Source organism: Bos grunniens, chromosome X (assembly GCF_055505025.1).
Source record: "Bos grunniens cultivar Pamir isolate PY7600 chromosome X, Bosgru_T2T1.0, whole genome shotgun sequence".
NCBI classification, from domain to species: Eukaryota; Metazoa; Chordata; class Mammalia; order Artiodactyla; family Bovidae; genus Bos; species Bos grunniens.
Genome location: NC_141194.1, coordinates 47,297,155 through 47,441,333, shown reverse-complemented (window position 1 = coordinate 47,441,333; position 144,179 = coordinate 47,297,155). Strand labels below are relative to the sequence as shown.

The window sequence follows — 144,179 nt, the reverse complement described above, 5'->3', positions numbered from 1 at the left end:
CCACCATGAACCCTCCCTTGGGACAACACCTCCCTCAGACCTCCTAATACAATCCAGCAACCAAAAGGTAAATTATTGGCCTACAAAAGGCCTCTGAGACTACTCTAGTACTAAGGCCACTAAAGTTTGGTCTGGTCAGAGTCCCTGCCAACTGTTAATTATTTTAAATATGATCTCTGGTTATCTCCATTTACTCTAGGGAGAAACAGAGATTCAGAGGGTGAAATGACTTGGCCAAGGTCACACAACTAGTGTTATGGGCTGAGTTGCATTCCCTCAAAATTCATATCTGAAACCATAACCCCATGAGCATATTTGAAGAGGTGATTAAGTTAAAATGAGGCCTTTCAGGTGGGCCCTAGTCTGATCTGATTGGTGTCCTTATAAGAGGAGATTTGGACACAGAGACACCTGGGATGCATGTGCGCAAAGACCATGTGAAGACACAAAAAGAATGTGGCCACCTGCAAGCCGAAGAAAGAGATCTCAGAAGAAACTAAACTTTTCAACATCTCAATATTGTACTTGTGGCCTCCAGAACTATGAGAAAACAAATATCTGTTGTTTAAGCCACCTAGCCTGTGGTGTTTTGTTAATGGCTATCCTAGAAAACTAATACAACTAGGAAAGAACAGAGCCAGGAATTCACCATCCACTCCCTCCCTCAGGCTATTTGCTTCTAAAACTCCAGTTATGAGCAGATCTTGCTTCCTCTGCTCACATAATAAACTCTTAAGAGAATGCAATGAGAGAAAGGGATTTGGGACAGTGTCAAGAGATATGACTCCTCAGAAGTCATTGTTCTGACAGGAGCAATTTAAGAGCTGTGCCTTGTATCACAGTAAGTATTCATGGAATGTGTGTGGAACTAAATGAGGGTGTCCTTTGGCACAGGGCCTGAGAGAAGAAATAACAGTTTTCTTAAACCTAGAGTGCCCAAATCCCAGATAATGGTGCTGAAAGGAATTCAAAGGAAGGTTTTCACTGAGCAGTATAAACTAAGGGGTATAACTGGAGTTGCCCAAGTAACCTCCCATTAATTCACTCTCCATACCCACACAACTCAAATAAAGTTCAGTTTCTCTGTACAACAATACCAAATAGAATCTCAGAGAGAGAGTTTTGGGTGAAGTAGAAAAAGATAGCTTTATTACTTTGTCAGGCAAAGGGGGTCACAGCGGGCTAATGCCTTCAAAGCAATGTGTCCCAACTTTGGGAAGATAGTGAAAAGTTTTACAGAAATTGTTCAAATGGGTGAGATAGTCTTGTGGATATTCTTCTGTTGGGTTGATGGTGAGGTAAGTAGGAATCAGCATCATCAACTTTCAGGTCCAGCTGGTCTGGGGTCTACATGCTTGTAGGCAGCATAGCATCATTAATCTTTGTTAACTTCTGCCAACTGGAAAACACTAGGAAAAGGCAAAAAGATATGACATCAGATAATGAGCCCTCCAGGTAGGAGGGTGTCCAATATGCTACTTGGAAAGAGTGGAGAGATAGCTCCAGAAAGAATGAAAAGCCTGGGCCAAAGTAGAAACTGCACTCAGTTGTGGATGTGTCTGTGTGGTGAAAGTAAAGTCCAATGCTATAAAGAACAGTACTGTATAGGAACCTGAATGTTAGGTCCATGAATAGAGGTAAATTGGACATTGTCAAGCAGGAGATGGCAAGAGTAAACATTGACATCTTAGCAATCAGTGAACTAAAATGGATGGGGATGGGCAAATTTAATTCAAATGACCATCATATCTACTACTGTGGGCAAGAATTCCTTAGAAGAAATGGAGTAACCCTCATAGTTAAAAAAAGAGTACAAAATGCAGTACTTGGGTGCAATTTTAGAAGCAACAGAATGATTTTCATTCTTTTCCAAGGAAAGCCATTCAAAATCACAGTAATCCAAGTTGATGCCCCAGCCAGCAATGCCAAAGAAGCTAAAGTTGAATGGTTCTACAAAGACCTACAAGACCTTTTAGAACTACCATCAAAAGAACAAACAAACAAAAAAGATGTCCATTTCATCATAGGGGACTGGAATGCAAAAGTAGGAAGTCAAGAGATACTTGAGTACAGTCAAGTTTGACCTTGGAGTACAAAATGAATCAGGGCAAAGGTAAACAGAGTTTTGCCAAGAGAATACACTGGTCATAGAAAACATCCTCTTTCAACAACACAAAAGACAACTCTACACATCATCACCAGATCATCAATGCTAAAATCAGATTGCTTATATTCTTTGCAGTCAAAGATGGAGAAGCTCTACACCCAGAAAACAAGACCAGGAGCTGACTGTGGCTCAGATCATCAGCTCCTTATTGCAAAATTCAGGCTTAAATTGAAGAAAGTATAGAAAACCACTAGGCCATTCAGGTATGATTATGGAGATGATGAATAAATTCAAGGAATTAGATCTGGTAGACAGAGTACCTAAAAAACTATAGATGGAGGGTGCAACATTGTACAAGAGGTGGTGACCAAACCCATCTCAAAGAAAAAGAAATGCAAGAAAGCAAAGTGATTCTCTGAGAAGGCCTTACAAATAGCTGAGAAAAGAAGAGACTCAAAAGGCAAAGAAGAAAAGGAAAGATGTATCCAGCTGAATACAGTTGGATAGTTTGCCTAGAGTGTGGATACAGTTTGCCTAGAGTTCCAAAGAATAGCAAGGAGAGATAAGAAAGCCTTCTTAAGTGAACAATACAAATAGAGGAAAACAATAGAATGGGAAAGACTAGAGATCTCTTCAAGAAAATTGGAGATACAAAGGGAATATTTCATGCAAAAATGAGTACAATAAAGGACAAACATGGCAAGGACCTAACAGAAGCAGAAGAGATTAAGAAGAGGTGGCAAGAATACACATAACATGATGGTGTGGTCACTCACCTAGAGCCAGAAATCCTGGAGTGTAAAGTCAACTGGGCATTAGGAAACATTTCTGCAAGCAAGGCTAGTGGAGGTGATAGAATTCCAGCTGAGCTATTTCAAATCCTAAAAGATGATACTGTTAAACTGCTGCACTCAATATATCAGCAAATGTGGAAAACTCAGCAATGGCAAAAGGACTGGAAAAGGTCAGTTTTCATTCCAGTCCCAAAGAAAGGCAGTGCCAAAGAATGTTCAAAGTACTGTACAATTATGCTCACTTCACAAGTTAGCAAAGTAGTGCTCAAAATCCTTCAAGCTAGGTTTCAACATTATGTGAACCAAGAACCTCCAGATGTACAAGCTGGATTTAGAAAAGGCAGAGGAACCAGAGATCAAATTGCCAACATCTGTGTTGTATCATAGAAAAAATTAAGAGAGTTCCAGAAAAGCATCTACTTCTGCTTCATTGACTAGCTAAAGCCAAGAGATGGGAGTACCAGACCACCTTATCTGTCTCCTGAGAAACCTGTATGCATGTCAAGAAGGAACAGTTAGAACTGGACATGGAACAATGTACTGGTGTCAAATTATGAAAGGAGTACATCAAGGCTGTATATTATCACCCTGCTTATTTAACTTTTATGCAGAGTACATCATGAGAAATGCTGGGCTGGATGAAGCACAAGCTGGAATCAAGATTGCCGGGAGAAATATGAACAACCTCAGATATGCAGATTATACCTCCCTAATGGCAGAAAGTAAGGAAAAACTAAAGATCCTCTTGATGAAGGTGAGAGAGGAAAGTGAAAAAGTTGGCTTATGACTCAACGTTCAAAAAACTAAGATCATGGAATCAGGTCCCATCGCTTCTAGGCAAATAGATGGGTGGAAAGTGAAAACAGTGACAGATTTTTTTTTTTTTTTTTTACTTAGGCTCCAAAATCACTGCAGACAGTGACTGCAGGCAAGAAATTAAAAGACACTTGATCCTTGGAAGAAAACCTATGACAAACCTAGACAGCATATTAAAAAACAGAGAGAGCTCTTTGTCAACAAAGGTCCATAGAGTCAATACTATGGTTTTCCAGTAGTCATGTGAGAGTTGGATCATATACAAGGCTGAGTGCCAAAGAATTAATTGTGGTGCTGGAGAAGAATCATGAGAGTCCCTTGGACATCAAGGAGATCAAACCAGTCAATTCTAAAGGGAATCAATCCTGAATATTCATTGGAAGGACTGATGCTGAAGCTGAAGCTCCAGTACTTTGGCCCCCTGATGGGAAGAGCAGATTAATTGGAAAAGACCCTGATGCTGGGAAAGATTGAGGGCAGAAGGTGAAGGGGGTGACAGAGGATGAGATGGTTGGATGGCATCACTGACTCAATGGACATGAGTTTGAGCAAACTCCGGGAGAGAGTGATGGACAGGGAAGCCTGCTATGCTACAGCCCACAAGGTCGCAAAGAGTTGGACAGGACTTATCGACTAAACAACTGCAACTCCCCTGGAGGGTATCTGCAAAATAGCTTAAATATATTGCTGTGTGTATCTGTTGATGGGGAATAGGATCTTGCCCCAAGACTGCTTAACTGTTTCTCCTTTGTTTCGCATACTCTCCCTTCCATAATTAACAGCTGCTTAAATCTGCCCATTGGAATTCAGGGGAGGTCATGAAAGCTTAATGAAAGCTATTTTCTATAATCAAATAAATAGGGGTTACAGAAAGATTTTATGCTCAGGAGTCCCAAGGGGCCCTCCACAGTATCAACATGTTTTCCCCTTTGCTGCATCCCTGCACATACTCACCTCAAACTCTTACGTCCACTCTCGCTCACATACTGATATACTCAAAGCATACATGATCTCCCATAGGCACATCTAGTCCACTCTTCAACACATATTCCCCCAAGTCTTGCTCCCAACACTTTGATACAAATACTTTCTCTCAGACACTACAATCTCCATCCATTCACATATATTCCACATACAAATATATCCACTATTGCTGCTGCTGCTGCTAAGTCGCTTCAGTCGTGTCCGACTCTGTGCGACCCCATGGACTGTAGCCCACCAGGCTCCCCCATCCCTGAGATTCTCCAGGCAAGAACATTGGAGTGGGTTGCCATTTCCTTCTCTGATGCATGCAAGTGAAAAGTGAAAGTGAAGTCACTCAGTCATGTCCGACCCTTAGTGACCCCATGGACTGCAGCCTACCAGGCTCCTCTGTCCACGGGATTTTCCAGGCAAGAGTACTGGAGTGGGGTGCCATTACCTTCTCCGATATCCACTACAGACTCCTATAATTTCACTAGCCCATGAAAAGTGGGTGAATGTTCTATATTGACTTCAATCTTTTCCTTATCATTTGATTTTTTCCCCCAGTGAACATGTATTTCTTCTATAATTAAAAATATATGGCATGGTTAAAGTAAATCAAAATAATTTAAACTCCTAGAGTAGCATTTCAGGACCTGTAAGATATGGCACCCACCTAGATTTTAAAATCTGTATACAAAAAACCCCAAGTCTATATCCTTCATATATATATATTTTTATCTTACTTGATCCTAACAACACCCCCTGGAGACAGGCAGGGCAGGAATCATTTTCCTCAAGATCAATCTCAAACTCCCTGATCCTGGAGCTTCTCTGGTGGCTCAGTGGAAAGGAGACAGTTTCAATCCCTTATCTGGTAGGATCCCATGTGTCATGGAGCAACTAAGCCCCTGTGCCACAACTATTGAGCCTGTGCTCTAGAGCTCAGAAACTGCAACTACTGAGCCCATGTACTGCAACTATTGAAGCCTGTGTGCCCTAGAGCTCATGCTCCACAACAAGAGAAGCCACTGCAATGAGAAGCCCATGCACCACTAATGGCTAGTGGCTCCTACTCATGGCAACTAGAGAAAAAGCCCATGCAAAAATGAATACCTAATGCAGCCAAAAATAAATAAATAATCAAACTCCCTGATCATATTGAAACAGGAGGTAAGCAGGCAGGGCACAACATTTAAAAGAATGATAATAGCCATTGGACATGACAGACTTCTTAGAACCAACTGGGCCCAAGATGGCAGAAGATTTGACTTCCAGAAGACTTTGATCCTCATTATATGCTCAGTGTAATACATTAGTGGGCTTCCCTGGTGGCTCAGACAGTAAAGAATCCACCTGCAATGCTGAAGACCTGGGTCAGATCCCTGGATTGGGAAGATCTCCTGGAGGAGAGCATGGCAACCCTCTCCAGTATTCTTGCCTGGAGAATCCCCATGGACAGAGGAGCCTGGTGGGCTACAGTCCATGGGGTCACAAAAGGTCAGACATGACTGAGCAACTAAGTACAGCACAATACATTAGTACACTAAATGACACCCACCAGCACCTTGACAGTTCTGAGGCCAACCATAAAAAGCCAAAAAGTGGATGGTGGCACAACTCCTGGAAATTTTCACCCCTTTCCCCAAAATAATTAGGATAAAAATAATAATTCTGCTCATTAGCCTATGAAATTACTCAGCCCATAAACACTAACCACACCATACTGAGAAGCCCTCTCTTTCTCTTTCTTTCTCTCTCATGTGCTCATGCACACATACCCATTCAGAGACACCCCACACTCTATCTGTGGAGTGTGTTTCTCTTAAGTTTTCTCTTGCCTTCTGAGAAAGCCCACACTCTCTCTGTGAAGTGTGTTGTTTTCTAAATAAATCTACTTCTTACCTATTACTTCATCTCCAAATTATTTCCAGACGAAGGAAGTACCTTAAATTCACCTACAGCACTATGATTCCAATTCTCTATCCACTTCTCCTTCACCATGCTTTCCCACTACTTATTCTTTAATTTGTGGAATTTAATTATCAAATTTACCCATTATTTAAGCTTTACTTAAAATACCACTTATTTCATGAAACCTCTGATTTTCAGACACAGAACTGATCTTTCTGGGGTTTTGGGGGTTTTGTTTGTTTGTTTGTTTTGTTTGTTTGTTTTTTGGCATTCCTTTGGCCTTTCTTATGGCACTTATATTCTATCTTGAATTCTAGTTATGTAGGAAGCAAGGCCCAGGAAGGTTAAATGACTTCCCAAGAACACATTGTTAATAAGAGGCAAGGGCTTAGGTGGAAAGGGTACTTATCTCATTGAGGGCAGGGATTCCATCTGATCCTTTTATTTTCTTAGTGCTCAGCTCAAAATTTGGCACATATAATGGGCTCAGCCTATGCTTTTTGACTGAATGAAAAAGAAAGAGAGAGAGGTTTAAGAGGATAGGAAAACTTATTTCTGGACTGAGCTTGACATTAGGCCTTCTGTGCCTGTTTCTCTAGCATTATGTCAGGCTCCAGGAAGAGAACTGGCAGACAGAAAAACACTTGGCAAAGGATCATGAACCAGACCACACCAAGGCATCCCCATTATAATAAAATGCAGCAAGTCAAGGAGAAGGAGGCAGAGAAGCAAAGTGGAGGAGATTCTGAAAGAAGTGTAAGGGCCCCGAAGGGCCTGAGAACGATGAAAAAACAGAAAGAAATCTGAAGTGCAAAGACAACCAAGAAACAGGCCAGGATAGAGAAAGGGGGATAAAAAGTAGGGAAAGGCAAAGGCTCAGTTAGATTCACATTAGAGCTTAAATGTTCCATAACAGGCTTGAAAAGGAGGGCATTAGCCAAGGCACCCTGTGGCACTCAAGGGAGTACAGAACTCAACGTTTTCAGTTGCTCAAAGTGAGGGGAAAGAGAATCAGGGCAAGGACAAAAGAGTGAACTTCCCAGTGTCTTAGGCCCTGGTGAGGTCAATGCAAACAACTCAGGCCTGTCTGGTACCCTGCAGCAGCTGGAGCCAAGAGGTAACTAGCAAGGGCACAGAGGACATTTAACCCAAATAATGAAAGGCTTGAGACAGGCTCAGAGGACATGGTCAACTCTCAATTATTCTTGTTCTAACAATCAGTGGATTATTCCAGAAAGATTTTTTTGTTTGTTTTTAATTCAAACCTAGTTTTAATCATTCTACACCCCATCTCCTTCCTCCTCCTATCATCTCTGCTAGGTAGCCAACATCCCTGGGGAATCTAATTGTTACTCCTTTTGGGTGAGGGAGCCCTTGTCAGGTCTGAATCGGCACCAGGGTTCTCAGAGAAGAAGCCTTGGAGCACCTGACCCAAGGCCTGAATCATCTACTTATCAAGAATCTGACAGGGAAATAAGATGAATGAGCCAGGTAATCGCTAGGACTTAAGGCTCTGAGTAGAGTAATTCTAGGTATGGGGTGGGATAAGAGCACAGAAAGAAAAGGGAAAGGAATGCTGTTATTGAATTCCTGTCAGATGCCACACGTACATTTTCTATTTTCAAGTTTTCCTCACAAACCACCCTAAAAGTCAGTCATTGACCTTGCCAGGGCCTAAGACACTGGGAAGTTCATTCTTTTGTCCTTGCCCTGATTCTCTTTCCCCTCACTTTGAGCAACTGAAAACGTTGAGTTCTGTACTCCCTTGAGTGCCACAGGGTGCCTTGGCTAATGCCCTCCTTTTCAAGCCTGTTATGGAACACTTAAGCTCTAATGTGAATCTAACTGAGCCTTTGCCTTTCCCTACTTTTTATTTATTTATTTTTTTTACTTTTCCCTACTTTTAAAACCCCATTTTACAGACAAAGAAACTGAGACTTAGAAGAGGAAGTAATTTCAGCCAAGGTAATATAGTATTTAAATGGGAAGTGAATTCTAAACCCAAGTTTCTCTCTAAGTTTCAAGTTAATGTTCTTGCCAGTGTATTTGCTGCCTCTGAAAGGACTTTAAAATTAAAGAGAAATCTCTCTTCAATCAATTCACCAGCCAATTTCTTTTTTTCTGCCCTTTTCCTTTTTTTCTCCTTATTTTCTCAACCTTTAAGTTTTTCCATCTACTTTTTTTCCCCCTTCTTGCCTGCCTTCCATCTGTTTTCTTTCCTCTCTTATTTTACATTTACATTCATTTCTTACTATGGCCAAGCCTTCTATAAGAACTCTGGAGATCAAGCAGCTCATATACCCTGTTTTCCAGAAGTTCCTAGTGTAGTGCCTACAGATACATTTCCACATGTTCAAAGAATCACATGAGATAGAAATATATATCAGCATAGCATAGTGAAAAGAGAATGTGAGATGGAAATCTGTAAACTGGGGTCTCTGTCCCTGCTTTATTACTTACATTATGACCTTGGAAAAATCATATAGCTCTCTTCAGCTTATCTAGAAATCCTTATCTACAAAATAAAACAGCCTTTATGATTCAGAATGGGGCTGTAAAATAACAGATGTCAAAGTCCTTTGTAATCCATGTAGTTCTATCAAGTTATAAGGCCTGGCTTTACATATATATGTGTGTGTGTGTGTGTGTGTGTGTATGTATATATATATGTATATACATATACATATATATATGTGTGTGTGTGTGTGTGTGTGTGTATATGCCGGGGTCCAGCCCCGGCGGATCCAGGGAATTTGAAGCAGGAATGGTGTCAGCAAGGATCAGGAAACAACTGCTTAATTAAACTTTAATTAAGGATATAAAGAGTAGTAGAATAAGGATAGCTCAGTGAGGAAATTCAGTGGAGAAAAGAGGCTGAATAATTCAGCCAGAAGGTAAGAGAAAGAACGACATGGTGAGACCAAGTTTCGGTGAACAAGGCCCGCACTTTATTTTCCAAAGTAGTTTTTATACCTTAAGTTATGCATAGAGGATAATGGGGGAAGGGGTAGAGTCATGCAGCAAGCCAGGCTTTCTTCCTGCAAACTTAGCATATGCAAAAGCTTAGGTGATTTGCATCATCTTCTGGCCCGGAGGCCTGTTAACATTTTAAGACCCTTTCTTCAGAAAACTTATTTTTCTCTAAAGGTCAGGAGCCACCCTCCAAAAGCATTAGATAAAGTTGCATTCCTACAGAGCAAAGGTGTGGTGGGCTATAACAAGAAAAAGAATTAACTCAAGGGTCCCAGGTTACAAACATTAAAGCTACTACTTACACCAATTATATTAATCAATACACTGCCAGGGACACAGCAGGTAAGGGATATGAAAACTTAGCAGCAAACATTGGCCCAACAAGTGAAAATCCCTTCACCAATACAATTTCTAATCAATCTTTTAACTACTCAAAAACTGTTCAGTAGCTCAGTTCAGTTCAGTTCAGTTCAGTCGCTCAGTTGTGTCTAACTCTTTGCGACCCCATCAAATACAGCATGCCAGGCCTCCCTGTCCATCACCAACTCCCGGAGTTCACTCAAACTCATGTCCATCGAGTCGGTGATGCCATCCTGCCATCTCATCCTGTCATCCCCTTGTCCTCCTGCCCCCAATCCCTCCCAGTATCAGGGTCTTTTCCAATGAGTCAACTCTTTGCATGAGGTGGCCAAAGTACTGGAGTTTCAGCTTTAGCATCATTCCTTCCAAAGAAATCCCAGGGCTGATCTCCTTCAGATTGGACTGGTTGGATCTCCTTGCAGTCCAAGGGACTTTCAAGAGTCTTCTCCAACACCACAGTTCAAAAGCATCAATTCTTCGGCACTCAGCTTTCTTCACAGTCCAACTCTCACATCCATACATGACCACAGGAAAAGCCATAGCCTTGACTAGACGGATATTTGTTGGCAAAGTAATATCTCTGCTTCTTAATATACTATCTAGGCTGGTCACAACTTTCCTTTCAAGGAGTAAACGTCTTTTAATTTCATGGATGTAATCACCATCTGCAGTGATTTTGGAGCCCCCCAAAATAAAGCCTGACACTGTTTCCACTGTTTCCCCATCTATTTCCCATGAAGTGATGGGACCATATGCCATGATCTTCGTTTTCTGAATGTTGAGCTTTAAGCCAACTTTTTCACTCTCCTCTTTCACTTTCATCAAGAGGCTTTTCAGTTCCTCTTCACTTTCTACCATAAGGGTGGTGTCATCTGCATATCTGAGCTTATTGATATTTCTCCCGGCAATCTTGATTCCAGCTTGTGTTTCTTCCAGTCCAGCGTTTCTCATGATGTACTCTGCATATAAGTTAAATAAGCAGGGTGACAATATACAGCCTTGACATACTCTTTTTCCTATTTGGAACCAGTCTGTTGTTCCATGTCCAGTTCTAACTGTTGCTTCCTGACCTGCATACAGATTTCTCAAGAGGCAGGTCAGGTGGTCTGGTATTCCCATCTCTTTCAGAATTTTCCACAGTTTCTTGTGATCCACACCGTCAAAGGCTTTGGGATAGTCAATAAAACAGAAATAAATGTTTTTCTGGAACTCTCTTGCTTTTTCGATGATCCAGCAGATGTTGGCAATTTGATCTCTGGTTCCTCTGCCTTTTCTAAAACCAACTTAAACATCTGGAAGTTCACGGTTCATGTACTGCTGAAGCCTGGCTTGGAGAATGTTGAGTATCAGTCACTTAGCCAGGTCCAACTCTTTGTGACCCCCATGAACTGCAGCACATCGGGCTTCCCTGTCCTTCACTGTTTCTTGTAGTTTGCTCAAACTCATGTCCATTGAGTTGATGATGCCATCCAACAATCTCATCCTCTGTGCCCCCTTCTCCTCCTGCCTCTGATCTTTCCAAGCGTCAGGGTCTTTTCCAGTCAGTTGGCTCTTTGCATCAGGTGGCCAAAGTAGGAGAGCTTCATCTTCAGCGTCAGTCCTTCCAATGAATATTCAAGGTTGATTTCCTTTAGGATTTACTGGTTTTATCTCCTTGCAGTCCTAGGGACTCTCAACATTTCAAAAGCATCAGTTCTTCAGCACCCAGCCTTCTTTATGGTCTAACTCTCACATCCATACATGACTACTGAAAAAAACATAGCTTTGACTATATGGACGTTTGTTGGCAAAGTGATGTCTATGCTTTTTAATATTCTGTCTAGGTTTGACAGATTTTTTCTTCCAAGGAGCAAGCATCTTTTAATTTCATGGCTGCAGTCACCATCCCCAGGGACTTTGGAGCCCAAGGAAATAAAGTCTGTCACTGTTTCCATATTTTCCCCATCTATTTGCCATGAAGTGATGCAATCAGGTGCCATGATCTTAATTCTTTGAATGTTGAATTTTAAGCCAGCTGTTTCACTCTCCTCTTTCACCTTCATTAAGAAGCTCTTTGGTTCCTCTTCATTTTCTGCCATTAGGATGGTGTCATCTGAATATCTGTGGTTGTTGATACTTGTCTCAGCAGTCTTGATTCCAGCTTATGATTCATCTATCACACCATTTCACATGATGTACTCTGCATAGAAGTTAAATAAGCAGGGTGATAATATACAGCCTAGGTGTACTCAGTTCCCAATTTTGAGCCATTCCATTGTTCCATGTCCAGTTGTAACAATTGCTTCTTGACCTGCATACAGGTTTCTTAGGAGGCAGGTAAGGTGGTCTGGTATTCCCATCTCTTTAAGATGTCTGGGAGTCCCTGAGGAGATAGGGGTCTGGAATTCTCAAGGAGGAGGAAAAAAAAACTTTTTCCCTCTATATTCCTTAGTCTTAGCCACATAAAACGTTTTCTCTCTCTTTCTCTCTCTCTCTCTCTCTTTAAACCTGGACCTGATGATTACACAACAAACAACTCAGTTTAAAGTCTGTACTAGGGATTATATAGCAACAAGGTATCCTGCCTGAGGACAGTTTCTCCTTCCTGAAAACCTTCTGATTAATCCTGATATCTTAGAGTGTATATTATAATAAGTATGGGTATGGCATAAGACCTCTTGGAGGAGGTCACCATTAACCCCACCATAGAGCCATCAGAACTTACACAGGAATGGGAAATAGACTCTTGGAGGGCACAAACAGAACCTTGTGTGCACCAGGACCCAGGACAAAGGAGCAATGACCCCACAAGAGACTGATCCAGACTTGCCTGTGAGTGTCCAGTACTCTCCAATGAAAGCATGGGTCGGTGGTGGCCTGGTGCAGGGTTGGGGGCACTGAGTGCAGCAGTACATGCATGGGATCTTTAGAAGGAGGTCACCATTATCTTCATTGCCTCCACCATAGTTTGGCCCCAGGTAAATAGCAGGGAGGGAACACAGCTCCACCCATCAACAGAAAACTGGATTAAGATTTACTAAACATGGCAGTACCCATCAGAACAAGACCCAGTTTCCCTCTCAGTCAGTGTCTCTCATCAGTAAGCTTCCATAAGCCTCTTATTCTTCTCATTAGAGGGCAGACAGACTGAAAACCACAATCACAGAAAACTAACCAATCTAATCACATGGACTGCAGCTTTCTCTAACTCAATAAAACAATGAGCCATGCTGTATAGGGCCACCCAAGACGGATGGGTCATGATGGAAAGTTTGGACAAAATGTGGTCTGCTGGAGAAGGAAATGGCAAACCAGTTCAGTATTCTAGCCTTGAGAACTCCATGAATAGTATGAAAAGGCATAAAGATAGGACACTGAAAGATGAACTCCCCAGGTTGGTAGATGCCCAATATACTACTGGACAAGAGTGGAGAAATAACTCCAGAAAGAATGAAGAGAGAGAGCCGAAGCAAAAACAACACCCAGCTGTGGATGTGACAGGTGATGGAAGCAAGGCCTGATGCTGTAAAGAGCAATATTGCATAGGAACCTGGAATGTTAGGTCCATGAATCAAGGCAAACTGAAAGTGGTCAAACAGGAGATGGCAAGAGTGAACATCGACATTTTAGGAATCAGTGAACTAAAATGGAGTGGAATGGGTGAATTTAACTCAGAGGGCCCTTATATCTACTACTCTGTGTAAGAATCCCTTAAAAGAAATGGAGTAGCCATCATAGTAAACAAAAGAGTACTAAATGCAGTACTTGGGTGAAATCTCAAAAATGACAAAATGAACTCTGTTCGTTTCCAAGGCAAAGCATTCAACATCATAGTAATTAAAGTCTTTTCCACAACCAGTAATTCTGAAGAAGCTGAAGTTGAATGGTTCTATGAAAACCTACAATATCTTCAAGAACTAACACCCAAATAAGATGTTCTTTTCATTATAGGGGACTGGAATGCAAAAGTAGGAAGTCAAGAAACACCTGGAGTAACAGGTAAATTTGGCCTTGGAATACAGAATGAAGCATGCAAAGACTAATAGAGTTTTGCCAAGAGAATGCACTGGTCATAGCAAACACCCTCTTCCAACAGCACAAGACTCTACACATGGACATCACCAGATGGTCAACACCAAAATCAGATTGATTATATTCTTTGCAGCCACAGATGGAGAAGCTCTATACAGTCAGAACAATCAAGACTGGGAGCTGACTGTGGCTCAGATCATGAACTCCTTATTGTCAAATTCAGACTTAAATTGAAGAAAGTAGGGAAACCACAAGACCATTCAGATATAACCTAAATCAAATCCATTATGATTATACAGTGGAAGTGAGAAATAGATTTAAGGGACAAGATCTGATAGAGTGCTTGAAGAACTATGGACAGAGGTTGATGACATTGTAGAGGAGACAGGAATCAAGACCATCCTCAAGAAAAAGAAAACCAAGAAAGCAAAATGGTTGTCTGAGGAGGCCTTACAAATAGCTGTGAAAAGACGAGAAGTGAAAAGCAAAATACAAAAGGAATGATATACCCATTTCAATGTAGAGTTCCAAAGAATAGCAAGGAGAGATAAGAAAGCCTTCCTCAGTGATCAGTGCAAAGAAATAGAGGAAAACAATAGAACAGGAAAGTCTAGATATCTCTTCAAGAAAATTAGAGATACCAAGGGAACATTTCATGCAAAGATGGTAACAATAAAGGACAGAAACAGTATGGACCTGACAGAAGCAGAAGATATTAAGAAGAGGTGGCAAGAATACACAAAAGAACTATACAAAAAAAGATGTTCATGACCCAGATAATCATGATGGTGTGATCACTTACCTAGAGCCAGATATCCTGGAATGTGAAGTCAAGTGGCCGTTAGGAAGCATCATTATGAACAAAGTTAGTGGAGGTGATGGAATTCCAGTTGAGCTATTTCAAATCCTGAAAGATGATGCTATGAAAGTGCTACACTGAATATGCCAGCAAATTCGGAAAACTCAGCAGTGGCCACAGGACTGGAAAAGTCAGTTTTCATTCCAATCCCAAAGAAAGGCAATGCCAAAGACTGCTCTAATTACCGCACAATTGCACTCATCTCACACACTAATAAAGTAATGCTCAAAATATTCCAAGTCAGCCTTCAGCAATACGTGATCTGTGAACTTGCAGGTGTTCAAGCTGAAATTAGAAAAAGCAGAGGAACCAGAGACCAAATTGCCAACATCCGTTGGATGATTGAAAAAGCAAGAGAGTTCCAGAAAAACATTTGCTGCTACTGCTGCTGCTAAGTCGCATCAGTTATGTCCGACTCTGTGCGACCCCATAGACGGCAGCCCACAAGGCTCCCCCGTCCCTGGGATTCTCCCGGCAAGAACACTGGAGTGGGTTGCCATTTCCTTCTCCAATGCATGAAAGTGAAAAGTGAAAGTGAAGTCACTCAGTCGTGTCTGACCCTCAGCGACCCCATGGACTGCAGCCTTCCAGGCTCCTCCGTCCATGGGATTTTCCAGGCAAGAGTACTGGAGTGGAGTGCCATTGCCTTCTCTGAGAAAAACATCTATTTCTGCTTTATTGACTATGCTAAAGCTTTTGACTATGCGGATTGCAAAAAAAAAAAAAAAAAACTGGAAAATTCTTCAAGAGATGGGAATAGCAGACCACCTGACTGCCCCTTGGGAAATCTGTATGTAAGTCAGGAAGCAACAGTTAGAACTGGACATGGAACAACAGACTGGTTCCAAATCGGGAAAAGAGTACATCAAGGCTGTATATTGTCATCCTGCTTATTTAACTTATATGCAGAGTACATCATGAGAAATTCTGGGCTTGATGAAGCACAAGCTGGAATCAAGAGTGTTGGGAGAAATATAAGTTCAGATATGCAGATAACACCACCCTTATGGCAGAAAGCGAAGAAGAACCAAAGAGCCTCTTGATGAAAGTGAAAAAGGAGAGTGGAAAAGTCGGCTTAAAACTCAACATTCAGAAAACTGTGATCATGGCATCCAGCCCCATTGCTTCATTGCAAATAGATGGGGAAACAATGTCAGACTTTATTTTTGGGGGGCTCGAAAATCACTGCAGGTGGTGACTGCAGCCATGGAATTAAAAGAAGCTTATTCCTTGGAAGAAAAGTTATGACCGACCTAGGCAGCATATTAAAAAGGAGAGACATTACTTTGCCAATAAAGGTCCATCTAGTCAAGGCTATGTTTTTTCCAGTATTCTTGTACTGATGTGAGATTTGTACTATAAAGAAAGCTGAGTGCTGAAGAATCGATGCTTTTGAACTGTGGTGTTGGAATAGACTCTTGAGAGTCTCTTGGACAGCAAGGAGATCCAACCAGTCCATCTTAAAGGAAATCAGTCCTGAATATTCATTGGAAGGACTGATGTTGAGGCTGAAACTCCAATACTTTGGCCACCTGATTACAAGAGCTGACTTATTGGAAAAGACCTTGATGCTGGGAATGATTGAAGGTAGGAGGAGAAGGAGATTAGAGAGGGTGTGATTGTTGGATGGCATCACTGACTCAATGGACACGAGTTTGAGTAAACTCCAGGAATTTGTGATGGACAGGGAGGCCTGGCATGCTGCAGACCATGGAGTCGCAAAAAGTTGGACATGACTGAGCCACTAAACTGAACTGAAAAATGTATATTATGGGAGTGGGTCTGGTAGGATCTTTTTATTGCTAAGTTCTAATCCTGTTATCCTAAAATGTAAATTGTGCTTTGGGTCTGGTAAAATTTTTACCACCTTGAGACATTCTTTTGATTTATTGTAATAACTAATTTGAAAAGTACATACTTCTCTTGCTAAAGACTGGCAAATGGGACACTCTCCATCCCCCTTCTGATGTCTATGTCAGAAACTTTCTCTGTCCCTTTTCATACTTTAATAAAACTCTGCTATACAAAAGCTCTTGAGTGATCAAACCTGGTCCCTGGTCCCAAAGCTGAATCTTCTTTTTCGGAGATCACGAATCTGACATTGTTCATCATAAGCTTTCATAATGGGGGCTCGTCCAGGATCTTCAGGACAGGGTAAGAACACTCAGAGCTCTAGCCTCTCTGCTGTCTCAGTATACACATTTTCTGCTTTACTTTACTAACTCTTTAGTGTGCTTGTGTGAATGAATGACACATCCTGCATGAAGCAAGTGATGAGCTCTGCTCTGTGGTTTCACAGTGCCTTGTAATGACTAAAGGCAGCTCCCAAAAGGGGAGCCTTTTGGGGGGTTTATACCAACCTGCCAATGCCAAGAGACACCCAAGGTCCCTGCGAGGGGAGCAGCCAGAAATGTGGGAAGCATGTGGACTGAACTTTCCTTTCTCAGTCACCTTTTCCTGGTCTTTTTGACCATTTCATAATTGTGTGGGAAATTAGAATTACTAACCTAATCTGTCAGATCATAAACTTTAAATGGGCTTGTAATTCATGCTGTTACAATGTACTTTTACTTAGACTCCAAGCTTGATAGTCTTGGGAACCCAGACTTGGTAGGAACGTGTTTAGGAACTAAGTGGAACTAGTGAGTCCTTGTTGTAGCTGTGGCTCCAAACTATATGGATGAAAGCGCTGCGCGCTAGCATGAGGTTTGTAAGAATATAGGTCAGGAATCCCAGTTTGGGAGTACAGTGGGCTTCTTCCTTTGGTAGTACTAGCTCTTAGCGGACTAAATAAAGCTCTCCAATTGCTTACTAATGTGACAATGATTCATTACTTCTACTGTACGGTCAGGACTGTACTCAGGAATGTGAATGGGCACATGGAAGACGGATGCTTCCCCTGGTAGTACTGGCTTGGGAAACATTCCAGGAAACTACTCTGGCAAGTCAAACAAAGTTGTGGTGGTATGGAACTAGAAATCAATTCAGGATGTCATCAGGTCTACCCCTGGTGCATCTCCACCCTGCCTCAGTGGTAGAACTGGGAAGGACGAATAAGGTGCCTGTGTCAGTAAGGGACAGACTAAAGTCCAGCCAGGGAAGGGAAGCTTTGGTGGAAAGTCTGTCTACACCCCCATCTATAGCAGGGAGGGATGCTTCTGATGGAAGGAAGCAAAGGTGCTGGCCACTGTTTTTTTTCTCTCTTACAGATTGGAATTACTCAAAGTTCCAAACTCACACCTTTGGATTGTGTGTCCTGAAAAACTGGGATAAGTTTGACCCCCAGAGTTTAAAGAAGACACACCTGACTCTTTTGCAAATCTGCATGGCTACAATATCCATTGGAGGGTGGCAGACAATGGCTGGTTGAAGGGTCTCTTAATTGTGATACTGTTTTACAACTAGACCAGTTCTGTATAAGACAAGGGGAATGGGTATAAAAGTCTTATGTGTTACTCTTTTTCTCTCTGTAAAATATTCCAGGCTTACATCCTAAGAGTACAAATTTGGGTGTAAAGCCTTCAGCTCCCTCCTGTCCTTTTACTCTGCCTCTGTCTCTGAACCTGGAGATCACAACTGAGCAAGCTGAGGATCAAGGAATCCCTATGGGAAGGGTTGCCTCAGTCTCAATAGAAGTCTCAAAAGAAGTTCTCAATGCAGCCTCAGACTACTTTGGTTTCAATAGGAACTCAGACAGTCAAAGTAGAGGAGGCACAGAAAACCAAAACTAAGGATGAGACAGAAGATGAGAAAGAGGATATGGATTAAAAAAAGCAGGTTTCTCTAATCTGTCCCTGGGAACATATGTGAAGGATAGCTAGAGGGACTGAGGAACAGCCACACAACTTACTGCCTCTTCAGGAGCCTCCCACTGGGAAAACTAACCAATCCAAAAAAATCTATAAATCCTTTTCTTACCCAGAGGTACAACAGATAAAGAGATCTGGGAGACTATCTAGAAGATCCAAAAAGTACACAGAAGCCTTTACGGGACTAAGTTTACTTTATGAGCTTACTTGGAGAGATGTAATGTATGTCTTGGGATAGACGCTGACTCCTGACTAGAGAGCTCAAGTCTGGGGGGAAGCTACTGCTTTTGGAGATGAATGGTTTGAGTGTGAGGCAAGGGGAAAGAGGGAACATGAAATAGCTCTTCTCCCTATGGGGAGTCAAGTGGTTCCCATAGCAGAGCCAGATTGGGATTATCACAAAGAGAAAATTATATGGGAGCAGACCCATTTCATCAATTGCATTATTGAAGGGCTTAAGAAAGCTAAAACTAAGCCTTTAAATTATGCTAAGTTGGCTGACATAGAACAAGGAGAGAAGGAAGATCCTGGCAGATTCCTAGAGAGACTTCAGGAAGGCCTTCGAAAGTTCACTATATTTCTCCTGAGAATGCAGAGGGAGAGACGATCCTAAAAGATAAATTTCTCACTCAGTCAGGTCCAAATATCCACCATAAGTTACAAAAACAGGCGTTCAGCTTGAATTAGTCTTTAGAAAAACTGTTGCAACAGTCTCAGATAGTATATTACAGTAGAGAATATGAGGAGGAAAATAAGAGGCAAATAAGAACCAGACAAAAGACTGAAGCCCCAATAATGGCTGTTAGATGTGCTCTGACACAGCCTGAGGAAAAATGCCCAGAGGAACTCAGGTGAAAAGGGATAGACTTGCTACAACTGTAGAAAGGAGGGGCATCTCAAGTGAAGCTGCTCTCAAGCATCTAAGCCGCCCCTGGCTTCCTGTCCAGTCTGTAAAGGACCACATTGGAGAAGAGACTTCCCAAGAGGTGTGGGCCCTAGAGGTCGTGTTCTGGGGACTGAAGGTGCCCTGTGGTCCCCACACAAGCTCCCATCCTAATGACACTTGAGGAACTCTGGGTATTAGTAGCTGTGAGGGGCCAAGCAGTCGATTTTCTTCTGGGCACTGAGGCAACTTTCTCTGTGCTCACTGAAGCCTCTGGTCCACTTTCCTCCTGATCCACTACTGTAATGGGACTGTCAGGATGAGCTAAACACTATTATTTCAGTCATCCTTTAAGCTGCAACTGGGACTCTGTGCTGTTTTCTCATGAGTTTCTGATTGTGCCAGGAGGGATATACTGAGGAAGGTCCAGGCCTCTGTTTTCCTGAATATGGAGCCTGCTCTTTCTCTCCCACTAATCTAATAAAATGTAAATCCTAAAATGTGGGCTGATGGAAAAATGGTGGGTCAAGCACAAAATGCTGTTCTTGTCATTATCAAGCTCAAAGACCCTCACATATTTCCACATCAAAAGCAGTATCCACTAAAGCCTGAGGTTAACAAAGGGTTAAAACCCATCATTGAAAATTTAAAGGAGCAGGGGCTATTCAGTTCAGTTCAGTTCAGTCGCTCAGTCGTGTCCAACTCTTTGCGACCCCGTGAATCACAGCACGCCAGGCCTCCCTGTCCATCACCAACTCTGGGAATTCACTCAGACTCACATCCTTCGAGTCAGTGATGCCATCCAGCCATCTCATCCTCCGTTGTTCTCTTCTCCTCCTGCCCCCAATCCCTCCCAGCATCAGAGTCTTTTCCAATGAGTCAACTCTTCGCATGAGGTGGCCAAAGTACTGGAGTTTCAGCTTTAACATCATTCCTTCCAAAGAAATCCCAGGGCTGATCTCCTTCAGAATGGACTGGTTGGATCTCCTTGCAGTCCAAGGGACTCTCAAGAGTCTCCAACACCACAGTTCAAAAGAATCAATTCTTCGGTGCTCAGCTTTCTTCACAGTCCAACTCTCACATCCATACATGACCACTGGAAAAACCATAGCCTTGACTAGACGGACCTTTGTTGGCAAAGTAATGTCTCTGCTTTTGAATATGCTATCTAGGTTGGTCATAACTTTCCTTCCAAGGAGTAAGTGGCTATTAATTCCTTGTAAAAGTCCATGAATTACTCCTATTTTGTGTGTGAAAAAGTCAAATGATGAATGGAGACTAGTTCAAGCTTTACAAATAATAAATGAGGCTGTGGTTCCTTTACACACCATGGTGCCTAATCCTTATATATTATTGTTTGAAATTCTTGCATGGGAAAAGATATTTCTCAGTAACTGATTTAAAAGATGCCTTCTATTATGTAAATTTGGCAGAGGAAATTCAATTTCTATTTCCCTTTGAGGATCCTACTCAGCCAGCTTCTCAGTTAACCTGGACAGTTTTGCCACAGGGATTTCGTGACAGCTTCCATCTATTTGGGCAAAGTTTGACAAGGGATCTACAAAACTTTAATAGTTCCAAGGCAGCGGTACTACAATGCAATATGTAGATGATATTCTACTCTGTGCTGAGACAGAGGAAGCTTTCTCACAAGCCTCAGATTTCTTAAACATTTGGCAGGCTGTGGTTATAAAGCATCAAGGGAAAAGGCTCAGCTTTGTCAACAATCTATTAAATATTTGGGCCTAATCATATGAGAAGGGACTAGGGCCATAGGTCCTGGGAGAATTAAGTCTATACTAAATCATCCCCTACCTATGAATTTCAGACAATTGAGAGGATTTGAGGGAATCATAGGCTACCACTGCTTTTGGATTCTGGGTTATGGGGAACTTGCCCAGCCTTTATATAAACTTATAACTGAACCTCAGCAGGCCCAAACCGACAAATTGCTTTGGTCTCCAGATACTCAAAGGCTTTTACACCTCTTAAGACTGCTCTCCTGCAAGCTCCCACTTTGAGCTTGCCCACAGGGTCAGAATTTAATGTGTTTGTCATTGAAAGAAAAGGTATGGCCTTGGGAGATTTGACACAACCCCGAGGGCCTCATCAGCAAACAATAGCTTACCTGAGCAGAGAATTAGATGTAGTGTCACGTGGGTGGTCACATTGTCTAAGAGTGATTGCAGTGACTGCTTTATTAACACCTGAAGCCCTCAAAATAATTAATGGGCAAAATCTTACTGTACTGACTTCTCATGATGTGAGTGGAATCTTAAAATCTAAGTTAAATGGCTGTCTGGGGAGGCCTTACAAATAGCTGTGAAAAGAAGAGAAGTGAAAAGCAAAGGAGAAAAGGAAAGATATAAGCATCTGAACGCAGAGTTCCAAAGAATAGCAATAAGAGATAAGAAAGCCTTCCTCAGCTATCAATGCAAAGAAATAGAGGAAAACAACAGAATGGGAAAGACTAGAGATCTCTTCAAGAAAATTAGAGATACCAAGGGAAAATTTCATGCAAAGATGGGCTCGATAAAGGACAGAAATGGTATGGACCTAACAGAAGCAGAAGATATTAAGAAGAGGTGGCAAGAATACACAGAAGAACTGTACATAAAAGATCTTCACGACCCAGATAATCACGATGATGTGATCACTGACCTAGAGCCAGAAATCCTGGAATGTGAAATCAAGTGGGCCTTAGAAAGCATCACTATGAACAAAGCTAGTGGAGGTGATGGAATTCCAGTGGAGCTATTCCAAATCCTGAAAGATGATGCTATGAAAGTGCTGCACTCAATACGCCAGGAAATTTGGAAAACTCAGCAGTGGCCACAGGACTGGAAAAGGTCAGTTTTCATTCCAATCCCAAAGAAAGGCAATGCCAAAGAATGCTCAAACTACCGCACAATTGCACTCTTCTCACACGCTAGTAAAGTAATGCTCAAAATTCTCCAAGCCAGGCTTCAGCAGTACGTGAACCGTGAACTTCCTGATGTTCAAGCTGGTTTTAGAAAAGGCAGAGGAACCAGAGATCAAATTGCCAACATCTGCTGGATCATGGAAAAAGTGAGAGAGTTCCAGAAAAACATCTATTTCTGCTTTATTGATGAAAGGTTGTTGTTGAATCACACGAATACACCGGGATTCTTGGCCCCCGGAGGAGAAGAATTCAATCCGGGGCCAGAGACGAGGCTTGATCGCTCGGAGCTTTTGTGTAATAAAGTTTTATTAAAGTATAAAGGAGATAGAGAAAGCTTCTGACATAGGCATCAGAAGGGGGCAGAAAGAGTACCCCCTTGCTAGTGTTGACAATGAAGTTATATACTCTCTAATGAATCCAAAGAATGTCTGGAGGTTGTAAAGACCTCATCAGACCTACTCCCATAATTTACATTTTAAGATAACAGAATTAGCCAGAAGGTTTAATCCAAAGACTGTCCTTAATCCAGAGACTGTCCTCAGGCAGGATACATTATTGTTATATAATCCTAAGGAATGTGGAGAAAGAAAAAAAGTTTGTCCTTTCTTCCTCCTTGAGAATTCCAGACCCCTCTCTCCTTGGGGACCCCTAGATTTCCTATCAACCTGCCTAGGAAATGACTCTCTCATTGACTATCCCAAAGCCTTTGACGGTGTGGACCACAAGAAACTGGAAAATTCTGAAAGAGATGGGAATACCAGACCACCTGACCTGGCTCTTGAGAAATCTATATGCAAGTCAGGAAGCAACAGTTAGAAGTGGACATGGAACTACAGACTGGTTCCAAATAGGAAAAGGAGTACGTCAAGGCTGTATATTGTCACCCTGCTTATTTAACTTATATGCAGAGTACGTCATGAGAAATGCTAGACTGGAAGAAACACAAGCTGGAATCAAGATTGCTGGGAGAAATATCAATAAGCTCAGATATGCAGATGACACCACCCTTATGGCAGAAACTGAAGAGGAACTGAAAAGCCTCTTGATGAAAGTGAAAGTGGAGAGTGAAAAAGTTGGCTTAAAGCTCAACATTCAGAAAACAAAGATCATGGCATCCGGTCCCATCACTTCATGGGAAATTGATGGGGAAACAGTGGAAACAGTGTCAGACTTTATTTTTCTGGGCTCCAAAATCACTGCAGATGGGGACTGCAGCCATGAAATTAAAAGATGCTTACTCCTTGGAAGGAAAGTTATGACCATCCTAGATAGCATATTCAAAAGCAGAGACATTACTTTGCCAACAAAGGTTCGTCTAGTCAAGGCTATGGTTTTTCCTGTGGTCATGTATGGGTGTGAGAGTTGGACTGTGAAGAAGGATGAGTGCTGAAGAATTGATGCTTTTGAACTGTGGTGTTGGAGAAGACTCTTGAGAGTCCCTTGGACTGCAAGGAGATCCAACCAGTCCATTCTGAAGGAGATCAGCCCTGGGATTTCTTTGGAAGGAATGATGCTAAAGCTGAAACTCCAGTACTTTGGCCACCTCATGTGAAGAGTTGACTCATTGGAAAAGACTCTGATTCTGGGAGGGATTGGGGGCAGGAGGAGAAGGGGACAACGGAGGATGAGATGGCTGGATGGCATCACTGACTCAATGGACGTGAGTCTGAGTGAACTCTGGGAGTTGGGGATGCACAGGGAGGCCTGGCGTGCTGCAATTCATGGGGTCGCAAAGAGTCGGACACAACTGAGCAACTGAACTGAACTCAACTGAAGGTTAACACTTGGATGACAGCTTCTTAAACATCAATCATTGGTGTTAAAAGGACCAGTAACTAAGCTTAAAATTTGTGGAAACTTAAATCCTGCCACTTTCCTTCCAGAAAAGGAAGATGAAACACCTGGTCATGATTGTTTCCAATTTCTAACCTTAAATTTTGCAGCCAGGGAAGAGCCAATGTATACCCCATTAGACAATTCTGACATGGGTTTATTTACAGATGGCAGTTCTTTTGTTTGGGATGGGAAGCAGAAGGCAGGTTATGCTGTGGTTACGTCTGAACAGGTTTTAGAGGTAAAGTTTCTTCCTCCCAGTCACATGCCCAATTGCCAGAGCTTGTTGCTTTGACCCGAGGGTAGTGAGTAAATATCTACACTGATTCTAAATACACTATTTGACTTTACATGCTCATGCTGTAATATGGAAAGAGAGACAATTTAAAACAGCAACAGGATAACCTATGAAACATTTCAAAGTGATTGAGAGACTTAACTGCTGTATATTGTCCTAAAGAAGTAGCTGTTCTACACTGCAAAGGGCACAGCATTAATAGGAGAAAAGTAGCTAAGGGAAATCAGTTGGCTGATTCCCAAGCCAGAAAAATAGTGCTTTAAGAACTCCCTCTCCTACAAATGCCCTTAGTCTGGACAGGTCCTGCGGAACAGGAAAAACCACAATATGCTGAAGAAGAATTAGAAAGACATGACAAAAGAGGAGGAAAATTCACTGATAAAGATTGGTTACAGTCTGAAGATGGACGATTAATAATGCCTGAAAATGTTCAGTGGAAAATTCTTAAGGGTTTACACCAGAGTTTTCATTTACGTGTTGAGAGCACTTACCAGATGGGCCTGATAATCTATGTGGGCCTGCTTCTGCTGACTCCAAAAGTCCTGAGTCTGCCGTTTGACCCTTAAGACAATGCCTTCCTGCCCTGGGCTCAGTCTTAACACTGCATTCCACAATCGGTCTAGTTGCTGGGTCTGTGGAGCGCTCCCCTCTTCACCAGTGAAGGCTTCCCATGAAGGATTTCTCCATCTCAAGGAAAAGACTTCAACTCTGTAACATATATACCAGATATGAGTACTAATGTTACTCAGTTTACTAAATGCATGGACAAGATGATTCAGGCTATGGATTCTCCTGAAGCCTCAGTCACCTCACTTTGGGAAATGTTAAGTAGCTTCCCATGGAGTGAAACTATCTTAATCATAATAATTCTAATTGTTCTGTTTTTACTGTTTGCTCCCTGCATCTGTAACTGTGTAACTGGATTTCTTTCTGTCTGACAGCTTTTAAGTTACAAATGGTTGTCCAGGCTCCTACGAGTGCCATAGACTCCTCCAACTATTATTTGGGGGCCCTGGATCAGAGACCCTCAATATGAGGGTTAGGAGAATATGTTGCCTCAACAATTTAGGGATGACACCCTTTAACAGCAGGAAGTAGTTATGGAATGAAAACGACTCCACTTTCCCTTGGCAACATAATTCTCCTAAAAGAAAAGAGGGGAATGAGAGAATTCCCAGGCAGGCTGATAAGAAGCCTAGGGGTCCCCGAGGAGAGAGGTGTCTGGAATTCTCAAAGAGGAGGAAAGGACAAACTTTTTAAATTTTTTTTCTCTACATTCCTTAGTCTTAGTCACATAAAACGTTTATATTTTTTTTTTTTTTCCTTTAAGCCTGGAACTGATAATTACACAACAAACAACTCAGTTTAAACTCTGGGATCATATAACAACAATGTATCCTGCTTGAGGACAGTTTCTCCTTCCTGAAAACCTTCTGACTAATCCTGATATCTTAGAATGTATATTATGGGAGTGAGTCTGGTAGGATATTTCTATTGGTAAGTTCTAATCCTATTATCCTAAAATGTAAATTGTGGGAGTGGTTCTGATAAAAGTTTTACAACCTTGAGACATTCTTTTGATTTATTGTAATAGCTAATTTAAAAAGTATATAATTCCCTTGCTAAAGACTAGTGAGTGGGGCACTCTCCATCCCCCTTCTGATATCTATGTCAGAAGCTTTCTCTGTCCCTTTTCATACTTTAATAAAACTCTGCTATATAAAAGCTCTTGAGTGATCAAGCCTGGTCCCTGGTCCCAAGACCACAGACCTTCTTCAGAGATCACAAATCTGACATCATTCACTGTAAGCTATCAAGATCCCACAAGCCATGTAGTGTGGCCAAAGAACAACAAAAAACAGCAGTGCTAATAAATCCTGACCTTTGATCAATAGATATTCATGGATAGAATTGAGCAGCTTAGATTCTACTGTGGGTACTAGGGGCAAATGCAAGTCTGTTTTCAAGTTGCTAAGGCTAGAGTGAAGATAGCTCTTTAGGACATCAAAATTCAGGCAAGGAGAGTAGAAGAGACAGACAGCATACTTTCCAGCAATTAACAGAGAAAGCCCCAAACTTTCCAAAAGAAAATTCCCCATCCCAGAAAAGAAAGCTTTCTTCCAAAAGGCCTGGCAAGAGCTTATGATGTGAGACCATTAAGCAGACTTTTCCACGGGCAGAACTTTATTTCAGTAGAGGTTTGGGTAGAGTGTTGAGGATTCCTGGGAAATGATGGTGCACTGCAGAAATGTAAATCCCAGAATGGCACCGTGGATTTGCTATCTCTTTTCTCTTGTTACCCCATTCACCTCTCCTGCCCCACTTCCTCCTATTTAAGGATAATGTCTCAAGAGAAGCCAAGACAATCTTACAGATGCCTCTTCCTGCCTCCAGCCCCCAGTTCCTTATTACAATCTCTTTGCCTTTGGAGATGATTTTCCTGATGAAGAGTATATTCTGAGGAGGTTCATTCAAGTCCACTTCATGCTGAAGGCTTTGGGCTTGAAATGTTCAGAATCATATGTCCATGCTCTCATTATCAAGTTCCTGACTGCATCTTAGCCCAAGCACTCAGAGATAATAGACCCCAGAGTGAGGTAGATGGGAGTCTGTATCATCCCACTGGGTTTTTGGAAGGCCTGAAACCATTTCACCTCATTTGCCCAAATGCCTGTGTCTAGCCTATCCTACTGTACTGAGTCTTGGTTACCTATCCAAGGAAATAAAGATATTACTTTTACAAAAACTATAATAAACAGAAACCTCAAGTAAATGGAGTCAGGAGAACAGAAGAGGAATTTCTCACACCCTATGACATACCAGAGCCCAACAGGAAGAAGAAAGACTCTCTCTCCTTGCCCAGCAAGAGTTCAGCCAATGAGAGCCAGTTGTCAGGGTCCAGCCCCGGTGGATCCAGGGAATTCAAAGCGGGGACGGTGTTGGTGAGGGTCAGGAAACAACTGCTTAATTAAACGTTAATTAAAGATATAAAGAGTAATAAAATAAGGATAGCTCAGTGAGGAAATTCAGTGGAGAAAAGAGGCTGAAATAAGGATAGCTCAGTGAGGAAATTCAGTGGAGAAAAGAGGCTGAAAAATTCAGCCAGAAGGTGAGAGAAAGAACGACATGGGGAGATCAAGTTTCGGTGAACAAGGCCCGCACTTTATTTTCCAAAGTAGTTTTTATACCTTAAGTTATACATAGAGGATAATGGGGGAAGGGGTAGAGTCATGCAGCAAGCCAGGCTTTCTTCCTGCAAACTTAACATATGCAAAAGCTTAGGTGATTTGCATCATCTTTTGGCCCAGAGGCCTGTTAACACTTTAAGACCCTTTCTTCAGAAAACTTATTTTTCTCTAAAGATGATTGGTCAGGAGCCACCCTCCAAAAGCATTAGATAAAGTTGCATTCCTACAGAGCAAAGGTGTGATGGGCTATAACAAGAAAAAGAATTAACTCAAGGGTCCCAGGTTACAAACATTAAAGCTACTACTTACACCAATTATATTAATCAATACACTGCCAGGGACACAGCAGGTAAGGGATATGGAAACTTAGCAGCAAACATTGGCCCAACAAGTGAAAATCCCTTCACCAATACAATTTCTAATCAATCTTTTAACTGCTCAAAGGAATCTGTATTTAGACAGTTTAGAATATCTCATGCCTCTCATAGTTGGGAGGCTCTGAGCAATCACATGTGGCCAGAAAAACCTATTCAGGCAGGCTAGAGGACTTCCAAAGGAGTTTGTAGGTTGAAACACTGTCACACCTAGGAATTATTAACTGGAGCTGTAAGCTAACTCTTTTTTCAGAGAGAGGTAGTAGGGGACAGCGCCCCATAAAGTCAGAGGTGTAGGTGAAAGCAAAAAGCAGAAAATAGGCAGACTCTGGTTTGGGGGGTAGATGCTCGAGAATTTCCAGGGGAACTCCTGAGGCTTGATCCCGCCTTTGCGTATGCCAAGCCTCCTTCCTCATGACCTTTGCCACGGGGGGAGCTCGCTCCCAGCAGCCAGTCACAACCCCCAGTGAAAAAGGATGGACTGTTTGTTTACCACAGCCCTTCCAATTTCCTTTCTCCCTCTATAAAAGAGTTCTCACCATTTTTTTGCTGTAGACTTGCATGTGGCTCATCACGGCTGTAGATTTCAATTTGCAATTCTTTGCTGATCTGGAATAAACTCTTTTTTGCCAGAGAAACAACTGGCAGTCTATTTGTTTTGAATCAACATATTTGTCACATGTCTGTTTGCCAGGATTGAGCAATATGTGTAAAGCACCAAACACAGTGCCTGGCATAGTATATACTGGTGGTGACTTTTTAAACTTGAGTGACAATCTGATTTGCCCAAGACTTTTCTGGTTTTAGCACTGAAAGTCTCACATTGTGGGAAACTCCCTGAGTTCTGGTAGTCTTTAATAGTTGGTCACCCTATTTCCAATCTTCTCTTCTCAACACTCCAAAGGAAAGTACAGTTTAACCATCTAACATTTCCATTTGTTTGACTCACAAACCAATCTACTTCTGTACTTCTCTAATCAAAATTCTAAAACTTTGTAAAAAAGAATACATAGATTGAACAAATTCCAATGTGCTTCTAATGTCCATTCCTCCTAATAACTCTGTGTTCTAGGACAGTGCTTCTCAACTAAGGTAATTTTACCCACAGGGGATATTTGGCATGTCTTCAGGCATTTCATGTTGTCATAACCTGAGAGGAGAAGAATGCAAACTGGCATCTAGTGGGTGAAGGCCAGGGATGCTGCTAAACACTCCACAATGCACAACTCCAACAATAAATTAAAAAGGATTCCCTGATACCTCCATTGGTAAAGAATTTGCCTGAAATGCAGGAGACCCCAGTTATATTCCTGGGTCTGGAAAATCTGCTGGAGAAGGGATAGGCTACCCACTTCAGCATTATTGGACTTCCCTTGTGGCTCAGCTGGTAAAGAATCTGCCTGCAATGCGGGAGACCTGGGTTTGATCCCTGGGTTGGGAAGATCCCCTGGAGAATGGGAAGACTGGAAAGATCCCCTGGAGAAGGGAAAGACTACCCCCTCCAGTATTCTGGCCTAGAGAATTTCATGGACTGTGTAGTCCATGGGGTCATAAAGAGTCAGACACGACAAACAATACATTATTTCGGTCAAAATGTTAATGGTGCTGAGGTTGAGAAACCCTGGTCTGCTGCTGCTGCTGCTAAATCACTTCAGTCGTGTCCAACTCTGTGCGACCCCATAAACGGCAGCCCACTAGGCTCCTCTGTCCCTGGGATTCTCCAGGCAAGAATACTGGAGTGGGTTGCCATTTCCTTCTTCAATGCATGAAAGTAAAAAATGAAAATGAAGTCGCTCAGTCGTCCCTGACTCTTAGCGACACCAAGGACTGCAGCCTACCAGGCTCCTCTGTCCATGGGATTTTCCAGGCAAGAGTACTGGAGTGGGGTGCCATTGCCTTCTTCTAGTGGATATTATTATCTCAATAGTGCTATAAATGAAGTCTCTGAGGCTGAGTAAGAGAAGTAGCTCAAGGTCAAAATGTTGCAAATTGGTACACATAGTATCAAAACCCAGACTTGTTGACTCTGAATCCATTTCTTTTGTTACAATATTGCAACACTTCTAAGAAATGTTTTGTTTCTCACCTCAATTCGGTTTATTGCATCCCTGGCATGATAAGACACAATCCTTGTTAGAGATGAGAAGACAGAGTCTCCAAAACTCAGATTGTTAGCTTTTCAATAGAACAGTCTTATGGACTCTGTGGGAGAGGGAGAGGGTGGGAAGATTTGGGAGAATGGCATTGAAACATGTATACTATCATGTATGAAACGAGTCGCCAGTCCAGGTTCGATGCACGATACTGGATGCTTGGGGCTGGTGCACTGGGACGACCCAGAGGGATGGTATGGGGAGGGAGGAGGGCGGAGGGTTCAGGATGGGGAACATGAGTATACCTGTGGCAGATTCATTTTGATATTTGGCAAAACCAATACAATATTGTAAAGTTAAAAAAAAAAAAAAGTTTAGCTTGTACCTTGCAGCCTACCCCTTACCTCCCTCCCCCCACCCCCACCCCCCTACTCAGCATAGAATATGATGGCAGTGAGTATTTGGTCACTGACTGGGGCCCCTGAGAGGCCTGCTGCTGCTGCTGCTAAGTCGCTTCAGTCGTGTCCAACTCTGTGAGACTGCATAGACAGTAGCCCACCAGGCTCCCCCATCCCTGGGATTCTCCAGGCAAGAACAGTGGAGTGGGTTGCCATTTCCTTCTTCAATGCAGGAAAGTGAAAAGTGAAAGTGAAGTCGCTCAGTCGTGTCTGACTCTCAGTGACCACATGGACTACCAGGTTCCGCCGTCCATGGGATTTTCCAGGAAAGAGTACTGGAGTGGGTTTCCAGTTCCTTCTCTACCTGAGAGGCCTAGATCTGAGTAAACGCTGGAGACCAGGGTCGTGGTGCAGAGGAAGACTGAAAAGTTCATCCTTGCCACAATAGTAATCAGTTATGAGGAAGCAGCAAACCCATCCTTCCAGCCTCTTAGCATGCTCAAGAATGCCTCCAGTCACTGATTCCAAAACCAGTTCTCAAGAAAGGTCACACTTTGCACTATTGAGCTTATAGATGTGACTTATTGATATAATCTAGCCCAAACCTCTCATTTTATAGAGAAAAAAATGAAGTCCTTAGAAAGGTCTGGCTCACTATTTTGAAGGGGAAGAGGACAGGACTATTAGGCTGCCCTGACACCTAGTGTAGAGTTTATGCCACTACATTCTCTAGAATCAGGCTTGCAGGCCAAGCAGGCCCTTCTACTTTAGTGCTAAGTGTAAGCCAATATAATACCTCTCACCTTTGTGTCCTTAATTCTTACCCAGTAGGCTCTCTTAATAAACTAGAATTTGAGGATCCTGAGGTAGATGTTAGGGTGTAGAGATGGAGGAATACTAGAAATGAAGGGGGCTGTAGATCTTTCCCCTACCCTTTTTGACATTTCTTTTACACTGCGGTCCTGGACTGCTGACTCTCTTTCATCTCAATCCTATCTCCTGGCCTTACTACCTAGTTCTCATTCTCATAGTGCCCTTAACCTTGGTCAATTTGTCCTTTTTTAAAGCTTCTAAATATCAAAACAAAGAATTAACCTTAAATATAACATTTTCTATGCTGTAGCTAGCCAGTACACATATGCCTATTACCTGCCGGGCCCCAACAAGCATCTGAATCTGGGACTTCACTCTACTCTGAGCCTTTATTCCCTAAGTCGCTCAGTCAAATTGAGTATTCCAGCCATGTATTTCTTTCTCACAGAGAAAACACCTAGTTTTCTCTATACTAGTAGTTCTTGAAAGATGGTCTCTAAATCAACAATGTCACCACTATTTGGGACTTAGTTAGAAGTGAAAAAAAAGGGCCCCACCCCAGATCTACAGAATCAGTCTCTGAAGTTGAAGCCCAATAATCTTGGTTTTAATCAGCAGCCCAAATAATTCTGCTATGTGCTGAACTATGAGAACTTTTGCCCAGTACCTCTAGGTTAGGATTACAAAGCAGCAGAATGGTATCATTTTAGGGCCACAAAGAAGTACGGCCACTGAGATCAGTTAAGCTTTGCACAACTCCAGAAGCTACCCGTTATATAGATGTGAATGGTGCCATTTGGACATGTACGGTGCAGACCTGATAGTAAGGATGTTATTCCTCTTCCTGCCACTGAAAGAAGTCAACAAATGAAAAGCTAAGAACAGAACATCGCATCTATTAGTCCTCACAGTGATGTTCTAAAGCTGGTTCATAGAGGCTAGAGCCAACTGTGTACATCTCTTTCCAGTTCTGCACTTAGTGACTTTACACTGGTAGCTTGAAATAGGCTATGATGAAAGTATTTAAACCACAGAAATCAGCAAACAGCACAATTCAGGGTTAAACAATTTTTTAAAGATCATCTTTACCTCTCCTAGCAGGGCCTCCAGGTATAGCCATGTGAGTTTTGTACCACAATGCCACCTCTCCAGCAAATCTATACAAGAATATTATTGCATCATAGTTTTTAGCAGCAAAATGTTGGTAACAAATTGAATGCCCAGATATAGGGAATGGTTGAAGAAATTACAGTCCATTCTCAACAGAGAATATTATGCCACCATTAAAAAGACGTATTTGTAGCTGTACCAGATGACTTGAGGAGGCTTTAATGAGGTATTGTTGAAGGCAATATGTAGAAAAGTCTTTATGACATAGTCCTATTTTGGAAAATAAATGATATTTGGTTATGTGCAGGGAAAGACATACAATAGCATATCAACATGGATTATGGGAATGATAGGAAGGAGAATTCTCATGAAAAAGACTGTTCCAAATATCCCCAATATTTATATGCTCAGATTTACATAGCTAATGACAGTTTATATATCCCATAAATATAAACGTATTTAGAAGAATATAATTAAAACAATATAAAATTTGGAGATGGTGAGGTGATAGTGGGGCTTTCCAGGTGGCTCTAGTGGTAAAGAATCCATCTGCTAATACAGGAGACAAAAGAGATCTGGTTAGATCCCTGGGTTGGGAAGATCCCTTGGAGAAGGGCAGGACAACCCACTCCAGTATTCTTGCCTGGAAAATCCCATGGACAGAGGAGCTTGGCAGACTACAGTCCATAGGGTTGCAAAGAGTTGGACATGACTGAAGTGACATAGCACGCATGCAGGAGGTGATACCAGGCAGGGCATAGTGTAAAGAATACATCTGGTGTCACATTCCCCTAAATAGAGCAGTCACCTAACCCTGGTCAGTAAAGGATCAGGATTTGACAGTTCTTGTACTTGATGCACAATCCCTAAGCTCTAGTTTTCCAACCTAATATATAGTTCAACTGCTGAGCAACATACAGAACAGATGGGTCATTTAACAGATGTAAAATGAGACAAAGTGATCAACTAGAAACCAGCTATGATATTTTGACTCTAACAGCACAAGCCCAGCCCAGACAGATGCTTTACTCACTTCACTCACTCCTCATACTTCTATGCCCTTAGGATGTCAGAAATTCTTCCACCAGGGTAACTAAAGAAACTTGTGTCTGGAGCAACTTTCATTCTACTCTCCCTACAATAACTGTGCAGCCATGTTTCAGACCCTTAGAATAGGTTATTTTTATCATATCTGTGTGGTAAAATTCATTTTAAAATTATTTAAGAAATTTGCAAAGACAGACAAAAGTAACTTTAATAATTATCAACGTATAATCAATCTTGTTGCATCTATACCCTCAACTCTTACCTACCTCTTTTATAATTTTTCACAGCTTTATTGGGGTATAATTTTCATAGATTAAATTGCAAATATTTAAATTGCAAAATCTGATGAGTTTTGGTATATGTATACACTCATGAAACCATGGCCATAATAAATATAATGAACATGTTAATGAGCCCCAAAGTTAGAGTAGTGGTTTTTTAACTGCAGGTTGCAACCCAATATTCATTAGTGGAATCACTTCTGGGATGATAGATGAGAGACAATTCTGGATAGCCCCTGGGGCCTCATTTCCTTTCCCTTTATCAGTAGCTTAGCTGAGAGCTGGCTGTGCTGTACTGAGCCAGTTGCAGAAGAGAAGGCCTTTGTTAATGTCAGCATTCCTGACACACTAGGCTTTTCTGAAGGGGTTCTCAGTATGCTGACCTTGATCCTAGGCATGCACACTCCCTAGGATTGTTCCCAATCTGGGAGATGGTTGATACATTTCTTGTTACTTAGAGAAACTAGGTATCACCTTAACCCCATTTCCCAGTGTGGAGGCAGAGCTTGTGTTCTTAGGGACTGCCCAAAGTGACACATTCAACATACAGTCCAAGCAGATCCTTCTTTGCTGGAACTTCAGCCTTGGGGTACACAGAACATCCGTGACTATCCTGTGCCATTGAAAAAGGAGAGTTCGGGAGACTGTGTGTGTGCTGTACTACTTCTTGGCTTGCTTGTAAGTTTTTCCCCCATAAACCCCTTGTTGTTCTGTATCCTACAGCATACGGAAAGCTAGTTCCCCAAATACTACCTACACAACCTATTGATAAGACCAAACTGAGTTTATTTCTTACTGGGGTGAAGGAGGATACCGATTCTGCAAAGTTTCAGTGGAGGTGTCTCAGAGGGAAGGAAGGCAAGGTTGGAACCAAAGAACTGAAAATTTAGTTTGAGGTAGGTCTTTCAATACATAGATTTGATTAGAATTAGGTAAGGTTTATGGAGAAGGCAATGGCAATCCACTCCAGTACTTTTGCTTGGAAAATCCCATGGACAGAGGAGCCTGGTAGGCTGCAGTCCATGGGGTCGCTAAGAGTCAGATACGCCTGAGCGTCTTCATTTTCACTTTTCACTTTCATGCATTGGAGAAGGAAATGGCAACCCACTCCAGTGTTCTTGCCTTGAGAATCCCAGGGATGGGGGAGCTGCTGTCTGTGGGGTTGCACAGAGTCGGACACGACTGCAATGACTTAGCAGCAGCAGCAGCAGCAGCAGGTAAGGTTTATAATATAATAACCAAAGATTGGTAGAAATAGGAAGAAAAGGATTCTTGAGGTGAAGGATTTAAAGAATCTTAGGGCATTTCAAAATCTGCTGTTGTATTCCATTAGGGAATTCATTGTTGGGATTTTCAGGATGTTCCTGTAATGAACCATTTGCCGAGGCAGAGGGGAATCCTGGAAAAATAAAGTTATGCTAATGAAGACAGTAGACTAGCAAGATCATGTATAGACAGTAAGGTATGGTTTTAGTTCTCAATGTTGACAGGCTAAGTATGAGAATAAAAGGTTTTGGTTATCAGGTATTTGTGGTGTATGCTTATGACCCCTTTATATGACAGTGATGACTAGCATTTTTCAAAACATGAGACTAAATAAACTACAGTTGAATTGTATCTAGTAAGGATGAGAATTGCTTTGCAGAAATTTTGTATCAGTTATACATGTGTATGTGTGAAATGAGTCATGAAATGAAATGTGTCTCTTACAATAGGTCTGGGTCCAGACATATTAGAAAGTTACTACCTTAGAGAAATCCCTGAAAGGGATGATCCCCTCTGTCAGCCAGTTTGCATTGCTCCCATTTAACTTTTCATGCTAATAGTAGAAGAGCATCTATTTTTACTAGGGAGAAATACATCATCTAAAAATTGGAACAGAGGCCTTGTCCAGGCAGATTAAAAGTTGAGTGGGAAATTTGAATCTATAAGGCTGCCCACCATTTTGGCAGAGAGCTGAAAGAAGCCAAGTTGCTACTGCAGTACAAAGATGGAGGCTAGACACAAATAACAGCTTCCTATGAGAATTGTTGCTTCCCAGGTGGCTACAGTGGTAAAGAACCTTCATGCCAATGCAGGAGACATAAGAGATGTGGCTTTGATCCCTGGGTTAGGAAGATCCCCTGGAGGAGGGCATGGCAACCCATTCCAGTATTCTTGCCTAGAGAATCCCAATGGATAGAGGAGTCTGGTGGGCTACAGTCCATAGGGTCGCAAAGAGTCAGACACGACTGAAGCAACTTAGCATTGTGAGAATTGTTAGGGTTTAAAACCAATCCTTAAGCAGGTATAGGCTCCCATTTGACTGAGATACAATCTATATAATCAGGTGACTGGATAAGATGAACTACAGGGGTTCCCTTCAGTGGAAAGAAATTATGATTCTAGAGAGAGTCTTGCAATAGAAGCAGGCAGCTAACCTGAGATGTTTTCTCTGGTTGTTACTTCCCAGCACCTGATTCTGAGTATTACTGGATACAACAATAAATGTAACACAGTTAGTCAATGAAGGGCTGCCATTCTTAAGTGAGTTATCTACTTCTCTAAGGAAATTCTACTATTTTATGGTTTTAGAAGACTGGAAATTTTGGAAGGGACATTAGCCACCCCCCCCCCCACACACACCCTGCCCTGAAATTTATTAGAAGTTTCCAATCCATTGGATAAGGCACTATTATTTCCATTTAAAAGGCATATTCTTCTTTGTATCAGAAGTTTAACCTTTCAATTTGCTTGTCTGACTTATCAAAAAAAAGCTTGGGTTAAAAACAACATTTGAGAAAAACTACAATACTACCTTAGTAGGAGTTGATGTGGTTTATTCAGGAATTCATTCAACAAACAATGACTAGGCTGATTGGAGTCCTGAATTTCCCCACTTCTGAAGCTTTCATGGTCTGAAGCAGATCCATAAACAGGTAAATTATAGCCCATGTCCGATTTTATGGGAAGCCTGAGCTTCAGAGCCATATATACCTGGGAAGGAATTGCATTCCCTAATTTCTTTTTTATTTTTTTTTAATTGGAGAATAATTGCTTTACAGAATTTTGTTGTTTTCTGCCAAATATCAACATGAATCAACCATAGGTATACATATGCCCCCTCCCTCTTGAACTTCCCTCCCATCTCTCTCCCCATCCCACTCCTCTAGGTTGTTACAGAGTCCCTGTTTGGGTTCCCTGAGTCATATAGCAAATTCCCATTGGCTATCTATTTTACATATGGTGATATACGTTTCCATGTTACTCTCTTCATACATCTCACCTTCTCCTTCCTCCCCCTCCCCCACCCTGGGTCCATAACCTACATTCTTTTTTAAAAATATTTATTTATTTTTTAATTGAAGGATAATTGCTTTACAGAATTTTGTTGTTTTCTGTCAAGCCTCTATATGAATCATGCATAGGTATACATATCTGCTCCCTTTTGAACCTCTCTACCATCTGTCTCCCCCTCTAGGTTGATACAGAGCCCCTGTTTGAGTTTCCTGAGACATACAGTAAATTCCCATTGGCTCTCTATTTTACATATGGTAATGCAAGTTTCCATGTTACTCTTTCCTTCCTCCCCTCTCCCACCCCATGTCCATAACCTGCTTTCTTAATGGTACCACCTTAGCCATGCAGCTGAGTTTTGGTTTTCTTATCTGCAAACTGATTAGAATAAAACCAACTTCATAGAATTGTGAGGACTATGGGAAAGATAAAAAGAAAAGGGCAATTAAGGGGATGATTTTATTCAGGCTATATAGACATAAGAAGAAGGTTTAAAGAAAAGAAAGTAAATTTAGAGTTTTATAGAGACAAGTAAACAAAGGAGTCACCACAAGTCTATGAGATCATGAGGAAGTATGAAGAGGGTCTGATCTCAGAATATGCCAGGTCATTATGTTACTTTACAATTATCATCTTTTTTTAGAACAAGAAAGAGCAAGAGAGTTTCTCAACTGTGGCTGCTTTCTTGGAGCTCAGGGATCAGATAAAGTTTAATGTTATCAAGCACTTGGCATAGGGCCTGGCCCGTGGTAAGCATCCAGCAAGTATTTCTTTGCCTTTCTTCCTCCACTAGTGAAAAGTGAAAGTCGCTCAGTCGTGTCTGACTCTTTGCGACCCCATGGACTGTAGCCTACCAGGCCCCTCCCTCCATGGGATTCTCCAGGCAAGAGTACTGGAGTGGGTTGCCATTTCCTTCTCCAGGGGATCTTCCCGACCCAGGGATCGAACCCGGGTCTCCTGCATTCCAGGCAGACGCTTGGAAGAATTTCTTTGTACATTCTCCCTCCACTAGAAGAATGTACAAAGTAGTGTGGTGGTTCAGAGATGGGCCTGATAGATTTACTCTGCTTCAGAGAACTAGATGTGACAAAGGATTTTGAATCTTAAGGGATAAATAGTGGTTTGCTAAAAAGATGGAAGAAAGAAGAACATTCTAGATAGTGTAGTGCTAATGTAATAGACAAAGGCATAGAGGCTTATAGGAGACTTGCCTATTCAGAGACAAGCTATTTCTTCAATGTGGTATAGGGAGTAACTGGATATAAGGTAGGTTAGAATCAGATTGTAAAACCCTTCAAAAGTCATTTAATGCCCACTGTTTCAGGAAAATAGTCCAGGAATTTATAATTATAACAAGACTAAGTTCCAGTTTATGAGAACCTCTTCCCTGCTGTGTAAGGGATGGAGGCAGGGAGACCAGTTATGAAGGTAGTACTTGATCCAGAGAGGATCAAGGCCTGAACTAGAGCAATGACCATGAGGATGTCTAGGAGAGGACTGAATTTAAAAAATATTAGGGAAGATTCCTTGAAGCAGGGCATGCAACCCACTCTAGTATTCTTGTCTGGTGAGCTACAATCCATGGGGTTGCAAAGAATCAGATGCAACTGAAGCAATTTAGCATGCATGCATGCAAGTAAAATTTACTGAACAGATTATGTAATTGTGGGGAAGGTCAGCATGGAGATGAGGATGTGGAATAGTAGAGGATGATACTGTTGAAAGCAGTATAAGCTGAAATGTCAAGTGCTTACAATGTGCTGAGCACAGTTCTAAGGGCTTTACACTTACCTCTTTTAATCCACATAAGCATCCTATGAAGTAAGTGTTCTTTTCCCCTTCATTTTTAAAAAGAAGAAAATGAGGCATATAGAAGTTAAATAACTTGCTCAAGTTTTTACAGATAGTAGGTGGTGAAGCAAGGCAGAGATTTAAGTTTGGATGGCTGTGTGAATACTGTTACCATTTAGGACTGAAGAATATTGGATGGGGAAAGACATATGCTGATAATATTTTAGTTTTGGAGTGGTTGATATTGAGTGCAATGATTAAATGGGTCTGGAGCTCCAGACAAAGATTAGGATCAGAGCAGGAAACTTAAAGGGCATCAGCCTATAGGTATGTGCTCATTAGGGGACTTAGGACTTCCTTCTGTGAGTGGGATACACAAAAGTGAAGGTAGGTAGAGGAAAGGAAATGGTGAAACATATAAGGGGAAGCAGTAGCTTGCAAACTGGATCCACTTGAAGATTTTTACAATGACTTAGACTTGGACAGTGCTCATTTAATTAAAGCCCACTGGTACAGTTAGCAGAAGCACGGCCATGAGGAGCTACCCCATGTCTGAGGTCAGGGGTGGTGACTGAGAGTGCCAGGCTGCATTGGCACAGGAGCGGCCAAGAGGAACTACCCCACATCCAAGGACAGGGGCGGCGGCCAAGAGGAGCTACCCCATGTCTGAGGTCAGGGCGGTGCCCAAAATGAGCTACCCCACGTCCGAGGTCAGGGTGGTGGCCGGGAGGAGCTACCCCATGCCCAAGGTCAGGGCGGCAGCCCAGACGAGCTACCACACACCCAAGGTCAGGGGAGGCGGTCAAAAGGAGAAACCCCACATCCAAGGAGTGGCGGCTGCGCGGGCGAGGAGGGCCGAGAGGAGCTACTCCCATTCAAGGTCAGGAGGGGTGGCCGTGAGGAGATACCCCTCATCCAAGGTAAGGAGCAGCGGCTGGCTTTGCTGGAGCAGACGTGAAGAGATACCCCACATCCAAAATAAGAGAAACCCAAGTAAGACAGTAGGTGTTGTGAGAGGGCATCAGAGGGCAGACACACTGAAACCATAATAACAGAAAACTAGCCAATCTGATTAAATGGACCACAGCCTTGTCTAACTCAATGAAACCAAGCCATGCCCTGTGGGGCCACCCAAGACAGACGGGTCATGGTGGAGAGGTCTGACAGAATGTGGTCCACTGGAGAAGGGAATGGCAAACCACTTCAGTATTCTTGCCTTGAGAACCCCATGAACAGTATGAAAAGGCAAAATAATAGGATACTGAAAGGTGAACTCCCCGCGTCAGTAGGTGCCCAATATGCTACTGGAGATCAGTGGAGAAATAACTCCAGAAAGAATGAAGGGATGGAGCCAAAGCAAAAACAATACCCAGTTGTGGATGTGACTGGTGATAGAAGCAAGGTCCAATGCTGTAAAGAGCAATATTGCATAGGAACCTGGAATGTCAGGTTGATGAATCAAGGGAAATTGGAAGTGGTCAAACAGGAGATGGCAAGAGTGAACGCCAATGTTCTAGGAATCAGCGAACTGAAATGGACTGGAATGGGTGAATTTAACTCAGATGACCATTATATCGACTACTGCGGGCAGGAATCCCTCAGAAGAAATGGAGTAGCCATCATGGTCAACAAAAGAGTCCGAAATGCAGTACTTGGATGCAATCTCAAAAACGAAAGAATGATCTCTGTCCGTTTCCAAGGCAAACCATTCAGTATCACAGTAATCCAAGCCTATGCCCCAACCAGTAACACTAAAGAAGCTGAAGCTGAACAATTCTATGAAGACCTACAAGACCTTTTAGAACTAACACCCCAAAAAGATGTCCTTTTCATCACAGGGGACTGGAATGCAAAAGTAGGAAGTCAAGAAACACCTGGAGTAACAGCCAAATGTGGCCTTGGAGTATGGAATGAAGCAAGGCAAAGGCTAATAGAGTTTTGCCAAGAGAACACACTGGTCATAGCAAACACCCTCTTCCAACAACACAAGAAGAAGACTCTACACATGGACATCACCAGATGGTCAACACCGAAATCAGACTGATTATATTCTTTGCAGCCAAAGATGGAGAAGCAAAAACAAGACCGGGAGCTGACTGTGGCACAGATCATGAACTCCTTATTGCCTAATTCAGACTTAAATTGAAGAAAGTGGGGAAAACCACTAGACCATTCAGGAATGACCTAAATCAAATTCCTTATGATTATACAGCGGAAGTGAGAAATAGATTTAAGGGACTAGATCTGATAGACAGAGTGCCTGATGAACTATGGACGGAGGTTCCTGACACTGTACAGGAGACAGGGATCAAGACCATCCCCATGGAAAAGAAATGCAAAAAAGCAAAATGGCTGTCTGAGGAGGCCTTACAAATAGCTGTGAAAAGAAGAAAAGTGAAAAGCAAAGGAGAAAAGGAAAGATATAAGCATCTGAATACAGATTTCCAAAGAATAGCAAGGAGAGATAAGAAAGCCTTCCTCAGCAATCATTGCAAAAAAATAGAGGAAAACAACAGAATGGGAAAGACTAGAGATCTCTTCAAGAAAATTAGAGATACCAAGGGAACATTTCATGCAAAGATGGGCTCGATAAAGGACAGAAATAGTATGGACCTAACAGAAGCAGAAGATATTAAGAAGAGGTGGCAAGAATACACAGAAGAACTGTACAAAAATGATCTTCACGGCCAACATAATCACAATGGTGTGATCACTCATCTAGAGCCAGACATCCAGGAATGTGAAGTCAAGTGGGCCTTAGAAACCATCAAAACAAACAAAGCTAGTGGAGGTGATGGAATTCCAGTAGAGCTATTTCAAATCCTGGAAGATGATGCTGTGAAAGTGCTGCACTCAATATGCCAGCAAATTTGGAAAACTCAGCAGTGGCCACAGGACTGGAAGAGGTCAGTTTTAATTCCAATCCCAAAGAAAGGCAATGCCAAAGACTGCTCAAACTACTGCACAGTTGCACTCATCCCACACAGTAGTAAAGTAATGCTCAAAATTCTCCAAGCCAGGCTTCAGCAATATGTGAACCGCAAACTTCCAAATGTTCAAGCTGGTTTTTGAAAAGGCAGAGGAGCCAAAGATGAAATTGCCAACATCTGCTGGATCATGGAAAAAGCAAGAGAGTTCCAGAAAAACATATATTTCTGCTTTATTGACTAAGCCAAAGCCTTTGACTGTGTGAATCACAAGAAACTGTGGAAAATTCTGAAAGAGATGGGAATACCAGACCACCTGACTTGCCTCTTGAGAAACCTGTATGCAGGTCAGGAAGCAACAGTTAGAACTGGACATGGAACAACAGACTGGTTCCAAATAGGAAAAGGAGTATGTCAAGGCTGTATATTGTCACCCTGCTGATTGAACTTATATGCAGAGTACATCATGAGAAATGTTGGGCTGGAAGAAGCACAAGCTGGAATCAAGATTGCTGGGAGAAATTTCAGTAACCTCAGATATGCAGATGACACCACCCTTATGGCAGAAAGTGAAGAGGAACTCAAAAGCCTCTTGATGAAAGTGAAAGAGGAGAGTGAAAAAGTTGGCTTAAAACTCAACATTCAGAAAACTAAGATCATGGCATCTGGTCCCATCACTTCATGCAAAATAGATTGGGAAACAGTGGAAACAGTGTCACTTTATTTTTGCAGGCTCCAAAATCACTGCAGATGATGATTGCAGCCATGAAATTAAGAGACACTTACTCCTTGGAAGGAAAATTATGACCAACCTAGATAGCATATTGAAAAGCAGAGATATTACTTTGCCAACAAAGCTCCGTCTAGTCAAGGCTATGGTTTTTCCAGTGGTCATGTATGGATGTGAGAGTTGGACTGTGAAGAAATCTGAGTGCCAAAGAATTGATGCTTTTGAACTGTGGTGTTGGAGAAGACTCTTGAGAGTCCCATGGACTTCAAGGAGATCGAACCAGTCCATCCTAAAGGAGATCAGTCCTGGGTGTTCATTGGAAGACTGATACTGAAGCTGAAACTCCAATATTTTGGCCACCTCATGTAAAGAGTTGACTCATTGGAAAAGACTCTGATGCTGGGAGGGATTGTGGGCAGGAGGAGAAGGGGATGACAGAGGATGAGATGGCTAGATGGCATCACCTCCTTGATGGACATGAGTTTGCGTGAACTCCGAGAGTTGGTGATGGACACGGAGGCCTGGTGTGCTGTGATTCATGGGGTGGCAAAGAGTCAGACACGACTGAGTGACTAAACTGAACTGAACTGAACTGGTACAGTCAGAGGTGTCCTGCAGCATCAAATGTCTAGGGATTTTTAGGATTCTTTTTTAAAATTTATTCATTTAATTGGAGAATAATTACTTTAAAATATTGTGATGGTTTTTTGGCACACATCAATATGAATCAGCCATAGGCATACATGTGTCCCCTCTATCCTGAATGGGCTTCTCTTTGGCTCAGCTGGTAAAGAATTCGCCTGTAGTACAGGAGACCTGGGTTCAATACCTGGGTTGGGAAGATCCCCTGGAGAAGGGAAAGGCTACCCACTCCAGTATTCTGGCCTGGAGAATTCCATGGACTATACAGTCCATGAGGTTGCAAAGAGTCGGACATGACTGAGAGACTTTCATTTCACTTCACTTTCCACCCTGAATATCCCTCCCATCTTACTCCCCAGGCCACTCCTCCAGGTTGTCACAGAGTACCAGTTTTGAGTGCCCTGTGTCATACATCAAAGTTGCACTGGTTATCTATTTTATATATGGTAAATACATATGTTTCAATGCTATTCTCTTAAATCATCCCACCCTCTCCTTCCACTGAATCAAAAACTCTGTTCTTTATGTCTGTGTCTCCTTTGCTGCCCTGCATATAGGATAGTTGGTACCATCTTTGTAGATTCCATATATATGCTTTAATATATGCTATTTGTCTTTCTCTTTCTGACTTACTTCACACTGTATAATAGGTTAGCCATCATTAAAAAATCTACAAACAATAAATGCTGGAGAGGGTGTGGAAAAAAGGGAACCCTTTTACACTGTTGGTGGGAATGGAAACTGAAACAACCACTATAGAGAACAGTATGGAGATTACTTAAAAAACTAGGAATAAGACTACCATATGATCCAACAATCCCATTACTGGGCATATATCCTGAAGAAACCAAAATTGAAAAATAAAAAACATGTACCCTAATGTTCATTGCAGCAGTATTTACAATAGCTAGTGAAAGGTTGTTGCTGGCCCATGAAAAGATGCTGGGGATTCTTGGCCTCCAGAAGAGAAGAATTCAATCCGGGGCCAGAGACAAGGCTTGATCACTCAGAGCTTTTGTGCAATAGAGTTTTATTAAAGTATAAAAGGGATAGAGAAAGCTTCTGACATAGACAGCAGAAGGGGGCAGAAAGAGTACCCCCTTGCTAGTGTTAGCAATGGAGTTATATACCTTTTAATTAGTTATTCAGTTCCGTTCAGTTCAGTTCAGTCGCTCAGTCGTGTCTGACTCTTTGCGACCCCATGAATCACAGCATGCCAGGCCTCCCTGTCCATCACCAACTTATTACAATGAATCAAAAGAATGTCTCAAGTTTGTGAAAATTTTACTAGACCTACTCCCACAATTTACATTTTAGGATAACAAGATTAGAATTTAACAACAGAAAGATCCTCCAGACCCTGTCCCATAATACACATTCTAAGATATCAGGATTAGTCAGAAGGTTTTCAGGAAGGAGAAACTGTCCTCCAGCCGGATACACTGTTGTATAATCCCTAGTACAGAGTTTAAACTGAATTGTGTAATTGACTAAGACTAAGGAATGCAGAGGAAAAAAAGTTTGTCCTTTTCTCCTCCTTGAGAATTCCAGACCCCCAATCTCTACTTTGAAAGCCCCAGAGCCCTTTCTCCTCCTTGGGGCCCTGAACTTCTTATCAATCTGCCTAGGAATTGACTCTCTCATTCCCCCTTTTCTTTTAGGAGAATTATGTTGCCTAGGGAAAAGGGGGTCATTCTCATTCCATAACTGCTTCTGAGCTGATAAGCAATGTTGTCCCTAAATTGGTGAGGCAACATTTTCTCCTAATCCTCAAATTGAGGGTCTCTGATCCAGGGGCCCCAAGTAATAGTTGGAGGAGTCTGTGGTACTCCTAGGAGCTTGGACAACCATCTGTAACTTAAAAGCCTTCATGCGACTAGAAACAAATCCAATTACACAGTTACAGATGCAGGGAGCAAACAGCAAAAAGAAAACAATCAGAATTATTGTAATTAAGACAGCTTTCCACCATGGGGAACTAGTTACCATCTCCCAAAGTGAGGCAATTGAGGCTTCAGGAGTATCCATAGCCTCAATCATCTTGTTCATATGTTTAGTAAAATGAGTAACATTAGTGCTCATATCAGGTATATATATGTAGAGCATTGGGTATGAATAATGGCACAAGTTCCTCCTTTTACAGCTGTCAGAATATCTAAAGCCAGTCTGTTTTGTAAGACCACCTTTTTAATTTGAGTTTGTTTGGCATTAAGAGCTGAAATAGCTTTTTGAGAATCTTGTAATGCCTGTTGAGTAAAATTAGTCAAAGCATCCACTCGTAGCATAACATCTGTAGTTCCCAGAGAGGGAACAAACACTGCAGCAAAATAATCATACCAGTGAAATACAGACCTTGCCCACCGAGTTTTAAGGTGGGGTATATTAGCAGGCATTTTTGGAAGCTCTGAAAATATAAAGCCGTGAGTAAAATCTAGACCTAGGGTGCATCTCCCTATGTAACCAGGGGGAAGCAATGTCCATAGGTAAGAGCCACATATCCAACAGGTCCCATTTGGAGCAAGCCACCGTGACTGAGATATCCAGTCCCAATCAGTGTCTGGCCAGGCAAAGGGAGGACTTGAATTGGGGTTGAAAAACATGGGGATGATTACATTGCATATTTCCTGAGGCAAAAAGCCCAATTGTTTCCAATCATTACAATTGTTGGCTAACTTCTGGAGATAGCTCTATTTGTTCCCAGCATATAGAGGCAGTAGATATTAGATGTCCTTTTTCAGGAGTTAGCCATATAACCTCATCCCATATTTGATAAACGTCAGGTAAAAAACCATTAGATCTAGACCCATTTACCTTATGTGTAGCAAAATAGTCATTAAACTGAGACAATGTATAATCAAAATTAAAAGTCACGTTATGTTCATAGTTAAAGTACAAAGTGTTGCTCCAGTCTATCTTAGGGTTGCTAGATGTCATCAGTTTAAGAAAGGTATCACATACGATTGTTGTTGAAGTTATTCGTAGAATTGGAGAAAGTCTTTTCCTTGAAGTGGAGATGTCCACCACGGGAAGCCTTCCACTGATGAAGAGCAGAGTGCTCCGCAGACCCAGCAGTTAGACCGACTGTGGAATGCAGTGTAGGACTGAGCCCAGGACAGGAAGACATTGTCTTGAGGATCAAATGGCAGACTCAGGATTTTTGGATTCAGCAGAAGTAGGCTCACATAGATTATCAGGCCCATCTGAAAAGTACAAAGTCAGAGCATAGTAAGTACAGACATAACATGACTCCACTTCGTTCTTTTTTTTTTTTTCCACTTCGTTCTGGTCAGGGTGCCACCTCTTAACACGAGTGTGATGTACCCACGAATCAATTCCTTGAACTTTGACAGCTATGGGAGAAGAAAGAATAACCTGGTAAGGGCCTTCCCAGAGGGGCTCAAGGGATTGGCCCCCATTTTCCAATGTTTTTATGAGGACCTCAGTTCCTGGCTCAAATAGAGGCTTGCTTGACTCAGAGGCTGGGTCAAGAGTCGTTTCCTGGGGTTCAGTTAATGCCTGTTGAATAGCTGAGAGCTGAGTTTCATAATTAATTAAACCCTAAGGCTTCAGGGTCTACAACAATGTCTGTGCATAAGAAAGGCCTTCCATATATACATCAAAAGGGGGACAGTCCCTCCTTTTGGGGGGCAGTCTGAGCCCTCATTAAAGCTATGGGTAGAACTTTAATCCAATTGTTTTGCGTCTCCTAAGTTAGATTGCACAGATGTCTTTTGATAATGTCATTAGCCTTTTCAACCTTTTCTGAGGATTGGGGTCTCCAGGAACACTGTAAGTGATATTCTATTCCTAGAGCTTTAGATATTCCCTGAGTTACAGCAGCTTTAAAGACACAGCCATTGTCACTCTGAAGGCTCCGTGGCAGCCCAAACTTGGGGATAATTTCATGGATTAAAATCTTTATAACCTCCTTAGCCTGTTCACCACGACAGGGAAAAGCCTCAATCCATATAGTAAAAGTATCCACCCAAACTTGTAAGCAAGAATATCCATTAGCTTTTGGCATATGAGTAAAACCAATTTCCCAGTCCTCTCCAGGATACTTTCCACTTCGTTGTAATCCAGATTTTGTTAGCTTTTCAGTCTTTGGGTTATTTTTCTGACAAACCTCACATATTTTTATAATATTTTTTAAAGTTTTTATTACATGTTTACCTTCAAACAAACAAGAAGCCATCTGGTAAATACTTTCTACACCTAAATGAAAACTCTGGTGTAAACCCTTAAGAATTTTCCATTGAGCATTTTCAGGAATTATTACTCGTCCATCCTTGGACTGTAACCATTCTTCATCAGTAATCTTTGCTCCTCTTTGCTCATACCTTTCTAATTCTTCCTCAGTATATTGTGGTTTTTCCTGTTCCACAGGACCTGTCCAGATCAAAGGTGTCTGTAGTGAAGGGGTTTTGTAAAGTGCCCCCTTTCTGGCTTGACAGTCAGCCAGCTGATTACTTTAGGCTATTTTACTCCCATCCCTGTTGTGCCCTTTGCAATGCATAACAGCTACTTCTTTAGGACAATATATAACAGTTAAAAGTCTCTCGATATCTCTGAAATGCTTAATAGGTTTGACTGTTGCTGTTTTAAACTGTCTTTCTTTTCATATTGCAGCATGAACATGTAAAGTCAAATAAGCACACTTAGAATCCGTGTAGATATTTACTTGCTGCCCTTTGCTTAACTCTAGAGCTCAAGTCAGAGCCACAAGCTCCGCTAACTGAGCACTAGTTCCCTGGGAGAGAGATTTTGCTTCTAAAACCTGTTCAGCATTCACCATGGCATAACCTGCTTTACGCTTTCCATCCTGAACAAAAGAACTGCCATCTGTAAATATTTCCATGTCAGGATTATCTAATGGGGTATCCATTAGATCTTTCCGAACTGCATAGTTCAAAGTTAGAAATTGGGAGCAATCATGATCATGTGTTTCATTTTTCTTTTCAGGAAGGAAAGTGGCAGGATTTAAATTTCCACAAACTTATATGATATTATACATGTTACAATGCCATTCTCCCAAATCATCCCACCCTCTCCCTCTCCCACAGATTCCAAAAGACTGTATAGAAAATGTATAGATGTCCAAAATGTCCAAAAATGTATAGAAAAGACTTCTATACATTTGTGTCTCTTTTGCTGTCTCACATACAGGGCTATCGTTACCATCTTTCTAAATTCCATATATATGCGTTAGTATACTGTATTGGCAGATTCATATTGATGTATGGCAAAACCAATACAATATTGTAAAGTAATTAGCCTCCAATTAAAATAAATAAATTTAAATTAAAATAAATAAATAAATAAAATATTCATGGAGTTAACAAAAGAAAAAAAAAATAAATTTCCACAAACTTTAAGCTTAGTTACTGGTCCTTCTAACAACAATGAATGATGTTTAAGAAGCCTACTGTCTGTCATCCAAGTATTAACTGTAGACTTTAAGATTCCACTCACATCATGAGAAGTCAATACAGTAAGAGTTCATCCATTAATTATTTTTAAAGCTCCAGGTGTTAATAAAGCCATTGCCCCAATTACTCTTAGACAGTGGGGCCACCCATGTGAAATTACATCTAATTCTCTGTTTAGATAAGCAATACGTTGCTGGTGAGTCCCTCGGGGTTGTGTCAAAACTCCCAAAGCCATACCCTTTCTTTCAGTGACAAACAAATTAAATTCTGACCCTGTGGGCAAGCTCAAAGTGGGAGCTTGCAGGAGAGCAGTCTGAAGAACCTTAAAAGCCTTTTGGGTATCTGGAGACCAAACCAGTTTGTCAGTTTGGGCCTGCTGAGTCTCAGCTATAAGTTTATATAAAGGCTGGGCAAGTTCCCCATAACCCAGAATCCAAATGTGACAATAGCCTGTGATTCCCCCAAATTCTCTCAGTTGTCTTAAAGTCATAGTTAGGGATGATTTAGTATACGTTTAATTTTCTCGGGGCCTATGGCCCTAGTCCCTTCTGATATGGTTAGGCTCAGATATCTAACAGATTGTTGACAAAGCTGAGCCTTTTCTCTTGATGCCTTGTAACTGCAGCCTGCCAGAAAGTTTAAGAAATCTTCTGAAGCTTGTGAACAAGCTTCCTCTGTCTCAGCACAGAGCAGAATATCATCTACATATTGTAGTACCACTGCTTTGGAGCTATTAAAGCTTTGAAGATACTGTGACAAACTTTGTCCAAATAAGTGAGGGCTGTCACAAAATCTCTGGGGCAAACTGTCCAGGTTAACTGAGAAGCTAGCTGTGTAGGGTCTTCAAAGGCAAATAGAAATTGACTTTCCTCCGCCAAAGGCACTGAATAGAAAGCATCTTTTAAATCAATTACTGAGAAATATTTGGCTCATTCAGGAATTTCAGACAATAGAGTATAAGGATTAGGCACTGGAGTGTAAAGGAACTACAGCCTCATTTATTATATGTAAATCTTGAACTGGTCTCCATTTACATTTGATTTCTTTATACCCAAAATAGGAGTGTTGCATGGATTGTTACAGGGGATTAATAGCCCCTGCTCCTTTAAATTCTTGATGATGGGTTTTAACCCTTCCTTAACATCAGGTTTCAGTGGATACTGCTTCTTATGTGGAAATAAGTGTGGGCCTTTGAGCTTGACAACTACAGAAATAGCATTTTGTGTTTGACCCACAGATTTTCCATTAGCCCATACTCTAGGATTTACATTTTGTTCAATTAAAGGGAGAGAAAGGGAAGTCTCCATATTCATGAAAACAGAGGCATGGACCTTGCTCAGTATATCCCTCCCCAAAAGGAGTGAGGGAGATTCTGGCACGATCAGAAAGTCGTGTGAAAATAGCACAGAATCTCAGTTACATCTTAAAGAACAACTGAAATAATACCTTTTGGCTCATTCAGACCTATTACAGAAGCAGATTGGGAAAAAAGTGGGCCAGGGGCTTCAGTAAGCACAGAGAAAGTCACCCTAGTGTCTAAAAGGAAATCGATGGATTGGCCCCCCATAGTTATTAATACCCGGGGTTCCTCAGGTGTAATTAGGATGGGAGCTTGTGTGGGAACCCCCGGGCACCTTCAGTCCTGATTGTCTTCTGAGTCTGACCCCGGAAACCTATGCCTCTGGGGGCAGTCTCTCCTCCAGTGTGGTCCCTTGCAGACCAGACATAGAGCCGGGGGCAGCCTAGAGGCCTGAGGGCAATCCCACTTGAGGTGCTCCTCCTTTCCACAGTAATAGCAAACCCATCCCTTTTTACCTGGGTCCCTCTGGGCATTTTTCTCAGGCCGTTTCAGAATGGTTCTTACAGCCGTTACAAGGGCTTCCTCCTGTTCCTTTGTGTATTTTTGGCTTTCTTTTTTTCATATTCCCTACCATAATACACTGTCTGAGCCGGTTGTAATAGATTATCTAAGGACTGATTTGGTCCAAGATATTAAGAAGAGATGGCAAGAATACACAGAAGAACTGTACATAAAAGATCTTCACGACCCAGATAATCACGATGGTGTGATCACTGACCTAGAGCCAGACCTCCAGGAATGTGAAGTCAAGTGGGCCTTAGAAAGCATCACTACAAACAAAGCTAGTGGAGGTGACGGAATTCCAGTTGAGCTATTCCAAATCCTGAAAGATGATGCTGTGAAAGTGCTGCACTCAATATACCAGCAAATTTGGAAAACTCAGCAGTGGCCACAGGACTGGGAAAGGTCAGTTTTCATTCCAATCCCAAAGAAAGGCAATACCAAAAAATGCTCAAACTACCGCACAATTGCACTCATCTCACATACTAGTAAAGTAATGCTCAAAATTCTCCAAGCCAGGCTTCAGCAATATGTGAACCGTGAACTTCCTGATGTTCAAGCTGGTTTTAGAAAAGGCAGAGGAACCAGAGATCAAATTGCCAACATCCGCTGGATCATGGAAAAAGCAAGAGAGTTCCAGAAAAACATCTATTTCTGCTTTATTGACTATGCCAAAGCCTTTGACTGTGTGGGTCACAATAAAATGTGGAAAATTCTGAAAGAGATGGGAATACCAGACCACCTGACCTGCCTCTTGAGAAATCTGTATGCAGGTCAGGAAGCAACAGTTAGAACTGGACATGGAACTACAGACTGGTTCCAAATAGGAAAAGGAGCACATCAAGGCTGTATATTGTCACCCTGCTTATTTAACTTCTATGCAGAGTACATCATGAGAAACGCTGGACTGGAAGAAACACAAGCTGGAATCAAGATTGCTGGGAGAAATATCAATAACCTCAGATATGCAGATGACATCACCCTTATGGCAGAAAGTGAAGAGGAACTCAAAAGCCTCTTGATGAAAGTGAAAGTGGAGAGTAAAAAAGTTGGCTTAAAGCTCAACATTCAGAAAACGAAGATCATGGCATCATGGTCCCATCACTTCATGGGAAATAGATGGGGAAACAGTGGAAACAGTGTCAGACTTTATTTTTCTGGGCTCCAAAATCACTGCAGATGGGGACTGCAGCCATGAAATTAAAAGATGCTTACTCCTTGGAAGGAAAGTTATGACCAACCTAGACAGCATATTCAAAAGCAGAGACATTACTTTGCCAACAAAGGTTCGTCTAGTCAAGGCTATGGTTTTTCCTGTGGTCATGTATGGATGTGAGAGTTGGACTGTGAAGAAGGCTTAGCGCCAAAGAATTGATGCTTTTGAACTGTGGTGTTGGAGAAGACTCTTGAGAGTCCCTTGGACTGCAAGGAGATCCAACCAGTCCAATCTGAAGGAGATCAGCCCTGGGATTTCTTTGGAAGGAATGATGCTAAAGCTGAAACTCCAGTACTTTGGCCAACTCATGCGAAGAGTTGACTCATTGGAAAAGACTCTGATTCTGGGAGGGATTGGGGGCAAGAGGAGAAGGGGATGACAGAGGATGAGATGGCTGGATGGCATCACTGACTTGATGGACGTGAGTCTGAGTGAACTCTGGGAGTTGGTGATGGACAGGGAGGCCTGGCGTGCTGCGATTCATGGGGTTGCAAAGAGTCGGACATGACTGAGTGACTGATCTGATCGGATCTGATCTGATGGCGGATATCTGGAGCCGACTGAGTGAGAAATCTATCTTTTAAGATCACTCTTTCCTCTTCACTTTCGGGATCAATCTCAGTGAACCTGAAAAGGGCTTCTCTCAGTCTATCTAGGAGTTTACCAGGAGCTTCCTTCTCCTCCTTTTCTATGTTTGCCAATTTGGCATAGTTCAAAGGCTTGGCACACATTTGCCTGAGTACTTCAAGAATACATCTGACAAAATGACTCATCCCATCTTCCTTTAGCCGTGTTATAGTCCCGTTCTGGTTTCCTGCCCTCTATCTCATCCTGTATTTCACCCTTAGTCTGTGCTATCTGTGCTTCTCTTACTTTGATGGTCTGAGTTTCTATTGAAACCAGAGAAGTCTGAGGCCGTACTGAGACAGGAGTTGTTTGGACCTCTACTTGGGCAGTTTGCGTCTCAGTTTGGGTTTTTACTGAGACCAAGGCAACCCTTCTTGGGGGGGTTCTCTGACTTTCAGTTTGCTTACTTTGGAGCCCGAGTATGGGGGCAAAGTAGGAGGACTGGGGGAAGCTGAAGGTTTCACACCCAAATCTATATCCTTAGGACATAAGTTGGCGTATTTCTCAGAGAGAAAAAGGGTAACACATATGCTACTTCTACCCATTTCCCTTGTTTTCTACAGAACTGGTCTAATTGTAAAACAGTATTATAATTAAGAGACCCTCCAACCGGCCACCATTCGCCATCCTCCAATGGGTACCACAGCCACGTAGTATCACATAGGAAGACCAGATGTGTCTTCTTTAAGCCCTCTGGGTCAAATCTATCCCAGTTTTTCAGGATACAGTTCAAAGGAGTGAGGCTGGAATTCTTAGCTCCCATCTGTAAGAGGAAAAAAAGCAACCAGTGCCATCTTTCTACTGGAGGCGTCCCTCTCTGCTCTAGATGGGGGTGTAGACAGACTTTACACCAAAGCTTTCCTTCCCTGGTTGGACTTAGTCTGTCCCTTACTGACGCAGGTGCTGTACTCGTCCCTCCCGGTTCTACCACCAAGATGGGGTGGAGATGCATTAGGGGTGTACCTGATGGCATCCCAGACTGATGTCCAGATCCTCATCATTAAAACCTTGCTTGCCTCTGATGCCACCCGGGGTGCAATTAGAGTAACCTTCTGGAATGCCTCCCAAGCTAAGACTGCTGGGGGAAACATTCATCACCTGAGTGCCTGTGTACAGCCATGAATATATTCCTGACCACAATAAGACCACTACAAACATAAAACTGAGATGTTCCTTCAAAGTCTCACCACAACAGTATAAGCAACAGCAAAAGAGATGGTGAAGGGTTTGCCAGTAAGGGAAAATTGATAGGGCCAGTCTTTCTAGTTCATTCCCACAGATTCCAAAGAAAGATTATCTAAGGAGTTTGAGACCAAAGCCATTGGAAAGCCTCCTGTGGTCCACTGAGAACTAGCGTTACCAAAGGAAAAAAACCTATTGCAGTTCCAATCTGAGTAACCTTTAACCTCAGAGATGTTCTTGGAGCTGGAGCTCCAATTAAGTTCTGAACTTTCTATTCCTAGTGAGGTTAGATGCTTCCTGACTACCAATCCAAGTTTGGGACCTAAGTAACAGTACACAGCAATAGATCACAAGTCCCTTGACAGTCTATGATCCGACAGATTCAGTCAATTCAGTTCAGTTCAGTCACTCAGTCGTGTCCAACTCTTTGCGACCCTATGAATCACAGCACGCCAGGCCTCCCTGTCCATCACCAACTCCTGGAGTTCACTCAGACTCACGTCCATCAAGTCATTGATGCCATCCAGCCATCTCGTCCTCTGTTGCCCCCTTCTCCTCCTGCCCCCAATCCCTCCCAGCATCACAGACTTTTAGGTTAGTAGTAATTCCCAAGAAGTTATGAAATGGTCAAAGAGACCGGAAAGTTTCACAAAGAAAGGAGAGTTTGATCTGCATGCATTGCCCATTTTCTGGTAGGTCCCTGAAGGAGATATTGGGTGTCTCCTTGCATTGGCAGGTCAGTATAAACCCCCGACAGGTTTCTGCCATAAGCTGTATGAGGTCACCGTGGAACCCCAGAGCAGGGCTCCTCACTTGCTTCACGCAGGGTGTATCATTCATTCACACAAGTGCACCGTAGAGTTAGTAAAGTACAGCAGAAAACGTGTTCACTAGGAGAACAAAGAACTAGAGCTCCAAGCATCCTTACCTTGTCCTGAAGAATCCCAGATGGGCCCCCAAGATGAAAGGTTGTTGCTGACCCATGAAAAGATGCCGGGATTCTTGACCTCTGGAAGACAAGAATTCAATCTGGAGCCAGAGACAAGGCTTGATCGCTCAGAGCTTTTGTGCAATAGAGTTTTATTAAAGTATAAAAGGGATAGAGAAAGCTTCTGACATAGACATCAGAAGGGGTCAGAAAGAGTACCCCCTTGCTAGTGTTGGCAATAGAGTTATATATTTCTTAATTAGTTATTACAATGAATCAAAAGAATGTCTCAAGTTTGTGAAAATTTTACCAGACTTACTCCCACAATTTACATTTTAGGATAACAAGATTAGAATTTAACAATAGAAAGATCCTCCAGACCCATTCCCATAATATACATTCTAAAATATCAGGATTAGTCAGAAGGTTTTCAGGAAGGAGAAACTGTCCTCCATCTGGATACACTGTTGTTGTATAATCCCTAGTACAGAGTTTAAACTGAGTTGTGTAATTGACTAAGACTAAGGAGTGCAGAGAAAAAAAGTTTGTCCTTTTCTCCTCCTTGAGAATTCCAGACGTCCAATCTCCACTTCGAGAGCCCCAGACCCCTTTCTCCTCCTTGGGGGCCCTGAACTTCTTATCAATCTGCCTAGGAATTGACTCTTTCACTAGGACATGGAAGCAACCTAGATGTCCATCAGCAGATGAATGGATAAGAAAGTTTGGGGACATATACACAATGGAATATTACTCAGCTATAAAAAGAACACATTTGAGTCAGCTCTAATGAGGTGAATAAACCTAGATTCTTATGATTATTGAGCCAGGATAGATTCCATAGTGCTTGTGGTAGGCTGAATCCCCTCCCCCACCCAAAGACATCCACATCCTAATCCCGGATACCTGTGAATATTACTTTACATGGTAAAATAAATGAAAGAATGCTATTTTACATAGTAAAATAAAACTTAAAAATAAATTTAACTGCAGATATAATTAAAGATCTTAAAATGGGGAGATTACTCTGGATTATCCAGATGGGCCTTAAATTTAATCAGATGCAGTAGAGGGAGGTAGAGAGAGATCTTACACACATTGAGAAAAGGTGAAGTGAAGACGAAGCAGAGAGACATTTGAAGATGCTTCTCTTGAAGACTGAAGTGATGTGGCTATGAGCCCAGGAATGCCAGTAGCCTCCAGAAGCTGGAAAACACAAGGAATGGATTTTCCCACAGAGCAGCCAGAGGGACTATAGTCCTCCCAGCATCTTGATTTCAGCCAAATAATATCGACTTCTGACTTCCAGAACTGTGAGTTAATTTCTGTTGTTTTAAGCCACCAAGTATGTGGAAAATTGTTATGGCAGTCACAGGGAACTAATATGGTGCCTCCTCAAAGCTATCACTACTTAACAGACTTGATCCAGTAATTTCTAATTCTCAATAGGTCTCAGGCCTCATTTTCCATATACGAGAAATGGCACTGTTCTTAAGTGCTTTGGTCAAGTTTTCTTGGAACACATCATTCTTCGGGTTCATGGAGAAGGAATGGGGAAGGATAGGGCCCTTTACCTGAAAAGTACTATAGAGTAACCCATGAACTATACAGTAAATAGAATTCTCCAGGCCAGAATACTAGAGTGGGTAGCCTTTCCCTTCTCCAGGGGATCTTCCCAACCCAGGGATTGAACCCAGGTCTCCCACATTGTAGGCGGACTCTTTACCAGCTGTGCCACCAGGGAAGCCCTACCTGAAAAGTACTATCCAAAAATAACATTTAAACCACCAAAATGTTCATGAATGAGTTCTGCAGACCTGGCAGCTCTTCTGACTGGATTGGATCTTAAGGAGTCATATAAGCCATCTACCCATCTTTGCCTGCACACAGCTAATATCCTGAACATGGCAAGGGTATCTGGTTTCTGGAAGACACTTGGGCTGCTTAGAACAGAGTAACTATCATTCAAGAACTATGGGCAGACTAGATCTTAGGAGAAGCTGGCTGGAGAAGGAAGCACATAGAAAATTGATTGGAATTTATTGCTATAAAGTGAAAAAGAATTACTCCCAGCAATGCTGCTGGTGTATTAGCAACAGTTCTCTCTCACGTGTTAGATTAGGAAATAAGTTTTGTGAAAAAAAGATTAGAATAGAGTCTTGAACACATTTTAACCAGCCTGTAAAATTCAACCCTGAATATTCATTGGAAGGACTGTTGCTGAAGCTCTAATATTTTGGCCACCTAATGGGAAGAGCCAATTAATTGGAAAACACCCTGATGCTGGAAAGATGAAGGCCAAAGGAAAAGAGCGTAGCATAGGATGAGATAGTTCATTGGACTGTATAACCGGACTCAATGGACATGAATTTGAGCAAACTCTGGGAGATAGTGAACAGAGAAGACTGGTATGCCACAGTCCATGGGGTTACAAAGTTGGACACGACTCAGTGACTGAAAAACAACAACAACAACAAAATTAGAAGGGCTTCATAATATTGCTTTTGGAGAAGGCAATGGCACCCCACTCCAGTACTCTTGCCTGGAAAATCCCATGGACGGAGGAGCCTGGTGGGCTGCAGTCCATGGGGTCGCTGAGTCGGACACGACTGAGCGACTTCATTTTCACTTTCATGCATTGGCGAAGGAAATGGCAACCCATTCCAGTGTTCTTGCCTGGAGAATCCCAGGGACGGGGAAGCCTAATGGGCTGCCGTCTATGGGGTCGCACAGAGTCCGACACGACTGAGGCGACTTAGCAGCAGCAGCAGCAGCAGCAGCAGCATAATATTGCTTTCCCCTCCAGAAAGCCGGAATCCCAAGGGACTGTGCAGAAAAACTAAGTATACCTTTGTGGATGTGGTAACCAACATAGCAGGGGAATGCTGGCAGAATAAAATCCTACAATTTTCAGCTATAGAAAAGAACCTAGAAATTACCCAATCTAAACTTCTCAGTGTACAGATGTGAAAACCCAGCAGATTTTTTTAACCCAATTTTAGATATTTAGATACTAGATGATATTTGCTGTGCAGTCTTGCTTTAGGGTCCACAGTGTTTTACTGGGTCAGGTGCTGATTCATGGCAATAAAAACAGAAGCGCATTTCCAGTACACTGAACGCCCATAATCCCGCCGCCGCCCGCCAAGGAGCTCAAACTAAAATTCCTCCTGCCGTCCAGACACGTCCCGCCGCCGCCCGCCAAGGAGCTCAAACTAAAATTCCTCCTGCCTCCCAGACACGTCCCGCCGGGTATGGGACAGAAGCCTGTTAGCAACCAGGAAATTAGCGGAACGTTGAGGATGAACGTTTGCAGCTAGGACGATTGCTTTGACGAAAGAACACTTCCGCTTGGCGAGGCCTTTCCCCTAGCTTGTGGTTTGGGCAGCCGTTAGCTCTCGCGTTTCGATTCGCTACGCTAACGCTGGGAGGCGGGCTTACGTCAGGGTCACGCTCTCCCATTGGCTGCTGGTGCGGGCGGAGGTTTGGAGTGAGGGTAGCACGTTGCGATGGAGGCTGATCGTGACATGGAGGCTGATCATGAGATGGAGGATGATCTTCAGTGCGGCGGCACAAGGCCTGAGCTCGATGTTGAGCCCGTTGAGCCCGATGTTGAGCCCGATGTTGAGCCCGATGTCCGGTCGGAATCCGAGATTGAGCCAGGTCTGGGTCCCCGGGGAATGGATCTTGTGTGGAGTGCGTGGTGCGGGAAGTGCGTCAAAGAGAAAGGGTCGTCGCCACTCTGGGCCCAGCGCATCGTGGTCGCCTGGCTCAGCAGGGCCGAGTGGGATCAGGTGATGGTGTATCTGTTCAGTGACGACTATAAATTGCAGCGGTACGCGCTGAACCGCATCACGGTGTGGAGGAGCAGGTAAGGCGGTTGGGTTAGCCCTCCTGCCTGCGTGCTGTTGGCACTTCACTTCTTCCTCTATAGGATTTCTTAAGGCCTTACTATCTAGTCTTCTCCTAAATGCTTAATGGTTCTCCCACGCGTGGTTTGGGCATTGCTTGTCTCAGTGTGCCTGGGGGAAAGTCGCAGCAAAGCTCTTGCACTAATCCCATTTGCGGAAAGAAACGGGTGTGCCTCAACAGCCTTTTTGTCAAATCTGTGAGCTTTAACCCTTACCTTCTCTTACCTTGGGGAGGGGGTGGGTACTGAAGGAACTGCTGTGTCTGAGCCAGGCAGGGCTTAAGGAGTAGCACTCTAGGGTGGATTTCTATTCAAATTAGAAAGGGTGGTGGGAGCTTGCCTGAAAAATCCATGTTTGTTTGAATGGGGCGCTTTAGTCTAGTTGGTAAGATTGAGTTGGGAGCAGACAAGGGACTGGTGTCTCCAAGAATAAGGTTTTTTTTTTCTAGCTGAATGAGTTGAGGGTGAAAGGGGTGTGTTCACACTTAACTGTTGGTTGGTTGTGTAGCAGTTAGGCATCCTGTATACTGTTCGATCCCAGGGACATTACCTACCCACCCCCATCTTCCCAGCTTCTTGATTTGTGTCTGTTAACACACTCTTTAGCCAGTATATAATTGGAATAACCTACAGAAAGCTAGATTCTGAGGTGGAGGGTGGGCCAGTGTAAAGGACCTTTATGATGGTGCTGGACTGTGGCCCTTTAGGTTAGGCAACGAACTCCCCCTGGCAGTGGCTTCTACTGCTGACCTGGTACGCTGTAAGCTCATGGATGTAACTGGTGGCTTGGGCACTGATGAACTTAGACTGCTCTATGGCATGGCATTGGTCAGGTAAGACCTACATGGGTAGGGGTGTGTGGGGGGTGGTTTTGAGGGTGGGGGGCATGGGGCTTGCACGATAAGCCGAGTTTGGCTTTGGGTGCTCCCTGAAGCAAAATGCCTTGTGTGTCCTTGTGTATGGGTCACCCTGTGATTGCTTAACTTGACAGCTGTTGGTAACCCCCTGTTAACACACATTCCTCTTTTTTTCCTGAGAGCCTTCTCTCCTCCATTTTTCTTCCCCTCTCTTTGGAATATAGGGTGAGGGTGATTTAGACCAAATGGTCTCTTTGGGTCTCTTCCAGCCTTTACAGTTCGATTTATTTTCTCCCTTTTACTCTTTTACCTAGAGGAACCTTTCTGAATGCTTCGATGTTCTTGACCATGATTTAATGTGGTTTTTCTAATCCTACCCTTGTCTACACCTTTATCCCATTCTCTTCACGAACACTGAAAGTTTGCTGAGTTGTGGAAACCGAGATGTGGGCCAGGAGTTCCTGACTTACAGAGTGGCTCAGAGTGGGTCTTGCTGTCTCATGTACATCAAGAAAAAGGTTGCCTCTGAGTTTTCCATCTGTCAAAGTTTTTGCTTAGCTCATACTGTTTCCCTTGTTTGCCTTAAGGTCCTCCTTAGCTCTTCTTACCTTATCCATTGTTTAACTGTGCTCCCCATATCATTTGATGTAGTCATTTGTTCTAGCATTTATAACATACTATGTCCTAGCATAATATGTTATATTATGTCATGGTTATTTATCCTAGACTGAACTCTTGAAGGCCAGAGCATCTGTATGGCTGCAGTATAGGGCAGACTCTCAGTAATGTTGGACTGGATGGAACCATTCCTGCTCTGGCTGACACCAACCATAAGAACAGGACAGAACAGTCATTGGAAAGGTTGTGGAAATGCAAGGTGTCAGTAACTCAGCAAGGTGTTTTGAAGCCCCGCTGGTTTGAATAAAGCAGTTACTTGGGCTCTGCCACTTATTTCTCCCCCAAACTCAGGTTTGTGAACCTTATCTCGGAGAGGAAGACAAAGTTTGCCAAGCTCCCTCTCAAATTCCTGGCTCAGGAGGTGTGTATGATAAAGTGGCCTTGCTCAATTCTCTCTCCTCAGAAGGGCTCACTAAATGGGGCATTTAGTGGGTACAGTCAGACTAGTTTATCCCACCACTGTCAGCCAAGCCCAGCAAGAACCTCAGAGCCTCAGCTTTTAGCTTGAAAGAAGCAGACTTGCTTCCTTGCTCATGGCTGCTGTCTTCAGTGGGCTTGGCCTGCCCAGCTTGCTGGGAATGGCCCAGGTGAAGCTGAGGCACCCCAGTGCACCACTGGGTGGGGACAGGAAAGAGGTGGCAGTTTAAGTGTCTGCTCTCTGGCTGTTGACAGTCTGAGGGAGGAAACAAAGCCAGCCAAGCAGCATGAAAATGTAAGACATTTCTGCTTTGAGTGAGTATATGAGGTGTGTAGAGGCCCAGATGGCAGACAGGTTCTCAGCCATCAAGAGAAGCTTCCTGGAGGAAGTCTGGAAGGGAAGGAGGAAGGAAGGGAGAAAAAGAAGGGTAGAGGGTACCCTGGGAGAGGAACTGGTACAGGCAGGGTAAAAGGAGGCTGAAGAAGGGGATTATTAATGCTCATCCACAGGAATTGTCTTCATTGGAGGAGGGTAGTTGGTGGTTGGGGGAGGCAAGTATCTTCTGATTTTCAGGATCACCTCCACAGAGCCTAAAGAGAATCAGGAGACCTGGTTTCTAATTTTGGCTTTGCCACTAAGACCAGAACCTCCTCTTAGGACCTCCGTTTCTCTATCTGTAAAATGGGGAGAAGCCAGGCTAATTCATCTCTGTGGCCCTTTCTGCTTTAATATTTTCTAATTTCTGCGCGCACACCCTCCTCCACAATCAGGTGAACATTCCGGATTGGATTGTTGAACTTCGCCATGAGTTAACCCACAAGAAAATGCCCCATATAAATGACTGCCGTAGGGGTGAGTCCCCAGGGAGTATATACATCACAGTTAAGCCCAGAAGCCTGGGCTGGGTGGCACTGTGGGGAGAGAGAGAGGGAGGAGGGTCTTCACCTGGGGTCAGAGCTGAGACTAGGGTGAGGCAAGTGAAGCATTCACCTTGGACACAAACTTGAAGGGGATGTCAAAAGCTCAGTAATCAAGATAAATAACATTTTAATATAGAAAAACTTACAATGATCAAAATACCAAACATTTTGAATAAAGATAGGATTAATAATACTGATTTCTCCTTTTGCTTTAGGCTCCAATATAGTGTGGCAGGGCACTCTTCTGATCCTGTTTTGTTGTCTCAATTACTAAGTTTTTTTGGCATCCCCTTAAATTTTGTGCCTGAGGAGGGGAATGGGGAGTGGGTTGAGAGGTGTGAACCATCACATATCATGAGTCCAGGAGTTCTTTGGACACCCCGTTCCAACTAAGAACCCCTGATTCAGCCTAACCCCTTCATGTTGGGGAAGCAGATCTAGAAAAGGGAAGAGACCTGATTGGCTAAGGCTATGTAACTAGCTAGTGGGGCTGAGTCTCTATTCTTCCACTTGCTAGCCCCATTCCGTTTTTGGCGTCCCATCTTCAAGTCTGGTATTAGTTTTTTTCTAGGAAATGTGCTGATGAGTGGGAGGAAGCAAACAACAGGGGATAACCCAGAGCAAGAGGGGCTGTTTCTGGATTGTGAGATTTGTGTCTTCTTGGAGCCAAGCCTCTTTCCCTGGGGCTTTCCCATAATGTTTGCAAGATGAGACTGGGGGCCTGCTAAGGAGCTGCTTGCCTGTGACTGTTACTATAACACTGCTTTCCTTCCTCCCCTCTTTTAGGCTGTTATTTTGTCCTGGATTGGCTCCAGAACACCTATTGGTGCCGCCAAATGGAGAACAGCCTGAGAGAGACCTGGGAGTTGGAGGAGGAGAGGGAAGAGACAGATGAAGCAGACCAAGAGGAAGATAAGAAAATTGTTGTTGATGACATCACAGAACAGAATCCAGAGCCTAAGGATGAGGAGAAAGGTGTAGAGCTGAATGTCAAGACTGATGGAGACCGTGAAAGCAACAAAGACGGCAAAGAGGTTGATCCGCTTTTACAAAAGGCTCTGAGACATAAACAGTTGTATGGTAGGTGTCTGGTGCAGAAAGGGGCTCGTGAGAAGACTCAGGCTTATGATTGACTCTGGTTATTTCACTGGCTCAGTATTTCCTGTGGGGTTGTGTTGAGGCTTAGCTTAAAAAAAATTACTGTCAAAAAGCATCTTCGTTGAGTCCTGTGAAGCAAGAGAGCCAAGAATTCTAGTTCCCATTTTACAATTCAGGAAATGAGGTGAGGGGGATCAAAATTCCATAGGAGTAGGACACATGGTTGGCTGCTCTATCTGTTCCCCTATTCTGTTTTCAGAAAGAGCCCGAGAACTGCTGGTATCCTATGAAGAGGAACAGTTTAAGGTAAGAATGTTCCCTTGACTTGGCCTGTTTTCATGTGCCTTGGCCATTTCTTCCCTCTTGCCAGCTAACTGAGAGAAATCCTGAGAAGGAAATTGAAGGAAAAGTGGCAAAGTTTGAGGGAACTTCTTAGAAATGAGGAGGAGGGGAGTAGGAACCAGACAAGAGGAGCAGAGTCCGGTTGGCTGATCTTCCACATCAATGGAAGGGAGCAGATGATGGAAGTTTGTGGATAATTGGCCCCACTGGGTGGTAGGGAACAACCGGATGTAAGTGGTTGCACAGACCTACTATATTGCAGCTGATCAACAAATGGCGTCCAGGAGCCTTCCTAGATCAGGTGAGCTTATGGGGTGCTATTTTAGCAGGAAGGGAGGTAGCTTACAAACCATTCAGCTCAACCCTTCCTTTTCACAGATAAAGAAATTGAAGCCATGGATGAGTGAAGGGACTGGCCCAAGGTCACATATGCAGTTAGTGATAAAACCAGGATAAGAACCTGGGTCTCCTGATTCACCTTCTTCCATAACTCATTGCTTCCTCTCACCCCTTAATCCAAGGGTCTCTGCCCAACTCCAACCAAATGCCCCCACTGGATATCTGTGTATTGGATTATCTCGTTATTGGGAGCTGCAGGGAATTTGGGGGGTGGGAAGGGAGGAAAAGGAAAAAGACAAAATCTGGAGTTTGAGGGTCAGGATATTTTTAGTTGCAGAGCCAATAGGGACATTGTGAGCTCACCTCTGCATACTCTGCCATATCCCCCTGAAGGGAAGTGTTGAGAGGTCCTATGAGAAGGAATCCTGGAGGGATGGGGGAGGGTTACTTTGCTGAACTAGCCTTCTGATGGGACCCTCTTTGCTGGCAGGTGCTGGAGAAATATAGGCATTTACCTCAGGCCATTAAAGCGTGGAATAACCTGTCCCCACCTGTAGAATGCATCCTGGCAGAGCTCAAGGGCATTACACTCGAGAACAGGTGTGTAACTAGGTAATCAGGGGCTGCTACTCTTCTAGGGTAGAGTGTAGCAGCCTCCCTGAAATTGGTTTTCATATCCCAGCTTGCCAGTTTCTGCTGTAGGAAATTCCAGGGATAATCCTGATCCCCCACGGATGACCCTGTATTTCGCATGATCCACTTTTGTAAGCCCTGCAAGCTATCAGTTGTGGTTTGCCTAATCTGAGTCACTGAAATGGCTACAGGCAGTAATGTTTACTGTCATGCATCCCCTGGCCGGCTTTGTTTCTCTGTGTCCAATGGTACATGAAACTCTTGGCAACTGGGAAGAGCCCTGAATCTTTTGCTTTTTCACTACCTGTCTCTTATCTGAGTTTGAGATAAAAGATATATGGTAGGCACTGCTGGCCTTTTAAACCACTGTGAGAGGGTATCGGCATCCCCTGGATAGTTGTGGTTGAGGGGACAGAGGGGGGGGCCTTCCCAAGGCCTGGATTCTTGAAAGACTAAGTTCCCACTGACCCACCCATTATGACCATGAGCCTTATTCCCTCCCCCGCCCCAAAGTAGTACTCAGTTCAACCAGAGCAGACAGTGTCTATCCATTCCTCTCCTCCCTGGCTCTTGGGGCTTGCTACCTAAATTCAGCTGGCAAGGGCTTCGGGAAGAGGTTGGAAAGAATTTGGGATGAAACTGACAGTATAGGAAGGTGGTGTAGGTGACAGAGTGTGCCTGGGTAGCAGGCAGTACCTGCAGCGCAGATTAGGATGATCTAATGTTAGATTAGATCTAATGTTAGATTAGGATGTTCCTGATGTCTTTATTCCTAGGACACTAATAGTTCAGATGGTGTTTTTAATCAGTGTCTACCCAGCCTAGGCTTCTTAGCTGTACCCGTCAGGAAAGAGGTGAGTGGTGACTACCTTAGTAGCTGGGAAAACTATCATTGTGTTATACAGTAGTGTCTGCCTGATCCTGCTGAGCAGGCAACTGGTTGACTGTTTTAAGTGCTATTCCTGGATATTGACCTGAGGAGACAGGAGATGGATAGGACAACTCTTTCCTCCTTGAGCCTGAGCATGACAACCCTCCAGACATTGAGACACCTTGAGATCTCTTGTTCAGCCTCGGCCCAGTCAGCTAGGAGAGACTCCCTTAGGGAACTTCTAGCTTCAGAGGAGACAGCTGACAGTGATTTTGGTTTGAGCTAGATGGGAATGAGAGATTACCCCTATTGCTTAGGCTTCAACCTCTGTAATCTTGGTTCTGGGTTCTTACAGTCCATAGGAATGAGAATAATATTTGGTGCAGCAATTGAGTCCCCAAAGTTTCTGCTTCTAAGATTTGAATGAAGGCAACCAGGGAGAAAGGGAAGGGTAGGAGACTGGACAACTGTCAAGAGAAAAGACTGAGCAGGACCTTGACCCTATGACCACAGGCATTTAACTCCTTTGTGGGCCTGGGACTTTCCTTCATCTGGGCTTTTGGGCTTGTTCAGCTACTGCTGCCTTTGTTATGGGCCTTAGATTAGTATGTGCTTGGTAGATGCTTGTTTAAAACCCACTGAACCCAATTTCTGGCTGAGCCCTTGACCCAGGAGGCAGGGGCCTGAAAGCCAACTGTCAGCTGCCTTCCTTTTTTTCCCATGCTGGTTTGGGCTTTGAGTCAGAGGCATTGGCAGCCTTGGGAGTGGGTAGGGGAGTAGAAGGGGGTCTTCTGCCTGCTTCAGTTTACTTAATTAGTGTCCTCTTGCTCCAGGGAGGCTGTGCTAGATGCTTTTCTGGATGACGGCTTTCTCATCCCCACGTTTGAACAGTTGGCAGCTTTGCAGATAGAGTATGAAGGTAGGGTCCTGGAGACTCACTACAGCCTTAGGCTATGGGTATCCTGGATAAGAACACCAAGGGTGGGCTGGGTGGCCCTGGACGGGGGTGGGTAAGGGCTGTTTCCTGCCATTCCATAGCTACTGGAAGCCCTTCCTGGTGGAGCAGAATGTAGCCCCACTGAAAAGTAGTTGTTGGTTTGGGCTATTCTTAGGTGGCCTGGAATTGGGTGGGGTGAGATGGGGTGGATTGGGATTGGGGTGGGGGTCTTAATGCCATTATTTTGCCATATTAATTGTGATTTAGCCACTTGCTAGAGAGCTAGAACAACAGAACTGGAAGGGCCTTGTAAGGTCATGTAGTGCAACATCCTCATGTTACAGATGGGCAGACTGAGGTCCAGAGAGGGGAAGGTACTGACCCAAAGTCACACAGTGAGTTATTGACAAAGCTGAAGCTAGAACCAGAGCTCTCTTTCTTTTGTACTCTGTATTCAGTCAGTTGTTTGCCAGATACTAACTGGTTTCTCTCCCTGCTGTTCTGCTCTCATGTTTCTTTTTGTTCTGTGGTGGCAACTCTGTTATTATTGGGGGGGCCCCCTCTTCTTCTTCCTCTCCCTTCTCGATTTTTTCCTTTCCTTCTCTCTCTCCCTCTTCTCTCCTCCTACTTCTTCCCTCCGTTCTTCCCTCTCCCTCCCTGCTTCCCCTTTTCCTGTCAATGGATGTTTCTCACAAACCAGAAAACGTGGACTTGGATGACATCTTGGTGCCAAAGCCGTTCTCTCAATTCTGGCAGCCCCTGCTTAGGGGCCTGCACTCCCAGACCTTCACGCAGGCCCTGTTGGAGAGGATGCTGTCTGAGCTGCCAGCCTTGGGGAACACTGGGATCCGGCCGACCTACATCCTCAGATGGACCACTGAACTGATTGTGGCTAACACCAAGACTGGTGAGGAAGACTAGTCCTAGCCCCAGGGCTTAAAGCAGCCCAGGCAAGAGCATCTGCTACTGTCCTCATACTGAATAGCACCAGGCAGATACATCCCGTGTTAAAGGCTAAACCTTTAAGGTCGGTCTAGGAGGGCCCTGCGACAGCAGTGGACAAATTCCCTTCACCTTTTTCTTCTCAGAGCCAAGTAAACTGGGCTGGGGCCAAGGGTTCTGAATGCTTTGAGCAATGGGAATGAGGAGTTGAAGTCTGGGGGGACAGGGAGGGACAGCTAAACTTTTTAGATGCAAGATTGGGTGGGTGGCTTTCTCTTTCCTTCTTCTCAGGCCTTGTCTTCTTTCTCAGGACGGAATGCCCGCCGGTTTTCTGCCAGCCAGTGGGAAGCGAGAAAGAACTGGAGGCTCTTCAACTGCTCTGCCTCCCTTGACTGGCCCCAGGTGGTTGAGTCCTGTTTGGGCTCACCTTGCTGGGCCAGCCCCCAACTCCTTCAGCTGTAAGTCTTTTGAATACCATCCAAAAAGAGGGTGAGATGCTGCAGGCCTCAGGGTCACAGGCCTAGAATGGCAGAGTTGGTTGAGCCCTTGCAAAGACCTACCTCCTTGCAAAGATTTCTCCTCCAGATGAGAGAATTATACTGAGTCCCAGAGAGGGAAGGGGTAGGATATATTCTTGCCTAAGATCACAGAGATTAAGAAGTGGCTGAACTGAGTCCAGTATGAAAATGGATAAGACACCCCCATACAGTGCTTAGCCCAGTGGCCTGTACAGAATAAGTGCACAATAAATGGTAGCTGCTGTTGATTATTGAACCGATTTCACTGACTCTATGCCCAGTGATGTCTCTATTATCTTCCCAAAATGTACCTCTCATACGTGCTTAACAACCTTCAGTGGCTCCTTATTGCTTTCCTAATGAAGACTAGGCTTCTTAGCCTGACATTCAAAGGTCTCTCTGCTTCTGCCCCAACCTATTGTGATAATCATACCTCCTTGACTCCCCTTTGCCCAGTCCACTCTGAGCGCTATAGTCAAAATGAATATTGCACTGGTTCTGTAGATACCTGTGGTTGTCTCCCTTTTCTTTTTTCTGTCATTTCCTGACCCCCACACCACTCCCCTCATACTCATGGAAGCCTTTAGGACCCAATTCTCTTCCTGCTTTTTGGAGCAGTATTTGTTTCATTTGAGTGATCCATCTGACACTGCAGTTCCTCAACTTCAGTGACCTTCATCCTCCACTACACTGAGCAACTCATTTCCATTACTCAAAGCTGTTCCACCTCTGAAAGCTTACATCCCAGCATCCCACTTTGTGACTACCACCTCTTGTCCTATCATTTCTTACCCTTGCATCTCATAGCATCTGCTCTTTGCCTGCATCCCGACCTCCAATCCCTCCATTTCTTACCTGCCTCAATCTTGCTTCTCCTCAGTCCTGTCTTTGGTTGATCACTTCAGTCACCCATCATCAGCACCCTCCACTCTACCCATCCTTTGGCATATCTGATTTACAAACCGCCAAGCTGGAATTGATCCTTCCCAGTCTGCTTCTCCCACTCCTCAGCCCAGGTAGCTGAGCTCTGCTGGAGAAAACCACATAGCCCTGCGGATTGCTGCCACTGCAGAGGTATGCTTTTTGATCTCAGGCCAGGTCTCAGTTTGGCTTGTCTGAGCTACTTGTTTTCTGCCCACTTTCTCTCCTGTTTCTTGACTGTTCTAAACCCTTACTAGTCACCTCAAACCCCTCCCCCATTTTACCCTATCTTCCTTGAGCACATGGAGGCCTCTGGCAGGGCCCCTATGACCTGAGGTCCAGACCTCATGAGCTTATCTTCGGCTATGCTCAGCACTGTCACCAGTCTCAAGATGAGGTGCCCTTACCCAACCTCAAAGCCTACTCCTCCACCTGTTCTTTGGAGCTACCTCTACCAGCATCCCTGGGGCCTCACCCCAGCCTCTCCCTTGCTCTACTGGCTCTTGCTCTTCAACCTGTGAACAGTGTCTGAATTTTTCTTATCTTAAAACAACAATCACAACAACATAAGCCAAATCTCCTTTGACCCTGCATCCCTCTATTGGGTTATCAGCAAATTAATCACTCCTTTCTCTCCTGTCAAAACATCCCAGAAAAGTAGTCTACATTGAGCAGTCTCAGTTTCCTCACTACTTTCTTACTCCTCAACCTGCTGCAATCTGGCATTCACCCCTAGAGCTGCTTTGACCTGATTACCAAATCCAGTGGGCCCTTTTCCATTGCCTGTCTGCTGCATTGATACTGTTTGCTACTCCTTCCTTGAAATGCCTGTGCTTTTTTTTTTTTAAACTATTTCCTGTAAAGTACCAAGGCCCAAATCTCTTTATCTAACTCAGGCCTTTCCCCAGAAATTCAACCTTCTGTATTTGACTGCATGCCAGATATTTCCCCTTGGATGGCCTCTAGGCACCTTACTGTGACTGAAAGAGCATTAGTTGTCTTACTCCCCACTCCAGGCCCAAAGTGATCTTCCTCCTCTGCTCCCTGTCTCACTTGGTGGTAGCACTATCTACCCTGTCATTTTGATTCTCTCAAGTGCTTCTCAAATCTGAGATTTTCTCGTCATGTCTATTTCTCCTGGTGTCTCCTTCCCTCTATCAGACTAAGCTTTTCAAGGGCAAGGGCTCTGCATTAGCCATCTGTGCCCCAGCACACTTGCAAGTCCAGGCTCCAAACAAACCTCAGCAAATATTGTTGAACTAAATTATACTCTGCTGTCATTGCCAGCAGCATTCTCTTTGGTGGGAATTGAGAAATAAACGAAGTGGGAGTCTGGATGCTTAGACCGTTTTAGGCCCTCCTTATCCTCTCCTCATGGAGTCAGCAAGTCTTTCATGAATCCTAATGACATTTGGGTCACAGTTGTATCTTATAAGTAACTTAAAAGAAAAAAAAGTAGCCTTGTTGACAAAGTCATCGAGTGCAAGACCTCCAGGAGATGGGACTGAACCAAACAGCTAAATCTCCAGATTTGTCTGCTATAGACTGAAAATGATACAAATGGATGGGAGACTGGGAGGAGAACCAGAAAGTCCTAGAGGCATTTAAGCAATTCCAGCAAGAGAAAAAAATAAAGGAAATTTCAAAGTTCTGAAGGAATATGGCATGTGTATGTAATGGGGGAGGGAATGAAAAGAGCAGCATGGAGAGGTTTGGATAGGTGGCCTTTAAAGTACTTTCCAGTCCTAAGTGCCTGCAGAGTGGAAGCTGCTGGTCTTGGAGAAGTCTGGACCACAGAGATCTCCAAACCCAAGCATACCAGAGGAATGCGACACATGCCAGCAGTAATAGCGGCTCACCTGGGTAGGATTTCTTGTACACAGATCCTGCCTTTCCTAGATAATCAGTGAGTCGAGTCCTAATCACACCATTACACAGGTTGTGAAATGGGATTTCCTCAAGTATTATGCTGCAAGTCAGTAGTTAAGTCTTCAGGTCAGAGCTGGGACCAGAATCCAGATATACTGTCCTTCCTCCTGTGTTCTTTATACAGTGTTCCATTAGATTGCACATATAGAAGATGACTTTTATTTTCCCCAGAGGAAAAATAAAATATACCATTGGCAGTTAAGTGTCAGACAAGTATGCTGTGTTTGTAGGAGCTTTTTCATTTGACACAGCAATCTTTTGGAGTCATAGATATTACAGATACTGAATTTAATAGATAAGAAAGACACTGAGGCTCTGAATAGAGTGAAGTGACTTATCTAAAAGTCATACAATTTGTTAATGGTGGGACAGGGATTTGGGCCCAGGGCTTATGAGTCCAGAGTTCACCTTATTTCCACCAGTGTGATCTGTGACTTTCTCAGTCCCTAGATGTGACCAGGCAAACCTGAGGAAGGAGATGGATTTTAAGATTCTTACCGCCCCTATACCTCAGTGGTCAGACTAGACAGCTTAAGAGGGTAATAATAAACAGTAGTTATATGGTGTCTTACCAAGATCAAGTGCCTAAGAATATTTATTATTAATTGTACTAATGGACCACAATGAGAGGGAAGAAAATTTCTCTCTGGCTTTGCTTCTTAGTAAGGCTGGAAGGTTGTTGAGAGCTTTTTTCCCCCAGCCAGCCAATATCAATTCAGTTTGAGCCAGTGCCATCTTAGAATATGAAATCAGCCCTGCAGAGAGGGTCTCCCAGTCTCCCAGTGGAGTCACTAGCTCCTAGCCCTGTCCCAAGTAGCCAGTGACCAGCAACTACACCTTTGTGGCCAGTCTGCCTGTGGGCCCCAGAGAGAAAATAGCCCACTGAGCATATGGCCCTTCCTTCCATGAACAACCTACAATTCAAACTCGATACACTTAGAAGGAAACTATCCATCTGTGCATCCTTCCCATGCCTCCAGCAGTGATCAGGTGTCTGCTAGGTGCCTGGTTCTCTGTGAGGCTCTGCAAGGGATACTCACCCTCTTCCTCCCCAGGAGCTCTCCTTCCCAGTGGCTTTGTATCTGATGGTAGTTTAGTTGTTAGCACTGTTCTTTGTGTGCACGATGTGATCATCTTTAACTTTCCTCTGCCTGCCCCCTACCATCTGGTCACCAAGCCCTGCTGTCTGTCTGTCTGTTCTTCACAGCTTCTCTCTCCCCATCTCCACTGCCAGTGCCCTGTGTGAGTCCTCACTGACTCCCTGGTTCTCCCTGACTTCAGGCTGCAGTACTAGGCCATCCTCCACATGGTTACCCTGGCGATCTTCAGAAAGGCAGCCTTCACCTGTGCTCAGAAACATCCGATGACCCCCTTCACCCAACATCAGATCAGATCAGATCAGATCAGTTGCTCAGTCGTGTCCGACTTTTTGTGACCCCATGAATTGCAGCACGCCAGGCCTCCCTGTCCATCACCAACTCCCAGAGTTCACTCAGACTCACGTCCATCGAGTCAGTGATGCCATCCAGCCATCTCATCCTCTGTCATCCCCTTCTCGTGCCCCACCCAACATACACACACCCTAACCTTTGCAGGCTTCTCTTGCTCCCACAGCTCCTTAGCAAAGCTCTACTCCTCAAGCCAGGCTAGTCTCACTGCATACACACAGTCATGTGTGCTTGTTCTTATCTCTGCACAAAGCCCTCCCTTGATCTTTCCTGCCCACCTTGTGCTCTCTGCTTCCCCCCAGCTCTTGTAGTGCCCAAGTCTGCAGTGCTTATCTGGCCTCCCTCCCACACCCTGCTTTGTCTTTTCAGCTGCTGCTTTTCCTCCATTCCAGGCTTGGCTGTAGTTGTTCCCAGAAAGGGATCACACTTTGTGTTCCATGAGGAAGGAGTACCACATACTTCCAGTATATCTTTGAAGCTCAGGATAGATTGCCTAGCTAAAGAAAGGGATCTGCCATTTTCACGTCCAGCCCTGCAGGCATGTTGGCTAGTTTCTATATTTATATAGCATTTCAGTACGATTAGTAGCTATCATTTATTGCTTGCTCACTATGTGCCAGGCACTCTATGTGAGCTATCCTATTTACTTCATTCAACAACCCTTTAAGTTAGGTACCATTATTGTCCTCATTTTACTGAGAATGGAAGTGAACCACAGAGATGAATTATAGAGCTTGTTCAGGGTCCATGGTCCTGTGTTCTGTCTGTTCTTCTGAACTGCCTTTCAGGGCAGGTCTGGAAGCTCAGAGACCAAATTCAAACTGGAATTTGGGTATGAAGTGACTTGAGATTTTGAATCTTTCTTACTCCATTCCTCCCTTTGCTTAGCATCTTCAAAGCCATGGGGCAGTTCCTGCCAGACGAGGAGCAGGAGAAGCTGCTACGCATCTGTTCCATTTATACCCAGAGCGGAGAAAACCTGGTGCAGGAGGGTTCAGAGGCTTCCCCCATTGGGAAGTCTCCATACACAGTGGACAACCTGTATTTGATCCTCAAACCAGCAGGCTCAAGCTCTGGGGCTGAAGGAGAAGCCCAGAAACAGGAGGAGCAGGGCAACCTGAATGATGTCAAGGAAGATGAGAAGGAGAACAAAGAAGCTGTGGAAGACCAGGTAGAAGAAAATGAAGAAGAAGAAGAAAATGATCACCAGAAGTGGGAAGAAGAGGAGGAAGATGATGGTCACGATGACAACGATAATGATGATGAAGATGAGGAAGACAGGATGGAGGTGGGACCTTTCTCTACAGAGGAAGAGTCCCCGACTGCCGAGAATGCCAGGCTCTTAGCCCAAAAAAGAGGAGCTTTGCAGGACTCCGCATGGCAAGTTAGCTCAGGTAAGAAGCCTGTTAACCACTTCTCCCCACATCTGTCTTCCCTCTCTGGCTGGCTCTCGAAGCTTCCTTTCACCCTCAAGAAAGGATGGCAAGTAGCAGGAAGTAACCAGCATGAGGTAGTATGTGGATTACAGCTGGTTTCCCTCCCCCCTTAGGATGGAACATGTGAGCGTCAGGGACCTTAGACTGTCATGCTGCCAGCTACCCCGTGCAGAGAGCGCATTCAGAGGAGTTGGTGTGGATGTAGGCACTGGGCAGCAAAACAGAAAGTGACAATTTGGGGGTAGATATATGTGTGATTCTGCATGTGTGTTTTGCATGCAGTGATTAGGTGCAGGGAGCCAAAGTATAGTGCTGTCTGTGTATAAGTGAATGTATATGGACATGTGGAGGCTGAGTGGTAACAGGACAGGATTTTGCTGTATGTATGAGAAAGAAGGAACCCGGAAGTATTCAGTTAGAGGAAGTGGAAATGAGATCAGAAGGGGGGGAATAAGGAACATGACAGTTTTTTGGTGAGCGTACAAGTTAATGAGACAAAGCCAGTAGGAAGCAGGGGACTTGGATGATAGGTGAGGGGAACATGAATCTGTTCCTGAGGGTGATGAATGTCCTCATTCGGGTTGGGGAGCAGGGACCTTAAGGCAGGGGGATGCCAAAGGAATGAAATGTCTGAGGTGTTGCACATAGGCATGTGTACACACTTGAAGCAGGGCTAGATGTTGGGCATAGCCTGTGTGATGGAGCCTGGGGGAGGGAGGGAAGGAAAACAGCTGGGACTGGGTGTGGTATGGGGTAGACATGGTAGATTATAGAGGGAGAGGGGGAGGCAGTGAAGGAGCTTAGGGTAAAAATGAAGTCTTTGCTTTTACATGGATGGAAGGGCTAGGACCCTGAGTGCTAGGGACCAGGGAACATGTTTATGTTTGCATGTATGCACATGGGTATGTGCCTGCATGTGCTGGACACACCAAGGCACAGTGACAGAGAACTGTCTTAGGATAGGGAGGACTGTGCTTGAAAATATCTAAAGGGAGGGGCAGTGACTGAGAAAAAGTGTGTATGTGTGTGTGTGTGTGTGTGAGTGTGAGAGAGAGAGTGAAGTAGGGAGGGAGGGAGAGAGAGTAAGGGTTGTAAAAAGAGAAGGTGTGAAGTGGGCTGTGGGTACATCTGTGCATACATGGTCATATATGTTTTTGGAAAAAGAGAAAGGGTTGCCAAGACCCATGGGGACCAGGAGGCATATGTATGTGGGAGAGAAATGGAAGCAATAAGGCGGGGAGTGATATGGAAAGGCCTGAGAACAGGCAGTGAGACAGCCATCCATAGATGGCCTGTGTGGTCTGTGCTATCACTGAGGGGACATGTACAAGGGTATAAGGCTAGAGAGGCAGGGGCAATGATGTAGACATAATTGGGAGCATTAGTGATGGGGAAGGAGGGAGGATGGTCAGGTCAGTGACAGACATGGAGGGAGTGGTCCCTGTGTACAGAAGTATCTTTGTATGCATAGGGCAATGCAGTCACAAATTCCTTCTTGTAAGAGAACCAGGGGTTAGGGGATGATCAGGCAGAGGTACATCCCTTCCTGAGGGAGCTCTTTGAGTAACATAAAAGTTTGTAGTCCTGGGTTGATACTTTTCAGAATGCCAGGGGAGAGTTCTTTGAGTACCAGGGAGATGCAAGAGGCCAGAAACTAGATCTGTTTGGAAGAGCTCACCAGTGAAGGCTTTGCTTGCAAAAACTGAATGCACTAGTGTAAGGATGGGGAAGGGATTTTTTGGGGGGGATTTAATATAATACTGTGTGGAAGGTACTTAAATGATAGGACATAATAGGTGGGGAGTGCCTGACATCATCCATTCCTAAGTGGAGTATGAGGGGCTGGGCCAGGGGGTGGTGGTGGTATTGTGAATGGGGAAAGGCTAGGGCATTGAAATATTTCCCTCTCCCCCCCACTGTTCCTTCCTCTGTATGTGTATATACATATGTGGGGATGCAGGGACATTACAATTTCTGTATGATAAAGATTTGTGTATGAGAGGCAGAGAGTAAAACTGGAAACATTGAGTGGAAAGTTAGGTCTGTGTGCTTATGTATGTATATTTAGGTGTCTGTAGGGTGTGGGATATGCAGTGAAACAGCCCTTCCTTAGAGAAGGGATGTTCTTTGTATATGCATCTGGAGGCAACAGGACCTTGCAGTGGGGAGGGAGAGCATGATACCTCTGAGAGAATATTCACCTTGAGGTAGTATGTGGGCCTGTATATGTATCTCATATGTATCTCTCAAGGCAAGGCCACTAAAAAATGGTGTGGCTCTCAGACATATTGGGGGGACATATGTATGTAGGATATCTAGGTTATTCAGATATACAGAGGTATCTGGTTTTGAGGAGGAGATGCAATGGGAATTCTGTTTGTGTAGGGACATGTTTGGCGAAATGGAAGAAGAGCAGAGAGGAACAAAAATGTCTATAGTTGTGTACATGGTATGCAGGGGGTGGGCTGTGGTGGGGGTGCTGCTTGTGAACGCACAGAACAGCCATGAAGATTGTATGGGTGCTATGGAAGAGATAGGGAGCACTAAGGTGGAGAAAAGCTCATGAGAAATGACACGTAGAGGAGTGGGGTTGGAGTTACACACAGAACCTGTGCTAAGTGGGGAAGTAAAGTGGGTAGATGGACAGGATAGGTGGGCTTGTGCACCCATCAGAGAACTAGCTCATCAGCCCTCTCTTGCCTCCTCCTTTTGCTCCACAGAAGATGTACGATGGGATACTTTCCCCTTAGGTCGAATGCCAGGTCAGACTGAGGACCCAGCAGAGCTTATGCTGGAGAATTATGACACCATGTATCTTTTGGACCAGCCTGTGTTAGAGCAGCGACTGGAACCCCCAGCATGCAAGATTGGGTGAGTGCCCATGGCAGCAGAATTTCTCACCCCTTTCTTTGCCTCCTGCAGGAGGGAGGAAGGGAGGGAAGGAAGAACATAGAATGGGGTCAATGGGGGAGGTAACTGTCCCCAGTCAGGGTCTAAATGAATTAAATATAAGCTCAGTCCCTGGCTGGGCCCTTGCCAAGATTCCCAGCCCCTAGTGTGGAGGGCCAGTGAGGCAGCCCCACACAAAACTGGCTTGGCATCCCTCTCAGAAGTGTCTGGTTTGTGTGTGCATACGTGCGTGTGTGTGTGTGTGTTTGTATGTATGTGGGTGTCTGTATTTTGGGAAGGGTCCATAGCTTTCAACAGATTCTCTAAAGGGATCCACTACTCCTAAAAAGTCAAGAACACCCAGGTGCTCTAATTCAACTCTTCATGTTCCTGAGGCGAAAACTGAGGCTCAGAAAAGTGCAGGGATTTGAGCAAAGTGCACAGAGTAATCAATAGGCCTCCCTGCACTATCCAGGCATCTGGGTAGCAAGGCCTATGCAGGGCTCCATGCTGTCCCTCAAAACTCACCTCTGGATCACAAGTATAGGAGCCCTTGGGTCATCAGGGAGCCAGGAACCAAGCAACCCTTGCTGAGGGGTTCTGCTGGTAACACAAAGGAGCCCATCCAGAGGGCCTGTACATTCTGGAACACGGGGCTTTTGTGACCAGGATAATCCTGTGAGTACAAGACAGAGACCTCTGTGGGCCCCTGAAACAATCTGTCCCTGTGCCACCTGCCCACTTCATAGGAGATGAGCCCCTCTTCCTCTAGGCATTCAGAGAGTGGGTTATGGAATGCAGGGACCCCATCAGCATGCCAGGCCCAAGGCAGTGTTGTGGACTGTTGTAGGTTGGGGCAGCTGGCCTCTTGGAGAGGAGAGGAAGCAGCTGGGGAAGCCAGGTGGTCTGTAGTTGCAAGTGGGTCCCATATGTCTTGCGAGAGAGACCTCCTCTCCTTTGGGTAAGGCTGTCTTGATGAACATCAAATTATCAAGGGTGAAGTGTGGGCAGGTAGAGCTATTAAATCCAGAAGGAGGCCCAGTCCTACATCCCTTGCAGTACAGAGAATTCTTTAGCTGGGGCTGGCATGCCCACTCCTGCTCCTTGTCTCAGCTCTACTCTGACTTGTCTGTGTGACCTTGAGCAAGTCCCTTCTCATCTCTGAGCCTCAGTTCCCTCGTCTGTGAGATGGTGAGTGATGGGAGGGGATGAGGCTAGATCATCTCTAAGGGTTTTTCAGCTACATTAGTGTAACCATGGATCTACCTGAGAGGAAGGATGATGGCTTTGCTCTTAACTTTCACTCTTATCTACCTGGAATGACTTGACCTGCAGGAAGAAGGGGAAGCAAAGAGTATTCTGAGCAGGGCCAGGGAAGGGGAAGGCAGACTTCTCCCTAGGGTAATTTTGCAATCCTAGGATGGGAGCTGGGCCAGGCCCTGCAGCCTACACCTGGCCATGGGCCCCTTAATCAGCTGTTGGAGTGGGAGGGATCCAGCCCACTGTCCTCTGGGCCCCCAAGATCTAGCACCTTAGAAGAAAGCCTTTTAAGGCAGCCACTTTCAGTACCTCCCTAGGAGTGGGATGGTGTGGTCTCCCTTTCCTACTTCAACCCAAATAGCTCTGCTTTAATCTGATTTATGTACTGGGGTTCTAGATAAAGTTTCATTTGAAAAGTTCTATTCCTTTCCCTCTTCCTTCAACTGAGAGGTGGCTCTGCCCATCTTGAAGTGGTTTCTCAGATATATTCCAGTCTCTTTGTAAAGCCAGGCAAGAGGGGAGGTCCTTCCCATAGACACACACATCAAGCACCCTTAATCCCTCCAGAGCCTAAAACTGCCTCCTTCCCTGACTGACCACTCTTCTCCACTCTCTCTGTAGCACCCTAGGCCTGAGCTGCAGCAGTGGCAGCAATGACAGTGGCAACTTGGACCAACTTCTCTGGAGCCAGGAGGAGCTTCATATGCTCAAAACTAGCGTACAGCTTTTCTGATGACTGCCCTGGTATAGGTGTTCATTAAGTGTTAGTGGGCCAATAGCCTACCCTCCTTTGCTCCCCCAGTGTACCTACCTAATGCTCCAGAAAACAACCTGGGAGATAGCCTGCATCAGCCATATCAGCTCAGCTTTCCATCATAGTAGAATTTTGAATATATGTTGTTTCATTTTATTTTGAAAAACAATAAACAGGCCACAGTTGTTTTGTGAGATCTGGGGTTGTGTGCTTCTCCCTTTATTCTGGGGGCTCCTGAGAAGGTGGGATCATAACAGCAGAAGTGGGTCTCCTGCCCCTTTTAAGTCTTTTTTCTGACTGAAACCATTTTTACTCCCTTCACTCAAATGTAATGTGGGGCCAACTCACTTAGAAGCATCAGACCTCGGAAGAGACATTGGTCATAAAGCCCAGCCAGCATCAGGGAAATCAGCTCGGAACCTCCCTGACAGCTGGAAGATCCAGGTCTTCCTGTTGCTACCCAGCATGCTTCTGATCCATTTCCCTGCCTTCCCTCACTGGGCACCAAACAACAGTTGCAAGCCAGAGAGAAATCTTCCTTTGTCACTTATCTACTCCTTTTGCCTTGAAAAGATAAAATGGACCTCCCTGTGGTGGGCACTGGAGCAGAGAAATGTCCTAGGGAATGACCCAGAGCTTTTCTGTGGTCACCCAATTCCTTCAGACCCTCAATGCCCACCCTGTCAGCCCTGAGCTGTCAAGAGACAGGGATGAATAAATTATGTTCTCACCCCTCAGACCCCTCTGCCCAGTGAAAAAGAACAAAATTCACCATTTACGATAACCTGATGCTTTGGTTAAGTGTCTTAAGAAAGCCCTGGTGTACACAAGTTCTTTGTTTTTCTCAGGTGATATTTCCAGGGTGGTGGTTGGCTGAAGGTAAGATTGACTATAATATCCCCCACCCCAACCCAGGAGAGTGATAGCTGGCTGAAAGAGTGGGCACCTGCAGGGCCAGGTTGGGCCTGCACAAGGAGAAACAAGGGACAGAACCAGGCCATATTCCAGCCAAGATGCTTGCTCCGTAAATGACTGAGACGAGGAATGATGAAGAGGAGAAGTCTTATGCTATAAAATGCTAAGTAGGAATTGAATGGAAGTGTCCTGCCAGAGACCAGTCAAGGTTTTAAACTTGAGTTAGGACACTAGGGAGTTCACTAGAGGATATCCTGAATATCTTTGTGGGTATGTATATGTAATCATTTTTCTAGAGCTAGTTCACAGATTTAATCAGATTATTGAAGGGATCCATGAGCCTAACAGCCCCAAAGGTTAAGATTTCCTGTGCCGTGTGGACCCAACCATCAGGCACGGGCAGAACAGTCTGCACAGGTTAACGCACGGGTAAGTTTCCCTCCAATTCTTCCCTCTCTTGCGAAATGCTAAGTCTTGGCAGCTAAAAATGTCAGAAGAGAGCCCTCAAGGAGCATCTAGGCCACATCTTGTCAAGGGATTTGCAAATATATATTCTGGGACACAGCTTCAGCATCTGCTCTGTGGGAAGATGATGCTGCAAACCCTTGGTTCCTCTCCAGTGCTTCTGTAAAGCACCCTGGATTTTTATTGTGTATGTATTGATATCATATATAAATTTTCTATTTTTTCAAAATGGGCTTTGATGCTAAAAAAAAGTTTGAAAATCTAGTCCCCCAATTTAATACATTGAGACATTAATTCAGAGAAAAAGGGTAGGGGTTTGCCCAAGGACACAGGTTAACAGTTTGGTGTAGATCTGAGTTTCTGATAATATCAGTACCACCTGGGTAATTGTTGTTTAGTTACTAAGTTGTGTCTGACTCTGTGACCCATGGACTGCTGCACACCAGGCTTCCATATCTCCCAGAGTTTGCTCAAACTCATGTCCATTGGGTTGGTAATGCCATCCAACCATCTCATCCTCTGTTGGCCCCTTCTGCCTTCAATCTTTCCCAATATCTTTTCCAATGAGTTGGCTCTTTGCATCAGGTGGCCAAAGTATTAGAGCTTCAGCTTCAGCATCAGTCCTTCCAATGAATATTCAGGTTTGATTTCTTTAATGATTGTCTGGTTTGATCTCTTTCCTGTCCAAGGGACTCTCAAGAGTCTTCTCCAATACCACAGTTCAAAATCACCAATTCTTCAGTGCTCAGCCTTCTTTATGGTCCAACTCGTATCCAAATATAATGGCTGGAAAAATCATAGCTTTGACTATATACCTTTATCAGCAGGTTGATGTCTCTGCTTTTTTAAAAGTCTGTTTGTGTTTGTCATAGCTTTTCTTCCAAGGAGCAAGTGTCTTTTAACTTATTTGCTGCATTCATTGTCCCCAGTGATTTTGGAGCCCAAGAAAATAAAGTCTGTCACTGTTTCCATAGTTTGCCCATCTATTTACCATGAAGTAATGGGACCAGATGCCATGATCTCCGGTTTTTGAATGTTGAGTTTTAAGCCAGTTTTATCACTCTCCTCTTTCATCAAGAAGCTCTTTACTTCCTCCTCACTTTCTGCCATTAAGGCAGTATCTGCGTATCTGAGGTTGTTGATATTCCTCCTGGCAGTCATGAATCCAGCTTGTGATTGATTCATCCACCCTGGCATTTGGCATGATGTACTCTGCATAGAAGTTAAACAAGCAGGGTGACAGTAGATAGCTGTGATGTACTTCTTTCCCAATTTGGAGCAATTCCGTTGTTCCATGTCTAGTTCTAACGGTTGCTTCTTGATCTGCATCAAGGTTTCTCAGGAGACAGGTTAGGTGGTCTGGTATTCCCATCTCTTTAAGAATTGTCCACAGTTTGTTGTCATCCACACAGTCAAAGGCTTTAGTATAGTCAATGAAGCAGATGTTCTTCTAGAATTATCTTGCTTTTTCTATGATCCAACAGATGTTGGCAATTTGATCTCTGGTTGATCTACCTTTTCTAAATGCAGCTTGTATATCTGGAAGTTCTCAGTTCATGTAATGTTGAAGCCTAGCTTGAAGGATTTTGAGCATTACCTTGCTAGATGTGAAATGAGCTCAGTTGTACAGTAGTTTGAACATTCTTTTTCATTGCCCTTCTTTGAAACTGGAATGAAAGCTGACCTTTTACAGTCCTGTGGCCACTGCTGAGTTTTCCACATTTGCTGACATACTGAGTGCAGCACTTTAACAGCATCATCTTTTAGGGTTTGAAATAGCTCATTTGGAATTCCATCACCTCCACTAGCTTTTTTTGTAGTAATGCTTCCTAAGGCCCACTTGACTTCACACTCCAGGATGTCTAGCTCTTGGTGAGTGACCACACCATCAAGGTCATCCAGGTCATTAAGATCTTTTTTTGTACAGTTCTTATGTGTATTCTTGCCACCTCTTCTTAATGTATTCTGCTTCTGTTAGGTCTTTGCCATTTCTGTCCTTTATTGTGCCATCTTTGCATGAAATGTTTCTTTGGTGTCTCCAGTTTTCTTAAAGAAGTCTCTAATCTTTCCCATTTTATTGTTTTCCTCTATTTCTTTGCATTGTTCATTTAAGAAGGCTTTCTTATCTCTCCTTGCTATTCTTTGGAACTCTACATTCAGTTGGATTATCTTTCCCTTTCTCCTTTGCCTTTCGAGTCTCTTCTCAGTTATTTGTAAGGCTTCCTCAGACAACCGTTTTGCCTTCTTGCATTTCTCTTTCTTTGAGATGGTTTTGGTCACTACCTCCTATACAATGTTACAAACCTCTGTCCATAGTTCTTCAAGCACTCTCTAATCCCTTGAATCTATTTGTCACTTCCACTGTATAATCATAAGGGATTTGATTTAGGTCATACCTGAATGGTCTATTGGTTTTCTGTACTTTCTTCAATTTATGTCTGAATTTTGCAATAAGAAGTTCATAATCTGAGCCATGGTTGGCTCCACGTCTCGTTTTTTTTCTGACTGTATAGAGCTTCTTCGTCTTCAGCTGCAAAGAACCAATCTGATTTCAGTATTGACCATCTGGTGATGTCCATGTGTACAGTCATCTCTTGTGTTGTTGGAAGAGGGTGTTTGCTATGACCAGTGTGTTCTTTTGACAAAACTCTGTTAGCCTTTGCCCTGTTTCATTTTGTGCTCCAAGGCCAAACTTGCCTGTTACTCCAGGTATCTCTTGTCTTCCTACTTTGTTTTCAAATCCCCTGTGATGAAAAGCACATCTTTTTTTGGTGTTAGTACTTGTTAGACATACAAATTACTGAACCTCACTCCAGATCTACATCAGAATGGTTGACAGTGGCCAGCAATCTGGTTTAACAAGCCCTTCAGGTAATTCTGAAGCACACTAAAGTCTGAGTTGCTCTGGTGTAGAGGAAGAAGCTACCCAAAAATATAGGTTCCAGGCCTTGGAAGAAAAGAGCTGTGATGAACCTAGACAGCAAATTAAAAAGCAGAGACATCACTTTGCTGACAAAGGTCCATATAGTCGAAGTTATGGTTTTTCAAGTAGTCATGTATGAATGTGAGAGTTGGACCATAAAGAAGGCTGAGCACTGAAGAATTGCTGCCAACCCCAAATATTCTTTGGAAGGACTGATGCTGATGGTCCAATATTTTGGCCATCTGTTGTGAAGAGCCAACTCATTGGAAAAAACCCTGATGCTAGGAATGATTGAGGGCTGGATGAGAAGGTGGTGACAGAGGATGAGATGGTTGGATGGCATCACCGACTCAATGGACATGAATTTGAGCAAACTCTGGGAGATAGTGAAGTACAGGGAAACCAGGCGTGCTGCAGTCCATGGGGTTGCAGAGTTGGACACGACTGAGCGACTGAACAACACACTCTACCACTTAATGAGAACAACCTTCAGCAAATCATGCCACAGTTTCTTCATTTGTCAAAGGAGGATATTTGCCTCATGGGCTTGTAAAGATCAAAAAGATCATAGATATGAAGTTTATCTTAAAGCTTAGTATGTGTGATTTCTGTGGATTCATGCCAGGGTTGGTAGCCTTGAACTCAGGACTCAAGTCTTCATATAACCCAGGAAAAAGTGCTCTTCCGTAGCCCTCAAAGACTGACCTAAAGATGAGAAGTAGGCTACTGAAGCCCATTTCTAATTCAGGTCCATGGAGAGTAAGAACCAAGGGTCGTTGTTGGTTGGAGTCCTCCTGAAACCTGAGATTTCTGAAGCCAGGTTCGTGGAAGAGCAGATGCCACTGTGATAAAGGGCTCACTGGCTTGAGAGCAATGAGGCCTGGGGTTCTACTCTTGGCCCTGTTCAGCCTCAATCAAATCTCTTCAGTTCTTGGTGCCTCAGTTCTCATACCTATACCTTGATGGAGTCCATGCAGCTGAGCACTCCTCACAGTCCCCACGTGACTTCTCTATGAACTATAGGATTCTCTAGGCTGCTTCTAGCTCTCATATTCTGGCTAAGGCTCAGCAGATGATGTCTCTGTGGACCTGAGACTATTCAGCGGGGAAACAGTAGGTCATTTAGAGAAATAAGCCTGACCCCTTATCCCTCCACCAGGTTCTAACCCACCAGTTGGAGGCCTGGACCAGCCCAGCCCTGTTGGAAAAGCCAATTGATTTGCACTTACAGCTGTGTTAGTATAAAAAAAATTAGAGGGCATATATTTACTGTGAGGGCTTCCCCAGTGGTTCAGTGGTAAAGAATCTGCTTGCAAATGCAGGAGACGCAGGTTCGCTCCCTGGGTCGGGAAGATCCCCTGGAGAAGGAAATGGCACCGCACTGCAGTATTGTTGCCTGGAGAATCCCATGGACAGAGGAGCGTGGCAGGCTACAGTCCATGGGCTCACAAATGACTTAGTGACTAAACAAAAACAATGTTTACTGTGACAAAATTCAGATGAACTCATTTGGGGAGATCCCTCCTCTTATTGTTTATCTCAAGATGCAAATCCAAGGACAGAAATCTAAATTTTTAGGAGCTGAGTGTGTATTTGTAGATGTGGTATGGCTTTTGTTAGTGATATATGTAAAGAAACAGAGCCATTAGTGGTTAGTAAACAAAAAGTTTATGCAGTAATTAAATGTAGTTACAGTTCATTGTTAAGGATACAGCATTTTCCATCATGATTATAAGTGAAACAAATTAAAACTTCATGAAATAGTCAGCACATTCATGCTAGTGAGAACATATTGCAAAACATTGCACATGCATTTCAGGTGCAGACAAAACTGGGAACAGGATATATTTTCACTCACCTCTGGTTAGCTTTTGCACTTTGTCATTAAGACTTACATTATGTTTGGGTCAAACAAAGAACCCAAAGATATTTTATAAAAGCTTACAGCCATTATACAGTATCATTTAATCCCACAAATGGATAAAGCAAACTTCTATAGCTCAATGATATGCAAACTAGGACTAAAAGTAGTCAATCTGCCTATGTATATAGCTAGCTACACTATGATAGATATGGAATATGTGAGTCTTTTGGCATCAACTACTTAGACAAGCAAGTTCCCAAAATATACTCATTTGATTTCCAATGAGAAATAAGTGTAGTGCCATTTTAGTTGCAGGTTATGCACACCTCAGTGTCAAGCCTGAGGAGAAACCAACTAGGGGAAGGTAGAGAAGGGTTGGAAGGACACCTGAGCAGGGCTCTTTGGACAACTTGACATTACTTTCCCTGTGCAGTTCCAGACCCGGTTCCCAGAGTTAAATGAAGTGTATTGAAATTGTTGGTGCTCAAAAAGGTTGTTTATACAAAGTCCCATACTTAAAGCATACATAAAACAGTAACTGAGTGCCTCTCAAAATGAGCTCTTCTATATAAGAAGAAAACCCAGTGCCAAGAGTTAATGGATGTGTTTGAATTACTGTATAAAGATAATTTATTCTAAAATAGAAAAAATGGATTTAGAAGTATTCTCCTGGAAACTAGGAGAGAGTGTTTATATATATATATATATATATATATATCCACATTTCATTACTTAGAAGAAAAGTTTTGTATACCATTTCCATAAGGCATGTGTCATCCCCCCTTCCGTTTCTTGCACCTTAAGAGAGCATGCAATGGCTGTATGTTACCTTTGAAAAGGCTCCTTTTCCTTTGAGCCATCTTACAGAAATGGTGCCCTGGATTGACTATACCATTCCAGAGTCACACTTCTTCAGGTTGAAATAAAAATAACAATAAAACAACAAAATCACAAAAAGAAAAATAAATCACAAAATCTACAAAATCTAAGGCCTGAACAAGCACAGACTTGCTATGAGTTCAGAAACTCAGTGAAAGAATTAAAATTACAAAGCACCTCTTGCAAAATATACTTCTTGAAAACCACACAAAACACTGTGCAGTAACCCCTACTTAGTACGTGGAGGTAAGTATCCTGAAGAACACACACTTAGCCCCAGGATGGAAGCTTGATCTCATTATCAAGGAAGCCAAAGGGGTTTCAATGTTTCTTTGTATTTGCTGTTTTATAATTGCAGACAAAATGGAACAGTCAAGTGTGCAGACCTCAATATAAACAAGCTCAATTTATGCATTCTTAGTTGTACAGCTCCATTTATAGGTTCTTACAGAAGAACAACTAACACTAACAATTTTGTACACAAAATCTTTTTCAAGGACATATGAAACTTAATAGGCTAAAGAGAAACTTATGCCATATAGTGCTTGAAACTGCACAATATCTGTTGCACATAGTAATCAAGAGGCCTTGAAAAATTGTCTTTGTCTATAAACTACTGCCCTTTGTAAATAAAAGCTCCCTCATGATCCTGGGCTACTCCCTTGTGACACACAGTGCCACAAACATCATAATGAAAAATCAGTACCAAACCTAGTTTAAGATGAATTTTGTACATTTGTTTCTATACAGTCAGGAGAAAAAGAGATACAATTTGTATCAACAGAAGGTCATTTCTGGTTATTTGAGGCATTGCTCCTAGCTGCTTTGATTCATACACATTTTATGAGAAGAATGACAATTGGTTTTAGGAAATAAATACATATGCTGCCTTAAAAAATATTTCCTGTATTGGGAGGAGCTTACAATTTTTTTTTTGAGTGCTGAACATAAACATGTTCCAGATGAACTGTATCTGAGAAGATTAATCTTATGTTTCTCTGTACAGTGTGCAGCTAGTGGATACTGGGGTACCATTGATGGTTTTTGTAGGAAGGTGAACTAACTGGCACGAAGGCAGTAGAGTCATCTAAGATTGTCACATACCCTGACTTAGACATGGGACACATTTAGAAGGTCCAAGAAGTTGAAGGTATGAAATGGTGTTTGTGTGAAACAGGAAGCACTTCACTCTCCATGGACCTGCTGCTGCTGCTAAGTCGCTTCAGTCGTGTTCAACTCTGTGCAACCCCATAGACAGCAGCCCACCAGGCTCCCCCGTTCCTGGGATTCTCTAGGCAAGAACACTGGAATGGGTTGCCATTTCCTTCTCCAATGCATGAAAGTGAAAAGTGAAACTGAAGTCATTCAGTCGTGTCTGACTCTTAGTGAACCCAAGGACTGCAGCCTTCTAGGCTCCTCCATCCATGGGATTTTCCAGGCAAGAGTACTGGAGTGGGTTGCCATTGCCTTCTCCACTCTATGGACCTACCTGGCAGAAAATACTTTTACTCCTCAGAACGCTGGGAGATAGAAAGATCAAAGGGTAGGAGATGAATGTGAACTGTGGTAAAATGAAGAGAAACACCGAGAGGAAGTTTTATCAACCAGGACAGAGACAGAAAGCCAGAAAGCAGCATGCAAGCCGTTATCAAACCACCAGAAATAACCCTGACTACAGGCTCACATTCGGAGTGTTTCACAGTAAGAAACATTTATAGGCAGTGTCACACCTTCTCATGAAGAAACAAAAGGCCAAGACCAGGCCTTCTCAACTTTCATGAAAAAAACTACCATAGAAATTAGCAAGTTCCAGCTCAAGAAATAGTGAGCTGGTCATGGTTCAAAATGTTGCAATATACAATGGATTTAAAAAGGGGTTTATTTAGTGCAGCTGTTTAAAAAAACAAAAACAATAAACGCCTCTTCTAGAGGCATTTAGCTACAAAGGTTCCCACCCTGAGCAAGATACAAGTTGCCCATATAGTGCTGTCAACCCAAAGTCCTGCCTTCCTTAGTAATCCATTTAAGAATTACCTAAGGTCAAGTGCACCCTCTGCATGCATTTGAAGTATGTAACTGAGCCAGCTATTAGCAAAGATGTAGTATCCCCTTTTGGAAGCTTTTCCACCTAGAAAATCCCCTGATTTTGTTTCCTAAAGAAGTTCTGCTCCACCAATGATCGACCTTATTGCCCAAAGGTTAGATGGCAGGAGAAAGTGGATTACATGATGGTGCACTGACCTTCAATACATTTCATCCTGTGATATTGAATACTGCATAGGTCGGAAGTCCAAAGAGCATCCATTGGACCCCCCTTGAATGCAGCTTGTTGTGTTTGTCACTTAATCTCCTGGGATTAAGGGAAGGAAATTCTGGTAGTAAATCCCTTGGTCCTGGTCCAACTCTTCTGTGCTTGTCTAGCACACGCAACTACTATGCTTGGAACTTGAGAGTATCAACTTGGAACTATCCATCACCTCTTCTGCAGAAGAAGGCTTCAATCTGATCCCTAATTTACTAAGGTGAAGAGACTTAAAAGTGAAGAACTCTCAATATATGTTGACAAGTAAAAAGTGCAAAGGAAATAGAGCCAGTTTGCTCTGGTGCCTAAGAAAGCAATATTCAAATATCGGGATATAGTTTCACTTTCAAAACTAGTTGAAACTATGAAATATGATGTAAAATCATCAAGTCAGACTTGTGATCTATACAGCTGTAGACTAAAGACTGTGCAAAGTCCATTTTTTTTTTATCACCACTATACAAAAGGTTATACACACATCTCAAACTAAATACATACAGTCATACATGCAATATAATTGCTAACAATAGGTTTGAAATATAGCTCTAGAAACTTCAATGTGACCCTATATCTCAGTTAATAAAGGTATTGAATGGTCAGATATCCATGCAATAAAGTATGTCTTTACTTTTAAATAGATTTAAATATTCTTATTAAAAATCCTAAATGGATTGATCCTGATACTCTTGCTCTCTAAATTAGATATGTCATTGATACTTCATAATATAGAATGTGTGACTAAGAAAACAGTTGGTAATGGAGTCCCTTGGGGCCTCTTGCATTTAGGCCTTTCCCCTGGGTTTTGTCCTCCATTACCTGCATGGTGCAATGCAAAAGGGTATAGGACTTGGAGTCAGAGGACTTGGGTGTGAGTCTTGACTTGGTCACTTGCTAGCAGTGTGACTTCAGCAAGTTACTTTTAAACTCACTGAGCTTCAGTTTCCTTGTCTAGAAAACAAGACATTAGTAAGACTTTCCTCACAGGGTTGTTATGCACTTCAATGACAGTCTGTAACTTGTAAAGTGTAACACAAAATTATTAGTTACTATTATCATAGTATTACTGCATTATTGGTATTCATATTTATATAAAGAAATAAGTCCTATGTCATGTCAATGTGCAGCCCTAAGCTTAGAAACAATCAAGGCTGCTAGTTGCTGGGCATCTGCTGTGTGGGGATTCTTCTCCATCACTGCAAGAACAATGTTTGAAGGGAAAATATTGCAGAGGTTCTTGTAGGTCTGATACTGGTGCTCTGGGATCATTTGCTCCCTGGAATCATTGCACATTCCAACCCAAGGATTCATCCAAAGCTGCTCCATCTTTTCAGGCACACTCCGTACCATGACTGGCTCATAGCATGGTTGCATGAGGCTGTTACTCAAGGGATAGGAGTGGTAGCCATAGGAGTCAGTTGCACAGGGCAGTGGGTCCCAGCTGGCATGCTGTTCCCGACACAGAGGAGGACGTCTTTGCCTCATGGGATTGTTCTCATATAGGCGAGAATCAGAAATGCTGTCCATCCGAGTCATCACCAGGGCACGTCCTGGCTGGGGGGTTGCCCCAGGATGGATATTGGGAGGCATGGGATAGTCTCCAGGACAGCTGGAGCGTGCTCCATTTGTTGGGTGCTGGGCATGCAGAACTAAGTGGGAGACTGATTGCTTGTGGGGGCCTTGCTTAGAGTCTTCTGGGCCATAGCTCTGCACTCGCGTTAAGGCTTCATGGTAACCATGAGGAAAAGGCTGAAGATGGTTCTGAGATGCTGAGCGATGCAGCTTCAGACTGCCTTCAGGATGAGTATCAGCTACAGCCAAGTACAGGTTGTTGTAAGAGGAATAGTTGTCATTCCTGGTATGGCTCATACGATTGTCAGGACAGAGGTTGGGATTCCGGGCATACAACCCCCGGTCTGCTTCAGCCATGTAGTACTCTCGATTATGCATGCTGTTGATGTTCAGTTTGGAGAAGTCGCCTAACACTGAATAGTAGCTGTGGTCCCCTAAGGGCTCAAACTTTGGGTATTGCTCAGCATAGCTAATAGGGGTCCCATGGCTATTGGTAACCAGGATGGGTGGGTACTGCATGCTGGTCATGTGCTCCAATGAGGACTTCTGGTGGGAGAAATGAGAGGATCCTGGCACTGGGCTGCTGGCTGAACGGGTGTTGAGGGCACCCACTGCATGGCTTTTGGGGGGTGGGATTGTGGGGACACTTAAAGCAGTCACAAGTGAGGGGACAGAGCTGGCCTCAGGCTTACGGGCAATGGACAGCCATTCCTCAGGCTCCACAGCCACGGACCGGATGCTGGGATCCGATTGACGCTTGGGGGTCACGCGTTTGACTTCTGAGGTTATGTCACCTTTGGCACTAGACAGCCCTGTGCCACACTTGGCCAGGGTGCCTTCACTCATGGTTTTTACTGTGGACAGTTTGGCACTGATGCGGAGCTCATCAGCCACCGAACGCTGCGGTTGGTTGGCCCGCTCCGGATGGTAGTATTTGCACTTGTGGCCGTAGGTGCATTTTTTGCCTGAAAAATAATGCCCTGGGGTAAGACTCTCTCTCACAGTGGTGCAACTCTCTGTGCCAGAGGCTGTTTTAACAATCTGGTCACTCAGGGTAGAGTTTTACTTTTGGGGTTTAAGATATAAAACTAACTGTTCTTAAAGACGGGAGACAGACAACACCATAGTGGCATCACACACTGTGAGTGGAGAGGAAAGAAGTGGAAACCTAGGGAGGAAACTCCAGTGGGAAAGGTAAGAGTTGTCATTGAACAGTCTTCATTTTCCTGAAATTCACAACTTTGTCTAGGCATAACGTGCATGCTGAGGCAGTGTAGAGCAGTAGCAGGCAGAGTGGTTCAGTGCAAAAAGCATTGGCCTGGAGGCTGGTCAGATCTGAGCTTTAATTCCAGCTATGCCACTTACTAGCCATGTGACCTTGGTAAGTGATTTTTAATTTCTGTGCCTCATTTTCCTATTCTGTAAACAAGGTTCATAATAATGTCTTTATTATAAGGTCATTGTGAGGATTAAATGAAGATAGTAAACATGAAATATTCTATGATATGAATAAATGATAGTTGAGAACAAACACCTAGATGTCTTATAAATAAATGATTATTCAAAAACAGTGAACATTCAAATTTGCCTCAGACCAGGCAGCATATGTCTTACTGTTAGGCTCATAAACTTTGTGTCACAGGGACTTGCATAAGATCATGAAAGCACTCTAGAAAACTATATATATTTATTTATTTTATTTTAAATTAATTTATTTATTTTAATTGCAGGCTAATTACTTTACAATATTGTAGTGGTTTTTGCCATACATTGACATGAATCAGCCATGGGTGTAGAAAACTATATTTAAAATAGGAAATGAAGATAAAGTTTGGAAGCAAACTGGAAAGTGCAGATTGGAAGAAAAGGGTAATATTGACAGAGGGTGCAGTCACCTGCCTGAAAGACACATCCTTCTTGGGGCCAAATGCAGTTTGTCATTGGCCTTTCTTCTTCCACAGATCAAGTAAGTTTCTGCACTTCCCTGCCCCCAACAACACTACTCAGGACAGAGACAGTTAGAACACATGAATCATTTTAACTAGTGACAATTATTCTTTCCTTCAATTCTAGTTACCTGTTTCTCAGGAAATTTCTAGGATGGTTCTTTAAATGTCTAATTGAAAATATATGAAGACACAGACTTTAACTCACAGAGAGTGGACAAGCCAGGATTTTCCCTTTGAAAGGGAAAGCTTGAAGAGAAAAGTATTCACAGACTTCTTCAGTTTTGCATATAGGTACTCACCATAAGGACATGGTTGCTTCTTGTGTTCAGGAACAACGGGTCTCTTTCTTAAGAAGTTTTCAAGGCTTGGCCCATGACGTCCTAAAGGATCATCTGGAGGCATAAATCTGAAAGCAAGCAAGCAAGAGGTAAACTATCCCTTCTCAGGAGTTCAGGCCTTCATTACATGTTGCTTATACTATTGTTATAGCCTTCTAATAGCCCTTTCTGCCTCAAGTTTATCTTTTGCTAAGTCTGCAGTTCTTCCCTCTCTTTCCACTTGAACACAAGAAAGGAATGATTTTTCCCATACATCATTCTTCTGTGGATTATAAGTTCCAACCACACTGACATGTCTGCCGGTTCCCCCAATGTGCAACCCATTTTCACATCTTTATAGCTTTATTCATGATGTTCTCTTTACCTATACAGCCCAGAAGCCCTCTTTCCTCGGTCTGTAAACTTCATCTCAAATGTTATTTCCTCTGTGAGACTTTTTCATATCATTTCACATAGACAAAGCAATTTAAAAAAAGTTCTAACCATAGAGTTTATCCCAACAAATTGTGGGAATCTCTTCTCTAAGTACACTTTGAGCTTCTTAAGGGTGAGTTTTGTTATTTATTCAGCCTTTTATTCCCATGGTGACCAGCATAATGCACAATATACAGTAAGTGTTCAGTAAATGTTTATTGAAATGAAATTAAATCTGTCCTTAGTGGTAATTTGGATTTAGGCTATTCAGAACCTATAGGAAAGAAACGTACTTGTCATTCACAAAAGAATACATCAGCAAGCGCTCCTCTATAAACTTCTTCCATTCTGGCTTTTCGACTTGAAGGTCTCGGTAGTTATCATTGGATACAATGATGCCATCAGAATCAAAAGCCAGTTTGACTATGAACCGGTCATCATAGCAAACAACTCTCCTGCCCTGGACCCTTCGGGATGGTGTAAAGACAAGAATCTTTTCCTTCTCCAGTTTACGTAGGATATCTTGATCTGTTGAAATATGGATTATATGTCACAGAATAGAAATCATCTTTGGAAATTAAAAGCATTATTCCCATATTAAAACATATAAAAGTTGATACTAGCTTAATATATTATTTGCTCTTAGAGAGAATGCGGCTACTATTCCTGGCTATGGCACCATTTTGGACTGTGATTTTAGCCAAGTTGCTTTCCCCTTTCCACTCCAGTTTTCTTTCTGATAAAGGAGATAGATTAAATGACATCTAAATTTTTTAAAACTAGCATGAACAGTAAGAAATAATAGTGATATCCTAACATTTTTGAGGCTTATTTTGCCCTTTGGCTGCAGCGCCAGGTTTTGGTTGATGAAGAAACCAGGGAAGTATGATGAGGATGTGTCTGCCAGGAGGAGAATAATATATCTTTCTTAGGGACTAACATTTTTGCCTTCTGCCTGAAGGAAAGCCACGACTAAGGAAAAATATAAAGTGGTAGCATATGAGTACTGAGCCCCTTTCCTTTTAGCCTCTTTATTAATGAAGAAAGAAGTTTGAGTAGGGCCAGGATCCACTCTCAGAGAAGGCAATGGCAACCCACTCCAGTACTCTTGCCTGGAAAGTCCCATGGACGGAGGAGCCTGGTGGGCGGCAGCCCATGGGGTCGTTGAGAGTCGGACACGACTGAGCGACTTCAGTTTCACTTTTCACTTTCATGCATTGGAGAAGGAAATGGCAACCCACTCCAGTGTTCTTGCCTGGAGAATCCCAGGGACGGCGGAGCCTGGTGGGCTGCCGTCTATGGGGTCGCACAGAGTCGGACACGACTGAAGTGACTTAGCAGCAGCTTAGCAGCAGGATCCACTGTCAGACTGAGGCTGGAAGCCTGTTCAGCAGTTGGCAGACAACCCCATGACACTGAACCTTCTCATTTTGTATATAAGGCAAGACGTGATACTCAGAGAATTGGGGTACTGATGTTCTCAAATGCTGTTAAGAGCTAGCTTTGGTGGCTCAGAGGTTAAAGCGTCTGCCTGGAATGCGGGAGACCGGGGGTTCGATCCCTGGGTCAGGAAGATCCACTGGAGAAGGAAATGGCAACCCACTCCAGTACTCTTGCCTGGAGAATCCCGTGGAGGGAGGAGCCTGGTAGGCTACAGTCCATGGGGTCGCAAAGAGTCAGACACAACTGAACGAAATCACGTTCACTTTCACTTTCATAAATGAATGTAGTGATCCTCCTGCCAATAGGGCCACATCATAACTTTTGTGAACTTTAGGCACTTTTGCCTTCATGGGTCTTTTCTTCCACAAAGAAATGTTAGGTTTATACTTTACAACTATGTTGGTATAAACACAAATAATCCAGTTAGGTACATTATTATATATTTATTGGTATATTCAATTTTCCCCTCTGATGTTAAAAAGCTAACAAAATTAAACCACTTACATGGGATCCTAAAAGTATATATTATGAACCCTAGGCACTCGGTCTATTGTGCTTCATGGATAAATTAGCTTTGAATGCCGTGGTACTTTTCTCTTTTTCTATTCTAACCCCTAATTTGCAAATCCCACAGAAACTTATCTGCTACAGGATGAGATCCATTGTCTATGGTGGTTTCTTTAGTATTTTGGAAAACTCAGTCATATTCGTAACCAAATTCGTCCCCCTTTTTGTCTGAAGCTTATGGTCAAATAGAAACGAACACTCTTTTTTTCAACTGTGTGCTTTATTTTTTGCTTGAAATTGAAGTCTCTATTTAACTGCTCTGTGCCACAGCACAACAGATTATTTGGATCAGGAAAAATCTGCTTTAAAATACACTTAATAAAAAAACATTTTAAGTGTACTTAATAGATTTAGAAAAGTACTTATCTAATTTAGGAGCATTGGGCTCTCCCCAAACTATCTTGCCAGCTTTGCTTCTGGATGAGAAGAAATGTCTTAATTGAATTAGTACCTGTAATTGGTGCATCAGGGCGGGATTGCTCCTTTCTCCATGCAGGCACAAATACAGTAATATCTTTATGGCCTTTATCTAGGAACCAATCCACAGCAAGTTGTATTCCTCTGCAGGAAAACTCTTCTTTATTCCCATGGCTTCAGGAAGATAGGGAATGAGAGTAGAGAGGATTGATAACAAGTAACAAAGAAATACTACAAATAGGCTTTTTCTTAGTGTTAAGACATTGACAACAGATATATTACTTTTTGAGGATGCCAAAAATGTATTTTTTAAGAGAACAAATAAAGTTATTTTAAAAATTCCATTATTACAAATATTGCCATTATCATTACACATTCATTCAAGGCCACAAATAGTTAATAACAACTCTCAAAGCAGCCCTAGTGGTTATTTCCTATCATTATTTCCCTTTTCTCTCAACTCTTTCTGTTTCTATTACCATCTCCTTTTTCTAAGATTCTGATATTTATCATCTGAAAAAAGAAGTGTCACCAGAGGTTTGGATAAAGTTTATAGAGAATTAGTTGGAAATGAATTTTAAGTACATCTAGTAAGCTTAAAAAATAACACTGATAGCAAAAAAGATACACTGAAATGCTGACTGAAAATAGTTATCACAATTAATTAAATATGATTTGCCAATAAAAATTACAGTCTTGAACATTTTAAGATGTGGAAAATGCTCACAATATAATGCTAAAAGAGAAAAGAAAGGATTTGAACTACATATAATGTAATCCAAATTTTATAGAAGAAAGCCTATGTACAGTATCTTTTTTTTGGCAAAGTAATGTCTCTGCTTTTTTTTTTTTTTAATATAAATTTATTTATTTTAATTGGAGGTTACTTTACAATATTGTATTGACCCAGTATCTTCTTCATTTGGGTTCATGATGCACATTTTCATTTAATGATTGTTCAAAGACATTAAATGGAAAACTCCAGACATAAGCAATTCATAAGTTTTAAATTATGCACCATTCTGAGTAGAGTTATGAAATCTGGTGCCATCCCATTCCATCCTGCCTGAGGTGAATCATCTCTTTGTCCAGCATACCCCACCCATAAATCACTTAGTAGTCTATCTTGTTATCAGGTTGACTGTTTCAGTATCACAGGGCTTGAGTTCAAGTAACTCATTTTATTTAATAATGGTTCTAAAGCACAAAAATAGTGGTGCTGGCAATTTGGATATGCTGAAAAGACAGTAAAGTGAAAAGGTGAAAGTTCTTAATTAAAGAAAGAAAAAAAGCTCATATGCTGAGGTTGCTAACATCTACTGTAAGAATGAATCTTCTCTTCACGAAATTGTGAAGAAAGAAAAAGATGCTGTAAAGAACAATATTGCATAGGAACCTGGAATGTTAGGTCCATGAATCAAGGTAAACTGGAAGTAGTCAAACAGGAGAAGGCAAGAGTGAACATTTTAGGAATCAATGAACTAAAATAGATTGGAATTGGTGAATTTAATTCAGATGGCCACTATATCTACTACTGTGGGCAAGAATCCTTTAGTAGGAATGGAGTAACCCTCATACACAACAAGAGTCCAAAATACAGTACTTGGATACAATCTCAAAAATGACAGAATGATCTTGGTTCATTTTGAAGGCAAGCCATTCAACATCACAGAAATCCAAGTCTATGTCCCAATCACTAATGCCAAGAAAAATGAAGTTGAAAGGTTATATGAAGACCTACAAAATCTTCTAGAACTAACACCAAAAAAGATGTCCGTTTCATCATAGGGGACTTGAATGCAAAAGTAGGAAGTCAAGAGATACCTGAGTAACAGGCAAGTTTGGCCTTGGAGTACAAAATGAAGCAGGGCAAAGGTGAGCAGAATTTTGCCAAGAGATCACACTGGTTATAGCAAACAGCCTCTTCCAACAACACAAGAGATAACTCTACACGTGGACACCAAATGGTCAATGCTGAAATCAGATTGATTATATTATTTGAAGCCAGAGATGGAGAAGCTCTATACAGTCATCAAAACCAGGAGCTGATAGTGGCTCAGATCATGAATTCTTTATTATAAAATTCAGACTTAAATTGAAGAAAAGAGAGAAAACCAGTAGGCCATTCAGGTATGACCTAAATAAAATCCCTTACAATTATACAGTGAAAGTGACAAATAGATTTAAGGGATTAGATCTGATAGAATGCCAGAAGAACTATGGACAGAGTTGTACAACATTGTACAGGAGGCAGTGACCAAAACCATCCCCAAGAAAAAGAAATGTGGAAAGGCAAAATGGTTGTCTGAGGAGGCCTTACAAATAACTGAGAAAAGACAAGAAACGAAAGGCAAAGGAGAAAAGGAAAGATATATCCATCTGAATGCAGAGTTACAAAGAATAGAAAGAAGAGATAAGAAAGTCTTCCTAAGTGGTCAATGCAAATAAATAGAGGAAAACAACAAGATGGAAAAGACTGGAGATCTCCTCAAGAAAATTAGAAATACCAAGGGAACATTTCTTGAGAAAATGGGCACAATAAAACACAGCAACAGTATGTACCTAACAGAAGCAGAAGATATTAAGAAAAAGTGGCAAGAATACACACAAGAACTATATAAAAAAGGTCTTAATGACCTGGATGACCATGATGGAATGGTCAGTCACCTACAGCCATACATCCTGGAGTGTGAAGTCAAGTAGGCCTTAGGAAGCATTACTATGAACAAATTAGTGGAAGTGATGGAATTCCAACTGAGTTATTTCAAATCCTAAAAGATGATGCTATTAAAGTGCTGCACTCAGTATGTCAGCAAATGTGGAAAACTCAGCAGTGGCCACAGGACTGTAAAAGGTCAGCTTTCATTCCAGTCTCAAAGAAGGGCAATGCCTAAGAATGTTCAAACTATTATGCAATTGCACTCATTTCACATGCTAGCAAGATAATGCTCAAAACCCTTCAAGCTAGGCTTCAATAGTACATGTACTGAGAACTTCCAGATAAGCAAGCTGCAATTAGAAAAGGCAGAGGAACCAGAGATCAAATTGCAAATATCTGTTGGATCATTGAAAAAGCATGAGAATTGGACTGGTTCAAAATTGGGAAAGGAGTACATCAAGGCTGTATATTTTCACACTCCTTATTTAACTTACATGCAGAGTACATCATGAAAATTTCCTGGCTTGATAAAGTTCAAGCTGGAATCAAGATTTCCAGGAGAAATATCAGTAACCTCAGATATGCAGATGATACCACCCTAATGGCAGAAAGTGCAGAGGAACTAAAAAGCCTATTGATGAAGGTGAAAGAAGAGAGTGAAAAAGCTAGCTTAAAACTCAACATTCAAGAAACTAAGATCATGGTATCCAGTCCCATCACTAGCATGGCAAATTGATGGGGGAAAATGGCAACAGTGACAAACGATTTTCTTGGTCTCCAAAATTACTGTGGGTAAGGACTGCAGCCATAAAATTAAAAGATGCTTGCTCCTTGGAAGAAAAGCAATGACAAATCTAGACAGTGTATTGAAAAGCAGAGACATTTCTTTGCCAAAAAAGCTCCTATGGTGAAAGCTATGGTTTTTCCATTGATCATGTATGAGATAGAGAGGTAGACCATAAAGAAGCTTGAGCACCAAAGAATTGATGCTTTCAAACTGTGGTGCTGGAGAAGACTCTTGAGAGTCCCTTGGGCAGCATTGAGATTAAACCAGTCAATTCTAAAGGAAATTAACCTTGAATATTCACTGGAAGGACTGATGCTGAAGCTGAAGCTCGAATACTTTGACCACCTGATGCTAAGAGTTGACTCATTGGACAAAACTCTGATGCTGGGAAAGATTCAAGGCAGGAGGAGGAGGAGACAACAGAAGATTAGATAGTTAGATGGCATCATCAATTCAATGAATATGAGTTTGATCAAACTCTAGGAGATAGTGAAGGGTAGGGAAGCCTGAAGTGCTGCAGTCCATTGGGTCGTAAAGAGTTGCACACGACTGAGGGACTGAGCAACAAAAATGACAACAACAAAAACAAGAAATTGCTTGAAGCTATAATCAGAACTAAAAAAGGCTGCTAGCACTGACTCTGCCTCTCCCTCTGCTCTTCCCATATATCCTCTTCTGTTTGAACTGCCTGGATCAGACAGTTTTTCTCTTCCAACTCTTCTCCCTCCTGCTGCTTTCCTTTTCCCAGAAAAGGAAGATCAAAAAATCAGAAATGATTATGGCTCCCTTAAGGAGAAATCTATTACAGGGAGAAATGAATTGTTCTTGTTGCTTTCCTATACATCCAGGATGCAAACAGAACTTAGAGCCTTGGCTAAGAAATTTCCCAGTCCAACTCAGAATGCATTGGGATTTGCTGAAAATTTTGAATTAACCATCTGAACTTACGATCCCAGGTTTTCAGATCCATATCAACTAATACAGCTGTTAGTTTCTGAAAGCAAAGCAAGGGAATGTATAGAGAAAGCAGGATGGAAATTACCCTCAATGGAATTTTGGTTACATAGTCCAGAGGCTTGTACTGAATGAATTAACTTAGAAATTACTCAAACCTATCCCAGAGCTTTCTCCAAAAATCATAAAGTGGACAAAGGTTCAACAATGCTAGTGAAGACTGAATGAATCAATCCAGACTATTATGGGAGATTGGGAAAGAAACTTTTAAGCAATATTTGGACTTGACACCTGAATCATTCTCTAACTACCAAAATGATCCTTTGCTTAACTCTGCCTTTCAAGAGGAGAAGGCAATGGCACCCCACTCCAGTACTCTTGCCTGGAAAATCCCATGGCGGAGGAGCCTGGTAGGCTGCAGTCCATGGGGTCGCTAAGAGTCAGACACGACTGAGCGACTTCACTTTCACTTTTCACTTTCATCCGTTGGAGAAGGAAATGGCAACCCACTCCAGTGTTCTTGCCTAGAGAATCCCAGGGATGAGGGAGCCTGGTGGGCTGCTGTCTATGGGGTCGCACAGAGTCAGACACGACTGAAGTGACTTAGCAGCAGCAGCCTTTCAAGAAGGCTTAAGTGAGAATTTGTCTACTCTAGTCAAAAAGACAGTCCAGGTTGGTCTGAGTTACACACAAAACACCCTTGTTACATTGGCTAACCAACTTTTCAAAACCATTAAAAGGAAAGAAAAGGAGATATCTATGAAAATTATGAATCTTCATTTGCACCAAGTTAAGTGCATAATGCCAGTTTAAGGTTAACCAGCCCCCAACCAGTTTAATTCCCAAACAGTAGAGAAAGTTTCAAGAAAAAGAAATCTCTTTAGAATTCTTGCCCAAAGGGAATAACTCCTACTAAGATAAATTGATTTTCCCTCCCTATGCCTCTAGACCAGAGCTCTCTGGACAAGTTATCTAGACCATCTCTACTTCCTAAAATTGAGTGGGGGAAAAGAGAACAAAACCTCTTAAAATTTTTTTATTCCAATTTGTATTTACAATTAGTGAGTTTTATGTTATGATATCTGATTCATGACTACGTTTAAAAAATGAAGCTAGATCTCACATTGTGTCTGTCTGGATATGTGTATGTCTCAGCATGTGTCTTTGTCTTTGGCTAATATTGCTGAGGTTAATTTGTGAATGAGCTCTAATCTAATTGGCCTAAAGAAAAGTGAAGTGAAGTCGCTCAGTTGTGTCCAACTCTTTGCGACCCCATGGACTGTAGCCTATCAGGCTCCTCCATCCATGGGATTTTCCAGGCAAGAGTGCTAGAGTGGATTGTCATTTCCTTCTCCAGGGGATCTTCCCGACCCAGGGATTGAACCCAGGTCTCCCGCATTGCAGGCAGACACTTTACCGTCTGAGCCACGAGGGAAGCCCTTACCTCCAGTGAATTTTCTTTTTTAAAGAAAAGTAAGTGCTTACAAATCAAACAGTTCTAAATACAAGAGAAATTAACCTAAATGTATCTCAGGTTCACATGAACTGGGAAATATTCAGTATTAAATACTTGGTATTAATATTTGTTTGTTCATCTAATTAATGTAGACATGTCTGAGTCATTAATATTAAACATAGCATTTTCATTGTGTCTAGGTTTAATATAAGTTATATCTCTTACAAGTTTGTCAGCAAGGAAATAAACTTGAGTGAGGAAACTTTTAAGGAAAGAAAATGTACATGAGATAGGAGCTTTTAGATAAATTCTATTAAGAATAAAATATACTTTAGGAATATATGTCTAAAATAGTCTTTCCAGATTTGGGTAACTTTAATTTCTAGGTTTGTGCTAAACTAAGTGATGGAGGTTTATTGAATAGCTAGGTCATTTCTAAATAAAATAAGATTCTAAAATATTAATTACTGAACACTAACTTCCTCTTACAGAGAAACTAAAGAGATTTTGGACTATTAATGAATAATGTTTGGTGTCACCTTGAGATATTCTCTATAAGAAAGTAGAAGTTTTTAGAAATTATCATTGGTATTTACATTCACTAATCTACTGAATGCTAATACAAAGGACAGTTCATGGTTGCTTAAGAAAAGTAGGATGTGTGTTTTCAGTAAAGACGTGAGGAATGAAATTGCATTTTGTTAAGGGAAAAGGCATAAGAGGGCAGACACACAAAGAATAATCACAGAAAACTAGTCAATGTAATCACACAGACCACAGCCTCGTCTAACTCAATGAAACTAAGCCATGGCATGTGGGGGCCACCCAAGATGGGTGGGTCATGGTGGAGAGGTCTGACAGAATGTGGTCCACTGGAGAAGGGAATGGCAAACCACTTTAGTATTCTTGCCTTGAGAACCCCATGAACAGTATGAAAAGGCAAAATGATAGGATACTGAAAGAGGAACTCCGCAGGTCGGTAGGTGCCCAATATGCTACTGGAGATAAGTGGAGAAATAACTCCAGAAAGAATGAAGGGATGGAGCCAAAGCAAAAACAACACCCAGTTGTGGATGTGACTGGTGATAAAAGCACGGTCCGATGCTGTAAAGAGCAATATTGTATATGAACCTGGAATGTTAGGTCCATGAATCAAGGCAAATTGGAAGTAGTCAAACAGGAGATGGCAAGAGTGAATGTTGACATTCTAGGAATCAGCGAACTAAAATGGACTGGAATGGGTGAATTTAACTCAGATGACCATTATATCTACTACTGCGTGCAGGAATCCCTTAGAAGAAATGGAGTAGCCATCATGGTCAACAAAAGAGTCTGAAATGCAGTACTTGGATGCAGTCTCAAAAACGACAGAATGATCTCTGTTCGTTTCCAAGGCAAACCATTCAATATCACAGTAATCCAAGTCTATGCCCCAACCAGTAATGCTGAAGAAGCTGAAGGTGAACGGTTCTATGAAGACCTACAAGACCTTTTAGAACTAACACCCAAAAAAGATGTCCTTTTCATTATAGGGGACTGGAATGCAAAAGTAGGAAGTCAAGAAACACCTGGGGTAACTGGCAAATTTGGCCTTGGAATGTGCAATGAAGCAGGGTAAAGGCAAATAGAGTTTTGCCAAAAGAACGCACTGGTCATAGCAAACACCCTCTTCCAACAACACAAGAGAAGACTCTACACATGGACATCACCAGATGGTCAACACCGAAATCAGATTGATTATATACTTTGCAGCCAAAGATGGAGAAGCTCTATGCAGTCAGCAAAAACAAGACCGGGAGCTGACTGTGGCACAGATCATGAACTCCTTATTGCCAAATTCAGACTTAAATTGAAGAAAGTAGGAAAACCACTAGACCATTCAGGAATGACCTAAATCAAATTCCTTATGATTATACAGCAGAAGTGAGAAATAGATTTAAGGGACTAGATCTGATGGATAGAGTGCCTGATGAACTATGGACGGAGGTTCCTGACATTGTACAGGAGACAGGGGTCAAGACCATCCCCAAGAAAAAGAAATGCAAAAAAGAAAAATGACTGTCTGAGGAGGCCTTACAAATAGCTGTGAAGAGAAGAGAAGCCAAAAGCAAAGGAGAAAAGGAAAGGTATAAGCATCTAAATGCAGAGTTCCAAAGAATAGCAAGGAGAGATTAGAAAGTCTTCCTCAGTGATCAATGCAAAGAAATAGAGGAAAACAATAGAATGGGAAAGACTAGAGATCTCTTCAAGAAAATTAGAGATACCAAGGGAACATTTCATGCAAAGATGGGCTCAATAAAGGACAGAAATGGTATGGACCTAACAGAAGCAGAAGATATTAAGAAGAGGTGGCAAGAATACACAGAAGAACTGTACAAAAATGATCTTCACAACCAACATAATCACGATGGTGTGATCACTCACCTAGAGCCAGACATCCTGGAATGTGAAGTCAAGTGGGGCTTAGAAAGCATCACTATGAACAAAGCTAGTAGAGGTGATGGAATTCCAGTTGAGCTATTTCAAATCCTGAAAGATGATGCTGTGAGAGTGCTGCATTCAATATGCCAGCAAATTTGGAAAACTCAGCAGTGGCCACAGGGCTGGAAAAGGTCAGTTTTCATTCCAATCCCAAAGAAAAGCAATTTCAAAGACTGCCCAAACTACTGCACAATTGTCCTCATCTCACACACTAGTAAAGTAATGCTCAAAATTCTCCAAGCCAGGCTTCAGCAATACGTGAACCGTGAACTTTGAGATGTCCAAGGTGGTTTTAGAAAAGGCAGAGGAACCAGAGATCAAATTGCCAACATCCACTGGATCATTGAAAAAGCAAGAGAGTTCCAGAAAAAAACATCTATTCCTGCTTTATTGACTATGCCAAAGCCTTTGACTGTGTGGATCACAATAAACTGTGGAAAATTCTTAAAGAGATGGGAATACCAGACCACCTGACCTGCCTCTTGAGAAACCTGTATGCAGGTCAGGAAGCAGCAGTTAGAACTGGACATGGAAAAACAGACTGGCTCCAAATAGGAAAAGGAGTATATCAAGGCTGTATATCATCACCCTGCTTATTGAACTTATATGCAGAGTACATCATGGGAAACACTGGGCTGGAAGAAGCACAAGCTGGAATCAAGATTGCCGGGAGAAATATCAATAACTTCAGATATGTAGATGACACCACCCTTATAGCAGAAAGTGTAGAGGAACTAAAAAGCCTCTTGATGAAAGTGAAAGAGGAGAGTGAAAAAGTTGGCTTAAAGCTCAACATTCAGAAAACTAAGATCATGTCATCCGGTCCCATCACTTCATGGGAAATAGATGGGGAAACAGTGGAAACAGTGTCAGACTTCTTTTGGGGGGCTCCAAAATCACTGTAGATTGTGATTTCAGCCATGAAATTAAAAGACACTTACTCCTTGGAAGGAAAGTTATTACCAACCAAGATAGCATATTCAAAAGCAGAGACATTACTTAGCCAACAAAGGTCCATCTAGTCAAGGCTATGATTTTTACAGTGGTCACGTATGGATGTAAGAGTTGGACTGTGAAGAAAGCTGAGCGCCAAAGAATTGATGCTTTTGAACTGTGGTGTTGGAGAAGGCTCTTGAGAGTCCTTTGGCCTGCAAGGAGATCCAATCAGTCCATTCTAAAGGAAATCAGTCCTGGGTGTTCTTTGGAAGGACTGATGCTAAAGGTGAAACTCCTATACTTTGGCCACCTCATGCGAAGAGTTGACTCATTGGAAAAGACCCTGATGCTGGGAGGGATTGGGAGCAGGAGGAGAAGGGGATGACAGAGGATGAGATGGCTGGATCCATCACCGACTCAATGCACATGCGTTTGGGTGAACTCCGGGAGTTGGTGATGGACAGGGAGGCCTGGCGTGCTGCAATTCATGGGGTTGCAAAGAGTCGGACACGTCTGAGCAACAGAACTGAACTGAAGGGAAAAGGAAGTAGGTCTGACTTACAGGTGATATTTCTGAATGGGAAATAAAATTATGAATACAGAAAGTGTAACAAGGTTTGTGGAAAGTGGACCATTAGAAAAGAGTTTTGTGCATGGTCAAGACTTACTCAGTTTAAAATCAATTTAATTAAGTAAATGAATTTAAAAGTAAGTTTCTGTAAAACTTGAATTTGGCTTTCTGTTGGTTAAGAGGACAAGCTTTCTTCAGATATTGAACTGCATTTGATAAAAGATTTTTAACTTTTTTTACCTCATAAATGATCTGTTCTGTATTTGCCTTTCAAATCTTTTATTGTTACTTTCGCTAAGTGAATAACTATTGTTTCATAGTGACCTATGATCCTATTTGAGTATTTTGAACCCTTTTGATATTTATTGAGAAAGCTTCCTAAATAAAATTCTAATGAAGCAATTTTGACCTCTAGCTAACTTCGGGATGCTAACTTTGACCTCTAGCTAACTTTGGGGTCCCTGAAACATCCCAATGAGAGATATTCAGCTAATTGCTGCTGCTGCTGCTAAGTCGCTTCCGTCGTGTCCGACTCTGTGCGATCCCATAGATGGCAGCTCACCAGGCTCTCCCTTCCCTGGGATTCTCCAGGCAAGAACACTGGAGTGGGTTGCCGTTTCCTTCTCCAATGCATGAAAGTGAAAAGTGAAAGTGAAGTTGCTCAGTCGTGTTCGACTCTTCACGACCCCATGGACTACAGCCTACCAGGCTCCTCCTTAGGTCCATTGGATATGTTGGATTACATGGGACAGATTGTCAGATGAGTAATAAATCTCCTCAGGTTATGTTGTGTGGTAAATATTACTAATATAGATATCCTAGAAATTATATTTAGTTTCTAAAATTCTGATATGTCCTGGGAAAATTTTATCAGCCATAATTCTAGATACTATCTTAAAGTGTTGTCACAGCAGTAACCAAATTTCTTTGTTAATGCATTGTAATAAGATTTTAAACATTTTTTCTTAAGTCTTTTGTCATTATTGACAGTTATGGTTTTATTTTGCTGCTTTTGCAAAAATGTTTCCTCTTCAAGATTTATAAAAAAGACTTTTGGATTTCTGACTTTCAGACCATAATTCTGGACTGGGAAAGAAGGTAAAAGATTCTATTGGGAAGCCTGATTGCTTCTTAAAAGATTAAAAAAAGGACTCAGTTAATGGATGAATATGCTTATAACTTTTATGGTTTCTAGCTGAAAAATTACTGATTTGAATCCGTCTTTTCCAAGTGTAAGGAATCCCTTCCCCTCTAGTTATGATTTAGAGTAATTTAGTGAAATTATACTTTTTTAAGCAAAATTAAAACATTCACCTTTTCTATTAGATCCCTCCAGAGATTGGAAACTCTTAGGTTTCCAGTAGCTTTATCAGATAAGCCAGGAAGGCTGTCTCAAACAGGTACAGAAATCTCAAAGAATTTTGGAGAAATTGAGAAGGGAGAAATTGACCTAGATCTGTTAGGCAAAATCTGTGATGTGCCTTTGGTGTGAGTTTCCTAACCCTGAGATGTTTTTTAAAAGTTCAGTTTGAGACTCTTTATAAAAGTTTCAGCAAAACAAAAAAGTCTATGATCAATTATATTTATATAAGTCATCAAGCCAAATTTATTGAAACCAGACTTATTTTTAAAACAAACTAGTTTAGTTTGGTTATATTTGGTAAAAATGAGGATAATTTTAGGGAGAAAAAGATGTTTCAATGAATGTTAAATGCATTTGTTAATAAAGGGTTGTATCTACTAACACTCACTTCCTGGATAGTTCTTTGCTTTTATGCTACATAAATGTAAAATTTAATCGTATTGTTAAAGGATACTCAAAGCTTTTTTTTTCTGAAGCTTAGCTCAGTAATCTTTGGATGAAGATCAGATGCCCCATGATCTGAAACAAGGAAATTGTGTATTATATACTAGAAAAGACATAATTTAAAGGGCTGTCTCCAACCTGGATGGAAGGACATTCTTATCAAGTACTCTAACTAGCTCAAAAGCTCAGGGAAATTGAAGGGAAATTGACTCTTGGATTAATTTCCAATTTCAAAGGCCCCTACACTGAGAGGACTGCTGATTTCAAACTCACTTTACAATGACACTCAAATAGAGGAGGAGCTACACTCACACCAGGACAAGAAGAAGATGACATCAGAAGTAGACAGCGTGCCAAAGATGCTGGACCTGGGTTGTATGATCATTTATAACATTTTCTTGACTTCTTGGACTTTTGCATATAAATCAAATGTTTTCTATCATGGACACAATCTTATGCTAATTTTAAAATATCAGTCCAGTTGTTGGATTTGTTGCCAATTATCTATGTCTAATACTTCTAAATTTTCTTAATGTATTTCTCCACTCCAAGGCTCTAATTGGATGACCCTTAGGAAGTTTATTTTAGAAGAAGGAGAATTCAGTCCTGTTCTGCCTACTCATGATACTGCTAGATGGACCTGGCCAATTAATAATACCTGCTCTGACCCTGGCCATAGATTTAAATTTTCTTTTAAGGTCACTCAAGCTCAATCAGAATGATAAGCTAAGTCTCAATCAAAAACTGTAACCTCTCATCTATTAAAAGGAAAGCTCCCACCATTATGGGATGAATCTATATGGTTAACACCAGGCTATAGTCATTTAAGTTTAAAAGTTCCTTTATGTTGGGAACAACTAAATCATACTAAGGATGATCAAACTAGTAACATTAAGAAGCTAGGCTGGATGCCTTATTAACAATGCCTATGTATTATTACCCTTAGAGACAATGATTAGCATGGAACTGACTGGATCAGACCAGAGATTCACTGGGTTGTACCTAATGGAACTCAGTGGATTTGTAGTACTAATTTGTGGCCTTGGCTTCCACCTAGATGGATAAGAAGGTGTATCCTGGGATTCCCATGTACTCAAGGTCACATATGTAACAAATTAGAGGTGATCCAAGCCAATCTACAATTGGTGTGAGCCCAATGGGTCAAGAGATCTCTATTCCACTTTTATGACTATTGGCAGCTATTTTTGTGTTTTCAATAAGATTGGAGGATATAATTAGCCATATCGAAGTCTTGACAACTTTCACTCAACAAACTAAATGATAGTAACCAGGCTATTAACCTATTGAATTCTGAAGACTCTATGATGGAAAAAGCAGTGCTATAAAACTGAATGACATTCTTATAGCATCTCAGGGAGGTTCCTGTGCCATAATTCAAGCTGAATGCTGTGTTTTCATACCTAATAATTCCTCTAATATAACACATTTAAGAAACCATATGAAAAATCAGATTTCTGCCTTAAGTGACCCATTCCCTAGTCTTGACAATGTTTTCAAAAACTGGTTTTTAGTGGAAAGCTCTTGCCTGAAATATTTACTTATAACTCCATTAATGTTACAGTTTGTATTTTGTCTGTTTTACGGGATTTTTTTCCTTGCAATTACCAACTATGGAACTGAGCCTCCAACAAAAATGATGACTAGGTGGCTTGCAGCAGTTGATCAAATATATAGTTCTGTATGTTATCAATGATTGTAAGAGTGTAACTCTAGATATCAGAAGATGCAATAAGAGGGAACATTTTCCTGGACCATAACTAGAAGACAGGTATCCAGAGATCTTTGACAATTAAGACCTAGTCCAGTAATACCACATTGAGTGGCCTATTAGCAAAATCTTCTCCAGAACTAGGAATGAGCCTTCTTAGCACTGTGGAATGAAATGGTCATGAAATGCCTCCCAAAGTATATTTGAATTTATCACCATGAGCAGAGCCTGTCAACTACAAATTGGCACTTGCCAAGGGCATTTTCAATCTGCCTCTACAGAAATTGAATCCTGTGCTGCTGCAGCTATTGACCTTTGACACCCTGAAGGGAGTTTAGTGTGGAGAATGAGGCACTTTGTGGTCCAGGGAGACTTGTGGAACAAGTCTTTAGATAGTTAAATATTTTCAGGAATTGATTTCATGATCCCAATCCTTGCATCTCTTCATATCTAGAAAAGCACTAAATCCCTTCATGGTTACATCAGCTCCTCATAATTAGCAGAAAAATTTTTGTAAAATCAGTGCTTGATTGCACTGAACTTCACCAAAATCATATATATTGACCACCAAAATCATATATATTGAACTTCCCCCACTACTTCTTTGAAGCAACTTATCAGAGCTATCTGAGGTGCCGTCTCCCCAGCTGAAGTCCTCATTTTGCCCCAAATGAAACTTAACTTGCGACTCTCACATTGTGCATCATTTTTTTTTTTTTTTAGTTGACAGGAAAATATATTTAACTGCCAAACAACTATGAGGTAGCCTTAGAAACAGCTACCACTGATTTCTTCTAAAAAATTGAGCGAGTAAATTGGGGAAGCTCAAGGCTCCTAAAGGGTTATTATTGGATGAATCCCGTATAAAACAGACATGTAGGGAAGATACTCAGCTGCGATTTTTTCCCACTGCTATAGTGCTGATAAATATAACATGAACTCAGGAAAATCATCAGAATTGCCATTACAGGGGAGATTTGGAGGAAGGGAATGGGATTTCATTTCACTTGACTCTGCAGTGTTACAAGTAGTCTAAGACCAGAAATAAATGCAAGAATAACCATAGCTGTTGGATACCCAATAGCTGTTATATTTTATCCTATCAAATTCCTTGTTTAAAAGATCCTTTCATTATTATAAAAGTAATACATACTTATAAAATGTAGAAAATACATAAAATATAAAGGAAATAAAGAAAGAACCCTTGCAAAATCCAAACATTTTTCTACCACTGAGAAACAAACACTGTTAATATTTTAATGAATCTATATTACAATACTAATTTTTAAAAATTTATTTATATTTTAATTAAAAGATAGTTGATTTACAGAATTTTGTTGTTTTCTGTCAAACCTCAAATGAATCAGCCATAGGTATACATATGTCCCCTCCCTTTTGAACCTCCCTCCCATCTACCTCCCAATCCCACCTCTCTAGGTTGATACAGAGCCCCTGTTTGAGTTTCCTGAGACATACAGCAAATTCCCACTGGCTATCTATTTTACATATGGTAATATAAGTTTCCATGCTACTCTCTATATACATTTCACCCTCTCCTCCCCTCTCCCTCTGTCCATAAGTCTGTTCTCTATGTCTGTTTCTTCACTGCTGCCCTGCAAATAAACTCTTCAGTACCCTCTTTCTAGATTCTATATATGTGTGTTTGTATACAATATTTATCTTTCACTTTCTGACTTACTTCACTCTATATAATAGGATCTAGGTTAATTCACCTCATTAGAACTGATGCAAATGTGTTCCTTTTTATGGCTGAGTAATATTTCACTGTGTATATGTACCATGACTTCTTTATCCATTCATCTGTTGATGGACATCTAGGTTGCTTCCATGTTCTAGCTATTATAAATAGTGCTGCAGTGAACATTGGGGTACATGTGTCTTTTTCAGTTTTGGTTTCCTCAGAGTATTTGCCGAGGGGTGGGACAGCTGGGTAATATAGTGGTTTGATTCCTAGTTTTTCAAGGAATCTCCATACCATCTTCCATAATGGCTCTATCAATTTACATTCCCACCAACAGTGCAAGAGGGTTCTCTTTCTACACATCCTCTCCAGCATTTATTGCTTGTAGATTTTTTGATGATGGACATTTTGACCAGTGTGAGATGATATCTCATTGTAGTTTTGACTTATATTTTTCTGATAATGAGTGATGTTGAGCATATTTTCATGTGTTTGTTAGCCATCTGAATGTCTTCTTTGGAGAAACGGCTGCTTAGGTCTTTCCCTCACGTTTTTACTGGGTTGTCTGTTTTTCTGATATTGAGCTGTATGAGCTGCTTGTATATTTTGGAAATTAATCCTTTGTTAGTTGTTTCACTTGCTATTATTTTCCCCCATTCTGAGGGTTGTCTTTTCACCTTGATTATAGTTTACTTTGCTGTGCAAAAACTTTTAAGTTTAATTAGATCCCACTTGTTTACTTTTTTTTAAAAGTTCCATTACTCTAGAAGGTGGGTCATAGAGTACCTTGCTTTGATTTATGCCACTGAGTGCTCTGCCAATGTTTTCCTCCAATAGTTTTATAGTCTCTGGACTTACATTTAGGTCTTTAATCAATTTTGAGTTTATCTTTGTGTATGGTGTCAGGAGGTGTTCTAATTTCATTCTTTTACATGTAGCTGTCCAGTTTTCCCAGCATAATTTATTGAAGAGGCTGTCTTTGCCCCATTGTATATTCTTGCCTCCTTTGTCAAAAATAAGGTGCCCATATGTGCATGGACTTATTTCTGGGCTTTCTAACTTGTTCCATTTGTCTATATTTCTGTTTTTGTGCTAGTACCATACTGTCTTGATGACTGTAGCTTTGTAGTATAATCTGAAGTCAGGAAGGTTGATTCCTCCAGCTCTATTCTTCTTTCTCAAGACTGTTTGGGCTATTCAGGGTCTTTTGAGTTTCCATATGAATTGTGAATTTTTTTGTTCTAGTTCTATGAAAAATGACATTGGTAATTTGATAGGGATTACGTTGAATTTCTAGATTGTATTTGGTACTATAGTCATTTTCACAACATTGATTCTTCCTACCCAGGAACGTGGAATATCTTTCCATCTGTTTATGTCACTTTGGTTTCTTTCGTTAGTGTCATAATTTTCTGTATACAGTTCTTTTGTCTACTTGCTGCTAAGTCACTTCAGTCGTGTCCTACTCTGTGCAACCCCATAGATGGCAGCCTACCAGGCTCCCCCGTCCCTGGGATTCTCTAGGCAAGAACACTGGAGTGGGTTGCCATTTCCTTCTCCAATGCATGAAAGTGAAAAGTGAAAGTGAAGTCACTCAGTTGTGTCCGACTCTTCACGACCCCATGGACTGCAGTCTACCAGGCTCCTCCATCCATGGGATTTTCCAAGCAAGAGTACTGGAGTGGGGTGCCATTGCCTTCTTTATTTGTCTACTTAGGTAGGTTTATTCCTAGATATTTGTTTCTTTTTTTTTTTTTTTTGCAATGGTGAATGGGATTGATTCCTTAATTCTTTTTTGACTTTGCATTGTTAGTATATAGGAATGGAAGTGATTTCTGTGTATTGATTTTGTATCCTGTGACTTTGCTAAATTCACTGATTAGCTCTAGTTCTTCTGATATTATCTTTAGAGTTTTCTATGTATAGTATCATGTGATCTGCAAACAGTGAGAGCTTTACTTCTTTTCTAATCTGGATTTCTTCTGTTTCTTTTTCTTCTATGATTGCTTTATCTAGGACTTCCAAAACTATTTTGAATAATAGCAGTGAGAGTTGACACCCTTGTCTTGTTCCTGATCTTACGGGGAATGCTTTCAGTTTTTCACCATTGAGAATAATGTTTGCTGTGGTCTTATCATATATGTTCTTAACTATGTTGAGGTAGTTTCCTTCTATGCCCATTTTTGGATGAGTTTTAATCATAAATGGGTGCTGAATTTTGTCAAAGGCATTTTCTGCATCTATTATGTTTATCATATGGTTTTTATCTTTCAGTTTGTTAATATGGCTTATCACATTGATTGACTTGCATATATTAAAGAATCCTTGCATCCCTGGAATAAACCCAACTTGATCATGGTGTTATGAGGTTTTGATTGTGTTGTTGAATTCTACTTGGTAGAATTTTGTAGAGGATTTTTGCATCTATGTTCATCAGTGATATTGGCCTGTAGTTTTGTTATTTATTTTTGTGTTTGTCTGGTTTTGATAAACGGGTGATGGTGGCCTCATAGAATGAGTTTGTAAGTGTTCCTTCCTCTGAAATTCCTTGAAATAGTTTTAGAAGGATAGGCATTCACTCTTCCCTAAATGTTGGACAGAATTCTCCTTTGAAGCCATCTGGTCCTGGGCTTTTGCTTTTTGGGATATATTTGATCACATTTTCGATATCAGTGCTTGGGACTGGGTTGTTCATAATTTCTATTTCTTCTTGGCCCACTCTTGAAAGATTGAACTTTTCTAAGAATCTGTCCATTTTTTCCAGGTTATCCATTTTATTGTCATATAGTCATTCATAATTGCCTCATAATCCTTTGTATTTATGCACTGTTTGTTGTACCCTCTCCTTTTTCATTTCTAATTTTGTTGATTTTATTCTTCTCTCTTTTTTTTTCTTCATGAGACTGGCTAAGGGTTTGTCAATTTTGTTTATCTTCACAAAGAACCAGCTTTTAGTTTTATTAATCTGTACTATTCTTTCATTTCTTTTTGATTTGTTTCTGCTTGGGTGTTTATGATTTCTTTCCTTTTGCTAATTTTTTTTTGTTATTCTTTTTTTCCAGTTGTTTTAGGTGTAAAGTTAGGTGTTCTATTCAATGTTTTTCTTGTTCCTTGAGGTAGGATTGTATTACTATAAACTTCTCTCTTAGAATTGCCTTTGATGCATCTCATAGATTTTGAGTTGTCATGTTTTCATTTGTCATTTGTTTCTAGAAATGTTTTAATTTCCCTTTTGATTTCTTCAGTAACCTGTTTGTTATTTAGAAAGGTGTTGTTTAATCTCCATGTGCTTGTGTTTTTTACAGTTTTTTTTTTTTCTTGTAATTGATATCTAGTCTCATAGTGTTGTGGTCAGAAAAGATGCTGATAACAATTTCAATTTTCTTAAATTTACTGAGAAATTTCTTAAATTAAATTTACAATCTTCTTAAATTTTCAATTTTCTTATTTACTTAAATTTATATTTCTTAAATTTATACAAGTTTCTTAAATTTGCTTTAGTTTGACTTATGACCCAAGATGTGGTCTATCCTGGAGAATGTTCCATGTGCACTTGAGAAAGAAGGTGTATTCTTCTGTACTTGGATGGAAAGTCCTGAAGATATCAGTGAGATCCATCTCATCTGATGCATCATTTAAGACTTATGTTTCATTATTGATTTTGTGTTTTGATGATCTGTCCATTGGTGTAAGTGGGGTGTTAAAGTCTCCTACTATTATTGTCTTACTGTCAATTTCTCCTTTTATGCCTGTTAGTGTTTGTCTGATTATGTATTGAGGTGCTCCTATTTTGAGTGCATAGATATTTACATTTGTTATATCTTCCTCTTGGATTTACCCCTTGATCATTATGTAGTGTCCTTCCTTATCTCTTGTAACATTCTTAATTTTAAGGTCTACTTTGTTCAATATGAGGGTTGCTACTCCAACTTTCTTTTGCTTTCCATTTGCACGGTATATATTTTTCCATCCTTTCACTTCTAATCTATATGTGTCTTTAGGTCTGAAGTGGGTTTATTGTAGAAAGCATATATATGGATCTTATTTTTCTATCTATTCAGCCAGTCTGTGTCTTTTGTTTGGAGCATTTAATGCATTTACATTTAAAGTAATTATTGATATATTTGTTCCTATTGCCATTTTCTTAATTGTTTGGGGTTGATTTCATAGATCTTTTCCTTCTTTTGTATTCTTGACTATATAAGTCCCCTTAACATTTGTTGTAAAGCTGGTTTTGTGGTACTGAATTCTCTTAACTTTTGCTTGTCTTGAAAGCTTTTTATTTCTCCATCAACTTTGAATGAGATCCTTGCCAGGTAGAGTACTCTTGGTTGTTGATTTTCCCCTTTCAGTTGTTTAAATATATCCTGCCATTCCCTTCTGACCTGCAACGTTTGTGCTGAAAGATCCACTGTTAAATGTATGGGGCTTACCTTTTATGTTACTTGTTGCTTTTCTCTTGCTGCTTTTAATATTCTTTTTTTGTGTTTAATCTTTATTAGTTTAATTAGTATCCATCTTAGGGTGTTTCTCTTTGGTTTTATCCTGTATGGGACTCTTTGCACCTCTTGGACTTGATTGACTATTTACTTTTCTATGTTGGGAGAATTTTCAACTATAGTCTCTTCAAAAATTTTCTCATGCTCTTTCTTTTTCTCTTCTTCTTCTTCTTCTGAGACCCCCTATAATTCATATGTTGGTCTGCGTAATATTGTTGCAGAGGTCTCTGAGACTATTCTCAGTTCCTTCCACTCTTTTTACTTTATTCTTCTCTTCAGCAGTTATTTCCATCATTTTATCTTCCAGCTCACAGATATTCTGCTATTGGTTTTTCAATTTCAGTAATTGTGTTGTTTGTCTCTGTATGCTTATTCTTTAATTCTTCTAGGTCTTTGTTAATTGAGTATTGCATTTTCTCCATTCTATTTTCAAGGTTTTTGTTCAGCTTTACTATCATTATTCTGAATTCTTTTCCAGGTAGTTTTTCTATTTCCTCTTCATTTATTTGAACTTGTGTATATAGTTTGTTCCTTCATTTTTGGAGCATTTCTCTGCCTTTTCATTACTTTTTTTTTTTTAACTTAGTGTGTTTGAAGTCTTCTTTTCCCAGACTTTAAGGATGAATTCTTTCTTCCTTTTGATTTCTGCCACCATAAAGGTTGGTCCAGTGGTTTCTGTAAGCTTCATATAGGGTGAGATTTGTGCTGAGTTTCCCCCCCCCCGCCCCCCCCCCCGCCCGATAGGCTGAGTGAGGTGGTAATCCTTTCTGCTGATGATTTGGTTTGTATTTTTGTCTTGTTTGTTGTTTGGATGAGGGATCCTGCAGAGGGTGCTCCTGCCAGGTGGGTAATGACAGGTCTTGTACACAAGTGGTTGCCTTTGTGGGAGTTCTCACTGTTTGATACTTCCTAGGGTTAGGTGTCCTCTTGTAGGCTAAGGTCTTGGAGTCAGCGCTCCCATTGCAAGGTCTAAGGGCTTCGTCTCTGGCCAGGGACGAGGATCCCACAGGTGGCTTGTTATGGCATTAGATGGGATTAATACAAATACCCAGAAATGAGAAACCAAAGATGAACTCCAGACAAATTGAAGTTACAGAATTAGGTAAATTATCATTAAAATAATGGAATATACACACATATTTATACATACATATATATATATATATATATGTATAAACCCACAAGCAAATAGTTAAACAAAAATAAAGATTGACATGGCAAACAAAGGAAACCAAGAATTATATCCACAAGTTAAGAGCAAAACTAACTAAACCACAAACTAGAAAACAAAAACAAGCAAGGTGCCAACTGGGGAATAAAGCAATGAAAACAAAAGTAATAAATATGGTGAGAAAAAGAAAGGTAAGAAAGAAAGAATAGAAATGTGAAATTAAATAGAGGTAGACAAAGAAGACATATATGATAAAGATTAGCTTCAATGCAAAAAGAATAGTAGGAAAAGCAAACAAAGGAACAAGTGTAGAAAAAATAAAAAGTTAAAAAATTAATTGAAAATTTGAAAGAAAGAGAGAAGAAGAAGAAAAAAATAACAACTGGAGGAAAAAAGAAGTAAAAAAAAAAAAAAACTCCACAGAACTGCAAAAAGTCACCCTAGAGGCAGAGGTTTATAACAGCAAGAAAAAGTGTGATTGAAAAACAAACAAACAAACTTAAAAGCATAATTAGATTTCATAGTGCTATTAAAATCGACAACTACAACAGAGGGTAAAAGAGTAAAAAAAAAAGAAAAGAAAAAGTCCAAAAGAATATACAGAGCAAGTCAAAATATACGAACAATACATGTTTCTCGTGTCTCTGCTGTCAGCGTCCTTTCCCTCACTGGGAGTCACAGTCGACGTCGCCTCCCTAGGATGCCCTTCAACACTGCCCTGGTCTCTGGACCTGCTTTGGGGTCCAGACTCAAATCTTGTCCTAATTCTGGGTGTTCTTACCTCCAATGTCCACAGGTATCGGAATTAGTGCTTTTTCTTTCGTGGAGCTCTCAAAGTCCTTTTGTATATTCCTTAGACACAGAGTCTGCCTAGTTGATTGTGTGGATTTAATCTGCAGCTTGTACAGCCAGTGGGGAGATTTTGGGTCTTCTTCCTTAGCCGCACTGCCCCTGGGTTTCAATTGTGATTTTATTTCCATCTCTGCATGTGACTCATCCACTGAGGTTTGCTCCTGAGGCTGGCTGGAGGACTTGAGTCTGCCCTAGTGAGGGCCAGGAGTGGAGGTGGTGCAGCTCCTTTGGTTGCAAGGGCTCTGGCGGTGCCAGGTACTCAGGGGAGTTGGTGGCTAGGGCGGCAGAAAATATAGTGCTCTAGAAGGGTATGACAACCTACTCCAGTATTCTTGCCTGGAGAACCCCACTGACAGAGAAGCTTGGCAGTCCACAGGGTTTTAAAGAGTTGGACATGACCAAAGTGACCTTGCGTGCACAGATGCAAGACTATTTTTTGCTTGTGGCAACTCTGCCCCAGTGAGTGTTGAGCCTGAAGGTAGTGCAATTGCTTGAGTTACAGGGACCCTGAAGGCTTCAAGTGTTCAGGGTCATGGACTGCCTCAGCTACAGGAGTTATGGCCCTATCAGAGTCTTTTTTCAAGCTTCTGGTATCTGGTGATCAGAAGGCTTTTTTGGCTAGTCTTTCTCCATAGCTCTGCTCATTCAGGCACTTTGAGGGCTCCCTTGCCTGAGGTTCTTCTCTGTTGTTTGGTGCATCAGGCATATAGAGGGCCTGCCACCCCTCCACTCCCCCGCCCCTGGCTGGGGTCCTACTCTGTAGGTCAGTGCATCAGGCACTTAAAGGGGCACCCTAGGTGGGGTTCTATTCTGTTGTTCCATGTACCAGGCACTTGATGGGCCAGACTTTATATTGTTCAGCTGAGGATGCTAGCATGTGGGGAGAGAGAGGCTATGGTGATGGCTCCAACCCCATGCATGACTCAATAGGATTGCCTTGTTTCCATGGATGCCTGACTTTCCTCCACAGGCTTTTCCCACCACAGTCTCCTCCCTCACATCCCCTTGATCCATCTCTTCACAGTCAACAGCAGCCTTTCTTCTGGGATTGCTCCACAATCCCTGTGCTCCAGCTCCCATCCACTAAACCTTCTAGGGGACCTGCATCCCTATCCAGGGTACCTATGGCTGTGGCAAGGACTGTCTGATTCACATTCCAGTTAGGCTGCCACAGATCAGCTGCTTCACTCTCAGCCTTAAATATTTGTCCTCTGATCCAGACAACTGCCCTGATATGGGAATCAGACCCCTAGTTCAGTTGTCCTACTCGCCAAGGGCAGGTCCAGTCCTACTAACACTCCTGTTTTTCCCCCTACTTCCTTCATCCTACAGAGTTTTGCATGGTTCTTTTCCACTGATCAGGTACTCCTATTCGCTCTCAGCTGGTGTTCTGCCTATAATACTAATTTTTTAACATAGTGAGAATAGTTGTGTTAAGAAAAAGTGTAAAACACCTGTAATATTCCATTGAGAATATATTAAAATCACACCACTGGAGTATCCCGTGCTGTTGTTTAATGGCTAAGTCGTGTCTGATTCTTTTGTGACCCCATGGACTGTAGCCTACCAGACTCCTCTGTTCATGGGATTTCCCAAGCAGGAATATTGGAGTGGGTTACCATTTCTTTCTCCAGGAGCATCCCACAAATCACATCAAATGCCCAATAAGCGTTTCAAGGTGGCAATGAAGTCCTACAAAAGGGCCTAGTATGCAGAGTTTAGGGCTCAGTAAATCTTTAATGGATAAATAAATGAAAGATGGTAACTTTCTTAGTCAGACAAGGGGAGAGATGCTAACAAGGCCACAGTTGGCAATTAGGAAAAAGAATCATGTGACCCATTATGCACTATTTTAACATGTTCCTAAAAATAAGGTTGAGTGCTGATTTGTTTGCTTTATTTAAATTGTGTGAGGTAGCTTTAATGTAGCAAATCAGCTACTACAAATTGCAAAATTTCATCTTCTGGGACTTCCCTGATAATCCAGTGGTTAAGACTTTGCTTTCCAGTGCAGGAGGTGCGGGTTCAATCCCTGGTGGGCGAGTTAAGATCTTACATGCCTCATGGCCAAATAACCAGAACATAAACAATAGAAGCAATATTGTAATAAATTCAATAAAGACTTTAAAAAATAGTCCACATAAAAAAAATCTTTAAAAAAAGAAGTTCATCTTCCTATCAGCATGACAGTTTACTACCAGCACTGACTAGATGTGTCAAAACTAATTACCTCGGTAATTAATCTCTTCATTATTCTTTACAAAGCAAAATAACCATAAATTATCCTTTATAATCAGTAATGCTTTAACATAACTCCAAAGACAAGGCAGATCTTATATCACCATGAAGTCAAAGTTCTCAAAGAAGTTCTGGGATCTTCTCATCCTCACCTCCAAAGCACAAAACACTTAAAGAAGGGCAGATCTTGGAAAATAGGTCCAATCTAAAGTATTTGGGGTGGTCTGATCTGGTAAAAAATTGATTTTAGCAGATTCATACCTCTTCCCCCCCAAGAATTACTCCAGTTTATGCCTATTGAGGGGGGAAGCAAAGATACCTTTGGTCCTTTGAACACAAAAACCAGCCCCTGCTTTTCACTGCCCACAGCATTATTCTGATTACTGGAATATCGTGCACAGGTTATTCAACTTTCTTGTTACTATGCTTCTAGTTTTCCCTCATTAAACAGGGGGCAACATCTAGCCCTCTTTATACAATGTATTATTATGTTATGATTTTTAAATATATTTGAAAATGGGAGAAGCAAGATGGGAAAGAGGACATTGAGTTAACCTCCCCCCCACAAACACAGTAAAAATGGTGGTGTTACTCTCACTGAAAACTAACTGGAGGTTGGAGAAGTTCTGGGATCTTCTCATCCTCACCTCCAAAGCACAAAGCAGAAAGTCTCTTCTACAACCAAAGCTGTCAAGAAAGAGCCACAAGGAGTCAAGTAAGGAGGAGAAATGATCATGTTGGGACCTACACCACTAGCAGGGGACACAGAAGAAGAGGGGGATGTCATAAGCTTGGAAATACTTCCTATGGAGTAAGAGATTCTAGGGGATGTCATAAGCTTGGAGATACTTCCTATGGAGTCAGAGATTCTAGACACATGTTTGGCACCACAGCCCTGGGATCTGACACTGGGAAGATGACTCCCCTATCTGGTTTGAAAATCAGTGGGATTTACTATAGGGGCTATGAGAAACTGAGACTTTATCATGAAGAGTATACACACACACTTCCTTAATCCCAGAACATAGCAAAGAAAGCATATTAAAAACAGCCTGGGGCTCTGGTGTATTTCTCACAACTGCCCCAGGGTGCACTCCAGGTCTCACAGGGCTACTGTTCCAGCTCCACTTGCTCTGGTTCTGCTCTCCACTAGGGTGGAGGTGCTGTTGCTAGGGGAGAATGCACACTTAGAGGGAAAGGGACCAGCTTGAACCCAATCTTTAGGGCTTCTATTCCAGCACCTTGGACCTCAGCCCCATGTCCAATAAGGTGGTGACCACCATTAAGCATGGGAGAAGCTCCAGCTCACATATGCCTCTGTCTCTAGCCTCTCCATATTCAACCCTACCTCCAACTAAGGTGGTAGCTGTCAGAACACCCAGGGGAAGATGTGACCTGTGCCCATTTCAGATCCAACTCTTCCACCAAAGCCACTGGGCATACACAGACTGCATAGGGACATTACCACACAAGGACACTCCTTCAAGATCAGAGTACTAATGGTTTCACTTAATTCTGTAGAAATAAATTTAAACAAGATGAAAAGATAAAGGAATATATTTCAAATGAAAGGCAAGAATCCTGCCCTCCCCCCAAACCCTAACAAAACAAAGGTAAATAATTTACCAGATAAAAAGTACAAAGCATTAGTAATAAGAATGCTAAATGAACTTGGAAAAAGAATAGATAAGCTCAGTGAAAATTTTAACAAACAATTAGAAAATATAAAAAAGAACTGGTCAGAGCTGAAGAATACAATAACTGAAATAAAAAACACACTAGAAGGAATTAACAGCAGAATAAGTGATGCAAACAAATGCATAAGTGAACTAGAAGATAGAATAATAGAAACCACCCAATCAGAACAATAAAAAAAAAGAGTTAAAAAAAATGAGAATAGCTAAAGGGGTCTATGAGACAACATCAACCACAGTAATATTCACATAAGTGTCCCTGAAGGAGAAGAGAGAAAGAAGTACAGAATGTAGTTGATGAAGTTATGGCTGAAAAATTCCAGAAGAAATTTCCTGGTACAGGAAGAATAGTAATCACAAACATGAACTCAAAGAGACACATTATGATTAAAATGATAAAAGTTAAAAACAAAGAAAAAAATTTAAAGGCAGCAAGAGAAAAACAAGAATCACATATAAGAGAACTCCTGCGAAACCATCAATTGATGTTTCTACAGAAACTTTGCTGGTCATAAGTGACTGGCATGATATATTTAAAGTGCTGAAAGGAGAAAACCTACAACTTATGATACTATATCCAGAAAATTTATTCAGAATTGAAGGAGAGGAAAAGCACTTCTCAGACAAAAGCTGAAAAAGTTCATCAATACTCACCTGACCCTACAGGAAGTATTAGAAGGTATCCTCTAAGTAGAAAAGAAAATGTTACAAGTAAGAATTTATAGGAAAGAAAAAATCCCACTATGCTAAAGCTAATATATAGTAGATGTGATGGATCAACCACTTACACGAGCAAATATGAGCTTAAAAGACAATAATAAACCAAGTAACTTTCAATTAAAAAGGAATCAATTTGTGTAAGCTATTTAAAAATAAAAACACAAATTGGAATTCAAAAAAAAAAAAAGACAATAATTGTAAAATCAGTAAAATAAACAGTTAAGGGGTGGACATGAACATATAAAATAAGACATAAAAATATAAAATGTGGGGGAAGAGAGTATAAAATGTAGTTTCTTAAGCATGTATTTGAACTTTGCTGGCTGTCAGTTTAGAATAAGTACAGGAAGAAGAGGGTGGGATGAAATGAGAGAGTAGCATTGACATATCTGGTGGATCAGAGAGTAAAGAATTTGCCTGCAATGCAGGAGACCTAGGTTCAATTCCTGAGTTGGGAAGATCCCCTGGAGAAGGAAATAGCAACCCACTCCAGTATTCTTGCCTGGAAAATCCATGGACAGAGGCGTCTGTTGGGCTACAGTATATGGGGTTGCAAAGAGTGGGACACGACTGAGCGACTAACACACACACATATACTACCATGCAGTATATATAAAATAGCGGATTGGCAGCTGCTGTATAGCACAGGGAGCTCAGCTGAGTGTTCTGTGATGACCTAGAGGACTGGAATCAGGAGAGTTAGGAGGGAGGCTCAAGACCCAGGGGATGTATGTATACATAGAGCTGTTTCACATTGCTGTACATCAGAAACTAACACAACATTGTAAAGCAATTATACTCCAATTAAAAAATGATAATGGGGGTGGGTCATCCTAAGATGGTGGAGGAATAGGATGGGGAGATCACCTTCTCCCCCACAAATGCATCAAAAGATCATTTGAATGCTGAGCAACTTCCATAAAACAACTTCTGAACGCTGGCAGAGGACACCAGGGACCCAAAGAGGCAGCCCATTCTCTTTGAAAAGAGGTAAGATAAAATATCAGAGAAGGCAATGGCAACGCACTCCAGTACTCTTGCCTGGAAAATCCCATGGACAGAGGAGCCTGGTAGGCTGCAGTCCATGGGGTCGCTAGGAGTTGGACACGATTGAGTGACTTCACTTTCATTTTTCATTTTCATGCACTGGAGAAGGAAATGTCAACCCACTCCAGTGTTCTTGCCTGGAGAATCCCAGGGATGGGAGAGCCTGGTGGGCTGCTGTCTATGGGGTTGCACAGAGTCAGACACGACTGAAGTGACTTAGCAGCAGCAGCAGCAGCAGGACAAAATACAAAAGATAAAAAGAGAAACAAGAGTTAGGGATGGAATCCATCCCTGGGAGGGAGTCGTGAAGGAGGAGAAATTTCCAAACACCAACCCTCTCACCGCCAGGTCTGTGGGGAGTTTTGGAATCTCAGAGGGCAACATAACTGGGAGGGAAAAAAGAATAGCCCACAGATTACAATGCACCTAACCACAACTCCCAGTGGATAAGTAGCTCAGACGCTCATGTCCCCCAACAATGAGCAGGGGCTGAACAGGGAGGCGCCAGCTGCATGCTTAGGGTAAGGGCCAGGCCTGAATGCCCTGAGGACAGTCTGAGGGAGCTACCATGAGATAGGAACACAAACTGTGGGATAGCCAGAGAGAGAGAAAAAGAGAAAGAGAGAGAGAGAGAGAGCTTTCCCATGAAAAGCTCTAACCCAAGGCACTGCCAGGCCTGCTCACAGAACAAAGGATTGAAAGAATGCCAGAGGAGAGCTAGCTGTCTGCAGATTGGCCCATCCCCCCACCAGAGGCAGAGAGGCAGGTGGGTGGCAGCCAGAGCTGGAAGGCAAAGGGCAATCTCATTCCCAGAGATGGCATCCTCCACCAAACCAAGAGCAGGCTACCAGTTGCTAACCAAGTCTTCCTGGGATCCTGGGCGATTGACATCCACCAGGACAGTTGGAGCCAGAGATCAGCTCCCCAGAGGAGACATACAGCACACCTGAGATGGCACTCTTGCTGTACACCCAGGAAACCAAGGGGCTGGGACCAGGGAGGTGATAAGATTCATCGCCTTCCTGGGAGATTGTGCTCACCAAGAACCTGGTTGTCTGAGCTGCTGAGACCTGGGAATGGCAAAAAATGCAGACCCAACTGAGTCTGTGTCTTTGTGGAGTACATGAGAACCTGAACCTGAGCAGCTTAGACCTGGGAAGTGCATGCAACCCAGGGCCTGCTTTAGACAGTTCCGCTACAGAACAACCTGGAGCCTGAGCAGTGTAGACCAGGAAAGCACACACGCCATGAGCAGAGGCAAACCCAGTGTGGTGCAGACACTGCAAGCACTCCCCATATACACCAGGGATATTTGTCTGCAGTGTTCCTCCCTCACCACAGCACAACTGAACAAGTGAGCCTAAATAAATGACCTCCCTTGCCCCTTGTGACAGAGTGGAAATTAGACACTGAAGAGACTTGCAAGCAGAGGCAGCCAAAATAAACAAAGAAGAGGGAACAACTTTGGAAGTGACAGGTGCAACAGATTAAAACCCTGTAGTTAGCATTGACTACATTGGAAAGGGCCTATAGACCTTGAAAAGAAGCATGAGCTGGAACAAGGAACTATCTGAAACTGAACATACACAACATTGCCCTCAACAGCTCAAGAGAAATTCCTAGATATATTTTATTATTATCATTTTTAATTTTTTAAAAATTTATTTTTAAGTTCTTTATTACCCCTTTAATTTTTATTTTTATAACCCACTATTAACTTGCAAAAAGACTATTTTTAAAGCAAATTTCATATATATATATATATATATATATTATATAACTTTTGTGATTTTTTTTTAATATTGTATTTTTGAGAGTCTAACGTTGACTCTAGATTTTTAATCTTTGCTTTTTGGTATTTGTTATCAGTTTTGTACCTTTAAGAATGAGTGTTCCAGACCTTGGAGAGTACATAGGGAATTGATTACTGGCTAGATTGCTCTCTCCCTTTTTGATTCCCTCGCTTCTCCTCTTGGTCATCTCTATCTCCCTCCTCCCTCTTCTCTTCTCCATGTAACTCTGTGAACCTCTCTGGGTGTCCCTCACTGTGGAGAATCTTTTTACCATTAACCTAGATGTTTTATCATTGGTACTGTATGGATGGAGACATGTTGAGGCTACTGTAAGAATAAGACGAAAGCCAGAGGCAGGAGGCTTAAAACCAAAACGTGAGAACACCAGAAAACTCCTGACTCCAGGGAACATTAATCTAAAAAAACTCATCCAAAAGCCTCCATACCTACAATGAAACCAAGTTCCACCCAAGAGCCAACAAGTTTCAGAGAAAGATGTACCATGCTAATTCTCAAACAATGCAGGAACATAACCCTGAGCATTAAAATACAGGTGGCCAAAAGTCATGCCAAACTCATAGACACTTCAAAACTTACTACTGGGCACTTCATTGCACTCAAGAGAGAAGATATGCAGCTCCAGAACACCAACGTAAACTTCCCTAACCAAGAAACCTTGACAAGCCACTTTTCCAAGCCCACCTACAGGGAGGAATCTCCACAATAAAAAGGAACCACAAACTTCCAGCATACAGAAAGGCCACCCCAAACATAGCTATCTAAACAAGATGAAAAGGCAGAGAAATATTCAGCAGGTAAAGGAACAACATAAATGCCCTCCAAACCAAACAAAAGAGGAGGAGATAGGGAGTCTACCTGAAAAAGAATTCAGAATAATGATAATAAAAATGATCCAAAATCCTGAATACAAAATGTAGTTACAGGTAAATAGTCTGGAGACAAGGACTGAAAAGATGCAAGAAATGTTTAACCAGGATTTGGAAGAAACAAAAAAGAGTCAATCAATAATGAATAATGCAATAACTGAGATCAAAACACTCTGGAGGGAACCAAGAGTAGAATAATTGAGGCAGAAGATAGGATAAGTGAGGCTGAAGATAGAATGGTGGAAATAAATGAAGCAGAGAGGAAAAAAGAAAAAAAGAATTAAAAGAAATGAGGACAACCTCAGAGACATCTGGGACAATGTTAAATGCCCCAGCATTTGAATCATAGGAGTCCCAGAAGAAGAAGACAAAGTTTAAGGCCATGAGAAAATACTTGAGGAGATAGTAGTGGAAAACTTCCCTCAAATGGGGAAGGAAATAGCCACCTAAGTCCAAGAAACCCAAAGTCCCAAACAGGATAAACCCAACGTGAAACACCCCAAGACACATATTAATCAAATTAAAAACAAAGAACAAATATTAAAAGCAGCAAGGAAAAAACAACAAATAACACACTAGGGGGTTCCCATAAGGATAACAGCTGATCTTTCTATAGAAATTCTTCAGGCCAGAAGGGAATGGCAGGACATACTTAAAGTGATGAAAGAGAAAAACCTACAACCCAGATTACTGTACCCAGCAAGGATCTCATTCAGATATGAAGGAGAAATCAAAAGCTTTACAGACAAGCAAAAGCTGAGAGAATTCAGCACTACCTAACCAACTCTTCAGCAAATGCTAAAAGATCTTCTCTAGACAGGAAACACAGGAAAGGTGTATAACTCGAACCCAAAACAACAAAGTAAATGGCAATAGGTTCATACTTATCAATAATTACCTTAAATGTAAATAGGGTGAATGCCCCAACCAAAAGACAAAGACTGGCTGAATGGATACAGAAACAAGACACCTATATATGCTGTCTGCAAGACATATATAGGTGTCATGTCTACAAGACACCTCAAAACAAGGGACACATACAGACTGAAAGTGATGGGCTGGAAAAAGATATTTCACTCAAATGGAGACCAAAAGAAAGCAGGAGTAGTAATGCTCATATCAGATAAAATAGACTTTGAAATAAAGGACGTGAAAACAGACAAAAAAGGACACTATATAATGATCAAAGGATCAATCCAAGAAGAAGATATAACAATTATAAATATATATGTACCCAATATAGGAGCACCACAATATGTAAGTCAAATGCTAACAAGTATGAAAAGGGAAATTAACAGTAACACAATAGTAGTATGACACTTTAATACACCACTTACACCTGTGGATAGAGCAAGTAAACAGACAATCAGCAAGGAGATACAACCGTTAAATGATATAATGGACCAGTTTGACCTAATTGATATCTATAGGACATTTCACCCCCAAACAATGAATTTCACCTTTATCTCAAATGCACATGGAACCTTCTCCAGGATAGATCACATCCTGGGTCATAAATTGAACCTTGGTAAATTCAAAAAAAATCTAAATCATTTCAATCCTCTTTTCTGATTACAATGCAGTAAGATCAGATGTCACTACAGGAAAAAAAAAAACTATTAAAAGTACAAAGATATGGAGGCTAAACAACATGCTTCTCAATAACCAACAAATCACAGAAAAAATAAAAAAAGATCAAAATATGCATAGAAATGAATGAAAATGAAAACACAAAAACCCTAAACTTATGGGATTCAGTAAAAGCAGTGCTAAGAAATCTGCCTCTTGAGAAACCTATATGCAGGTCAGGAAGCAACAGTTAGAACTGGACATGGAACAACAGACTGGTTCCAAATAGGAAAATGAGTAGGTCTAGGCTGTATATTGTCAACCTGCTTATTTAACTTATATGCAGAGTACATCATGAGAAACGCTGGACTGGAACAAGCACAAGCTGGAATCAAGATTGCCGGGAGAAATATCAATAACCTCAGATATGCAGATGACACCACCCTTATGGCAGAAAGTGAAGAGGAACTCAAAAGCCTCTTGATGAAAGTGAAAGTGGAGAGTGAAAAAGTTGGCTAAAAGCTCAACATTCAGAAAACGAAGATCATGACATCTGGTCCCATCACTTTATGGAAAATAGATGGGGAAATAGTGGAAACAGTGTCAGACTTTATTTTTGGGGGTTACAAAATCACTGCAGATGGTTATTGCAGCCATGAAATTAAAAGACGCCTACTCCTTGGAAGGAAAGTTATGACCAACATAGATAGCATATTCAAAAGCAGAGACATTACTTTGCCAACAAATGTCCGTCTAGTCAAGGCTATGGTTTTTCCAGTGGTTATGTATGGATGTGAGAGTTGGACTGTGAAGAAAGCTGAGCACCAAAGAATTGTTGCTTTTGAACTGTGGTGTTGGAGCAGACTCTTGAGAGTCCCTTGGACTGCAAGGAGATCCAACTAGTCCATTCTAAAGGAGATCAGTCCTGGGTGTTCTTTGGAAGGAATGATGCTAAAGCTGAAACTCCAGTACTTTGGCCACCTTGTGCGAAAAGTTGACTCATTGGAAAAGACTCTGATGCTGGGAGGGATTGGGGGCAGGAGGAGAAGGGGAAGACAGGATATGAGATGGCTGGATGGCATCACAGATTCTATGGATGTGAGTTTGAGTGAACTCCGGGAGTTGGTGATGGACAGGGAGGCCTGGCGTGCTGCAGTTCTTGGGGTGGCAAAGATTCGGAGACAACTGAGAGACTGAACAGAACTGCACTGAATGGAAAGGTTCATAGCAATACAAGCTTACCTCAAGAAACAAGAGAAAATGAAATAAATAACCTATCTCTACACCAAAAACAACTAGAAAAGGAAGAAATGAAGAACTCCAGGGTTAGTAGACGGAAAGAAATCTTAAAAATTAGGGCAGAAAAAAATGAAAAAGAAACAACGGCGACCATAGCAAAATTCAACAAAGCAAAAAGCTGGTTCTTTGAGAAGATAAATAGACAACTCATCAAGAGTTATCCAGACTCATCAAGAATAAAGGGAGAACAATCAAATCAACAAAATTAGAATTGATACTGGATAAATCACAACAGACAACACAGAAATACAAAGGATCATAAGAGACTACTATCATCAACTATATGCCAAAAAAATGGACAGCTTGGAAGGAATGGAAAAATTCTTAGAAAAATACAACTTTCCAAAACTGAACCAGGAAAATAGAAAGTCTTAACAGATCCATCACAAGCACGGAAATTGAAACTGTAGTCAGAAATCTTCCAACAAACAAAAGCCCAGGACCAGATGGCTTCACAGCTGAATTCTACCAAAAATTTAGAGAAGAATCTATCCTACTCAAGCTCTTCCAGAAATTTGCAGAGGAAGGTAAACTTCCAAGCTCATTCTATGAGACCATCATCACCCTAATACCAAAACAAAACAAAGATGCCACAAAAAAAGAAAACTACAGTTCAATATCGCTGATGAATATAGATGCAAAAATCCTTAACAAAATTCTAGCAAACAGAATCCAACAACATATTAAAAGGATCATACATCATGACCAAGTGGGCTTTATCCCAGGGATGCAAGGATTCTTCATCATTTGCAAATCAATCAATGTGATACACCACATCAACAAATTCAAAGATAAAACCATATGATTGTCTCTATAGATGCAGAGAAAGATTTTGACAAATTTCAACATCTATTTATGATAAAAACCTTCCAGAAAGCAGGCACAGAGGGAACATAGCTCAACATAATAAAAGACATATATGATAAGCCCTCAGCAAACATACTCAGTGGTGAAAAATTGAAAGCATTTCCCCTAAAGTCAGGAACAAGACAAGGGTGCCCAATCTTACCACTACTATCCAACATAGTTTTGGAAGTTTTAGCCACAGCAATCAGAGAATAAATATAAATAAAAGGAATCCAGATTGGAAAAGAAGAAGTAAAACTCTCACTATTTGCAGATGACGTGATCCTCTACATAGAAAACCCTAAGACATCACCAGAAAACTGCTAGAGCTAATCAATGAATATAATAAAGTTGCAGGATATAAAATTAATACACAGGGACCCCTTGCATTCCTATACACTAACAATGAGTAAACAGAAAGAGAAATTAAGGAAACAATCCAATTCACCATTGGAACACAAAGAGTAAAACTCTTAGGATTAAACCAACCTAAAGAAGAAAAGATCATGGCATCTGGTCACATAACTTCATGGGAAATAGATGGGGAAACAGTAGAAACAGTGTCAGATTTTATTTTTTGGGGTTCCAAAATCACTGCAGATGGTGACTGCAGCCATGAAATTAAAAGACGCTTACTCCTTGGAAGGAAAACTATGACCAACCTAGACAGCATATTCAAAAGCAGAGATATTACTTTGCCAACAAAGTTCCGTCTAGTCAAGTCTATGGTTTTTCCATTGGTCATGTATGGATGTGAGAGTTGGACTGTGAAGAAAGCTGAGCACCAAAGAATTGATGCTTTTGAATTGTGGTGTTGGAGAAGACTCTTGAGACTGCAAGGAGATCCAACCAGCTCATCCTAAAGGAGACCATCCTAGGTGTTCACTGGAAGGACTGATGCTGAGACTGAAACTCCAATACTTTGGCCACCTCATGCGAAGAGTTGACTCATTGGAAAAGATTCTGATGCTGGGAGGGATTGGGGGCATGAGGAGAAGGGGACGACAGAGGATAAGATGGCTGGATAGCATCACCAACTCGATGCACATGAGTTTGGGTGAACTCTGGGAGTTGGTGATGGACAGGGAGGCCTGGCATGCTGCGATTCATGAGGTCACAAAGAGTTGGACATGACTGAGTGACTGAACTGAACTGAAAAAAAAAAAAAAGACCTGTATATAGAAAACTATAAAACTCTGATGGAAGATATCAAAGATGACAGAAAGAGATGGAGAAATATGTTTTGTTCATGGATCAGAAGGATCAATATAGTGAAAATGAGTACACTACCCAAAGCAATCTATAGATTCAGTATAATCCCTATCAAGCTACCAAAGGTATTTTTCAGAGAACTAGAACAAATAATTTCACAATTTGCATGGAAATACAAAAAAATCTGAATAACTAAAGCAATCTTGAGAAAGGAGAATGGAACTGGAGGAATCAACCTGCTTGACTTCAGACTACACTAAAAAGCTACAATTATCAAGGCAGTATGGTACTGGCACAAAGACAGAAATATAGATCAATCGAACAAAATAGAAAGTCCAGAGATAAATCCACGTACCTATGGATACCTTATCTTTGACAAAGGAAACAAGAATATACAATGGAGAAAAGACAATCTCTTTTAACAAGTCGTGCTGAGAAAACTGGCCAACCACTTGTAAAACAGTGAAACTAGAACACTTTCTAACACCATACACAAAAATAAACTCAAAATGGATTATAGATCTAAACGTAAGACCAGAAACTATAAAACTCCTAGAGGAAAACATAGGCAAAACACTCTCCGACACAAATCACAGGAGGATCCTCTATGTCCCACTTCCCAGAGTAATGGAAATAAAGGCAAAAATAAACAAATGGGACCTAACTAAACGTAAAAGCTTTTGCACAACAAAGGAAACTATAAGCAAGGTGAAAAGACAGCCTTCAGAATGGGAGAAAATAATAGCAAACAAAGCAAGTGACAAAGAATTCATCTCAAAAATATACAAGCAGTACATGCAGCTCAATTCCAGAAAAACAAGCAACCCAATCAAAAAATGGGCCAAGAAACTAAACAGACATTTCTCCAAAGAAGACATACAGATGGCTAACAAATATATAAAAAGATGCTCAACGTCACTCATTATCAGAGAAATGCAAATCAAACCCACAATGAGGTGCCATCTCATGCTGGTCAGAATGGCTGGAGGGTGCAGAGAAAAAGAAGCCTGCTTACACTGTTGGTGGGAACGCAAACTAGTACAGCCACTATGGAGAACAGTGTGGAGATTCCTTAAAAACCTGGAAATAGAACTGCCATATGACCCAGAAATCCCACTGGTGGGCACACACACCAAGGAAACCAGAATTGAAAAAGATACATGTACCCCAGTGTTCATCGCAGCACTGTTTATAATAGCCAGGACATGGAAGCAACCTAGATGTCCATCAGCAGATGAATGGAAAAGAAAGCTGTGGTACATATGCACAACGGAATATTACTCAGCCATTAAAAATAATGCATTTAAATAAGTTCTAATGAGGTGGATGAAACTGAAGCCTATTATACCGAGTGAAGTAAGTCAGAAAGAAAAACACCAATACAGTATACTAACACATATATATGGAATTTAGAAAGATGGTAAAGATGATTCTATATGTGAGATAACAAAAGAGATACATATATAAAAACAAACTTTTTGACTTTGTGGGAAAAGGAAAGGGTGGGATGATTTGAGGAAATAGCATTGAAACATGTATATTATCACATGGGAATTAGAGTACCAGTCCAGGTTTGATGCATGGGACAGGGTGCTAAGGGCTGGTGCACTAGGATAACCCTGAGGGATGGGACGGGGAGGGAGGTGGGAAGGGGGTTCAGGATGGTGAACAGATGTACACCCATGGCTGATTCATGTCAATGCATTGCAAAAATCACTGCAATATTGTAAAGTAATGAGCATCAAATTAAAATAAATAAATTAATTTAAAATTAAAAAAATTATTATAAAAATAATATTACAAATAAAATTATGTATAAAAACAAGTACATATAGTTACAGGTCAATATATATGAACCCCATGGTAACTTCAAAGCAAAAACTTACAAGAGATACACAAAAATCTAGAGAGGAACACAAGGATACCACTAAAAAATCATCAAACTACAAGAAGACAGGAATAGAGAAGAACTATAGAAATAACCAGAAAACAAGTAACGAAATGGCAATAAGTACATACCTACATGTAATCACTTTAAATGTCAATGGATTAATACTCTAAATCAAAAGATACTATATAAACAAAACATTAAATTCTCCAGAAAAAAAAAAACACTAGAACTAATAAATATATTCAGTCATGTTATAGGATACAAATGTTAATATAAAAAATCTTGTTAATAAAAAAATTTTTGTTCAGTTGCTGAGTCATGCCCAACTCTTTGCGACCCCATGGGCTGTAGCATGCTAGGTTTCCTTGTCCTTCGCCATCTCCCAGCGTTTGCTCGAATTCACATCCATTGAGTCGGTGATACTATCCAACCATCTTATCCTCTGTCAGCCCCTTCTCACTCTGCCTTCAATCTTTCCCAGCATCAGGGTCTTTTTCAATGAGTCAGCTCCTTGCATCGTGCCCAAAGTATTGGAGTTTCAGCTTCAGCATTAGTCCTGATGAATACTTAGGGTTGATTTCCTTTAGGATTGAGTTCTTACCGCCCTCCAAAAAAAGCACGAGGTAAAATCTAGTAAAGGACTCAGCACCGTATGGGAACAGCCTGCTTTACTCAGTTCACCCATTCATATTAAAAAAAAAAAAAAAATCTGTGAAATTTCTGTACACTAACAATGACCTTTCAGAAAGTGAAATTAAGGAAACAATCTCACTAACCATCTCATCAAAAAGAACAAAATAGTTAGGGATAAAGCTACCTAGATCTACCAAATAAAGCTACCAATATGACCTAGATCAAATCCCTTATGATTATACAGTGGAAGTGAGAAATAGATTTAAGGGGACCAGATTTGATAGACAGAGAGCCTGATGAACTACGGATGGAGGCTTTTGACATTGTACAGGAGACAGGGATCAAGACCATCCCCAAGAAAAAGAAATGCAAAAAAGCAAAATGGCTGCCTGAGGAGGCCTTACAAATAGCTGTGAAAAAAAGAGAAGCAAAAAACAAAGGAGAAAAGGAAAGATATACCCATTTGATTTCAGAGTTCCAAAGAACAGCAAGGAGAGTTAAGAAAGCCTTCTTCAGTGATCAATGCAAAGAAATAGAGGAAAATAATACAATGGGAAACACTAGAGATCTCTTCAAGAAAATTAGAGATACCAAGGAAACATTTTATGCAAAGATGGGCTCAAAAAAGGACAGAAGTGGTAGGGACCTAACAGAAGCAGAAGATATTAAGAAGAGGTGGCAGGAATACACAGAAGAACTGTACAAAATAGATCTTCACGACCCAGATAATCATGATGCTGTGATCACTCACACTCACCTAGAGCCAGACATCCTGGAATGGGAAGTCAAGTGGGCCATAGGAAGCATCACTATGAACAAAGCTAGTGGAGCTAGTGGAATTCCAGTTGAGCTATTTCAAATCTAAAAGATGGTGCTATGAAAGTGCTGCACTCAATATGTCAGCAAATTTGAAAAATTCAGCAGTGATCACATGACTGGAAAAGGTCATTTTTCATTCCAATCCCAAACAAAAGGCAATGCCAAAGAATGCTCAAACTACTGCACAATTGCACTCATCTCACATGCTAGTAAAGTAATGCTCAAAATTCTCCAAGCCAGGCTTCAGCAATACATGAACCGTGAACTTCTAGATGTTCAAGCTGGTTTTAGGAAAGGCAGAGGAACCAGAGATCAAACTGCCAACATCCTTTGGATCATCAAAAAACCAAAGAGAGTTCCAGAAAAACATCTATTTCTGCTTTATTGACTATGCCAAAGCCTTTGACTGTGTGGATCACAAGAAACTTTGGAAAATTCTGAAAGAGATAGGAATACCAGACCACCTGACCTGCCTCTTGAGAAACCTCTATGCAGGTCAGGAAGCAACAGTTAGAACTGGACATAGAACAACAGACTGGTTCCAAATAGGAAAAGGAGTACGTCAAGGCTGTATATTTTCACCCTACTTATTGAACTTATATGCAAAGTACATCATGAGAAATGCTGGGCTGGAGGAAGCACAAACTGGAACCAAGATGGCTGGGAGAAATATCAATAACCTCAGATATGCAGATGACACTATCCTTATGGCAGAAAGTGAAGAAGAACTAAAGAGCCTCTTGATGAAAGTGAAAGAGGAGAGTGAAAAAGTTGGCTTAAAGCTCAACATTCAGAAAACGAAGATCATGGCATCTGATCCCATAACTTCATGGAAAATAGATGGGGAAACATTGGACACAGTGTCAGACTTTATTTTGGGGGGCTCCAACATCACTGCAGATGGTGATTGCAGCCATGAAATTAGAAGACACTTACTCCTTGGAAGGAAAGTTATGACAAACCTAGGCAACATAGTAAAAAGCAGAGACATTACTTCATCAACAAAGGACCAGCTAGTCAAGGCTATGGTTTTTCCAATAGTCATGTATGGATGTGAGAGTTGGACTAGGAAGAAAGCTGAGTGCCGATGAATTGATTCTTTTGAACTGTGGTGTTGGAGAAGACTCTTGAGAGTCCCTTGGACTGCAAAGAGATTCAACCAATCCATCCTAAAGGAGATCAGTCCTGGGTGTTCATTGGAAGGATTGATGTTGAAGTTGAAATTCCAATACTTTGGCCACCTGATGCGAAGAGATTACTCATTTGAAAAGACCCTGATGCTGGGAAAGATTGAGGGCAGGACGAGAAGGGAACGACAGAGGATGAGATGATTAGATAGCATCACCGACTCAATGGACGTGGGTGTGGGTGGACTCCCGGGGATGGTGATAGACAGGGAGGCCTGGCATGCTGCGGATCATGGGGTCACAAAGATTTGGACACGACTGAGCGACTGAACTGAAAGCTACCTAAGAAGGTAAATGCCATGTGCTCAGAAAACTATAAGATGATGAAAGAAATTGAGGAAAACACAAACAGATTGAAAGATACACCCTGTTTTTTAATTCAGTTCAGTTCAGTTCAGTCACTCAGTCGTGTCCGAATCTTTGTGACCCCATGATCTGCAGCACGTCAGGCCTCCCTGTCCATCACCAACTCCCAGAGTTCACTCAGACTCATGTCCATCGAGTTGGTGATGCCATCCAGCCATCTTATCCTCTGTCATCCCCTTCTCCTCCTGCCCTCAATCTTTCTCAGCATCAGGGTCTTTTCCAATGAGTCAGCTCTTCACATCAGGTCACCAAAGTATTGGAGCTTCAGCTTCAACATCAGTCTTTCCAATTAACACCCAGACTGATTTCCTTTAGGATGGATTGATTGTATCTCCTTGCAGTCCAAGGGACTCTCAAGAGTCTTCTCCAACACAACACTTCAAAAGCATCAATTCTTCGGCACTTAGGTTTCTTCATAGTCCAACTCTGAAATCCATACATCACCATTGGAAAAACCATTGTCTTGACTAGACGGACTTTTGTTGGCAAAGTATTGTCTCTGCTTTTTAATATGCTGCCTAGGTTGCTCATAACTTTCCTTCCAACGAGTAAGTGTCTTTTAATTTCATGGCTGCAATCACCATCTACAGTGATTTTGGAGCCCAGAAAAATGAAGTCAGCCACTGTTTCCACTGTTTCCCCATCTATTTGCCATGAAGTGATGGGACAAGATGACATGATCTTAGTTTTCTGAATGTTGAGCTTTAAGCCAACTTTTTTCACGCTCTTCTTTCACTTTCATCAAGAGGCTCTTTAGTTCTTCTTCACTCTCTGCCATAAGGGTGGTGTCATCTGCGTATCTGAGGTTATTGATATTTCTCCTGGCAATCTTAGTTCCAGCTTATGCTTCCTCCAGCCCAGCATTTCTCATGATGTACTCTGCATATAAGTTCAATAAGCAGGGTGAAAATATACAGCCTTGACGTATTCCTTTTCCTATTTGGAACCAGTCTGTTGTTCCATGTCCAGTTTTAACTGTTGCTTCCTTATGTGCATATATATAGGTTTCTCAAGAGGTAGGTCAGGTGGTCTGGTATTCCTATCTCTTTCAGAATTTTCCAAAGTTTCTTGTGATCCACACAGTCAAAGGCTTTGGCATAGTCAATAAAGCAGAAATAGATGTTTTTCTGGAACTCTCTTTGGTTTTTTGATGATCCAAAGGATGTTGGCAATTTGATCTCTGGTTCCTCTGCCTTTCCTAAAACCAGCTTGAACATCTAGAGGTTCATGGTTCACGTATTGCTGAAGCCTGGCTTGGAGAATTTTGAGCATTACTTTACTAGCATGTGAGATGAGTGCAATTGTGCAGCAGTTTGAGCATTTTTTGGCATTGCCTTTTGTTTGGGATTGGAATGAAAAATAACCTTTTCCAGTCCTGTGGCCAGTGCTGAGTTTTCAAAATTTGCTGACATTAAGTGCAGCACTTTCACAGCATCATCTTTTAGATTTGAAATCGCTCAACTGGAATTCCACTAGCTCCACTAGCTTTGTTCATAGTGATGCTTCCTACGGCCCACTTGACTTCCCATTCCAGGATGTCTGGCTCTAGGTGAGTGTGAGTGATCACAGCATCATGATTATCTGTGTTGTGTAGATTTTTCTTGTACAGTTCTTCTGTGTATTCTTGCCACCTCTTCTTAATATCTTCTGCTTCTGTTAGGTCCATACCATTTCTGTCCTTTATTGAGCCCATGTTTGCATGAAATGTTCCCTTGGTATCTCTAATTTTCTTGAAGAGATCTCTAGTCTTTCTCATTCTGTTGTTTTCCTCCATTTCTTTGCATTGATCACTGAGGAAGGCTTTCTTATCTCTCCTTGCTTTTCTTTGGAACTCTGCATTCAGATGGGTATATCTTTCTTTTTCTTCTTTGCTTTTCGCTTTCCTTCTTTTCACATCTATTTGTAAGGCCTCCTCAGGCAGCCATTTTGCTTTTTTGCATTTCTTTTTCTTGGGGATGATCTTGATTCCTGTCTCCTGTACAATGTCACAAACCTCTGTCCACAGTTCCTCAGGCACTCTATCAGATCTAGTCCCTTAAATCTATTTCTCACTAAGAATTAATATTGTTAAAGTGACTGTAATACCCAATGTAATCTACAGTTTCAATGCAGTTCCTAACAATACACCAAAGGAATTTTTCACAGAAAAAAAACCAAATAATTTTAAATTTTGTATGAACAAAATATACCTCAAAGAGGCAAAGAACTTGAGATCGAACAAAGCTGAGTAGTCATGTGCTCTGGCTTCAGAATATGCTACAAAACTGCAGTAATCAAAAGAGTATGTTACTGGTTCCAAAACAGACACATAGCTTAATGAGACAGAATAGAGCCCAGAAAAAAATCCCCATACCTTATGGTCAATTAATTTGCAATAAAGGAGGCAGGGATATGCAATGGAGAAAAGACAGTCTCTTCAATAAGTGATGCTGGGAAAACTGGACAGCTATATGTAAGAAAATGAAATTAAAGCATTCTCTAGCACCGTAAACAATCAGAGCATCTTATACTATCAGGTTTTTCATTTGATTATCCCATTGTCTTTGAGGGCTGGACCTTATTTTATGTTTCCCTATTTTTTCCCAGAGCACATAGCACAGTACTGGATGTTTCCACATCTCTGGGGATGGGGGCAAGTGTTTTGAGCCATACATGGAATATTTAGCAGGAATTGCTTAGCAGGCTATCTGAAGGTACATTTTAATATACAGATCTGTATAATCTTCATAAAAACTGTATTTTACTGATGAGAAAATTAGAGTTCAGCAAGGTTAAATGACTTGGGAATACTTGTTATAGATAATATGTACAAAGTGAGAACTTACATTTTCTGGCTTCAAATGAATAAAATAAAACTAATATTTTTAATCTATTCTGTGCCAAGTACTTTGCATATTCTGATTTAGCCTGCAGATGAGCAGAGGTTGAGTTCAGAGATTGAATAACTACCCAAGGCCACACAAGTTATAAATGACTGTATTAAAATCTGACTCCAATGCTCCTGCAATATAGTATGTGGCCATTAATGTCATTAAGAACACGACATAATTTCTAATAGCAGGGAATACATTTACAGAATCCTTTCTTCAAATATTATATTTTTTATTTTTATTAAAGTACAGTTGACTTACAATACTATAATAGTTTCAGGTGTGCAACATAGCCATTCAATAGATAGTATCAGTGACTCAATGAATATAAATTTGAGCCAGTTCCAGGAGATAGTGAAGGACAGGGAAGCCTGCTGTGCTGCAGTCCGTGGGGTTGCAAAGAGTTGGACATGACCTAGTGACTGAACATCAGCAAAGTTTTTTTTTATATAAAATATTGACTATATTTTTCTGTGATGTAAAATATATCCTTGTGTGTTATTTATTTTATACATAGCACTGAAGTGAAGTGAAGTTGTTCAGTCGTGTCTGACTCTTTGCGACCCTGTGGACTGCAGCCCACCAGGCTCCTCCATCCATGGGATTCTCCAGGCAAGAATACTGGAGTGGGTTGCCATTTCCTTCTCCAGGGGATTTTCCTGACCCAGGGATCAAACCCAGGTCTCCTGCATTGAAGGCAGACGCTTTAACCTCTGAGCCACCAGGGAAGCCCACCGTACATAAAAGGAAGAACTAAATGTATGGTCTTCCTTGACTTTCTGTTGCTGTAGTCATGCATTACATGCTTTCTGGGTTTCTTGACAACTGAAACAAAAAGAAAACTTGTGTTCTAGCTGATTTGCATCATCTGGTAAAAGGAAATAAACCAGCACCCCAATGTTCATCTCAGGACTGTTTATAATAGCCAGGACATGGAAGCAACCTAGATGTCCATCAGCAGATGAATGGATAAGAAAGCTGTGGTACATATACACAATGGAGTATTACTCAGCCATTAAAAATAATACATTTGAATCAGTTCTAATGAGGTGGATGAAACTGAAGCCTATTATACAGAGTGAAGTAAGCCAGAAAGAAAAACACCAATACAGTATACTAACGCATATATATGGAATTTAGAAAGATGGTAACAATAACCCTGTGTACGAGACAGCAAAAGAGACACTGATGTATAGAACAGTCTTATGGACTCGGTGGGAGAGGGCGAGGGTGGGAAGATTTGGGAGAATGGCATTTAAACATGTATAATATCATGTATGAAATGAGTCGCCAGTCCAGGTTTGATGCACGATACTGGATGCTTGGGGCTGGTGCACTGGGATGACCCAGAGGGATGGTATGGGGAGGGAGCAGGGAGGAGGGTTCAGGATGGGGAACATATGTATACCTGTGGAGGATTCATTTCGATATTTGGCAAAACTAATACAATATTTTAAAGTTTAAAAATAAAATAAAATTAAAAAAATAAAAAAAAAGAAAACAAATCTGTCATAAGAGCCTTCATCTAAGTTACCTCTCAATATCTTAACCCTATTTGGCCTATCCTCCATCTTTCTTCCCAGTAGTAACCACTAGTGTGTTCTTTATATACTTGAGTCTGTTTCCATTTTGTTATATTCCATTTTATTTTTTAGATTCCACATATAAGTGATAGCATACAGTATTTGCCTTTCTCTGTCTGACATTTTCACTAAGCATAATACACTCTAGATTCACCCATACTGTTGCAAATAGTCAATTTTCATTCTTTTTTATGGCTGAGTAATCAGCTTATGGACATTAAGTTTGCTTCCATATCTTGGCTATTGTAAATAATGCTACTGTGAACATTGGGCTGCGTATATATATATATATATATATATTTTTTTTTTTTTCCAAATCAGTGTTTTTGTTCCCTTCAGATATATACACAGGAATGAAATAGTTGGATCATATAATAGTTCTATTTTTACTCTCTTGAAAAATATCCTTGCTCTTTTTATAATGGCTATACCACTTTACATTCCCACCAACAGTACAGTAGGGCTCTCTTTTCTCCACATCTTCACCAACACACTTGTTATTTTTTGTGATCTATTTGACAGTAGCCATTCTGACATGTGTGAGGTGATGTCTCACCATAGTTTTGATTTGCCTTTCCCTGATTATTAGCAATGTTGAGCATCCTTTCATGTGCCTATTGGCCATCTGTATGTCTTCTTTGGAAACATATCTATTCAAGTTTTATGCTCATTTTTAAATTGAATTGTTTGGCTTTTTTTTTTAATATTGAATTGTATGCACTGTTTATGCATTTTGGACATTAATCCTAACAGTCATATCACTAGCAAATATTTTCTTCTATTCAGTAGGTTTTCTTTTAATTTTGTCAAAGGTTTCCTTTGTTATGCAACAGCTTTTAAGTTTAATTTCATGCCATTTGTTTACTTTAACTTTTATTTCCTTTGCTTTAGGAGACAGGTTTAAAAGCATATTGCTATGATTTATGTCAAAAAGTGTTCTGCCTATATTTTCCTTTAGAAATTTTATGGCTTATGGTCTTACATTTAGGTATTTAATTCATTTTTTCTTAATTTTTGTATGTGGTATCAGGGAACCCATAGCTCAGTTGGTAAAGAATCCGCCTGCAATGCAGGAGACCCCGGTTTGATTCTTGGGTCAGGAAGATCCCCTGGAGAAGGGATAGGCTACCCACTTCAGTATTCTTGTGCTTCCCTTCTGGTTCAGCTGGTAAAGAATCCACCTCTAATGCGGGAGACCTGAGTTCAATCCCTGGGTTGAGAAGATCCCCTGTAGAAGGGAAAGGCTACCTACTCTAGGGGTCGCCGAGAGTCAGACACGACTGAACAACTTTCACTCACTGGCTCAGGAGATAAAGAATCTGTCTGCAATGCAGGGGACATAGGAGATGCAGGTTCATTCCCTGTGTCAAGAAGATCCCTGGGTTGAGAATACTCTCCAGTATTGAGAACACTTCAGTATTTTTGCCTGAAAAATCAAGATATTGGCAAAGCTGTGTTCTTTCTGACAGCTGCAAAGAAGAATACTTCCCTAACTTCTTCAGTTTCTGGAGGTTGCTCACATTCCTTGGTTCACAGTCTCTTTATTACATCTCTCCAACTTCTTATTTCTGTCATCAAATCACCTACTATTCATTCTGAGCCTGTTGCCTCCCTCCCTCTTATAAGGACCCTTGAGGTTACATTGAGCCCACCATAAAATACAGGATAATTTTCCCCATCTCAAGGTCATTAGCTTAATCATATTTGCAAAGTTGCTTTTTATCATGTAAGAAAATATATTCTCAGATTCTAAGGATTAGGATGTGGACTTCATTAGGGGACGATTATTCAGTCTACCATGTTACTTCAGCTCAGAGACAATCATTGGGATGAGAAAAGTCATAATGGTACTTGCGGTTGTAATACAACTTGAAGGGTATAGAAATAAGGAGGTGATCATTCCTAGACTGGAAAATGACATACACCCATGTAGTGGGGGTAGGAATCATCACAATTTACATGGAGTTTGTTAAAGAGATTAATATAAATGCAATATGCATGAGAATTGTAATCAAGTGGGAGAAAGGAAAGATCAAATCACAAAGTCAAGCAAAGGGATACAAATTTGAGGTAAGCTTGGAAATTTTGAATTACTGAAAGCTCCCAAGTAAGCCCCCAAGTGACATTATAAAAGCATTATTTTCCGGATGATTTGTTTAGCCAAGTAGAGGTGGGAGAGGGGACCTCAAGAGGAACAAATGCTGATTGGTTACATCTCCTCTGAAGTATCACTGATGTCTAAGGTGCTTTCAGAACACCTGAAAACAAGCTGGCAACGATTTCAAAGGCAATATAAAAGGTCAGTCAGGATCATTTTAGCATCTTTCCATCAAGAGGAACACAAATCACAGACAACTAAGGACCTCCCATATTGTAAAGGAAGCCAATTTCTATGAGGTCAAGGCAGTTTTAAAGAAAGAGAAAGAAAATATACCAGTCTTACCTCATTGCCACATTACTTCCATCTATGACAACTGGCCTCAAATTGTCACTGTTGTCTATTTCATCTTCAAGAGACAGCTCAGGGCTTGTGATCTCTCTGGAGCTGGGCCCTCGAGGCCCTAACAGATTCAAGTTGACTTGCCCTTCCAAATCACCTTTGTTCCCAAGTCTGACAAGCTCTGCCAATACATCATTAATAAGCGATTCTGGACCCAGCTTGTTCAGCACTGATTGAATCTGTTCCTCTGCATAACCCAACTTTAAAGCAAAATCCATCTTGGTTTGGTATTCTTTTTCCAAGTCAAGCTTCCCATCATGTAGAATGCTGCTCTGGGAGAAGCTTGGATGATCTAGGCAGGGTGATCTACATAGCTGACGGTGTGGCTTAGAAAGGATATCCTTTTTATTCAATTGAACATCTCCCAGTTGGCATCTATTGTCATTGTTGCTCTTTTTAAGGCTCATTTGTTCAGGATCACTCTCACAGCCCAGCCACTCTTCAGAATCAGCATTGCCCTGCTCTGTATTCTCTTGCTTAGACTGCTGCTTCTCTTCCTTGGAGGCACTCTTCTTCATTTTTGGTGTTTCCACTGCAGCGGTGGCTGTCATCCCGGTCAATGGGCAATCTAAGGTCTAATCAGCTTTTTTTTCTTTTTAACTTGCTTGGAATTCATGTACATTGGCATTCCTTTGCATAAAATGTGGTGGCAGTGGTAGCACAATAGTTTGCCTGTTTGGTTTGTTATGTTTAGATGTTACCAGTTCCTACAAATAAACACACATATCATAATCATGTTTAGTAAACTTATGGAAAATTATTTTAGAATATGGTGCTTTCTTCCTAAGAAACTACAGGCTGTCTGATATATTTTTCTGCTTAAAATGATTGGACTCAAAATAATATCAAATGTCTTTTCAGATCACAACAGTATTAGACTATAAAATCAACTATAAGGAAAACAACTAAAAGAAAAGAAAAAAAAACACGTGGAGTCTAAACAGCATACTACTAAACAACCAATGGGTCATTGAAGAAATCAAAGATAAAATAAAAAAAAATATCTTGGGATAAAAATGTTAACACAATGACACAGAAATCTATAGGGCTGCAGGAAAGTAGTTCTAAGAGGGAAGTTTATAGTGATTCAAGCCTACCTCAGGAAACAAGAAAAATCTCAAACAAACCAATCTAAGTTAAAGGAACTAGAAAAAGAAAAACAAACAAAACCCACAGTTAGTAGAAGGAAATAAATAATAAAGATTAAAGCAGAAATAAGTGAAATATAAACTAAAAAGCAATAGAAAAGATTAATGAAAGTTAAGAGCTGGTTCTTTGAAAAGATACACAAAATTGAAAAACCGTTAGCCGGAACTAATCAAACAGAAAGTTTCCCCAGTGGCTCAGATAGTAAAGAATCTGCCTACAATGTGGAAGACCCAGGTTCGATCCCTGGGTCAGGAAGGTCCCCTGGAAAAGGGACTGGCTACCCACTCCAGTATTCTTGCCTAGAGAATCACATGGACAGAGGAGCCTGGTGGGCTAGAGTACATGGGGTCTCAAAGAGTTGGACACGACTGAGTGAGTAACAGACACATCAAAAAAGAGAAGGCCTAGATAAATAAAATCATAAATGAAAAAAAAAATTACAACTGACAACACAAAAATACAAAAAATAACAAGAAAATTACTATAAACAAATATATGCTCCAAAAATGGACAACCTAAAAGAAATGGATAAATTCTTAGAAATACAGTCTCCGAAGACTAATCAGGAAGAGATAGATAAAAATACAAACAAACCAATTGCCAGGAATGAAATTAAATCTGTAATTTAAAACTTTTTAACAAACAAAAGTCTAACACGAGATGGCTTCACAGATAAATTCTACCAAACATTTAAAAAAGAGCTACTGCCTCTCCTCAGACTATTTCAAAAATTGAAGAGGAGAAAATGCTTTCAATGCTGCTTTCAAGCCAGTATTACCCTGATTAAAAAAAAAAAAATAGACAAAGATAATCTAAAAAAGAAAATTTCAGGCAAACATCACTGATAAACATAAATGCAAAAACACTCAACAAAGTATTACCAAACTAAATTCAACAGTAAGTTAGAAGGTTCACACACCATGATTCAAAAGTATTTTTCAAAGGGATGCAAAGATCTTTCAATATCCGCAAATCATTGTGATTCACCACATTAACAAATAGAATAAAATCATATGGTCACTTCAATTGATTTAGGAAAAGCTTTTGACAAAATGTAGCGTCTGTTTCAGAGAAGGCAATGGCACCCCACTCCAGTACTCTTGCCTAGAAAATCCCATGGATGGCAAAGCCTGTTGGGCTGCAGTCCATGGGGCCGCTAAGAGTCGGACACAGGTGAGCAACTTTACTTTCAGTTTTCACTTTCATGCATTGGAGAAGCAAATGGCAACCCACTCCAGTGTTCTTGCCTGGAGAATCCCAGGGACGGGGGAGCCTGGTTGGCTTCCGTCTATGGGTTCACACAGAACCGGACATGACTGAAGTGGCTTAGCAGCAGCCGCAGCGTCTGTTTACAATAAAACCTCTCCAGAAAGTGGGAATAGAAGCAACATACCTAAACATAATAAAGGCCTTATATGCCCCTACAACCAACAATATACTCAATTGTGAAATTCAGAAAACACTTCCTCTAAGATCAGGAACAAGATAAGATTGCTCACTCTCAGAGTATTGAAAGTTTTAATGACAACAATTATACAAGAAAAAGAAATGAAAGTAATCCAAATTAGAAAGAAAGAAGTCAAACGTCTTGCAGATGACATGATACTATATACAGAAACCCTAAAGACTCCACCAAAAAAAAAAAAAAACTATTATATCTGATAAAGGAATTCACTAAAGTTACAAGATACAAAATTAATATGCAGAAATCTGTAGTTTTTATATACAAGAAAAACCATCTATCAGAAAGAAAAATTTTAAATCCCACTTATAATTGCATCAAACAGAATCAAATACCTAGGAATAAATTTAACTGGGGTGGTGAAAAGCCTGTACTCTGAACAGGATAAGACATTGACAAAAGAAATTGAAGAATACACAAACAAATAGAAGATATACCTTGCTCATGGATTAGAAGAATTAATATTGTTAAGACATCCATATTACACAAAGTGATCTACAGATTCAATGCAATCTCAATCAAAGCATCAATAGCAGTTTTCACAGGACTAGAACAAATAATTCTAAAGTTTATATAGAACCATGAAAGACCCTGGATAGTCAAAGTAATTTTGAGGGAAAAAAAAAAAAAAGCTGGAGGTATCACACTCCTTTACTTAAAACTTTACTGCAAAGCTATAGTAATTAAACCAGTATGTAAATTGGTACAAAAAGACACACAAATCAATGGGAGAGAGCTCCCAAATAAGCCAATGCCTATAGGATCAATTAATTTATGACAAAGGAGACAGGAATATACAATGGGGAAAAGAGAGCTTCTTCAATAAATGGTGTTGGGGAGGAGAGAGTGGGATGAATTAAGAAGGCAGCACTGACATATATACAATATCAAGTGCAAAATAGTTAGCAAGTGAGAAGCAGTTGTATAGCACAGGGAACTCAGCTCAATGCCCTGTGATGACCTAGAGGGCTGGCATTGGGGCGAGGCAGAGGGAGGCTCAAGAGGGAGGAGATATAGGTATACTTATAGCTAATTCACGTTGTTGTGTAACAGAAACCAACACAACATGGTAAAGCAACTATACTTCAATTAAAAATAAATTAAAATGGTGTTGGGAAAAATTTAATACCTGTATGTAAAAGAATCAAACTGGACTAAATTCTTATACTACATAGAAAAATAAATTCAAAATTGATTAAAGATTAAAGTGTA

At 41.5% G+C, this 144,179-nt stretch overlaps 2 protein-coding genes and 2 long non-coding RNA genes across 24 annotated transcripts; 2 read left to right on the top strand and 2 right to left on the bottom strand.

Annotated features, from left to right (window-relative positions):
• Window positions 1-44,226: 44,226 nt before the first annotated feature.
• Window positions 44,227-55,722, bottom strand: LOC147340270 (uncharacterized). Its single transcript, XR_015159926.1, has 3 exons — window positions 55,551-55,722; window positions 54,457-54,537; window positions 44,227-46,413 (listed from the first exon to the last, which is right to left on the bottom strand). It is a non-coding gene; the product is annotated as an uncharacterized LOC147340270 (long non-coding RNA).
• Window positions 55,723-57,940: 2,218 nt separating this feature from the next.
• On the top strand, window positions 57,941-77,749 carry LAS1L (LAS1 like ribosome biogenesis factor). 21 transcript variants are annotated; one of them, XR_015159922.1, is made up of 15 exons: window positions 57,941-58,324; window positions 59,071-59,196; window positions 60,190-60,259; window positions 61,087-61,168; window positions 62,023-62,316; window positions 62,594-62,640; window positions 63,506-63,615; window positions 65,353-65,438; window positions 65,801-65,851; window positions 66,157-66,363; window positions 66,709-66,856; window positions 67,797-67,990; window positions 72,103-72,608; window positions 75,371-75,521; window positions 77,421-77,749. XR_015159922.1 is itself a non-coding variant. In XM_086390106.1 (14 exons), exons 1-14 carry the CDS (start codon window positions 57,963-57,965, stop codon window positions 77,530-77,532), a joined length of 2,322 nt encoding a protein of 773 aa, XP_086246232.1. In that variant the 5' UTR covers window positions 57,941-57,962; the 3' UTR covers window positions 77,533-77,749. The 21 variants fall into 21 exon arrangements, 19 of the variants coding, with proteins under 19 accessions (XP_086246232.1, XP_086246231.1, XP_086246229.1 ...); XR_015159923.1 differs by lacking the exon at window positions 65,801-65,851; XM_086390106.1 differs by lacking the exon at window positions 67,797-67,990 and having other exon boundaries at window positions 75,401-75,521.
• Window positions 62,839-63,216, top strand: LOC147340269 (uncharacterized). Its single transcript, XR_015159924.1, has 2 exons — window positions 62,839-62,977; window positions 63,055-63,216. It is a non-coding gene; the product is annotated as an uncharacterized LOC147340269 (long non-coding RNA).
• A 9,597-nt stretch (window positions 77,750-87,346) lies between the features above and the next one.
• ZC3H12B (zinc finger CCCH-type containing 12B) lies at window positions 87,347-141,063 on the bottom strand. The gene is made up of 5 exons (XM_086390102.1): window positions 140,300-141,063; window positions 93,633-93,772; window positions 91,465-91,699; window positions 90,719-90,825; window positions 87,347-89,435 (listed from the first exon to the last, which is right to left on the bottom strand). The coding sequence occupies exons 1-5, from the start codon at window positions 140,905-140,907 to the stop codon at window positions 88,015-88,017; spliced, it is 2,511 nt and encodes an 836-aa protein (XP_086246228.1). The 5' UTR covers window positions 140,908-141,063; the 3' UTR covers window positions 87,347-88,014.
• Between the last annotated feature and the right edge of the window lie 3,116 nt (window positions 141,064-144,179).

What these genes read in the sequence shown, in the direction of transcription:
- LAS1L (XM_086390103.1), top strand. Translation starts at nt 57,963, where the DNA reads ATGGAGGCTGATCGTGACATGGAGGCTGATCATGAGATGGAGGATGAT. An exon ending in ATCACGGTGTGGAGGAGCAG is followed by an intron (nt 58,325 to 59,070) that starts GTAAGGCGGTTG and finishes GTGGCCCTTTAG; the next exon opens with GTTAGGCAACGAACTCCCCC. An exon ending in TACTGACCCAAAGTCACACA is followed by an intron (nt 65,852 to 66,156) that starts GTGAGTTATTGA and finishes CTCACAAACCAG; the next exon opens with AAAACGTGGACTTGGATGAC.
- ZC3H12B (XM_086390102.1), bottom strand. Translation starts at nt 140,907, where the DNA reads ATGACAGCCACCGCTGCAGTGGAAACACCAAAAATGAAGAAGAGTGCC. An exon ending in GGAAGTAATGTGGCAATGAG is followed by an intron (nt 93,773 to 140,299) that starts GTAAGACTGGTA and finishes ATCTTCCTGAAG; the next exon opens with CCATGGGAATAAAGAAGAGT. An exon ending in CCCTGATGCACCAATTACAG is followed by an intron (nt 91,700 to 93,632) that starts GTACTAATTCAA and finishes ATATTTCAACAG; the next exon opens with ATCAAGATATCCTACGTAAA.